General features: G+C 42.8%; 1 protein-coding gene across 1 annotated transcript; it reads right to left on the reverse strand.

Moving 5' to 3' along the window:
• Positions 1-26,293: 26,293 nt before the first annotated feature.
• On the reverse strand, positions 26,294-56,647 carry KDR (kinase insert domain receptor). Its single transcript, XM_084204909.1, has 30 exons — positions 56,402-56,647; positions 55,097-55,187; positions 54,437-54,633; positions 53,173-53,297; positions 52,715-52,883; positions 51,393-51,532; positions 51,025-51,193; positions 49,518-49,629; positions 49,261-49,424; positions 48,320-48,476; positions 47,094-47,214; positions 46,398-46,506; positions 45,287-45,631; positions 44,266-44,412; positions 43,989-44,120; positions 42,231-42,337; positions 41,669-41,804; positions 41,301-41,405; positions 40,558-40,671; positions 39,231-39,319; positions 37,397-37,553; positions 35,843-35,943; positions 34,350-34,472; positions 34,097-34,208; positions 33,607-33,706; positions 33,385-33,490; positions 32,172-32,323; positions 28,864-28,960; positions 28,677-28,765; positions 26,294-27,830 (listed from the first exon to the last, which is right to left on the reverse strand). Exons 1-30 carry the CDS (start codon positions 56,451-56,453, stop codon positions 27,626-27,628), a joined length of 4,023 nt encoding a protein of 1,340 aa, XP_084061035.1. The 5' UTR covers positions 56,454-56,647; the 3' UTR covers positions 26,294-27,625.
• Between the last annotated feature and the right edge of the window lie 46,119 nt (positions 56,648-102,766).

The following is a 102,766-nucleotide window of genomic DNA, read 5'->3' on the forward strand; positions in this document are numbered from 1 at the left end:
GGAAGACCAATGCCAGTGCCATCAAGAACTCCAGACTGAGCTTTGTTAGGATGGGAGGTAGGCGAGGATTTGGAACTGACCAACAAAGGCATCTGCTGTGCCACCAGTTCCTGCACCACCTGTGCTGGGCAGAGCATTCAGTGAACAGAACTCTCACTGCCAGACCACTGCAGACATCCTGTACGTTGATCCAAATACCTTTTCCAAATACCACAAAAGCTTCCAGCTTCATCAGCGTGGGAGGATACCAGTGAACCAGGAGCTGACAGTGCTGCTGGCTGCAGAGGTCTCCCAGCCCCTGGCTTGTCCAACAGCTGTGTCTTGGAAAAGGGAGAAGGACCTACTATCTTTGAAAGCTGGGAATGCTCAGGTGATCACATAGGGCATTACATGGCCACATCATAAATACAGAGAACCAAAGAAGGCCCAAGGGGTTTAAATGTGTGTGTGCAGAAATGAAGGTTTTACATTGACAAATTGCATTTCCTCTCATGTGTGCCACAGCACTAAGGATAGGAAAGAGTATGAAGGAAAAAAACCACATTGGTTGTGAGGCAAATGAGTGGGTTTTTTTCCTTTTTAAAGTAATCTCCAGTTAACATAAGCGTTGATTCCTGGGTAGGTAACACAAATAAAAGCTAGAAAAATATTTATTAAAAAAAAATGTCTTTTGTAGAATAGCAGATATGTTTTAAAATATATGTATAAAGATGTATGTTTTATATACTGCAGAAGATCTAGCATCTTCCACTCACCAGCAAATAAAAAGTGTAGCTCATACTCTATGAGTAAGAGCTCCCCTTTTCAGTGTCACCATCTGTTTCATATTTCCACTTTTCCACAGGGCCACCCCGTTATATCCTACCAGCTGGACACCATAGAGCAGGCAGTGCCTGGTCTGCAGTGTGTGTGCATGTATTTACTTACAGTCTGCTCAGTATCTACTTACTGGTAGACCAAACTGTACCAAGAACAGCTGACTTCATTAGATGACTTGTCTCTCTACAGAGATATTCATTCATGTCTCTTTCCATCTCCCAGTGACTGATTTTCATGGGACATACAGAAATTTCATACCCTTGAGACTGCTGGTCTTCCATCCAACCTGCCCAGCAGGTTCAGAAATTACTACTGGCAGACAGACAGTGTGATCACACACACACTATCTTAGCAAACTAGCCTAAAAATAAACCATTTCAATGGAAAACCAAGGTTGCCCATCTCCTGTTGAGCACTTTTGAGATTCTGTTAGGCTTGTTATTTTCAGATCCTAAACAGAAGCATGGGTGATAAATGCCTCTCTTTATCTTACATGGATATTCACATGTTTAGGTAGCAATATGCCCCCTACTGTCAGTCCCTTTCAGGTGATCTTTTACATTTGCCTCTGTTCTTGGATAGCAGTTTGTCTGTCATTTGTTTCTTCATTATTTCCAAAGCAGATCACTGAAATCAGCTCTAGCTGGAGTTGAGTATAAAGGGCATCCCTTTGAGGCCCTGTCTTGTGTGGGGTAGACCAGCCTGTCTTTTGTGGGTCATATTGGATAACACATACGACCACAAATGGGTGGATGGGACAGAGGTACATCTACTAGGGCTAGCTGAGGCATCATTGACCCTTAGGTATTGCAGAGGACTCAATAAAAGAATCTTTGGTGAGATCCATCCCTATATTCCCTCGGTTTGTGTTCCTTCATCCTTTCCATCCTAGGGAAGAAATAGGAAGTTGGATGTGCCCTAGTTTGTGTACAGGTATAGCATAGTCCTGTCATGCCAAATTTCTAAAGACTGAAAATAAAAGGAAAAGAAAAGAAGGTAATGCAGAGAACAAAAAGATGCCTGCGAAACAGCGATAAAATCTCATAAGATATGGAATGACAACACATTCAAGGAATTAAAGAGTAAATGGAAAGAAATTATTTATGAGAGAACCTTGTTCATCCGACACTAGATGGCTCTGCAACCCCGAGGAAAGCTTGTCTGGCTGGATAGCCTCCCATTTACTTAGGGAAATAAAAGCAGCAAAGGGAAGCAATGGTGGTGAGAATGCTTCCAGTCTGTCTTTACAATAAAGAGGAGCAACATGGCAACTGCAGATCTTCTAGATTGAGTTCAATTATGCCAATCGATTTTGATTGTGCATGCTTTGTGCTTCATAACAGCCTTTAAAATACTTTATTTAAGGTTATTGGATGCAGTGTGTAAAAGAATACATTGCATTGTTACATGAGCAGTATAAAGCTGGATTACTTAAAGTATGTGAGAAAGGTTTAGATAGGTTTAACTGCTTGGGCTGCTAACATAAGGTAATGAAACTGCTGGGGCAATCCCAGAGGAGGCCACAAAGATGAACAGAGAACTGGAGCACATCTCTGCTAAGGCAGGCTGAGAGAGTTGGGGTTATCCGTCTTGGAGAGAAGACTCCAGAAAGATCCTGTAGCAGCCTTCCAGAACCTAAAGGGAGCCTACAGGGAAAATGGAGAGGAACATTTGACAAGAACATGTAGGAGTGACACAAGGGGTAATGGCTTCAAATAGAAAGAAGGCAAGCTTAGATCAGATATTAGAGAGAAGCTCACTGTGAGGGTGGTCAGTCACTGGCATAGGTTGCTCAGAGATGATGGGGATGTCCTGTCCATGGAAGTGTTCAAGGGCAGGGCAGCCTGAGCTAGTGGAAAATGTCCTTTACCACATCAAGGAGGTTGGAACCAGATGATTTTTAAAGTCCCTTCTAATCCAAACTATTCTGTGATTCTATGATTTTATGACCGTGTGGATCTTATAGAATGGTTCCTTATAGTACTGGCACATTGAAGCATTTTAGTAAGAATCAGTAATTTAATATCAGGTATGGCAAATTTTACTGAAGGACAGTGAGCAAGCGGTGAGTAGTACAAGAACACCAGGAAATCTGAAAGCAGTTTAGGGAACTTAAAACCTGTCTTTGATAAAAATATTTTAAACAACACAAAATGCAAAATAAACATGTTAATTACAATATACTTATACGCTTTTTCTTAGTAAGCTTTTTACTTATATCAGAGCTGCAGAAGATCCACTGAAATCAGTTTTCTATAATAGGTTAAAAAGCATCAGTGCTCACAAAAAGCATTAGCAGGAAGATAATTTGGTTTATAAGGATTTGGCTTCACTTGGCACAGAGTCTGTCCTTATTTTAGCATGCTATATTAAGCTACTAAAAATTCCATAGAATCTTGTCACTTTGAACTTATCTTTCTGTATTTTTTTTTATCTCCTAGTAGGGAACTACACCTTTTTCAATCCATCCAAACCACTGTTTCTGGGGAAGGTCACCTTCCTTTTCTTCTATTCTCCCTTTATCACTTCACTCTGAAAACTGTCACTGGCTTCCTGTCAATTGGTGCATCATCATATATATATATATATATATATATATATATATATATATATATATATTCATTTTCTAATTTTTAGGGGCTTCTCTACTGTTTTCTCTAGGCATCCAAGTTATGAAGAGAAATTACACAACCTTGCATAAATGGTTTATTTTTTAGAAGCTTATTAAAGCTCATAATGCAAATATTTGCTAATAACATGAATTACGTGCATGAGTGGTACCTGAATATGTTTTTTTATATTGTGATTTACAAAATTTTTTCATTTCATTCCTTAAACATCTGGTTGAGAGAGAAACATTTCTTCAGACTGTGAAGTTTGAAATCTCTATGATAACTATATCCAAGTGGAGCTTATCTTAGTTTTATTCCTATTACCTGTTGCATTCTGAAATATCTGTTAGTGATGACTTAATTAAAAAAGACTTTTGATGCTGTGTATCAGAGTGAAGAAATGTGAAATAAAATTCCAGGAGGAATCTCTGTGAAGAAGGTGTTTTTGAGAGGGCAGAAGGCACTGGAGGTGAGGCAGGAGAGGAGTGTCTGTGATGGTATGAGACTGTTATGACTTCTCCAGAGTTCCTTCACACATCTGAGTATGTACATTTGAGCGTACAGACTCAAAGATCAAAGCCAGTGTTTTTTTCCATGGGCTGAACACAACCCAACAGGCAAGATGAAGGAAAGGCCCTGCTCCACTGCCTTGAGCTCAGATGGTTCAGCATCCTGGAGTACCACAGTAATTACTGTGCATGAAAAATAGCCCTGATCTGTAGCAACCCCAGAGGTTCAGTGCAGAGTCTGAAGGCATATGAGAGGGAGAAGCAGCAGAGACCACTTCTCCCTGTGCAAGGCAGAGGTAAGGGTAATGTACAGGTCTGTGTTCACATTTTATGAGAGATATTGTAGTTAATGAGAAAAATGCAGAAGAAGAAAGCATTTAAAGAGGGAGAATAGAAAAATGAAAGGTGGTTTGATTACAGTGAATTTACCTTGACAAGGAAAAATATTTAAGGTCCAGAGACAGAGCAAGAGCTGGCAGCTGGAAGGCACAGCCATACGTGTCTGATCTCAGTGCTTGACCAAGGGCAATCCTCTGGTGAATTCTCCACCCCCTGTTGATTCCATACGAGTGCTGGACCTCTTCCAGAACCTGCTGAGGCAGGAGCACTCTCAGGGGAAGGAATGGTCATGCAGGAAGAATGGAGGTGAACATGCTTCACGACAGATCCTTGTTTGTCCGGGCTGTGCCGAGGGATGCTGTGGGTGAGAGGGAGAGCCCCAGCAGTCCCCAGAGGCAGATGGCACATCATATCCCACCTGCATGGGTGCATGTCCTCACACTGGTCATCCCCTGACTCCCTCCAGACACCCCTCAGTGAAACCTGAGGTTCTCATACATGTGTCAAATCATTATAGTGAAATAATGACCCTCTCTGGATGAGCAATAAAGCCTGGCTGTTTGCAAAAGAGTTGTGGAAGGTCCTTGAGGCATCCTAGTCCCTGCCTCCCGCAGAGCAGGGGGAGAGCCAGCTGGATAGAGGTGACATGTGTGCCCCAGAGCCTGAGCTGGGCTGTGTGGTGCTGGGCTGGCTGGATAGAGGTGACATGTGTGACCCAGAGCCTGAGCTGGGGTGTGTGGTGCTGGGCTGGCTGGATAGAGGTGACATGTGTGCCCCAGAGCCTGAGCTGGGCTGTGTGGTGCTGGGCTGGCTGGATAGAGGTGACATGTGTGACCCAGAGCCTGAGCTGGGGTGTGGTGCTGGGCTGGCCCTCTCCACGCTGCTGGCACAGTGCACAGCGCTCCTGGCTCCGTGGGGTGAACGAGCCTGCAGCCTAACAGGAGCAGCCTCTCCCATAGTCTGCACTAGCTAGGTTAAAATTTTATTTTGAGCATGTAGAAGCTGTTACTAACTGGGTTTTTTTTTTGAGTAAAAACTCTCCAGCAGCTCTGCATTTGGGAGCTGAGCCAGCTGCAGGTCCAGCTGAAGGCCAAATGGCTGGGACAAACCTCATTCTGTGCTGAGAGCTGAGGGAAAAGAAACACAGCAGGTTTGTTCCGAGCCAGGCTGTTCAAATGAGGCTGCATGAGCTTTCACACTTTATGCTATTTGTTATGATGTTTTCCAAAATGAACCACAGATGTTTTACTTTGCTGAGGGTTTTTTTCCCCTGGTTGAGTCACCTATTATCCAGGCCACATCTGGGCAGCTAAAACAGGAGTCTCAACGAAGAAGTCTCAGAAAGAAAGTCAATACTTTATTTAATTCTTAGATAATCCTCTGCACATACCTAAAAACATAATGAAATAAACATGATTTCTACTAATGACATGGTGTAAAATGTTGGGAACAATGAATCTTATTCAAACTGCTGGTGTTTCCCATCACTTAAATCGAATCAACGAGGATGAGTTAGGATTAAATTTTGTCCATAGCTTGCAGCTTTTCTTTAAGTATTCTCCTCTATTACAACATGGGAATAGAGGAGATTGAAAAGTTTCTGAGAAGCCCTAGATCTTGACTGTCTATCTTCAGCCCTCTTGAGCAAATGGGATCCAATGAAGCAAATCAAACTGGAAATATGATGTAAAATGTTAATATGGTGGTAAATGGCCAAGGTCATCTTCTGAAAAATGCCAAATGTCACAGCAGGGCATACAAAAAGCCCTTACTTCTCCTTTTGAAAAAAAATAAATAATACATTCTCTAACAAAACATGTCAACAGGTAATGGCAATATCCTTTGGGGTTGATACTGATGCACAGGAAGAAAAGACAAATTAATGTAACTCAGTCAGTAGTGTCCTGAGTCCTTCCTAGAAAGGATAACAGAGACCTGGCTATACAGAACATTTTGAGAGTAGATGTCAGTCCATTTGAAACAAATGTTCTTATTCAAGTACATCCCTGTGATTTTTTACTGAGTGCTTCATTTGGTTTATTGTTTTCAAAGAGTTGCATAATAATACATTCATATCCTCAGAATATATGTTATCCTTTTAACAGAGCCTTGTCCTTGGAAAGTTTTCAAAGTGGTTCTGTATATTTGCAATATCTGTAGTTAGCACACTCAAGTCAGAGTGATTCATTTCCTGCCCAGTGGCCGCTTGTCGTTTTATGCTGCCTTTTTTTTTTCTTTTTTGGCTGTATCTTTACCAATATAATGGAAAAATCAGTATTTGCAGATAATGAAAGTGAAGGAATTAAAAATTAAGACATACAGCAGAGAATGTCAGCCACAAAAACTTGTTTCTAAATGCCAGTGCAGTTAGAGAATCGGTATTTTGAAATCTGCTAGAGCCTTGGGTTGCTTCTCCAGTGTAAGTCCCTGAGTGGTGAAGAGAAAAAAAAAAGTCCATTTTAGTATCTCTAGTGTCTCATCAATAATTTTTCGTTGAAGGTGCAGTCTCTCTAGTTTGTTATGTGTTATTCCAACAGGTGAGGGCTGAGGGATAGAACTTTACTTGTGACATCTTTCATGGATCACCAAATCCAGAGTCTGGGAAAACCAGGTCCATGATAATGAAGTAAACCTTATTATATGTTGAGTTACCTCCCAAAATTTGGTCTATTTTTACTGAAGAAAAACATGAAGAATCCATTGAGCTCCTCTTGTCACTCAGGTCAAAGCAGCTGCTGGCAAAACAGGACTCCCCAGAAGGCTTTAACCAGAGCATTCATGTATCTCTATGGCTCACATCCTATGTTCTGTGCTTGTCCTAGGAAGTGACCTAGCAATGCCAAGGGCCACTGGGAGAAAAAGAGCAGAAAGACAAAAGATTTTTAATTAATACTGACACACTACACTATTAATTAGGTACTAATTAATAAAGATACACTAGCAGTAGACAGTGAAGTGTCGCTGCCCTCAGGAGGAGTTGACTGGAAGAGTCATGTCCTTGTGGAAGGACTTTTGGGTACAAAATCTGATCTCTTTTCTATTTGAATTCAGGAAAATCCAGGAAAAAGAGGCAGTGCATCTCTGAGAGAATCCAAGATTATATCCCACCCCTGATCCTATCCCCTGATTTTATCTTCTTGGGAAGATCTGATCTTCCAATAGCATGAGCTAGTATCAAGAACGGTGACTGGTTTAATGTGGAAAGAGAACTCCTGAAACATGAACAAACAGGTAGTAGAGGTTCTCACATACCTTAAAGTTGGTCCATGATGTATGAATTTAAAGAATCCTTTTAGCACAGTTTCAAACAGAATTTTAAGGCTTCACAAAAATAACATATGAAAGGTATTTTGCCTGGGATGCATTTTTTTTTAAGCATGAATAAAATCAACCAGCTCCTAGAGAAATGGGAAGTCCACCTTGCAACAGTCACAGCTTGGAAAAACAAGGACAGCAGCCTGCCTGACATGGAGTAGAAATTTAAAGGCACTAGGAAGCCTCTGCCCAACTTGGCTCTTGCTAGCAGAAAGGAGCTCCTACAAGGACTCCAGAAACAGACACAGATATTTCCCAAAAGCAACCAGACACTTTGCAGGATGTTGTAGAAGTCATCCACAACAATAAGGGGTCAAATCAGGTTTTTTATCATTATGACTGCTTTTTAATCTGTTTCTAACCATGGAAAAGGTAGAGACTGAATCATCCAGCTACAGATAGTGCAAAGATCAGAGAATCACAGGGTGGGCAAGGCTGGCAGGAACCTCTGGAGATCACCCAGTCTAGCTCTTCTGCTCAGGCTATTTTGTTCACAGCCATGCCCAGTCAGGTTTTGAATATCTCCAAAGATAGAGAGTCCACAGCTTCTGTGGACAACCTGTGCAAGTGTACAGTCACCCTTGCAATAAAAAGTGTTTCTGGTGTTTCAGTTTGTGCTCTCTCCCCACTGGGTACCCCTGAGAAATGCCTGACTCCCTCTTGCTTACTCCCTCCCCTCAGCTATGTACACACACAGCTAAGACTCCACCAAGACTTCTCTTTTCTGGGCTGAATGAAAAGCCTCAGCTCTCTCAGCCTTTCCTCATTTGAGAGATGTTCCAGTTCTTTAATTGTCTTTGTAGCCCTTTGGCAGACTCACTCTGGTATGTCCATGTGCTTTTTGAACTGGTGAGCCCAGAAATGGACCCAGCACTCAAGATCTGTCTCACCAATGATGAGTAGAGAGGTAAGATTCCCTCTTCCACCTGCTGGAGATAGTCTTCAGGAGGCTGTTGAACTTCCAAACTGCAAGAGCTCATGCCTGTCTCATGTTCAACTTGCTGTCCACCAGGACCCTCAAGGCCACCTCTGTCTGATTTCCAGACTTTAGGTCCCCAGCCTGTTCTAGTGCCTGGGGTTACTCTACACAAAGTGAAGGACTCTGCATTTCCCCTTGCTGAACTTTATGAAGATCCTGCCAGTCCATTCTTCTGGCCTGTCCAGGTCCCACTGCATGGCACCACAATGATCTGGTATACCAACCACTCCTCCTGATGAGTACTGCCCTCAAACTTGCTGAGTGTGCCCTCTGTGGCATGACCTAGGTGATTACTGAAGTTGTAAAACCTGCTCTTCTCTATTCATTGTTGGTTTTGGGAGATTTACAGAAGCAGGAGTTCCTGTCAATGCCCTTGCATGAATGGTGCTTCCCTCGCCGTGCGCAGAACAGTCTGAGCCACCTGGATTGCGGGCAGACCATCAGGGATGGCTTGGAGACAGCCAGCAGCATTAACAGCCCAGGGGAACAGCTGAGAGTGGAGACAAAGGCCTGGGGGCTTAGGGAGGGAAATGGATGACTCCCCCTGAGCTGCTGGAGGACCACCAAAGTCACGTATTCCAAGCGGATAAGAAAGCTACCAAGGATTTCCAGGATAAACTGGCAATGAACCAGCTCGCAGGTCTTTCAGCTGGTCTTCAGTTTGTGGACCAAGGTCAGTGGAGGGATGCCAGATGACTGTGAATGGCTCTGGAATTTGCCATGTTACTTACATTTTTTGTTGTAGTGCATCAGAAAAGGAAGCAGGTGCTAGCAAGGAAGATGGCTGCAGATCATTATGAGCCTAATGACTCCAGCTCTGTGTCTTGCTGAAAGTCAGCAGTTCTGGTGTGACTCATGACAGAGCATGAAGCACCAGAAAACAATTTAACTCAGTTTGCAATGGCAACAATTCTGTTTCAGACAGAAGGGGATGGAGCAACACAAATACAGATCACTCTGAAGTGGATGCTGAGGAAGCACATGAGTGTATGAAAATCAGTTTTATGGTTAAGTCTGGGTGCATAAATAACAATTGTAGGATTTTCAGTATTGAGCACACATTGCATAAGATTAGCAAACAGTGTAGTCACAAGACAAAACTTCATTTCCTGGAGACTGAGGGATTCTGACTGGAGCTAAAAACCAAACATCTCATTACTCAGTGAAGAGGCAAACTCAAACATCCATTTGGACATCATTACAGCTTCTGAATTTGCAGTATAGGACTGGAGTAGTATAACACACTGACAAATCCAAACATGCTTGTTTTTGAAAGTGTTTTGTGGGACATTTGGGAATTTTTCGGCAAAAGCAGTTAACAGCTTTCAGGAAGTTACAGGATCCTCTCACTGAGAAAGGTACCTTGCAAAGCAAAACCAGGGAACGATCAAGCTGCACCCTGACACCAGCATCTTGACTGGCTTTACTGACTTGTTTTAGTTTGTCAAATTAAAAAAAGGAATTAAAACAAGAAAACAAGTGATTATCTCATAGATATTCACAATCCAGCACAGGCAATCAGCTCCATCACTGGATTTTCCCATGGCTGTCTGACCATCTACATGAGTAGCTGCTGTACATGCAGCTATGTGTATGCATCTCTTTGCTCCCCCAGCACCTCCAGACTGTGCTGCAGGTGCCACAGAGAGAAAATCCTGCAGAAGTCTCTCCAACACACCTCACTCTCTACCTGTTGCAGCAGTCTGGACAAGAATTTGAAAAGGATATTCTTGCTGTTCCAAGTTTCACCACCAGAGCAAACCTGGGCTGTGTTTACGCTGCTTTTTGCTGTGTGAAAAAAACATTGTTTATCACTCATCTCAGTTGGAGCCATTTGATGGTTTCTTTTTGAGCTCACTTTGCTTCCAATTCAATAAGAACTAAAAATAATAGCATGGATAATCTAATTGCAGATCAGTAGATATCCTGGCTGCTCTCAGGCTCAGAACATGTATCCCACGTACACTGGATGCACAGGCAGTGCACGAGCTTTCTAGCAGCAGTAGCTTTTCACCTAGGACAAGGGTGACATTTGTGAACCATGGAGCCTATCAGTGCTACCCTACCCAGCTGATATAGTACAGAGGCTTTCTTAAAATAAATAACAAATGTTGATATCTCTCTGTGATTGCATACCGCAGCCAAAGGGGGAAAAAAAATGTTTAAACCCTTGAATTTCATACGCTGTGAAGAAATCTCAGATAAATGAAAACAGGAAATCATTTGTAATATTAAAAATAGATTGCTTCCTGGAAGTAACAACCATGATGTTCTTGCTGACTTTTTTTCATGTTAAATGCCGCATACAGAAGCAGAGCCTGTCAGCTCCTACTTTTATTTCAAATGTGCCTGAAATTTTTATGGTAAATTTAAAACTTTATTTTGATTTTTCAATATTTATTTTTATGCTATAATTTTTTATTTAAAATATATTACTATAGGCTGTGATGTGAGAGACTGACTTCAGAGCCCCCAGAGTAGCATCCTAACATTAAATGTCATGAGTAAGTTGGATAAATATTCTGGACCGCTATCTCAGTTTTGGTAGGTGTTGTTGCAGGTAAAAACTAAATATGAGAGCAGAAAAATTGTTACAAAGATAAATATTCTGAAAAACAATAAAAATTCTCCTCAAACCCTTGTCATAGGCATTCTGAGTTTCAGTGGCAACTTGAAGCACATTGTACCTTGCTGATCCCTGTTGATCCCTGAAATACAGACTAATTCCCCATGAAATTAACTGTTTATCCACACTTAAGTTGTGTCCCCGTGTTTTGCCTTGGATAAACAATGGCCAAAGTGGTTTATATGCTCTGGGTGTTTTCCTTCTGAAAGGTGATTCCTAAAACAACTTCAGTCAAAAGATGTGCAAAGATGAATGATGATTTTCTTCTTCCAAGGCTCTTTCAACCCTTGTTTAGGGTGCCTTTCTTCAGTCAGGCTCAGGTTTATTATGAATGAATCCCTGGTTTCGTACCATTAATTGCAATTTTTTATTCGTCAAGGATCCTTAGTTTTATTGTGTAAATATTACACCTCAAGATTAGGTCATTGCCAGTCATCTTGTTAACTGGATGAACACAGTGCCTTATTTTAAAAGCATGCAGCTTAATTCCAGGACAGATGGGTGTTGATGACATCCAAACAATGATAGTAAAATTAGTTTCTCCATGTGCAACCCTTATCCTGTAAGTGCTTGGGCATGGCTTGGTGTTAAAACCTTGTTCCTCCGAGCGCATCCTGCTTCGCCTCTGTTGGCCCCTGGGGCTTGTCCCTTCTGGTCAGGATGTGAAGCCCTGACCAGCCAGAATGAGCTCCATCCTGGTCACACTTCTCAGGTAATTTGCTACAAGTGCTGTGTGGAAATGAATCATAAAGGCAAAAGAAATCAAGGCTTCCAGCTACCCAAACTGGCTGGACAACAGAGAGTAAAACACTCTCTTATAATTTTTATCTCTTCCCAAGCCTGATCTCTTCCCAAGATCTGACTATGACATGCAGCTTGGCCAACTTGAAAAGCCATGCTTCACACCACTTATTTTTCACTCCTTTTTACTGCCCTCCTCCAGTGTCTGTGGGTAGCAGGGCCAGCTGAGCAGAAACAGGGCTGCTGCCCTGCCTAGTCATCTTACCTGTTCTCACTTCATTCAGGAGGTGATGGGCATCATTTTCCCAGGCCAATTGTCTTCATCCCTGAGCCCACAATTGATGACTTCTCACCTTGCTCATCAAGGAGAGAAAAGGGAATGTTCAAGCATGAATTCAAGCTCCATTATCCTGCAAATGTGAGTTGGGTTATTGCAAAACTTCTCTCCTCTTATGCTCCCTTGTAAAATCTCGAAACCCTAATCAAAATAAACCAAAATTACCGCTAAGAGTAAAGACACCACAGGAACTTGATGCAGATGATTGGATAAATGCAAGCCAATAGGAGCAGAAGGAGAAGAAATCGTGTTTACCTAGTGAGGAATGCAGTGTTTGGAAAGATCTTAAACTGCTTACAAAGCACATAATTCCTTTTAAGGATGGATCCATGGAACATCAACACCTGATGCAAAAAATAAGATTCTATTTATTGGAGAAACTCACCAAGGGCTTTGAAAAGGGGCTGTAGCATAGCCTCTAAACCATGAAGAAAAAGACCCAGGACACCTCTGTTCTTCGTAGGTGTTTGTGGAAGATTCCTGCTAGCCCATACTAGCTCTTTCCTCCATCATCTCAGGATTTTGCTTGGAATGGTATGACCTTCCCCAGCACTTCTGTCCAACATATCCCTCTATTATATCTCAAATTCCCTGTGACACATCTACATTTGGATGTACTAGTGAATTATGTGTCCTGTGATTATTTTCAGGCATGGATGTCTCCCCAGAATCAAAGCAGAGAAAAGTGCTTATCATTAGAACAGAGGCCATCATTATTCAAGGTGATGGTGCTGACAGGTGCCTGCCTCTTTCTTATTCCTTTTTGGAATGGTAGCTTTTAAGTTCTAGGGCTCATTTAAGTGCATAATCCTAACTTTTAATTTCTTTTTTTTTTCCTGTCTTTTTTTTTTTTTCTAAGAACAGAAATGCTATAATATGTCTCTTGATATGATGCTGGTAAAATTGCAACATTTCCATTAATTTCAAGGGGCAGAAGCTGACTTTCTTATTATCCTCATTTGCTATTCATTATGATGGGAAGAAACCTGCTTAACTGATATACTACCTAATGGATGAGCAGGAGGTTATAGAAAAGTAAGCAGTAGGAATAATGGTTGTAATGGTAGCAATCAGAAGCCAATAAAACACATCTGATGCTGACCTCAATTAACACCAACATGCTCTCTCATTTTAGCAGTAGTATCAAGTGACTGCTACAACATAGTTAAAACCCAGAGCTCTGTTTTCAAGGGATGCTGGTGACAGTTTTGTTTTCAAAACAAACAATTAGAGGCCACAAATCAGGATACCAAGTTGAAACGTGGTCTCCTGAGGATCTCATGATCCTGAGCTTGAGCTGTCAGATAAACACAGTACTGCTACAGAGAGAGTCACATTGCTTTTCTCATTCCAGATGATAAACAGGTGTAACCTGCAATTTTAAAATCCTGCCAGGAGCAAACATCTACAGCTGGGATGACACAGGCATTCTTCCAGTATATAAAGGCAGATAATATAAGATACTCACTGAGCAGCAGGCTTAACCTTTGAGGTTAGAAAGTTCAAACCAATTTGTTGAGAAAAGCTAAAGGCTTATATTAACAAGTAGTAGAAAAGGTCTGGACAAGGAGAGAAACCTGGACAACAGGTTTCTACAATCAAGACCAGTATTTAGGGTGTACTGACTGTAGCATTTTATTATTTTTTTAAAGGAATATTTTGAAAGCAAATCTTCCCCTCCTGCTCGTGGGTGAATTCTTTGATACCATTATAGCATGTGTAAACCAGGATCCCTTCAGATGATGCCAGACAGAAGGGTGAAATTGAGAAACACAACTGAGATACCCCAGCCACTTAAGGGCATTCAGGCTCCGAGTCAGATTAGAAACTGTTCAAAACAACCTCCTCACCCCACACACAGTTTGGTCACCTTGGTACCAACTCGTGAATCATGCTACAGAGTTGCATTGATGCTAATGCTGACAAAGTTTTAGAGACAATTCCTGTTGGTTGACAAATCCAAGAGTACTTATTTACAATGAATTACCCAGGTACAATGGCAAAAAACCAAGAGATATTCTCCAGGATGATAAAAGGCTTACCCACCTTCCAATAGATTAAATTAGAGCCTGCACCTTTCCTTATGCATCATTGGCATTTGCAAAGGAGGATATTTCCCACACAGCAGAATTTTTCCCAACATGCCTGTCCTTCCTAGATATTATCATATCTCTGCAAAAAGGTTCTCAAAAAAATCTTGAGCCAAGTAAAACCAGCCATGCCTTTCCTATGGATCATAACTGCATGGGGAAGCCCTAGCATGTCTAAGTATCCAGGCACTTTTTCTGAGCTTTCCAAGGAGCTACATGTGAAATTACATGTACTGGTCTCCTCCCAGCACCTGAAAGGCAATAGGGTCTGTGTAATGGGGTAATGTATGTAAGGATGTCACTGTGACTCTGGCTGGGCTGGCTGCTGCTTTCTACACTGACTGCAGCAGAAAGCTCACAAAGGTCAGTGCAGAGTCCAAACGGAGTCCAAAGGCAGAAAATCCAAAAACGAAGCATTGTTAGTACAAGTGGGTGATGAATAATCCAACATTAATTGCTAGAATGTTACAGTCATCTATGGTTGGAAAGAGGAGTTTACCCCCAGGCGCATGGTGTGACTCTTTGGGATGGTCCTACACATGGCCAGAATTTGGACTCGATGATCCTTGTGGGTGCCTTCCAACTCAGCATATTCTGTGATTCTGTGATAGAGACATTTTACACTTGGGCTGTGAACAGCTATACGCCTCCTTCCTTAGGCTATCCCACTTGTTTCCCAGTTTGATCCTTTAAGCTTGCTGCTTGACCTCTATTAATCATCATAGCTAGACCCTTCATTTCTCACCTAGTTTCATGTAGACATGCTGAATAGAAAATGTAAGAGATTAGACCACCACTGTGGTAGCCCCCAGAAGATCTCACAGGGCTCTGGACCAACCACCTCAAACTATTTTCTTGGTTTTTGGGGGTTAAATGATTGAAGTGACTCTGGTCCCTCAAGAAGTTGTAGCTACAGTCCACTGAGATGCAAGGTTCCCTCTGTTTGATCTTTGAAAAATCAGTCAAACTGGGAGAGGCCTCTCTCTAGTGACTGGAGAAAAGCAAATACTACACACACATAGTCAAAAAAGACCAAAAAGGACAATCCAGTGCACTGCAGACAGTCAGTCTCCCTTTGACCCCTGGGAAAATGATGAAACAAGTACTCTTGGAAGATTTTTTTTGGCATATAAAGGAATGAAGGTGATTGGTGTCAGTCAGCATGGACTTAAGAGTGGTAAGTCATGCCTGATCAACCTGGTTGTCTGCTGTGATAAAATAACTGGTGCAGGTGCCTTTGGTGAGACTTTTGAGGCTGACACACACAGTGATCTTGCATCCCATGTTAGAGCTCTACAGTCTGGATGAGTGGATAACCAGAGGGCTGAAAAATTGGTTGGATAATCAGGCTTTGAGGGTTAATGGGTCATCCTCCACCTAGAAGGTGGTAACAAATGGGGTACCACAGGTGTCCTTGTAAACTCTTGCTGTGTTTAACATCTTTATCAATGTCTCAAAGAGGGTGGTGAAGTCCACTTTCATCTAATCTCAGAGCTGGCCATGCTTCAGCAGGAGGCTAGAGGAGTCCCTTCAAACTCTTTTGCAGTCTCTTCTGCAGTCTCTTCAAACCTCAGTTATTCCAAGATCCTGTGGGAAGATATTAAATGCAATTAATGCTGTTATTTCAGAGAGTATTAACATTTAAAATGTAGCATGCATGAGCATTCTTTGCCCTTCATCATAGTGCCTGCTGCAGGCAATTTCCCTTTCTGTTTTTCCATGTCATGGGTATGTCCATTGCAGAAGACCATGATGGGTCAAATGGCTTTGTTGTTCACAGTTCACATGCTGAAGCTGTGGTTTGGTTTTCTCTCTGACTTTACTCATGCAATGAATCTCAGCTCAGCTCTCACTTCATATATTCTAGCTGTCACTATGATTTCAAATCAGCACAAGGTTTTCCACTTAAAGGGTTAAAAAGAGAAGCAATATTCCAGCACTAATGAGTCAAATACTATAGCTGAAAAAGGGCTGTGTCCTGAAATAGACTGGAGAGGATCAGTGCTGTAACCAAGTTTCCGTGTGAACCTCTGACTTTTATAAATACCAGAGACTCTTTCCTTTCAGATCCCAAGTTTACCTTCCTCATCTGGCTTGTTGCTTCCTTTAGCTGCACTGGGAGGGGACTGCTGTTTTGTAGGGAGAAGCCTGGGTTATTGTTGTCTCATTGGCCTTGTTTTTTTCCACAGATACTGTCCCATGGGCTTCAGAAACTGCGAGGCCAGTGAAAGGTGATTTTTCTATGCACAGTTCTTGCCGAGACAGCAATACTTTAAATATTGGCTGGTTTATAATCCAAGGTGAAACACTCTTGGGTTTCAATGAGGACAAAATTTCACACAGTTCTTTCTGCAGGATGATGTTCCTCACAAGGAGGAGGTTTACATGAGAGAAAAATCCTCTCAACTGCAGAGAAAATTCATTCCTGGACTCTCTAAAAAATGTGTTTGGTCATTGTGGTATAATATGTATGGCATTTAACTTTTGCATAACATCACTCCGACGGTTCTTGCAGACCCTGGGCAGGAAATCACTCTAATATGATCACACTGTCTGCCTGTCCTCCCTTCCTGCCCCCTGCAGTAACCTTTTAGTCAGCTAACTACTTGAATCTATTCATTTTCCATTTTATTATTTTGTACATAGTCTAGTGCTGGGGAAAGACTTCAGATGGAGTTTGTGACTCAATAGGCACTACGAAATCTGACGGCAAGAGCAGGAGCCACAGCTAGTTCAGCCTCACTCATTCTAGGCTTAGAGGTCAGACCTGTCTGCTTTCCCCTTTTGTTTCAGTCTCAGGGAATATTAAGATATTCTTCTTCTAATGAGTTTTAACATGTTCTTGACTGCAGCGAGCTGAGTTGAGAGAAAATCAGATGTAACTGGAGTTTTCCCTACTGCCTTCCTGGCAGAACAGCAAATGTTTGTTCCCAGGGGCTGATTAGTTCCTGCTTTGACAATGCCAATCACAGCCTTGCTGGCATCTCCATCTGTCCCCAGAAATAACTAAGGAAAGCTATACCAGGTTTCTATACTCTTGCTCTAAAGCTAGCTGGGAGGATGACTGAAATGTTAAGGTATCAGAGTGTATGTGAAACAAGGGAACAAGGAAGAAAAAACCCATTTGAATTGTTAGCACCTACAGTCTAATCTTAAAGTTTTAAGGTAGAGCATTTTTAAGGGAGAATAAAATAAGTTCTGTCTGAAATTTCCTGTGCCCCCACACCAGATTTACAGTGATATTTGCAGAAGAAATTTGTTTACAAGCTCATATCATACCTCTCACACAGGAGAAGACTTAAAGTGAGCCAGTGACTTTTTGGAAAAGGACACAGATAGTAGTGAGGTGTCAGCTGAAACAGGGAGCTGGGTTTCCCAGAGGGCAGCTTTATCAGGTTGTCTGTTCTGTTTCTTCCCTTCCCTTTCTCTCCTTCTTCAGCCTTATGGAAAGGCTTGGGAGAAGTCAGACAGGTTAACTGCTGTGTCACAGCCTTGTGAAGGCATCTTACCTGTTCTGCATGACATGGTTTGTACAACCCCTGCATCCAGATCTCTCACACACCTGCTGTGCATGGGCTGACAGAGCTGTAGCAGCACTGACAGATACTTGGTGCTTGTCTGTACTAAATACCAAGCTGCAAATCTGACAGGATGTTTCTGCTCAGGCTCATTTTCAGGGCAGTTATTAATTTGTTTGCAGAGAGGCTCTGGATGCCCAAGTCCCACCAGCTGTAGGACTGAGCTCAGTGTATCTAACTATGTTTTGTCACCAGGGATTTTCCCAAGGCCAGAATATTGACTGTCTCTTAGAGGCTGATGCCACAGGGCAACATCCAAAGACACCAAAGTAAGCAGCCTCTTCTTGTCGTGGACTTCCAGCAGTTGTTTAGAATTTCCATGCTTTAGCCTCGAGGAAATTTTTCCCTGTAAAGTTACTAACTCCACAGGCATCCCAGTGGTGTCAATGAGCTTTCCCTGTCTGTGCATTGCTGAGCACGGTCTCGTGTTGTGTTCAGTGAACTTTGAGCTAAACACATGGAGTGATAAGAAAAATGTGATTTAGTTTTTCCTTTATGAATTATCAATTTACATTCACCTTTTGGTTTTTTCCATCTTAAAAAAAATGGTAAACAGGTTGACTTCTTCACCAAGATTGTGTGGAAATACAGGATATATATATTTAGCACCAGTCAATCTGTTCAGAATGAGTAGGAAACCCATCAGTTCCTGAGGCTGTAATAGATTTCCTCTGCACAACATGTCAGCAGCCTGATGGATCTGAGGATATTCTGCCTGTGTACTTGAAATGTCAGGAATGCAGTGTTTATTTGCAGCAAAAAGGCTGAAAATCAGGGCCTAAAGTCTCTCATCCAGAGGTTACATGACTCTTCAACAAGCTGCTGAGAGAGATACAAGCTGAGCAGCTGGTACTTGGTGGCGATGAAGCAGCACTGAAATCAAACTGCAGGCTGCAGCCCCCCATGTGAGGTGTCTGTGACTGTGTCTGCTCCACTGCCCTTCACCCTCTCTTTGGAGACACACTCATTTTCCAAGGGCTTGGAACCATTTGGAGCAACTTTAGCAGAATTTGTTTTACCCATGCATGTGGTGCTCTTTGCAGAGCACTTTAAGCGTGTGTTGGAAAACACACATTTATCATCTTTCCTGTGCAGCTCAAATACTGTAACCCTTGCGGAGAATTAGTGTCAAGACACTGTTTTAGTTAACAATAAGTTAACAAGTTCACTTGTAAAAGCTTCAGGGGGTCATATTGCACTACACCAAAGCACCCTTCTAGGAGCTTTAGCAGTTGACAGTGGAATCCAAAGTAACAATAAATCTACAGGATAAGCACATAGAAAGCTTCTCCCAAACACCCTCTCTCAGCTTCCCATGATTTGCGGCTCAGAGATTTCTTGAACTTGTGATGTGTTTTATAAATTTAGTACCTCTGAATTCTTTCTTCTTCCATTAATTTGCTTAACATTTCGCTCAACTGATGTAAATTTTTACAACCTGTGGAAAATAATTTCACAAGTTTACTGAGCACAGATGAAAGCTGTATTAATGTATTTGCAGCTGATGCTCACTAGTTCTTATGCTGGAAGAGACAGAAAAACAGTTTTTCCCTACAACCCTATATTTGTAAGATACAACCTATGTGAGGCACGAGAAAAGTATTATCTATTCTCTGTATTATCTTATTCTGTGTAACACAAGTAAGAGGAATGCAGAGAACTCTTTTGATGAAGACTTTTACATATCTGAAGTTACTTACTTGAAGTTCCTTCAGCTACTGAAGAAAACACAAGAACAGGGTGGACAGAGGAAAATGTCTTTCTTACCATTTCAGAAAATGCCCAGATGGGAGCAGTGGGTGACTATCCCCCATTTGCAGCTCGCAGCCACATAGACACGCTGTGCTACATCTGAAAAAGGCTGCAGTGGTTTTAGTTTCACAAGCAGTGTTAGGTGGAGGAAGGACTGAAGCTGTGCCTCTCCACTGCTGCCAGCATCCACAGCTTTCCCTCCTGCAGCTGCCACATCCCTTTCTATAGCTGTGATGCTCAGTAAACCATGTCCCGGCAGGTGAGTTCAAAATAACCTGAGAAAACCAACCAAATAACCCCACCCCAATTTGTTTTTCAGTCAGCTCTATCCCCTGCTGGCACAAAAACCTCCCACAGAACACGGGGTAAGGGTTAAGCCCAAGAGTCCTAAGCCAAAGTTATGGAGTTTCTTCTGGTGAAGAAACTGCCCAACTCTGACTCTTGATGTCAGAGTGTCAGAGAAATGCTGGGTTGAGCTGTACTGAAAGTATATGTGCTTGTTTAAAAGTACAGCTTGTGAAACAAGAGCTGCCTGAGATGTACCTTGCATTTTTACCGTGATATTTAAGCTCTGATGAACCCTAATATGTTCAAACCTAGGAATATGCTCTTAAAAAATAAAAAGCATCAGACAATGAAAAATAAAAAGCACTTCATCAACTCAGATGAGAAATCTATCACAGACACTTCTGTGGCAAAATGTCTTCATTAGGATAGTGAATTTTTGGAGTAATTGACAGATATATTAATGGCATGGTGATTTGAATATACATATTTAGATGAATACATTGATTTGCTTGAAAACTATGTAGTGGTCAGGAATTTTAATGATATTTAGGAGTCAGAAGGGGGAAAATTTTTTTAAACATACAGCAATGTTTTTCTACAGTCTGCTTGTAAAACTGTTAATTGAATGCAAAGATTTACGACTGTGGACAGATTTTGAGACTTTTTCTTCAATGTCTAAAACATCTATCTCATCATGCAAAGCCCAGTTTCAGCAGAATTATAAAGATTCCTCCTTATTTGATTTGAAAGCTGGCCCCATAACAGACTCTACAAACTATAGCTGTTAAGGGACGCTACATGATACAATATTGATTCCTTTAATAGCTGTATAATTATACTGAGAAGCAAAATGCTCATAAAACTCAATAATCCTCCTGAAAAATTAGCAACATTAGCCCGGGAGCAGGCTTGAAATTACTAAAGCCATTGTTCTGATAGCATTAGCAAACATACATTAATAATTGTATTGCTTTAGCTGCACACTCCCTGCTGTTTTAGTACTTAACTATACTGAAATGCTAAATAGTTGTTGCCAGTTTAAGAAGTTTATCAGACATTATAAAGATGTCTTTGTGATTGTAATACAAAACTACACATAAGTGCACCTAAAAAGTTCTGCTGGGGAAGTTATCTCCTAAGAGCTCCGTTTATGGGTATTACCCAGGGTTTAGAGAGAGCTTTTATACCCCCGAGTCTTAACTCAGTAAGTAACTGATAAGATAGGCCTGGCTTTCCCTCTCTTTGGCTGGTTCATGGTGCTGCTGTCTGCGCTGCATTTCAGTTATCCAGCCCTGCCTTCTGCCTCTTATCCCTCCCCGCAGCCAGCCAGGAGCCAGCGCAAACAGCCTGGGAACAGGGCGCACACGGGAGACAGGTCCAGCCCAGCCCCTGGAAACCTTTCACCAGCCAAAAATAGCAGCGCTGAGAAGATGCCAGCAAAGCCGGGTCGTGACATTGACTGATGCTCTGTCCGTCTGTCCGTCCGTCACGCGGAGCGCTGGACAAAGCACGGTCCTCTGCTGCCTGTCCCACAGCCTCCTTCCTCCCGACGGAAGCTGCCTATCTTGTGGAGACCTGCTTGGGAACCATGCCAGACAGATGTCACCTTCTCACCCAGGGGCCCTGTTTACAGGTTTGGGGAGATGCAAACACATTTTACAGGAGTACTCTGACTTCAAAGGGAAAGACTGGGGGATAGCTGTCCATAAATCCCCTGTGAGAGTGGATGGAGAAAACTTGATCAATGTGCAGGAAAATAGCTTGGGTCATCAGGTGAAAATATGCATGCAAACAGCTCTTGCTGTGGGATGTTGCAGATGTTAAGGGTTACACACGAGTTCAAAAAGTGGAAAATCCATCAAAGGATATTAAACATAAGGGTCCATTGCTGGTTCTGATGACTTGCCCAACTGATCAGCTCTTAAACCATAGCCTGAACAGGGTGAACAGAGAAATAAAAGGAGCAAGTCAACAAGTGAAAACCTGGAAAGCTTCAGGAATTATCCTTCCTACGAATAAAGGGGCATATTTCTGTGCGAAATATCCACTATAAAGCAACCTCTAAAGAACTAGCAAAAAGCAGTGCTGGTCTTCCAATCCAACAGTGCAACCTGAAGGTCTCTAACAAGCAAAACCCCTTTGTTCTTCATTGGTTCCTGGTGCTGAAGCACAACTCTCCAGGACCTATGCATATTTGAAAAGGATTTACATAATTATTAAAACTTTCTTCCAGTCCTTGGCTCCTCTCCCCTGCTCCATGCAATGCAGCACCAGACAGAGTGTCAGTCCCCAAACCAAGGCCACTGCTGCCTGCTGGCCCCCATCAGCTGCAGAGTTAACCAGGGTCTGGTACCCTGGGAATGAGTGGTGGAAAACAACCTGCCATCTTCAGCCTCAAATGAGTCTGACAGAGGTGACAAGACAGACAACCTTTGCTGCTGCAGTACGTGATGCCACAGGGGAGTGGAATACACCAAGAAGTGCAAGAAACTCCAGCAACCAGACATGACTTGTATTCCTCTGGTTATTCCCAAGTGGGGAGATGCTGCAGCTGAAGGTGTGCCTTCAGCACATACAGAGGTTACCCAGTGTCTGACATCCTGCTAGTGAGCTTGGTGCCAGCAGCACCGACTTTGCTGTGCCCCTCTATCATGGTACCATCACAATAATTGGCAATGCTGAGCCAAGCAGAAGTCCAGGCTGCCAAACCCTCACTGGTACTGCTGCTTAGCTGGGCAGGATGAAAACTACCTCATGTCTATCTACAACAACTGGCAATCATGCTTCTGACTGTAGTGTGAGAACAGAGCAAGAGAAATAAACTCCCTTTGTGAAAGCATTGCTAATCACACCACTTAGCATGACTATACTGAAAGAGAGAGGATCATGGAGCCCAGGGAAACAGCTTTGTAGGATGGTGAACAGATTCAACTTTCCTTGGAAAAGATAACTGAACTTCATTTCATATGTTCCACCTTTTGAGAAAGCCTTTTTTTTGGACCAGGACTTAGGAAGCCACATGGCACTGCCATTTTATGTGGCACCAGAGTCTGGGTCTGGAAATTGAATTCATTTCCCCCCCACTCCTCCCCAAAACTTAGAGAGCAGTCATCATTCACCATAACATGTCATCCCAACAAGCTGCAGGGCAGAGATACCTCACATTTGAACCAACTGGTGGCAGCCAGTGAACAATGTCTAGGTAACCAGAACACCCTTCATCATGAATCTGATATGTTTAACAGCTAATTAAACCTGTGTAGGGATTAGGCTTTACATTGTACAGTTTTATGGCAACAAAACCTGGGCTTCCTAAGATTACACTGAGCAGCTCCTTATCTCTGATGCCGAGATGTTTATCAGCACCATATGTTACAAGCTCCTGCTATGTTTCCCAATGACCTTCTGGGACTTAATCAGCCTGAATGTCAGGGGTTGAGGAGCTGAGGACATATATTACAACACAGAATGCAACACTCAGCCAGGCAGAATAAAAATACAGGGCTGAAGTCCAAAGAAAAGGTCTTTGTTGGTTAACTTCTGTCCCTAATAAATTTGTCAATTAGAAAGAACAAACGTTAACTTTGTTTTCCTTGCCCTTGCTGTTGCTCTGTGAGGTCCCACACTGCGAGGTAACACAGGGTGTGTACTCAATTATCAGCGATGAGGGGAAACCTCAGATGATTCATGGCTTGGGAATGTTTTGCATAAAAATAGCAAATTCCAACTTTATATCTGGAGGCTATCCATGCTACCCAGTTATGTTTTCCAGTCTTAGAACCATAAAAATAAATGCCATGAAGAGGAAATTTTTTGTCCCCAGTGTCAGCAGCTCTGATTGTAGTGATTTTAGTCACACACTCCTTTTAATAAGCACTTTGAATTAATAAGCACTTAAAAATTAATAAGCACAATTTCCCAAAAGTATCCAGGCATAGTCTTTTGGGATGACCGCGTCAGAAGACATGGAGTATCATCCTAACATTTTTTTCTCATGTGAAATGCACTTGCTTGCAATTGGAGACACATTAATAAGAAAAGCTTAGGCAAGGACTGGATTTGCCAAGATATTTCCATGCAAATGATGAGATACGTTTCACAGTATCTCTTGCAGGGAGAAGGACCTACCTACTATTCTTGAACAGCCCTGCATTCTTCAGGTGGGCTGTGTTTACATTGATAAGGGCTGACATGAGCCATCTCCAAGCCATGAAACTGCTTATTTCTGGCATGGCTCTGCTTGATTCCCCACATCCTAACCCACCAGCAACTACTGCTCACTCTGGCAGTTCCTCCGAACAAGAGAAGTCAATCCCATCACTGTTTCTCCTCTCCAACCCAGCTGCTCACAGTGATATGTTTGGATACATGATTTCCTAAGTGTCCCTTCTATTCATTCTAGCTCACTGGGCTCAGATCCAGGCTGAATTTCATGGATAAGGATGCTGATCCAAATGTTGACACTTTGCTGCGTGGCTGCAGGATAGAGATAAAGCTGGGACTGGCTTGCAAGGCATTTGCAAATCTGTGCATTATATGTCTGTTGTTTCATTGAAAATATCCCGTTTGGAATTTCAAGCATCCCAAAGACAGATGTGGCATGACTAGGGTTTAGCTGAATGTGCTGTATTGAGAATACAACAAAAAGTCCAGGTGTTTTAAAGGATGTAATAGCCATGGTTCAAGAAAATAATTGTGTTACTGGATGCCAAAGATATGAACACATTTATAGAACCTTTGCTTGCTTCTGACAGTGATTTTATGGTTTGGGTCGATTTTTTTTTTAGAAACTAATTTCCTTTCCTAGAGCAGGTGTGTGCTAGTTGCCACATTTTCCAGGCATATTTGAAACTATTTGGACCCAGAAGGGAGTTTAATTGGCTGACAAGGATTGTAACTGTGAACTTGGTAACTGACATGGCTATGTCTTGAAACTTCATTAGTCTGCATTGTGGTGGGAGGCTGTTCCAAAGGCACATGAGCACACAGATATCTGACTGTGTGTATGTGGCACATATCCTGCCTTACACCAAGCTGGAGAGGGAAAAAAGCTACAAAATGAGATGTCTAAACTGAACATCCCAAACCTTGAGGAATGCAGGTCTAGGGCAGATGGATAGCAATGACACACCTTCCTCTCCACCTCAGTGTCAGGACTCCAACATACGGCTCACCAAGGTCCTGCCAGGGTCAGTATTCCATGTCCATTGTGTAATAATAATTGAAGAACACTCTCATTAAAGACATTGAAAAATATTTCAGAGGGGGGATGTTAAAGGATGTAGCATTGTCTGTTGAGCATACTCTGCTGGCTAGACTCTTGCCTGGGAAGTAAGGCAAATGTCAAATATATGTGAAATCCTTCCTAGAAGGCCTTATGCAGGATCTAGAAAGCCTCTTCCTTTTTTTCTGTCTGACCTCCCTACTCCTGATTTCCTGGCTATAAAATGCTTGACATTTAGGGGGAGAAACATTTACAGCTTGACATCTCACAGCCTTGTATTTGGGCAATGCACATAATGTGTAGAGCATTAGTCCCATGTTCAGCCCAAGAAGAATTTAGCAGCGACATCTCTCACTTCCTAGACAAATGTTCTCACTGCACACTATCCTGTCTCATTTCAAACTGCAATTAAGAGAAGCTGAATTAAAGTCTGCAGTTTGGGGCTCAACTTCCCTTGCACTGCTTTTTACCATAAGCTGTTATGTCCCTAGCAGTGGACAGCCTTGCCCTCAGAACAAAGGCCTACACAGTGCAGAAGAGAAAGTCAAAAATTGGACAACAAAGTGAAAAGGTAGGAGCTTTAAGTATAGGTTTAAAATAAAGGAAGACTTCACTGCACAAGAGCAGGGACAACATTTAGTCTGTGGGAAGTGAGCTAGGAGAAACAAAAGTGGGAAAAGACGAATAAGGGCTTAAGGGAAAATGCCACTCCCCAGGCAAAAGCCACAACACAATTAGATCAACCATCCCCAAAGGAACATAATAAACTCTTTCAGAGGAGATTTATCTCATACAAGCAGCCTCTTCCTCTGGCCATTTCTCTAAAGGTATTTATTGCCAACTGCTAAAAAATCACTGAAGTTTCTTTACTACACGTGCCTACTACGTGTTTGTAGACTTGAAACAAGAAGTACTTTAGAATATATTCCCTGTCAACAGATATAACAAAAGAAAACAAACCTACTTGTAGCCCCCAGCTCTAAGTTTCCAGTCCCTTTTAATAAAGTGAAAAGTTTTAGCTATCAAAAAATTTTGTGACCTTTGCAATGCTACAGAACACAGATACAAAATATGAATAGTAAAATATCTGTTATATAATATATATTTATATTTTAATATATTACATTTATTTCTACATAAAGAGGCTATAAATACTGTATATGCCTTATATTCATGGTTCCCAGCATTTGACATTATAGCAAGTACAAACAAAAAAATACTTATAAAAATACAAAAAGAACTCAGTAGAAATAGCTTTACATTTTAAAATCTTGTAGTCCTCATTGTGTCTATCAATAGAGTTCTGGGACTACAAGAGCACAGGTAAGAAGTTGTCCAACAATTAGGCACAATTTCATCACTCGGAGGAGATCAGAGCTGCCATGAAATCAGTCACGGATTCCCAAGGCTACATAAACTGAGATCTCTGCCACTGCATAACAGACTTTATGTTTTCAAAGTGAAAATGTCAGACCTAAATCTGAGGGAGGGGGAATGAGATGAGAAGGCAGGGTGCCCTCAGGATGCCCCACCAGAACCACAGTGCTTCCTGTGGTCCTAGTGTAAATGACATTGCCTTTTCTACCTGCTGCAGAGGCTGCCCAAGGGGTGATCTGGGGGGAGGGGAGTATTTTCTGCAGCAGTTTCAGGCAGCTCAGAGGCAGGTAGGCAGCTGGCATGAGTGAGGGTGCTGGGGAGGAAAGGGGAGCAGAGCCATCCTCAGAGGTCAGGCATGGCCCTGCTATTTGAGTCCCATCACTTGGCTCAGTGCTCTGCCTTCTCCCTACTAACCAACTTCACTGAGAAAATGCAACTCATGAGGACTTGTACAGCAGCCTTTTTCCTCTGCCAAGGACAGAGACCATCACCCCACCTATATTTAGCCCAGCCTATGTTTAGTCTCAGGCCGTCAGAGTGCCAGAGCCTTGAGCTGGAGGTTCCTTTTTTTGTTTGTGAAGGTACAAGCAAGGAATAACTCTGAGAAACAAGAAGCCAGTGCCGTGCTGTTTCCTTCCTGGAGTCCAGCCACAAGGGGAAAAACAAACAAAAAAAGCCCCACAGAAGCAGGGATGTGCCATTATTTCGTACAAGTAGGAACAGTTAGGTCGAATGCCGTGACGCCGCCCGCATCAGGCAGACTCTCGACATCACCGGGCTCAGCCTGCGCCATGGGGTTGGCACAGCCCACGCACCACGGCCAGGGCTCTGCACCCTCAGCCACCTGCGTCTCTTGAGGAAACAGCCCCAGCCTGGCACAGCACAGTTTTGCTGCCAGATGCTTCTGCATCATCTTCAGGAAAAATAAGTGTCCTTTCTTAGTCCCACGGATGCCATCTTTCAATCCATCAAACCTGAATACCACCAGCCCAGGCAAGGAAGGCACATCCCAGGGGGAGCTGGAGCTGCCAGCCTCAGCCTAGAGCGGCGCAGGGCTCTCGTAGGGGAGCCCGTGGGCGCGGCAGAGCGGGGGCGAAGCCTCCTGCGCGCACAAGAGCTCGGTCTCCTCGCTGGAGTAGACGGTGGTGTCCATGTCATCCGAGTGGTATCCCGACTGGTACCCACTCGTCTGGTTAGAGGCCTCGGACATGACGGACTCGTTACTCTTGCTGGGCACCAGCGTGCTGCAAAAAACCATCAGAAACGGGGCTGAGAGAGCTGTGTCTTCCGGAGGGCAGGTGGGCAACACTGGATGGCAGCTGCTTTCCATCACAGCAACAAGGCTGTACTTAAACCTGGCTTCAAGCCTTTTTAAACATGCATTTGATTATAAGGAAAGGCCTTTTCATATGCCCTACCTTCACTAATGCATAAAAAAGATGCTTAATTTTATGATGATACAAGGAGTTACATTGCGACCGCAGATGAAATGGAGAAAAAGCTTTTAGAGGCTCTACTTCAGCTGTGTTGCAATTCTAACTGCAGTATATCTTCATCTGCACTGAAGTTGTTCTGGAAAAAATAATTCCTGAGAAGCTCTCAGAGGGCATACATGAGGTTTCAGCTCCATGAGTGCCACTGGGCTTCCTGTGAACTGCACAACAAAACCCCTGTACAATGCTCTGAAAATACACCCAGGTACATCCTGAAAACTTGAGTCCCAGCTATTAGGGGAAAAAAAAAAAAGAAGAAGAAGCAAACAAAAAACCAAGAGCTGTTCATCCTCATGTGCTTAGTTGTATGCACCAGCTCAGTACCTTCGAGGGGTGGTTAATGCTATTGCAGCTGATAAATACAAGTCCTTTCTGGGTGCTGACTGAGGCTTCCAAAAACTGCATTTGGAAGACCTGCCCTCTCCTAATACCAAATGCAGATGACCAGGCATATTGAGCACAATTTTGCTTTCTGTTTTTGAAAATACTTTAAGAAAAGATTTTTTTCTTCTAAACAATTTTAGAAACCAATCATCAGTCTTCTGACATACTGCAGTAAAAGGTCATATTCAATTCTATGTGGAGTCCAAGCCTTACCTAAAGGGCATTTTCACTTGTTTTTCACTCTCTTCCAATGCCTTCAGCTCTTCAGATGCAAGAACCATCCCACTATCTGTCTGGTTTTCCTGCAAAGGTGTGGGAAATGCGTTGAATGGAAAAAGATTAAAACCATCAAAAAAAAAGTACCAACAGAAGGCAGGTATGTATAAATAGACAAACTCACCTCCTGCACAACTTTTACAGTGGTTACCAATGGGACATCTTCAAATGTTTTCACACTCGCGGGGCGGCTTTTTCTCTTGCTACCTTGTCGGTACTGACTGCAAAGAAAACAAAACCAAAAATATTTTTGTCCACTATCCACAACTTGGCTGCAAACAGCACAATGATATCAGAATCCTTTTATCTCTCTTCAGAGAAGTTAATCCTTTTGTCAAAACATATTATGCAAACTTCAAAACATCTATTTATTGAAAGGGATGAACAGCTTAGAAAGTGGCATATTTCTGACCTTTTGCTCCTGACAATATTGATCTCTGAGCAAATTCTAAGAAATGGCTTTGAGAAAACAGCTTCTTTCCTCATTTACACTGGAGGGCTTAACTTCCTGCAAGCTTTGCTTAGAACTATAATAAACAGAGAAACCTGGAGCACAGACGTGTGTCTCTTTCTTTGGACTGCACTTCTGAGACCCCTGGCTGGACCTAGGACAACAACAGCAGACTCAGCACACTGCTGCCCTTAAGCTGTGGGGATCAGGACAGGGAGTGCTAAACCTCTCTTGAAGGCTCTTCTCCAAAAGAAGTCCTCTGGTTCAGGATGACTTCCACAAAAAATATTGGACAAAAAAATAAAATTGACTTTCATGGAGATACTAACACAGCAAACAAAACAGCACCCTCAGCTTTCTGCCTAAGTGAAAATGGAATGAAATGGATGGTGTCCCAGTTAAACAGGGCAAATTTATGTTCTTAACAGCTAATGAAGGAAAAGCCATGGAGTTAGTAGAGTAACCTCCATCCACTTGAAGTGCAAAGCTGGAGACAATTAAGAGCATTATTCCCCCCTTTTTCCCATTCTAGCTATGCTGAATCCTGCTTATCTCCAACAGACATTTATTTGAATTGGTGGGGATTTTTCAAGGTTCTTGAGTACTCAGGTTCCTCAGTACTCAATCACAATTCAGATAATTTTTCAAATATTAAACCCAAGTATTTGCTTAAATAAAATTTGTCCTAATGCTGGGGACACAGAACAATTCTCTAAAACCCTCTTTGGAGCAAATTTTCATATACTGAAAACAGTTGCTATATTTCCTCTCCATTTTCTCTTCCTAAACTTAAAAAAACCAGTTCTTTCAAGCTCTCTGCACTGGCCATGTCTTCTGCTCCTTTGCAGGGGTATCTAATCTATTTCCCATCCAACACTTCCAGGACCAAACCATCAAATGGACAATCTAGTCCATGCATCCTCCTGGACATCCTCATCTTGTACAACTAGAAGTTCATTCCACAACTTGCCTTCTGGGTTTGGAAGCTCCCTGTGTGCCTGCATTAAACACACACAGAGGCATAGAACTGCACAGCCAGTTTTCCAGGGTGGTGAGGGCTGAGAAGTCCAGCCTTGATCTGAGTGACCTCCCAAGTATGGGAGACCCACCTCTGCTCAGCCCAGACAAGAGCCAGCCTACAAGGGTTGTTGTAGAAGCATCAAAATGCATCTTCTCTGCTATCATCCAGGTCAATTATTCTCCCTAAAAATGAAACTTAGATTATTGTGACTTGATTTCTTCTTGACAATTCCATGCTGGCCATTTGCAGTTAATTTGTTTTCCTGTAGGCATTTACCATTATTTATCTGAACATTTATTCCAGGATGGTTCCTAAAATTCAAATTTAACTGATTGCAGAATTACCCCTTTTCTGTTCTTTCCAAGAGTAGGCATTATCTTTACATTAACTCTTCTATACCTCACCTGATTGTTTTTAATGACACTCTTTCAAGGTTCAGAAATCACATATTTATTTCCTAAGCCAAATATGGCAGATGTTAGGGGGTCCTGCTGATTTTAATTTATATCAACAACATTCTTTAATATTCTCCACATTTTCCCGTGCTTGCTATCCTTCTCTAGCTTTGATTTAGAGATTATATTTTTTCATAGTTAGTACTTTTGTGAAGATTGAAAAAGACATCTCTGAACAGATCAATCTTTTCCACTACTGGCATACCAAGATCCATGCCTACAAAATCATTTTCAACTACCAGAACATAAAAATAAAGCCCCTAAGCATGACTTAACCTCCTTACTTTGCCTCTCCTAGCATGATTGCCACAAGTGCTTTCACAATCCTGTCACAATGTAAGATGAGAGAAAAAGAGATCAAAGTCTCCTTAAAATGTCGACAGAGTGCTTTTACTTCTGTTCGTAACAGGAAATGGGGACAAGAAAAGCCATATAGGAAGTATTAAAAGTGGAAAATTAGTGTGATGTTTTCAGTGCTAAATCATGCTCTTTTTTTCTTTTAAACATGTATAGTTTGAACTGCCCCACTACTAAAACATGGGGTTGAGAGCTCAGCTGCAGGACCATAAGTTCACCTGAAGTGAGAAATGCATTGTGCCTATGTAATCTTTTCTAGGAAGACAAGAAAATGTTATCCTGTTCTACCCCAAATCTTTGGGAGCTCCATCTGTGGTTATAATACAAGCAGTGAGACAGAGGTCTCTGCTTCATGGAAACCACATGAAACCTGTGAACGGAGGTCATCTCCACCCTGGTGGTCACATTGCTCTTTCTACCCTCCCTCTTCTGAGATTGCATTGAAAAATCCAGGGCTCCCAGCATCTCTGGCTGCATTGGATGAGAAAATGCCTTTCTCTCTTACATTCCTCAGAGGGTCCAACATAAGCCCATGAAGTGCATTAGTACAAACTCCTTACTGGAAAGTCAGCTCTGCCATGATACCCAAGAGCATCTACCACTGAGGATGCCCTACGAGCCCACCAGAAGGAAGCAGTGGACAAAAACCAGTGACAACACTATTTATGTCACATTTCTCTTGGATATTTATTCATGAGCTGTTTTCCAATGTTTCACTTCAGGAGGAGAAATGCCAGAGAAGTTATTAATGACAGCTCTATCATCATTAATGTTCTTGGCAGCTGCAACACAAGAACACTGCGAACACAACTGCATTGGGCCAGTAAAACCTTCTGTGTGTTCTGGTTCTTAAAAAACAAACAACAGATATTTTCATGGGTTTTGGTTTTTTTTTGTTTGTTTGTTTCTGAATGAGAACACCAAGTCTTGAAAGGGTAGCAACAATAAAAATAAATAAGAAAATCAATAATTGGGGAGGTAAGAAACTAGCTTTTGCCTACAAAAGCTTTACAAATTCCTTCTTGTCCCTATGGAGAAGGTTAAATATGGACCAGGCAGCTGAAGTCTCTTCCTTTCATTTTTCCCTTCCCCCAGCATGAACAAAACCTTCCCAGAGGCCCCAGTAGGATGTCCACCATATAAAATACCTAATTCCTGCTGTGTTGTCATAATGGAATTTAGGATCACAGACTTCCTCTTCCTCCCTACAGGAAGCAGGTGAAGTTGGGAGAGAGAGACCCGAATCCTCTTCCATATTCAATGATACTGACAAAGGAAGGACAATGTAGTCTTTACCATCCTGTAGAATGCAGTGAAAAAACACAAAAATTAAATAGGCTGCAGAGACACACAGACACAAACAGATACATGCATGTACTTGGAGAATGCATCAGCCCAACAGGGTGGGTGTTTTATTAAACTATGAACGTTATACCACCTTTGCAGGAGCAGCTACATTAAAAGAAGAAAGTTTAATAAGAGCCACTTCCAAGTAGTTTTAACTTTTTTTTTAAATAAATTTTTATATAATATACTGTAACATAATGTATAAACTGGATTTTTATTGATGTCTTTGAAAAAATAAAAGTAGATCTCATTAATGTTTGAATCCCAAACAAAAATTAACCTGACAGTTTAGAAGGGCAGCATAATTCCCATTATCACTGAGAGGTTAGAAAGGGAGAGTCTGTCTAATATGGAGCACGCAGCCAAATCCATCCTCCTCCATTCAGTGAGCTCACATCTATGGCCCTGGCCTTGTCCACTTCCCTAGTAACTGAAGAGGAAGCCACAAGATGGAGAGCTTGGACGGGAGGCCCGTGTCCCCACCTGGTCACAGCGGGCTCTCCCACTGCACTGCCTGCACACAGGTCATGCCTTACTGCATTGATTTGCATGGAGCTGCTCACAGACAATGAGGTTCTTGTGTCCCTGTTTTCCAGGACAGCCATTAAAAGCACTGCAGCCCACACCCTCTCACACACAAAGATAACCATCTTTGGACAGTAAGATCAACAGGAGCTACCTGCTGGAATGCATCTGCAGCGTGCAGGGAAGTCAGCAGCAGGGCAGGGAACTGAGCCTGCACCAACCACTCCCCAGCAAAGACAGCAGTAGTGTCACAGGAAGCTTTGCTGGCAGGGCAGAGTGGCTCTTGGTTAGCACAGCACAGCCTCTGGGATTTTTACACCACAAGTCCCTCTCTGCTAGTCAGTGCTGGTCATTAATGGGGGCAGTGGAAGAAGCCCAGGCTCCCTGACAGCTCCAGCAGACAGGAACCAGCTGTGGAATGCTGCGATGGCTGGCATCAGGACAGATTCAGCCAGTGGTTTTAGCCACCAGAGGATACAGGGCACGTACCTGACGGACATTGGCTTGCAGTAAATTCCCCAGGTGCTCCACCAGCTCTGAAAAAGTTGGTCTCTGCTTGGGATCTCCATGCCAGCAATCCAACATTGTTTGGTACCTGGAGTGACAAAATCAATTAAAATACCATCATGAAGAAAACAGCACCCACTGCTTGCTCCTGCACCTGCTGGTAGTGTGGGGTAAATGAGGGCAGATGGAAGAAGAGTTTCTCACATTTCTGGTGTTGTGTAGTCTGGTGCTCTCATTCTCGTTCCTTCTTTCAGTCTTCTGCAAAATTCCTCATCAATTTTCACTCCAGGGTATGGTGATGCACCTAAAATGAAAGCAACAGTAATTTTAATGCATTAGACTCTTTAAATTTTGGGATTCATTTTCAAGCAAATAACTTACTATGGTTTGTGTTAATAAGACAATTTGGTGTATTTGGATATGTAAACAATTTATATTTATGATGGAAACAGCAACTGACTGAGTAAATGAGGCACATCATCACATATTGAAATTGTATGAAGAAGCATTTCAAGCTTATGTTCCTACATTTGCATTTTTAAAAAAAAATTGAGTATTTTATTTTGATGGAGAAAATATAAAGGAATTCTTCAAGAAGTAACACCAAAATGCCACAGAGGTTCCGAGAACACTTCAACTGCTTTCTTCAGACTCTTTTGTTTAGAGATGGCTCAGTAAAATTAAAGTGACTCACCTAATGAAAATATTTCCCACAGCAGAACTCCAAAGGACCATACATCACTCTGAATGGTATATACTCTATCAAAAATGGTTTCCGGTGCCATCCATTTCAGGGGCAGTCTGGCCTAAAAGCATTTTCAAAAACAAAATGGTATCACAGTTTAACAAAACACCGAGCTTCCAAAAATCTCTTTAAGGGAAAAAAAAGAAAAAAGAAGTCCTGATTTCATATGAATTCTCTATGAAACAGATAATCTGAAACTTACATCTCCTTTCCTGACGTAATCTGGGTCTTTGTAGATGTCGCGAGCCAAGCCAAAATCACAGATTTTGACCACGTTATTGTCTGACAAGAGGATATTACGAGCAGCCAGGTCCCTGTGGATGCACTGCAAAGAGAAGTAAACAACTTCATGTGCTGCCTGTCGTCACAGCTCTGTCCACAGGGCTGATTTCTTTCACATATGTGCTCTCCTACCCTCAAAGGCCAGATAATTCTTAAAACCTTTTAAGAAAAAGAAACCTCAGCATCAACAGTTGCTGATTTTAAGTGCTTTTTTGATGGTCACAACTGATTTGGCTCAGGGAGACTTATGTTCCCAAGTCCAAACATACGTCTGTTTATCCACTGTGCAGAGAGGGCCTTTGAAGTTAGCTAATTAATTATCCTAAGAAGCTAACACAAAACAGGTTCAGATCTGATTACCTTTAGATTTACTTAGGTTCACTCAAATCTGTGTTCTCCACTATTTCTCTGAAAAGCACCACACTAAAATGCTGACTTGATTCCAACACAAACTAATCTTTACTACAGAGAAAGAAGTCCACATCTCTACCTAGGCAGAACAGCAGCTTAGTTGCAACCCAAACACTTCAGAACCCAAGCCTCAATAGCCTGAAGTGAAAAAATAAAATAAAAAATCAGGCTCTGAAAGTGGCTTCAGATTTGCTTCTACTATGGACTGAAACTGCAGATTCTGGAAGCAGGTATTTTTACATTTGCACATCAATCGGGATGTATATGAGAGGCAGACAAAAGTATGATTTAGAAAAAGACTCTGAAGTCTGCTCTTGAACACCTAGCCAGCACTCTAGAGCAGTGTTGTATTTCCTGCTTCTATTTTCTTTTCTCATTTCTAAGTGTTTTTTGTTTCTACACAGCTGCAGGCAATTCCTCACTCTTGCTGGAATTGTCATCCTTTGAAACATGTACTCTACATATTCAGACTCAAACCATAGAAAAATACTTCTAGAAGGACAAAATGCAGGTGAGGTGCTGTTGACTGCCAGGCAAGAGCAAGAATCTCTTGGCAAGAGATTCTCCAAGGAGTCATCCATACAAGTTTCATAGCTGAGTATTGTCTCTCCTCACATTGCCCTTCCAATCCCAGCGCACAAGGTACAACCAACCTCCTCAGAGCAAAATACTTTACTCTTCTTTAGCTCCTCTTACCAGGGATTTGCCCCTAATTCCTTCAGTTGTCCTTTTAAGTCAGTTCCCCTCCTCCAACTACTTAACCATTCCTCTACGAACTGGTGGCCCATAAACCTTTTACAGATCACTAACATTTGTGTCAATAAATGCAAGGGCTGTTTCACTCTGTGGTATTAATGATTTGGGTATGTCTTAGAGCAAAAAGAAAATGTTGCGGCTGACTGCCAGTCCAAAGATGAACATGCTGTTTCCTTCCATAGACCTACAGCATTACTTCCTGCAGTCAAATAAATAACATGCCACTCTTCCTGAGAAGTTCCTTACTTTGCGTGAAGCCAAGAACTCCATTCCTCTTGCCACCTGGAAGCTATAACAGATGAGGTCCTCCATGGTCAAAGGGTTCTTGCAAAGGTCTTCAGGACCAGCTGCAAAGAATCAGATGACAGTCAAACATGCCCTTTGTCACTGATTTCACCAATAACTGCTTGTTAGGTAAAAGTCCATCTGAACCTTATGCCACACTGGACTGGAAGAGCAAATCAAGCACTTTTTTTTAGCTATATAATTATCACTAGCAACCCATTTTACATCAAACTAGTCTTGTGCAAAATAAACTTTGAGACGACGGGTTATACCTCCTTGCTTATTTCCAGAGGAAAGATTTGCAAAACAATCTCAAAAGAAAAACAACCAAAATTCAGCTCACAGATTCCTAGGACAGTAAAGCTTTCTCTGGTTTCAGCAGATGAATTTAGAAACCAAGGAGAGGGAGGCCCCACCTGGTCTTTATGAGGAAAGAATATGCCATAGGGAGAAAGACTTTGATTTGGCAAGAAGCCCCGCTAATTTAATGTAGAAGGACCCTAACCTCATCATCTGGTGACCTGGAGGAATAATGTACTCAAATATCCAAAGATACCTAGGCATTTAGCTCCTGCTGAGAAAAACAACTCTGTGACTTTGTTCAGCTTTTGATTTTAAGCAGACATCTACCAAGAACTACAACACTGGTGGCTAAAACCTTCACCATAAGTGCTCCTTCAGGTCTACATACTTCATGTAATGCTCCAGCTCAGAGGGTCAATGTTTACAGCAGGGAGTTCTGGAAAGGGACCAAGAGGGTGTGGAAATGCATGAAGTGCAGGCCTGACATTACCTATTAGATTGGATTGAAACTGCAAGATCATTCTCCCTGTTGACATTACTGATGCATTCTTTGCACTAAATGATTTTCAGTAGCAGTAGAGGTAGAGGAAGTAGAGCTTTCCTCACAACCAGTCTGATCTCACCCCTAGGTGAAATTAGCAGCCTCTGAAATGGCAGCAGTGAGTATTTCATGCTGCATCTGCCAAAGGAGAACATGGCAAATGCATCAGTGAAACCACTGCAGAGGATATGTGCATCCTGGGGAGGCTTTGAATGAGTGGATATTTCAGGCTTCCTGTTCCTGACAGACCACCTGGGCAGAGGGAAGGCAAAGCAAGCTCTCTGCTAATAAGCAGCAAATCAAATAGCATTTCACAGTATTTAACTTTTGGGTAGACATTAAGGAAATTCACCTGGCATGCTGGTGCATCCCTCTCTGCACTGCCTTCAGAGTTTGTACTCTGCAATTTCCCCTGAAAATACTGGGGTATTAAATAGACATATCTCCAAAAACTTCACACTAAAACCAGACCCTTTTCACAAAGGACATTATCTGGGGTTGGGCTGAGGGGTTTGGGATGCTGATCTAGATAATCCATACTCAGGAACTTTGGTCATCCAGAGAATACCCCATACGCAGTTTTGAGGGAGCTTCAGAAATCACACAGTCCCCAATGTCCCTCATCAGCCCCACCAATGACACATGCTCCAACACCAGAAGATGAATCCTACCATCCTCCTCTTCCACATCACTCAGGGACCGCTCCTCCACAAAGCCAGAGCTTGCTGAGCTCTGGCTGCTCGTGATGCTGTCCAACCGTTGCTTCAGGTCAGAAGAGACATCACCAACGTAGTTCTCCTTCCCCTGCCTAAATCTGGCACATTTGGTCTAGAAACATGAGAGGAGGGTGAGAAAAATCAGAAGCTGAAAGGGTGCCAGAAGGTGCTGCTGGAGAGGCAGTGATGCTCCCTGTGGTCTGTGCCAAGGTCACTGGGGAAGGCAGGGAGAGCAGCCCAGTGAAGGCATGACCAGCTGCTCTGCTCCAAGCCAGCTCAGGTCGGGGCACTGGGCTGGTGCACTGCTGGTACCAGCAAAACCCAACCCATGGCCATGGCAGGCTCGCCAGCTGGAGCACCCTCTGCCACTCCACAGCACAACTTTCTCCTGCTTTCACAACCTCCCAGCCAAACCCCAGCAGCATCTCCACATGCAGGTGACTAAATGCACACTGAGGAGCTGGTGTCCTCAGCCCCTGGTGCCCCCCACTTGTGAAAACCCTCTTGTAAACTCCAGCCTCTCTGTACTGCTATGGCTTTACCTCCTGCTGCTGCAAAGGCCCTTCTGCTAAACCTCTACCTTGGCCAAAACCCTAATAGCCATCAAAATCTGACTTATTTCCTTCTTCCCCTAAGCCACTGCATGCCTCTAGGGAGGAATCCAACCCCACAGGTATCCTCCAAAACATTTCCATTTTCTTCTGCTTTGGTTTAGTGATGTTTTCCCTGGCAGGGCTGGTTTTTAACACTGCCAAATCCCATCCCCACTGCTTGTGTAAGGAAGGGTCAGCACTCTCATGAAACCCTGTCTCTTACTTCAAGGCCTCTCAAGATACTTGTTTATCTTTTTACCTCACAAGAAGATGCAGCGAGTTGCCTTTGCCAATACAATATAGTAAACAATGTCTCCAAGGATAAAGAAAAATAACTCCCTGGAGAGCCAACAAGCAGTGGGAAGAAGCTCTGATCTAAACACAACAGCTGTAGGAAGGCTCAAGTCTACCAACATGACAGAGTACAGCCCAGGGGCCTCCCTCTTGGCTGTGGGTGGAAAAGGGTAGGGTCCCCAGGGTGACCCTGAGTGCTGGCTACACACAGCCAAGTTCCTCATACAGCAATCTGACCCTCAGAGAGCATGGATCCTCCAGATGGATGCTCCCCATAAACAAGACTTCTCTCAGAGGTGCCCAGAAATGAGTTTGAAAATGCCAGTCTCCACCATCCCACTTCTTTCAAATCAGGGTGCTGTTATGGGGCTCCTTTTTGCAAGGACTCAGGAGGTAAAAATGAGGTACATCGATTATACAAAACTATTAACAGCAGAACAAACGTGCAGCCTCGTTCAGCAATGAGCCAAGGGGACAGTAGAACAGATAATCATGTGACAGCAGATACCTATGGCTATCTGGTGGATATATACACTAAGCAAGGAGTGCAGTTATTTAAGGTGGTCTGGAGCTTAACTAAGAAAGGAAAAAATTCAGGCTGATAATCAGAAAAAACTTCCTGAAAGATACAGCCAAGTGTAGAACAGTCTGCCAAAGGAAATAGTGGAAGCCCAGTTCCTTTGCACATTTTAAGCTAACAATAACAAAACAACTACATTGCAGGGGCCAGGGGAAAGACTAAATGACCTCTGATGTCTTTGCCATCTCTCATTCCCATGAGAAGTGCTAAGACATTCAGTGTCCCCAAGGACTGCCGCTTCAGTCTGCACTAGAAAAAGAAACATTGTGTGTGGAAAAAACCCACCAAACCAAACATTTCACTCTTAACCTTGACTCCTTACCTTGTAGGGGATAAATTCACTCCTCTTGCTCCGTAGGTAAGCGGACAGATTTCCAAACTTGCAATATTCCACAATCACCATGAGTGGCCCTGTACAACACATAAAGACCATTTATAGACCATTTATATCTCACAGCATAAATTCTGGCTAGAAATACATACAGTTCAAAGAGCATTCCAATAACCAAAGGGTTTTTTTTAAAATATCAGTAATTAAAAAAAAAAAAAAAAATCTGATCAACGCCTCAAAATTATTCATTTTTCTGCCATTGAAAGGAAGAAAACAAAGCACATAATTTTGAAAATCATGGGCTTAATTTCATGTGTCAAAAAGTATAGTGGTGTGCTTATATTTGAAATGCCAGTAACAGCCAAATTAATTAACATTGTAAGGATGCAACATAAATATTTGAAAGAGCTTCAGTGCAATTAACCTCTGCAATAGAATACACATGTGATTATCCATGCATTTTTCTACAGGTGATTAAGGTACTAAACATTTAAAACTAGAAACTTGGTTTCAGACATAGATGCCTTAATGTACAATCTAAATATGGTATTGCATGTTCAAATTTATTTCATATAGGCATACGCTATGGTGATAAATTTTCATCCTAGGTTCCACATACTGGCCATCTCTATTTTATTATGGAATAAACAAGGAAATAAATATTTATGGATTATGTTTCCTTCAACTACTGACTTCTGTCATGGAACTTTACAAATTAAATTTTCATCCCACAGTAAGCCAACAAGTCAGCGTCCCTGAAAAATTATTACTGAGTTACTTTACATTGAATTTCTTCCAAATTAGTTTGTAGTACTGGGTTTGCTAAACAAAACATCTGTCTCTGATTATAAAGTGAAATAGATTCATCTACCAGAGCTGGACTCCAAATTGCAATCTCCCCTCCTACACACACACAGAGGCACCAAGAGCTCATCCAAAGACAGAGAGGGGAAGTCCCAACTCGCAGTCACCCTGTAGCTGGTGACAAGAGTAAGAGTAACTTGTTAAGTCTGGTATTAGTTTGGAAGTCTGTTACACATGGGCTGCCTACTATAAACATGGATCTCAAGTACAGAAAAGCAAAATAATCGAGCAAATAAGGAATGGAGCTGCATGGCCCTTATTCCACCCTTACTTCAGCTTTATTCCACCTCTGGACCTGCTCACTCTTATCAGACTTTTTTGTATATGTGTGTGTACACGTTAGGAAGAACTACTCTTTCCAGTCCTTAGTTTTGAATTTCAACTGTCTATGCAGCAGAAATGGTAGAAATAGGGTTTTCACTAGCACCTTCTCACCCACTAAGAAGTCACTCACCTCCTGGCTTTGTGCAGGCTCCAAGCAAATTGACAACATTGAGATGATGGCCGATATGAATGAGTATCTTCAGCTCTGACATAAGTGCTCTGTGCTCACTATGGGTTGCCCCTTCTGCAGAGGTAAAGCAACACAGGTCAGGAGCATCACAGACAGAAAGGTTTTGCCCTCCTCCCCATTCTCTTCTGGTATTTAAGCAGCCCATCAAGTGAGGAGCCTTGTTGGCTGGTAGGCTGTGTCAGCTATGCCAGTACAGCACAGGGTGGAATACAGCCCCCAGCTGCTGGCAGCCCCATTTACTGCCCCATTATGTCTTCTTTAGGAACAATGTGTCTGGGAACCACACTTTTCATTTTTCCTGTGGCAAGTGTGAGGCAGTATAATATGATTTAAAGTGAGGAGAAAGCTATTCCAAACTACAACTCAGTTTGGAGCGTGCCTAAGCCATTGTCTTGAGACTTGCAGAAAGCTTCCAACGAGGATGCATAAGGGACACGTGCAAATTGATTGCAGGAGAAACTTTACTCTCTGAACCTAAGTAGAATTATAAAGCAGTGGCTAGGAAAGCACAGCTGCATTGTTCCAGTTAACAATGAGGGAAAGACATGTACTTTTGCTAATAATTTCTTCGTGATAGCAGCCATTAAGCTTAACTTTTACAATGATGGGTACAATGGTTATAGTGTTGACAAAGATCCCCATATTGTATATATTCAGGTTGAAGTTCTAGCCATTATTTTTACCTTTAAGCATTTTCACTGCCACTGTTTTGCAGGTAGCAGTTTTGTCAATCCCAAATGCATCTGCTTCTATGACCTGGCCAAAAGCTCCACGTCCAAGAGGTTTACCTTGAAGTGAGAACACAAGCATATCTGCTTGACACAGCAGGAAAAAGTTGTAGAATAAAAAAGCTACTCCAAAATGAGTTCATGAAGCAGAAATTAACAAGAGGACTTAAAAGGTAGATAGGATGCACCATATCCAATGGGAACACAGAGCCCACCCATGGATCATGCAGGTGAGCAGCCCTGTGGTGAGCCAGGACCCAAAACAGCCCCCAGCACAGTGCTGGCTGCAGTATCACTAAATGGCTCATGCCATGAAAACTCACCTAGCTTGAGCCGGTCTCTGGGAAACTCCCACTTGCTGGCATCGTATGGGAGCCGCTCACAGTGCTCGTCTATAGGGACTTCATCGGGATCCATGATGATTGACAAGTAGCCAGTCTTCATGTCCCCTCCATTGGCCTGGAAAATGGTATTAGTTGCAGTTGCACAGTTTTTTGCTGGCAATGTGCAGGCAAATTGCCATTTTCTCGCTTTAGAGTATTTCATTAGTTCCCAGAAATGCCAGGCTACCATTTCGCTACACCATGTCATCATGAGTGTGATCATTGTTAATTACTTGTACTTTTTTTTCTGTCACCCTCTTTTTCCTTTTTTTTTTTTAATAAACAGAACCAGATGAAACATTTTTCTCTTGCAAGGGCCCGTTCAATTAAAAACAAATTTCTGCGCCCCCGGTTCCAGGCAAGAATGTTATGGCATGGAGAGAAAAAATGTGTCTGTTGATTTAAGAACAATGGAAAGAAGCAACACAAAAGGCCTCAAGTCAGCTCTCATTTGTCATGCAAGACCAGTGCTGATAGGATGGTATGAGAATTTTTTCATTACCCGCTTAACGGTCCGGAGGATGATTACAAGAAGCAACCAGAAGAACATGGCAATCACTGCAGTGCCAACGAGGATAATGAGCTCCAGATTTGTTTTCTCTTCAGCGCCTGGGAAGAAATAAATGAATATTTGAGTGATAGTTGGAAGCGTATTTGTTTTGTTCATTCATTAAAGTAAAGAACGGAGGTCCTTGTTCTGAAGATTCGTTTTAAAAGTGCAACATGGAGCAAGGAAACGAAAGCAAAACAAAACAAAAAGCTTGGGGGTTTATTTTGGAATATTACAGTTTCATGCTGTTTTACACACCATCACATTTCTCAGCATCAACTTTGTTCCAAGGACTGTGTCTGAACATTTGGCAAATATAAAAATGTAAAATCTACATTTTGGAAAAAAATAATTGTTTTAGAATACCAAAAAGTAATTACTCTTTCTTTAGAAACCAAAAAACCGCCCTCATCATATAGAAAATAAAGAGCTGCGAGATTGACCTAGAGAACAATCTCTCTCTTGTCTCTTGACATCATTCAGCTGGGGCATGAAAAATGTGGTTCTACAAGAACACATGATAATAAGGTCTTATTTACAACGTTCCTTTTTCTGTAAAATAGTGGCCAGCAGATACCATTTGAACACCTTTCAGTGCAGAGACACAGGTCTCCTCTTCAGCCCCTGTTTGGGATATCATGCTCCTGTATTTCATCCCTTGCACCACTGAGATTTTCCTACACAGCAGCACACTCCATTGCATGACCCCCATGAGCTGCACTATAAATTTTTTGGAGTGAAGCAGTATGTCCTACACAAATTTCAAACTTCTACAGATGTGCCCCAGCCATATTTACCACATCAGCTGAAATCTACATCAACATCATCCAAACATTTAAACATCTTGCCCAATATCTAAATATCCTAAAGGGATCTGCAAGAATAACATGATATTTCTTTAATTACCTTAATGGCACGGATCAGACAACCACCCTAACCTTTAAAGGCAGAGGTGTGTGAAGGGCTCAGTGACTAAAGTATGCAAATGTACTAATGAATAAATGAATGAATGAACTAATATAAAGAGCAAGGAGCTTTTAGCTTGAGGCTTCTTGTTGCAACTCTGAGCGGAAAGTCCACCGTGGTCCCAGCTACCCACACTGCAGACTAACCTCTTGCTACCATTTATTGTTTGTCATTGCAACTTGCATTTTGGTGTGCCACAACAGGACTAGAACAAGTGAGAGATGGGTCTCACAAATGCTGCTTTCAGCTGGACCAAGGGTGAAGTCCCCTAATTCAAAATCACTACCTGTTTCTCTGAAATGGGACAGCAATCACAACAGACTGCAAAAAGTCTTCACTATGTTTTCCTTAGGTGCTGTGAAAGCAATTACGTAATTTTAAAAGGTACAGCATACTATGCTAAAAAACATAGTATGACAATTATGTTACCTAGACAACAGAGATGCCCCAGGATATCTGCATATTTATGTAGCTCTGTTTTATGGGTTTGCATGTAATATAGATTGGCAGAGTTTTCAAGTAAGAGATCCAGTTTTTGTTGAAATGCTCTAAGCAGCATAGTGGAGAAAAAAGCATCAACCTCAACAGCTATGACAGCACCCAGTTTCAGCGTGATAGGAATGGACAGGACTTTTCACAAATTTAATAGTATATTTTCAGATCTTCCATCAGGATAGCCAGCAGATATTGTTTCTAGTTATTCTAAAGATTTTATGCACAATCTGGGAAGAAGCTAATACCAACCTTCCACTGAAAAAAAAGCCACTGCTTTGCTGCATCCGAGGACATTGCATGCAAGGCAGGTGTACAGCCCTCCATCTTCTTTCCTCACTCGACGGATGGTTAGTGTTTTGTTCCCATCTTTCAAAACAATGCCTGGGAAAAAATATGATTCTTAGTTTTGCTATTTTTATGCCACTTTTGGTTAAGAATTCAAAATGAAACTTTTCATGGTGAAAATCAGCAGTCAGTCCCACAAAAGAAAGCCTTTTAATGATAATAGTAAATGAGTAATCCTCACCTGAATCTTCCACAAGTGTCTCGTTATTTTTAAACCACATGATGCTTGGAGGAGGAATGCCATTCACTGCACATGACACTTCTATAGTTTCACCAATATTTGTTGTTTGATTTTCCAGATTTCCAACAAGTGTGGGTGCCATGGGCTCTGTTGGTTTGAAAATACAGTAAAATTACTGTTTATTAAGAAAAAGATCAATTTTTTTCAGTAGTAGCAGTTCATGTCCCAGTAACAAAGTCTCAAATCCTTTTATTACCCCAAGAGCCACAGCGTTCATGTTAAGATCATAGTTCAACTTCCACATGACATGAAAAAATTATAATAGCCAAGAAAATTTCAACAGTATTGATATAACCTGCTTTAGCTGATTTAATTTTTAACTGCTCAGGCTGCTGAGGGAAGAGGGAGTAGTTGAGAAATTGCTTCCCTCGCATTTCTGTGTCCAGAGTCCTTATGAGAGGTTTGACACTCTTGGTCCATTAAATGTCCATTCAGGACAGGCCATGAACATGCATAAGTATTTTCCTGAATCTCCTAATCAACCTAGACATTTAGGTCCCGAAGCAAAGTCATGACTGCTTGTGTGGAAAGCTGACTGATTATCAGCTTGCATTGCTTGTGCCTGAATACCAGCATCACTCATGGCAGCTTTAAATTATAGGCACTACTCCAAACTCGAGAGCCAGTCACACAAAGCAGCAGCATTAACACTACGAGTACTATGTGTGTAGACAGCTACAGAGAAAAATGTGCTCTGAAAAGTAGAGAAGTTACTGAGCTAAACACATTACTTCAGCAGAAGCCAAACACATCTCCTTTCCTCACTGGTATTAATGAAACAGTCCTGCTGCCTGGACACACCCCAGAAGAGTGTGTTACAACAACTGGCTTAAATCTATTTAACAAACTGAGCACACCATTAATCAAACACGTGCAAAGCCTGAACATACCAAGAACTGCCACTACTGCAATTGTTTTCATACAGAACCACTCATTTTGCTTCGGAGTAAGAGATCTGTACCTTGAACGGTGAGGTGCTTCACCAGGCAGTGCTGTGTTTTGGCCTTTTTGTCCTGAGCAATGCAAACATAGTCCCCTCCATCCTGGAGGGAGATGTTGCGAAGGATGAGCTCTAAGGTGACATTTTCACCATTGGTATTTGAGACTGTCTCATTCAGCTTCTGGAGAGCATTGAGGTTCTTGCAAACAGGCATGGGCAGCCCTCCGAAGGGAGTCTGCGAGACGTGGGTGCTGAGCTTGTACCACGACAGCTTCTCAAAGGTGAACTTGTCTGCTGTGCATTGCAGGGACATGTTGTCCTTCTCTGTCAGTTGATTCCGAGGCTGGACATTAATTTCAAGACCCCCTGAAAGTTAAAAAAAGTAAAATAAATTCCTATTTGAATGTGCATTTTGTGGCTAACATTAACTTGGAAAAGTCATATTGAAAATACAGATTTTGTCATCTTATCTGGTTGAAAATAAGGAAAAGAAAGACTGAAAAAGATCAATTAAATCAATCAGCCAACTAATCAATTATCTAAGGAATATAATCTCATTAAAAGTGATGCATTTCGAATGGATCAAATGAAGGACTGTGTAAAAAATTCAGTCACTCTTCCTGTAGAAAATTACAGCAACCTAAGATGATTCTCAGCACTATCTTATAGTTCATTTTTAGATTTGGATTACAATAAAATTTTGGCACATGAATATGGGGACTGATTGCAAAGGAGACAGAAGCTCTTTGCCACTGGTTTGGAAAAGTTTAGCCTTAGCTCTTACAGTAAATCTTTACTCATTTTGTGACACTACCATCATTTCTCCGTTCCTCTTTTAAGTGACTGCTAAAGCTCAACAGTAATCCCTCTTGGGACAACAGTGCCCCTCTTGCATCACTTTCACTGGCCTGCAGCTCCACTGATGCTGGCAGAAGTAATCACTTGACTGAAATTAGTGGCAACTTTAAAGGTTGCCTAAAGAAAGCCTTAAGTAAACCAAACCTAAAATCCAAAAGAATTGAAGGATTTAATAAAGGTCAGGAATCAGGTAACATCACTCAAGTGCCTTTCATTAGCAAACAGACAAAATAGAATTAATTTAACATGGCTGTCCTTGGCAGGGTCCACTTACTGGTCACATGGAAGGAGATCACTCTCTCACTCGAGCCAGCCTTGTTGGTGGCCATACATCTGTACAAAGCAGATACATTTGCTGCTTGAATCACGAGGGTGCTCACAGTCTACAAAAGAACAATCAAGCAATTTCATACCACATCAGTGCTAAAGGAACGCCCCACCACCTCAACAGCTCAGCAAAGGGCTCGGCAGATATCTGCACAACCAAAAATCCCTCCAAAGCACAAATCCATGGCATGGCAGAAGCACAGTCCCCTTCTGAAGTTTACATTTTTGTCCCTGAGCGCGTAAAAATCAGGTAAAAGGAAATGGGAAAAAGCAGAAGGTGGACTTAGGCATATTTGTTAAAAAATGCCTCACCCACAATTTTTTCTGCTTTTCAGTCTCTCCAACTTTAAAGTTAATTTGCAATATTAACTCATCTAACTTCAGACTACTAAAAGGCAGTGATTGAAATCTAAGTCAGTTATATTCCTCAGTGGTGATTCACTTTGGATCAGTGTTCAAAGGACCTGAAAGTGTGTATCTCTACCTCTTGGCTTCAGCAGGAGCTTGCTCGTCTAGCTGAGAGTAGATGCCCAAGTTTAACAACAGGTGAAAAGAGTCTCATCTCTAGTGATGTATTTCCAGGCATGTGGACTGCTGAACAGGGTTGATCATCCCCAGCCAAGAGAAAAGAAAATGTGCTCACCTTTGTTTTCCCAGCAATAGTAACGACCCGGTGCTTAATTTCAACCTGATTCCCACCCTTTCTCTCTGAGATCACTTTCCATTTCTTGCATGCATATGGATTGGCTCCTGAGCGAACTTTCCTGAAATGTAAGTAGAGACACATGCATTTGATAGGAGGAATATTCCCCCTTCAAGAGAGGTATTTTGAGTTCTACTTATAATATGAACATATTTATAAGTCAGATTCATCACTGGCCACAGCTTGCATCTATGAGGGAAGTGTATGCTTCTGGAAATATTTCTATTAAATGTCACCCTATAACCTCCTGAGACCTTCATGCTCTTTAAAGTAAAGGACCCCCAAGCCTAAAGGTGAATTTCCCAATTAATCTGTGTCAGCTCAGTTGGGATGGCTGGAGCAAAGCAGCTATTCTGGGAACAGACCTCCATTCATAAGTGGATGATTCAAGTTGATTTAGTTCAAAGGAAGACAGAGAGACACAAAAATCGCTGAACTCCCTACAAGAATTTCTTGAGGACAGTAGCCATTGTGTAGGAAGCAACCAGGCACCAAAGGAAGAAACTAGTGGAATCATTTTAAAAACAACAACAGGAAAGAAGAATGCTTTTTTTTTTTTTTTTTTTTTTTTTTTTACCCTGGACTTTTTTTGTTAAAGGAAATCTGGGCTTATGGCAGGTCCAGATAAGGGAAGCTGCGTGAATCTCAGTCAGGCACTCTCTCTATCATTCCCCGACATCAATCAGTGCACTTCCTCTGAGATACACTTTCACACAGATAAAGAGCCCCATCACACTCAGCGCTTGAGCACAAGGGAAAAAAACACCACAAGGACGCATCATTAGCATAAACAGCAAATTTCCTCTGTTTGGGATGGAGTTTTGGGCCTGCAGCCCACAGGGGGATCTGAGGGAAGGGCATGCAAACAGCTGCATTTGAGACCCCATGCAAGTCGAGATGCCCTTCAAGAGAGCACAGCAGCAACATGCCAGCACTGCTGGATGCTCTCTGCGGGTGGCCCTCGCCTCTGCCAACAGCAATGACCTTGGCAGAGCCTGCCTGCAGCAATCTGCAAATTAAATACCACAACCTCCTTCTTCATTGCCCATCGGGTTTGCACTCAGCAACGAGCCTGGACCAGGGAGGCACCGGACAAACCCAACCCAACACAAATACCCCTCCAGACCTGCATAAGCTGCAGAGGACAGCAAGGACTTGGCACTCACTGGGGGCTGAAGGTGCACTCCTCCTCGAGCTGCCAGTGCCAGAGCACGGCGCTGGGCGGTGGCACGGCGTAGACGGTGCAGGTGAGCGCTTGTGTCGAGCCGTACTTGTAGGAGTCCACCGGGGCCATCAGGGCATTCTCACCGATCTGGGGGGGCACTGCAGGGAGAGCAGCAGGTCACACCTCCTGCTGAAGGCTCCAGGGCGCATGCTGCAGACCCACGGTGACCAATTCACACTGAGCATCCCCAAGGACACGGGGGGAAGCAGTGAACCTGCCCCACGCTTTGAGGATCAGGATACTTAGGATCTCCTAAATCCCCCTTCAGTACTCCATGGTTTAAAATGCAGTTCCTGGATTCTCACCACCATTCCCAGCCATTAAATGCACATTATTCCCCAGGCCTGATCCCACTGCACGTAGCCTTGCTGCCCTTTCCAAGACCTGCTGTCTTCAAAGCATAGGCTGTTTCCTGGGGAGCAGAAAGGAGGAGGTAGGGGAGGAGGAGGAGGAAGGTTGTCGAGGGCAGGACAGAAGAGGAGGGATAGCCTGTGTGGGGCAGGAAGGATGGGTGAGGCGGGACAGGGCCAGGATGGAGCGGGGTGGAGGAGGACTCCAGCAGCATAGCCAGCAAGAAGGGCAGGAAAAGAGCAGGACACAGAGGCAAAGAATAATATACAGAAAAAAAACCCAAACCAAAACAAAAACCCCCCGCCCCACACAAAGTATCATCACAACACCAACACCCAGACTCTGCAGCCTCTTGACTGACACATCCTAGAGCCAGGAGAGACCGGTCACCTCTGCCCTCCCAGGGCTGAGGTTCAAGGACTGTTCTTCTTCAGTACTTAAATCCTCATAGGTAGGGGATGAATTAAGACTAAGGATGGTAATATACCACAGCTACACATGAAAGAAAGGCACCTCTGTTACCCCACTTACCATTTACCAGCAGGGTAAATGCATGTCTTTTCTGCATCTTGTTAATGGGGTTTGTAAGGACAACCGTGTAATTCCCTGCGTCCTTTTCAGTTGCTTCAGTGATCACTAATGTGTAGCCAAGTTTTACTGTGTGATTTGCATTGATGGCTTTTCCATTTTTAAACCTGAAGAAAATACAGAGCACTCTGAATATTTAATGATTTTCTTTAACTAAGAATAGCTCATTTTTTTCAAACACACTATATCCCAGTTCTTACCATTTAGCCTCTGGTGGAGGATATCCTTTAAACTTGACAGGAATTTTGACTGTGTCGCCTAGCTTTGTCTCAACAATATTCTCCATTTTCTCCAGGTGAATAAAAGGACTTTCTGGGGGGGAAAAAAGGAAGTAAACTAAATGGTCTTTTCTCATGGACCAAAGCAAAAGTGCTTTCCTTTTGTGTTGGCACCTAACAAGATGACAAATAGAAGTCAGTGACAGGACTGAGGGTCATTGGAAAAGCACAGCTGGCTCCAAACTGGGCTCTGGAGAGATGCCACCATGAAAGCCTAGTCCTTTGCTTCACACAGAGGAACAGACCAACTCCCTCACTGAGGAGCTCTGGAAAGCAGAGACAAGACTCAGCTCTCAGGGTAGTGTGCCAACTGTCAGACCTGTATATACATATGTATATATACATATCATAAAACTCTCTCAATGTACTTATTTCAGGAAATCAGACTATTCAAAACTGCAGTGTGATAAACTTAAATACTCAAGTATGCATTTCAACCACTGCAGTCACAGAGTACCTTGAAATTATTTACATTACTTGCTATAAGTTATAAACTTGCATTTGGACAGAAGACAGTGATTAGCCTTTTGACTAAATTAGCCTTTTGACTAAGATTTAGAATGGTTTAGCCTTAGTATCTGGTATACTCAGTTTAGCACATGATCTCATTTTGGCTCCTGAAGAGCAGAACAGAAAGAACTCAGGAGAAAATTCAGTATATCTTGAATCACTATGCCCACAATAAGTTTGAAAGTCTTTTGTTTTGTTTTAAAAGTGCCATGAATATTCTGGCCCCTGAAGTCAGACCTCAGGAAAATCAGTCTCCTTCAAAATATAAATCTCTTTGTCTGAGTCAGTGATTAAAAATGAGCCATTCTCATGCTAGTAATTTTTTTCTATAAGTAAGTTAGTGGAGCTGGGGCTGTACTCAAGAGGGGTTTGAGAAAAGGCTGTAGGATGTGACCTCGTACTTATCTATTCACTTAGCCAAAGCTGTTTCCCTTGCATCATTTCCGTACCACCAAAACTCCATTTGATTCATCTATTCATTATGCAAAAGCTGAAAGTTTTATTTTCTTAGCTTCATTCATGCTGACCCAGACTCTCATGTCACAGAGCCACCAAGATCTAGCCTAAGTTCACCAAGGCTAAGAACAGGCAGCCCTTGTACAAAGCCACCTACACAAATTGAGTTTTACAGGACCTTAAGGAGGTCAGTGCAGAAGAGTGTCAGGGGCTTACATCAGTTTATTTTACTGCCCACTTTCCAGTGGGATTCTACAGCTTTCAATAAAATACAGCATCTTTCAAAATCTTTTTAACTAAAGCTGTGCCATAAAAATAATCCCATACTAGTTGCAAGAGAAATACTGTAGCTGCGGTTTGGTTCATTTCTGTCATTTGGTTCATCATCAAGATACCTTCTGCATCCCAGTAATTAATCCCAAATCTGAAACAACCAACCAAACTGAAGTGGAAAATGTCATACTATGGATAACAAAGTAACTGCTGTTTTTCATGTTCATGCGACCACTGGATGCTGCACAAGTGTATCGACCATTGTCACTTAAGGACACACTGTCAATGGTAAGGGTGCTCACAAACTTCTTTATTTCTCCTGCAGTGGTTTTTACATCCCTAATAGTGGCACGTCTTTCCTGCAACAGACAAAAGACAGAGATGTTTGGAAATGTCATTGTTATTCCTTCTGTCACCCTTTGCACACTTGTATATACCAGAAATTTTGCTGTGTATTATCATATTCTTTCTCAATGTTTTAAAAGAGGAAGTGATATTATACCTAGATAAGTCAAACTACATTGTGATGAAGGCACCTGTAAGTTAGTACGACTTTACCTTGATGGAAGGGTAGTCCCATTTAAAATCTATTCCCACATTCAGCTCTGTCCTAACAGTGCAATTGAGCACAAGCTTTTCTCCCACTGCCAGCTCTACTTCATCGTGTGGGTTCATTGTCAGGTCATAAATTCGGTACCCTAGAGAGAGACAAAGGCACACATGAAACATGGGGGTAAGCAAATTTCCCAGGTGAATTCACCACAACTCCCACCAAAACCCCAGCTACAAAATAGCCCCTGGATGCCCCGGTGCAGCACAATAATGGGTGTACAGAGAGAAGTGATGTGCCTGCCTTGAACACTTCCAGCTGAGACCCGTGTCAGTGACACAGCAGGATGTGTGCACTTGATCAGAGCCCCTCCAGTGGCAGGAGCAAGCAAGGGACAGTGACTCACACAGTTCCTCTGCCTTAGACACCTTCTGCTTATCCTTGTGACACCTAAAGCTAAGGGACATTATATATCCATTCCCAGAAGTAAGCAGGAACTTTATAGAGAATAATGGTAGGGCAGTGGCAAAGCTATCCAAAATTTACTTTGTGCAGTAAAATATTTCAAAAGAGAATATTCTGAATGCAGAAATTCTACAGATATTATGTAGAAATTCCTCCAAAATCAGAGTGAGGATTTGTGAATTTTGTGGAGAAGTAAAAGCCTTCTACACAGAGTAAAGAGGGAAGGCTATGCCTTTCTGACAAGCCAGGAGAGACTGCCTTGGTGTCGTTTGGATATTTGAAATGGTCACTACGTCTTCAGCTGAAAGAGAAAGACCTGCTTAGTTTCAATTTAGGCTTAAGCCTCCACAGAATTATCACATTATTTCTGGGATATGCGGAACAACTGACAAATTGTACCAGGAGAGCATAAAGCCCCTGTGAGAGTTGAGACACAGGTCTTTAGGGAGACAAGACAACCCAGCTCACAGTGAGATCTTCAGATCCACCCTTCCCTTGGTATCCACTCAGAGCAATTTCTTTTCATCTTCTGCTGATGGTTGCTTGCCTCTCATTTCCTTCCACTGTGACTGAGATTGTGGATAAGGGATTTTAGGAAAAAGGTTTGCATTGTCAGAAAAAAAAAATTAAAATCCCTGGCATCAATGTAAAACACTAAAAATAGAAGCACTTATCCCAGTGATCAACCAGAAAGAACACAATACGTTGCATTTAAAAGAAAAGTGATATAAATCTCAACATCCATTTTGCATTAGCTGCATTGTCAGTATTGAATAACCTAGTGTCCAACCAAATGTAATTGGTTCAGTATGCTGTAGAAAGCAAAAGAACATTGGTTACAGAGAAATAAAAACCTTTGGCTTACCTACAACTGCAACTATGTATATCACAGACTGGTAGCTTTCGTCATCTATTTTAGCTTCGCAGAAGACCATGCCTGCATAGTTGATTAAATGACTGGGTATAGTGAAGCCTTTTTTATTATTCCATGAAATGGATTTACCATCAGGAACAAATATCTTTTCTGGATATTTCTGTTTGGAATATTGATAAAACACATAGTCAGAATTCAAAAATAGAACAACCCTGAATTGTCACCTCCAGCATTTTCCACAACTGCAGGGTCCCCATTTTAACATTCTAGCTCAGGGAATTAGTACGTGCTCTGAGAGCACAGGTACAGCACTCATCTTGTAATCACAGGCTATGAAACTCACAATGATGGAAAGGAGTTTTTAAGAAATGTATTTTTACTTCAAACAACGTATTTATGCCAGAGTGACTTCAACTAACTCTTGAAAAAATAGCAGGCTTTTTCCTTACCGCATGTAGAGAGACATTGAGATTTGATACGGTTCCAAGGCACGGCACTACCACAGTTTTGTTCTTAGTGATGTATACAATGCCAAGCTGATCACTAACTGAAGTCACAAATGGTGATCTGTAATCTAGAATAACATTCAATTGATAAGTGGGTATTATTCATCACATGATTATGGAAACTGGAAACATTTCCAGTTTTCTTATTTCCCTATTTTTTCACAAGTCAGTTGTATTGTTTTCCATGTCACAAAGCACTGAAATAATGAGACTAAATAAAGGAGGTACATGTTTTTATAGACACCCCACCCCCCAGATTTAGAATATCATTATTCTCAAAACAGTTATCAGCAGCAGAGTGCACTTTGGAGAATGGCTTCCTGCTACAGCAGTCCTTTTGTCGACAAAAAACTGATTTACCCTAGCGTGACTTTCCTTGCATAAGTATTACAGGAAATATCAGTTAAAAATTGTGACATGTTACACTGACTCCCCTGATGGCAGCATCCTTTTCAAAGTCAGACCAGAACACCAAAAGAATAGCTCCATGATATTATAAAACAAGCTAAGTCATGTACTTCATTACATCTCATGTCTCAAAATGGTAACTATAAGTTAACAATAAAGAGGAAACAGGATGCATATGGAAACGAGGGTGAAGCCATCAGTGCAAAAAGGCAGATGCCTCAATGAATGCACTTATTGAAGCTGAGTGTATAACTGAAAGCTTTGCAGTGTCTGCGACACTCAGCTGAAAACTGAGCTCTTACAGCCGACACAGATTTCACCACCAGAGTCAGCAAATGTATGAAAGTTTGTGCTTTGGGGTTTGGGTGATTTTTGGGGTTTTTTGAATGGTATCAGTACAAATTGTACACGAGATCGGACCCGTAATCTTTAACAAATATAAAACCTCTGTAACCCTCTCTCATATGGAACTCCTGCTGAGGTCAGTAATAGCTCTGCATTCAGGAGGACAGGCTCAGAGCTCAGCAGAGATGCGTATGCTAAATTCTGGGTGGAGAACAGCAGACCATGTACTGCGCATGGTGGGTCAGTTCAGAATTAGAGGTACAAAGGCTTCTGTGTTGGTGGCAACTAGCACACCTGAATTTAATTACTCAACATGAAAACAAGAAAAATGTTTCATAGGATCAAATATTTTAGGATTATTAAATTTTAGCATCAAAATTGTTTTGAGACACTATATTTCTTTCTTCTCTTGATGCTAGGGAAAAGACACCTGAGACCTGTGGTAAGCACTTACCTTGAACATAAACATAAATGGTTGTAGCTGCCTGGCTGTCCCTGTAAAGGCACTTGTAGTCCCCTGTGTCATTGCCAATGACTTTGCTCAGGGTAAGTGTCTTGCAGTAGGGGCCATCACTGCATTCTGTCACGGAGATACGCCTCTCAGCATTGCTCTGCTTGCTTGGCCACGACCACTCCAGCGGTCTCTGACCTCTGAGAAAGCACATGTTAGAGCAGCAGACACTCCTGATATGAACCCCAGCCCCACCACTCTCTGTGGCTATGGAGAGGGACGGGCTTCACCCACACAAAGAGTGTCAAACCATGTAGGAAAAATTCACACACACAACCTATTGCTAAGATTTACATTCTGCTGAATCTAAGTGACAAATCACCCAAAAGAGAGCGTTGAGAGTAGGGCTCACCAGCAGGATCCACAAGGACACAGCCGATGCTTCCTCCCCAGCCACCCTACACTCCCCAGCTCTCTTTTGCCGCAGCCCTCCCACGTAATTTCTAAAACTTGTCAGGGAAAAGTGAGGCAGAAGGCACAAAGGGAGTGGAGAGAAAACAGGGGACCTGACAGGAGAGAGATCACATCATTTGTGATTCTGTACGAAAGCTCACTGCATAAATTACCAGTCATCAAAATCATGCTGAACAGACTCGTCCTTACCTGCAAGTAATATTTAGTGTGTTGTTTGCCATTATTGTGAGGACATCTTTTTGGACACTAAGGGTTGGCTGATCCAGAGAAATAAATAAACCTGCGAAAACATGTATGAAACCTCTCTAATAAACCCAATAAACAAGTAAATGCTACTCAATCAGAAAAGTATTATATACAGGAATATTCATCAGGCTCTAAGTGGACACTTTCACATCACCTATTTAGCAGCAAAGGGTAAATCATGATTTTTCACACATCCCAAAAAGTTCAAAAATTCTGTCATAACAGGAAGCAAAGGCAGATGGTCAGGAGCTAGCTGCAGAGCGCTACAATTCAGCCAGCCAGGGTGGAGTTCCTGTTTTCTTGCATTGCCAACTTCAAGGTCTAACAAGAGGATGTGGGACATTGAAATGAAGTGAACCTTCATCTGATGATCTCACTCCCTTGGGGATTACCAGCTTTTCTTATAATAAATTGAATATACGTCTTTGAGACTACTGATCAATGAATTATGCAAAGAAACTATTTTTACAGTTTGTCACAAATCTGAAATCCCATTAATTTATTTTATGCCATGATTTTCTAACTTTATCTCTTTCCTCCTAAGAAGTTAGGCAAATCTGTATTACTCCCAGACAGTCGGCACAACGGCTTGCATCGCACCCAGCTGGAGCCGCTGGCGCTGGTGAGGGCTGTGATTGCCCTCTGGGTGCCAGTGCTTGCTCTGAGACACCAGCCCAGCTTGTGCAACATTTGGGAGTACCACAGGGAAAGATTTTCACTCCTCCCTAGCTGCTGCCATCACCTTCAGGAATCCCGGCTCACCGGGACGCCAGCCGTGACAGCCCGGCCGGCTTCAACGGGCCACAAGGAAGCGCGGCCAGACCGGGACATTCCCCATTCCGCTAGCGTTTCCCCGTTCTTTAATCACTTGCATTCCGAGCAGGTTCTTCCGATGACAGGTTTCCCGCGTTTGGCTCCAGGGACATTTTGCTCTCGGAAACGACAGCTGATGCTGGAGCCAAGCGGGCAGGACACTGCCGTGGCAGGCAGCCCTCTCCGACGGGCCAGCACCGGCCGGGCGGACAGGAGAGGCCAAGAGGACAGGACAGGAGGGGTCAGCAAGCCCGCAGCCACGGGCGTTCCGTCCCACCCGGGGATCGCCCTGTCCCAGCCGCCCAAGCAGCCCCGACAAACCGCAGGAAAGCCGCACCGCGCCCTCCGCGGCACCCGGGCATCCCCACGCCCCCTCTCCTCGGGGTGCCGCGGAGCTGCCGGACCCCGGTAACGCGGGGTTGCCCAAGGGCTTACCTGGAGCCAGGCACAGCAGGACCGCCAGCAGCCGCGCCGCGCCGAGCTCCATCCCGCGGCCGCCCGCGCTGCGGGGCGCGGAGCGAGCCCTCTGCCCGACGGCAGCCGCGCCGACTCAAGCCAAGCCAAGCCAAGCCAAGCCGAGCCGAGCCGAGCCGCGCCGAACCGCGCCGCGCCGAGCCGAGGCGAGCCAAGCCGAGTCGAGCCAAGCCGAGGCGCTCCGCACGCCCCGCACCGCCCGGCGGGGATGCGGGACCCCGGCGAACGGAGCCGCCCCTCTTGTGCCCGGGGCGGGGCCCGGGGCCGAGCCCCCGCCCTCCCTCCCCAGCACGATCCCGCCTCCCTTCCCGGCCCCAGGGCCCCCCCGCGCATCCCGCCGGGATGCTCCCCTTCGGACGGGCGGCGGGAGCTCTCCCTCTTCCCTGCTCGGTGGCAGGAGGGCCTCAGCAGTAAGATTCAGCGTCGTCTGGCGCTTCATCGTGCTTTTTTGGGGTTTCTTAAAATCCCCCCCCCCCCCCAACAGAAAAGATCCCAAAGGCCAGCCACAGGAGGTACTGTCAGTGAGACACAGCCGTGTTCCTGCTGGCAGCGACTGTACCCCCGGGTGTGAAGTGTCTGGCAGCGACAGTGCTGGGTTCACGACGTGGAGTCCCCTAACCATGTACCCAGCCACCCCAGCTGGCCACATCCCAGCTAATGCCACAGCTGCCCTTCCCACCTTTTAATCAAAATTATTAACTAGTGACTGTTAAAAAGAAGTTTGTGGGAAAAGTAAACACACAGTGGTCGTTAACGTGTTATCCATACACACAATATAGATCCTACGGGGGAGATAGATCAGTAAAGAGAGGTATATAGATAAACAAGTGGATAATCAGGTAGATAGAAATACACAGCTGGGTACATAACTATGCATGCATATGTGTACATATGCACATGCCACCTTTTCCTCTTTCCCTGCAAATTGCATGGGAGATTGTCCACAAATGACTAAGTTAATGAGGCAGTGATTTTATTTTGCATGCAATGCAATTCCAGCTGTTTTACTGTACTGGGGAAAGAGTGTAATTTCCTTTGAAATTACACCCCTGTTGCTCACAGAAAGATACAGGGAATGGGAGAAGCTAAAGTTTTCCTCGAGATCAAATAAAATCCATGAAAAGTCAAATAAGACTCATGTGATTCAAGTGGCAGCAAGTCAACACCATGCAAATAAAACCTGCACTTGTGATTCTTATGAGCTCTTAAACCAGAATATTGGCAGCCTTCATTAATACCCCCACCTCCATCATACTGTGGGTCAGGTCATTGGTATTGCTGAGTGATTTGGGGAGCTCTGGCAGTGAGTTCAACTACTGACCTTGCTGAAACTGTGCTGCATGTTCGTGCTAGTGTGCTAGAGACAGATACTTAGTGAAAACCAAAGGTACCTGCTGCTAAAAAAGCTAGTTTTATTAACTTTATTTGTGGTGATGCTGGTTTTGTTGGGTTTGAGTACAAAGAGAAAAAATATTGATAAGGGTTGGATGATCTGCAAGAAGTGTTTGCCTCAAAAGCAGTTTAGGCAGTCAACAAAAAAATTAAATTATAGGGTAAGTTAAAAAAAACTATGGACATGAAATTGTTACAGGATCCATAGAAAACAGTAAAGTCACTGTCAGCTCACTTTAATGATTTCTGCATTCCTACAAGAGCTTCCAAAAGACAGCTGTAGAAAGCATGCCCCTATATTGATTTTAGCAAGTAGCTTTTCTAAAACTTAGTCAGATGATGTGCAGCTACAGCTTGCTGCAACACCACTTGGGCTCTGTTTTCATGCACAGTCATTGCTATTAAGTGAATGGTTTGGAAGGAGGGGATGTTGAAAATTGTTGAAAATTATTGTGGCGCCTGAGCTTTATGGGAACAAATACCTACTGTTTGCCCTAAGCACATCTAAGCCAAGAGAGATGAATGCTAGCCTGCCTCTCCAGGCCCTTTGGCATTTGCCATGTCCCCTGCCTCCTCCTGCCCTGCAGTGCTGAAGAAGGGAAGGAGAGAGAGGGGCTGGCCCTTCGAACACACCAACCTGGCGAGGGCACACATGGAACTGAGCAGCTGGCAGCAAGGAGCTTGCACACTGTGACTGTGGCTCATCCACAGGCAACTCTACATTTCAAAAGCACAGTTTGTTTCTACCTCCCTGAGTGATCCTGGTGAGATCTCAGTTTTTACACTGCGCTTCCTAAATGGGACACAATCCTTCAGCACTTTGCCTGGCTGTAGGTATAATCTTGGTAACTTGAATAATTCTGCAGGAACTGCTGCTTCAGTGCATGAATTGCCATCCCTGGAGTACCAGGGACATTTATGGTGCCAATGAGAACAAGAAGGCAACTTCTTTGAATGGGACCCTAACCCTGTAAACATTTAAACACAAAAGTAACTTTATTCTGAAGAGTCAGTCAACAGATGCAGGATTTCAACCTGATTCAAATTATTTACCTGGTGTAGTAGAGACTAATTCTCTAGGAAGATCAAATAAAAATTAGAACCAAGTATCATTGAAAATGGTAGATGTTTGGGGAAAGTGAGAATCGGAAAAGATGTGAGGTAGCTTTACCAATACATGGTGTACGATGTCATATGTATTTTGCTAAACTGAATTTTCTATTTTGAGCTTCAGTGGGGCTTTTACAAGTGGATTTTCACTTGAACATGCCATGGGGAACCTCTGAGAGAAAAATCAGCCAGAGCATAGGAGAAAGACAGTCACCTGGAATCCAAGTGAAAGATTCATGTAATGTATTGTTGCTGTGATGGCTATGGGGAACAAATGTCTGGTTACAAAATCAAAATCCCGGTGGTTTAAGGGATGGCAGCTTCCTCATCCAGCCATTTAGGCTGTGATCTCTGCACAGCCTTTGTGTCATCCTTCAGATTTGTGGAGTATCTAGCATAGCCCAGATTGCACCAGAGACCATCAGTGCTGAAGCACAGGGATCTAGTGAGAAAAGCTGAACATATTAATGTAGTTGGGTGAGTCCAGGATGGGATTTCCTCCCTCTCCAGAGACAGTGTAAGTGTGGAGAACTTCCTGGGATCTAAATCCAACGTGCAATGCTTCTAGAGATACTCTACTCTCTGTCTCAGCATTCTCACCTGCCTCAAATAACAGGAAAACCCATCAAAACTTTTTAAATCTGTCTTAATTTTAAAAAGTGCCTCCGCCTTGGCCGGACAATAGCAGCAAAGAGATGTGGAGCTAGAAGCAGCTCCCTGAAACTTCAGCTGTACTGCCACCCTGAGCAGATCTCAGCCCAGCATGAGACCAGACCTGGGGAGCTGTGGAAGAGCTGGTGGCTGACAGACAGAATGCAATCAAACCCTGTGCATCGCTCCGTGCTACATCAGGCTGACTCCCAGTTCACAGAGCATCTCCCAGAGCCCCATTCTGAAATCAGTGTGCTCCCGGGCTCATCAGCCTCTTTCTGCTGCGCGCAGGGGAGGCTCCGTGTCCGTGGACGATCCCTGGGCATGGCCGGAGCGATGGGAGGGGGCACCAAGCCTTGCCTTGGCCAAGCGGGGCCGGCGAGCCTTTGTTTGTGCATCTGCTCCTCTGACCGCCAAAAGCTCATTAAAAACAGGACACAAAGAAGCGGCAGAGGAACCGGACAAGCCCCCTCCCGTCTCCTCCCCGACCTGTCACGACTCCCCCAGGCTCTCTGGCTCTGTCAGGGCTTCCCGGGCAGCCCTGCCGAGGAGTCCGAGCAGAAGCCAGAGCAGCAGCAGCCCAGCGGCCCTTTGTTTGCTTAATTATTCAAATAACAACCCGAGGGAGATAAGGGCTGGCCCTGGCAACACCGATTATGCGCTTTCCTGCTCCTGCAGCTCAACAAGTTTACCGGGGGTCAGCATCCCATGCAGAATACATCTGGAATGCGGCAGCCCGCAGCTGTGCCGCCTCCCGGGCGCAGCACCTCAGCATCTCAGCAGGAGTGGATGCTGCCTTCAGCTCTGTCTGCGCTGCAGACTGCACCACTGCAGCCGCCTGCAGCCGTGGCCCCAGGGTGGCTCTCAGCAGGCATGCATCCCAGCGCACCCATACACTTGGATGAGGCAGACGCGAAGTAGGTGCAAGATGCTGCTTCGAGAAAATGAGATGGCATTCATGCAAATGGCATGCAAGATCAGAAATACATTTACCACTACATGCACTTCGTGTGTAGACCCCACAAAACCTGTTGGTTTGCCAGGGGCATTGCAAAGGACAAAACCTTCCAGCTAGAAATGAAATAATAAATTGTCTCAGGTGAGAACAGATGTGGAAGTAGGAATGAGATGGCATAAACCCACTAATTTTCAGACAGAGCTGCCTAAAGGTAGAGGTGTGAATGCTTCTATTGGTAGCTTTGCTGGAATCTGGGATATGTACTTTGTATTTGGCTTTGTCCATCTATAAACAGGAGGTGTGAGCTCAGTCTGCATGGACATCCCCAAAGCAGCTTTATTCTAGTGTGGCTGAATGCTGATGGTAACAAAACTGGAGGAGCAGGTTCATTGCTGTCAAGCCCCAGAGTACTCTAAAGTACCTTGGATATGTCTCTCTGCTCCTAGGCATGTAATTATGGTTCCAGGCATGTGGAATTTTAGGGACACACCCTTGAAAAACTAATTTTATATGATTGTTTATTTACTTGTCCCTATTGTGTCCTAAAACTGCATAATTACTCCTGCCAGGACAACAGGATCCTACCTACCCTTCATTCAAGGAGCTGTTCCTTTTTTTACCCTATCTAGTTGTTTTTTCCCACCAAACTCTTTGTGGGGCAAGGGCTTTGTGGAGAAGGGACAAATGCCTTTGTTGTTTACGTGGCTGAAGTCTGTGGATTCCCTGTTGCTTGCAGCAGGAAGCAGCTCTGAAGCATCACTTCTGAGCAGGAAGCAGAGGGTGTCTGGGGCCCCTGGTCAGTTTGGCTAATGGATGGGCAACTGGTGACAGGGATAAGCTACAGATTCTTACACAGACGTGGCATGCAATATTTTTTTTTTCCTTGTTGTTTTTTTTCATTCTTTTTCTTCATCTTGATTTTTCTTTTTGGGCTCAAAATTGAAAGTCTCTGAAAAAAGTCTCAAGGCCTAGGTTGAAAAAACTGCCAGAGAAGGACAAAATATTTTTTTTCCATTAGTTGTCTGGTGCAGCATATTTTCACTGCATCCCCTCCTGTGAAGAGATTTGCATTCACAAGAATATCCTCACCTCCGTGCTGCAGGAATGGGAAGCAGGATCCTTAGGCACTTAGTCCAAATGGCTGTGTTATTACACAAATTCCCTTAATATTCACTGAAGGAAAACAAGGGAGCAAGTATCACACTGCTCACAGAGAAGGCCCTGGAGCAAAGACACGGATTCTGGACCACGTGCCTGCAAATTAAGGAGTTTGATGGAGGTGGAACAGCACCATCAGAAACCTGAAATGGCCACCTGTGGTGGCATTGTGTCTGTGGCTTTCTAGTGACACAAAGCCAGGCCTCCCACGGCTGGATTTCCATGGTAGTAGAAGTCTAACTTTGGGAAACATCTGCCACATATATGTTACTGGTTTTTTATGAAATAAAGAAAAATTATGAATGTATCTGTCAGGGAGCCAGACAATCCAACATATTCTCACAAGTCTTCTTTGTGTTAGGGGGAGAAGCAATGCACCCCAGCTCCCAGGGTGTTTGTGTGTCCCCTACTGCATGAGAAAAATGTTGTTTGTAGCACTTTTCTGCCATGGAGGTGCCTCAGTGTCTGCAGGATTTTGTCATGTTGCAGCCTTTCACTGGTGAGCATTCTAATCAGATGTCTCTCCTACACCTTACCACTTCTTAAATGAAAAAAATAAGGACCTAATATCTTAGAGACATTTAACTGCTGACACATTTGCTTGAAACTGGCAGAAGAGTTAAAAAATTAAGAGTCAAGTAGATAGAAAAAGCAAACAGACAGACATAAAATGTGATTAGTAAGTCCTATTTCCCTGGGGAACCAACCTAAAATTTACTGGTCACAACAAGTGGAAAAAACTGCCAGCAGTTTGTAGGACAGCAGTAAGAGTTGAAACTGGAGGAAACTCAAAGGACAGCAAAAGGCTGTCAGAAATTGTGAAAACTCAGCCCACAAGAAAAGGCTGACAGATCTGAGGCTGTTCAATCTCGAAGAAGAGGAGACCAGACAGACAGGCATGATAACAACCTTCCAGTGGGATCAGGCTGGAGGTCCCTGATCAATTATCCTAATAGTCACCAAAGGTAAAAGAGGAAATAATCAGTCTAATTTTCTGGACAAGAGATCCATCTCAGATAGTGGGGTACAGTTTTTGATTTTCAGGGCAGTTAAGCATTCAGTAATGTTGTCTGAAGGGTCTGGGACTGACATCAATTGAGCTATTTCAGATCAGGTCTGTCAGATATTTGTGAGGGATGGAATTTAATTCTAATTTGCAATAGAAGTGGGTATTAGAGAGTCTTCTCAGGTTTATTCAAGTTGCATGTATTAATAATTAATAGGATTACAATTTGTGGTTTCCCATTCTTTAATAAAACAGCCCAAAATTAAGTGCTTCTTTACTGGATCAAGTGTTATATTTCATCCAGCCTACAGCAATATTTCAGCATTCCTTTTCAGCCAGAAGAACTAATGTGATCAGTTTGAGTTGATACCTCTTCTACACATTTCTCTTGGAAGCTATCTTGAAGTGACTGGATCTCCTGTCATTTTTTGTGTGTTTGGCAACACAACTGAAAGAAATCCAAAACCACCCAACCTCCAAAACATTATTCACATTGCCCTACTTCCAGCTAGCAACTCCTGGGAGACATCTGAGGGCAAAAATTGGTGAGGACTGCTGAAACATGACAAGAGTTGCCAAAGTTCAAGCAGAGTTTTCTAATGATGGTTCAAAATTTCATCAAACAACTTTCCCAAATCACAGCCAATGGCACAGAGCATGTGACATCTCTTTCCCAACTAACACTTGCTAGTGCACTTAAATTGCATGTGGGAAAACTTCCAAACTGGTTCCTTCCAGGTGAATTTTCCATACCAATTTTCCATTTTCCATTTCCCTTCCAATTTCTTCCCAAATATTTTCACAGCCAGGATAACTAAATAGTAACTGTATTATGGGACATAATGTAGGGACTTCAGAACACAGAGAACTCTGAGATCCACAAAAGACACAGCAAGGGCTCCTACAGATGAAGGAGGGATCTCCATCACTCTACCATTCTTCTAAAGACTTTTTTGGGTACTAGCACACCTGGTTCTCACAGTCCCTCTGAAAAACTATTTTTATCTCAACAGTGAGGAACCTTTGTTTTTACTGTCAAAATTTGCTTGCACAGCAGATAACTTAAATGCAATTAAACCCTTTAAAGTTGTTATATGGGAGTTGATTTTTAACACCTATGTCTTAAAAGCCTTTTCTTACAAAGTGGAAGAGTTCATCACAATTTGTGACTTTTCATTTTAGTATTTTTCTTTCTTTTGCTTCATACCCATTTTCACGAGATAACGGCCATCATTTGTTCCAAAGAAACGAACTGTTCCACTAAGGGCAAGTTCAGCTTCTGTTCAGGCTTCCCTTCCAGGACACAAATCAGTCAGGTTTGCAAAAGAACAGGGAGAATATCACAGGGATACAATTCATGTTTCAACAGTCCGGGGAAGCAGGCTACATCAATTCTCACAATCAAATTCTTTACCCCAAAGCCAGAAACCCTAACCCAAAGCTCTGTTTTCTATGTATTTTACCTTTGTGAACAAGCTGACTGATTGATTACCCTGTTTTTGATCATCTGACTATTTTCTTGCATCTCTCATCCAATAAGAAAAATCATAGCAAATATTGTACCACCTCCTCATTGTTTTCTGCTGTGGCTGTAGCTAAATGAATCCTCTGAACATTTAGTGGCTGATACGTGGCGATGTGGGACCAGAAGAAAAGCATCAACAGGAAAGGAAAGGAAGTGACCAGGCACTGACTGTATTCTTCACTGGGTTTGTCTCACCAAAGGTTGTCACCAACCAAAGGTTAAAAAATACATTCCACATTGTTTTCTGGAGGGGGACGCCCAAACAAGCCATGCACAAAATTCATAGAATAATCATTAAGGACAAAAGGAAATACTGGGACATGTAGCCTGACCTCTGAATACCACAGCCAGCCAAGGGAACGCACTGGGATGCAATGCTTCATTACTGAAGTACAAATTCTGCTAGAAGAGAAGAGGAATATTTACTAGAAGCTTGAGCCTGGCTGAAGTTAGAGCTAGACAAAGGGCTCAGAGCCTGCATGTTATTCAGAGGATTTTGGGATCATATATAATAGCAACCTTAGCACTGTGTTGAAATTATTATAAAAGACAAACTGTATAATCATATATATGGGGGCTATAATATATACATTTATATTTATACACATATATATCTGTACTTTGTGAGAGGTCAGGAATATTTCTGGAATTCTATTAGTATAACATTTATTAACTGCACAGTAAACATAGCTGATAAGCATTTTAAAATTATTTCATTTCACTGAATTGCTGATTCAGTGCTTGTAATACATTTCCATTCCCACTCTTTCAGCTGTGGGAGTCACCAAGGTGACCCTTCCTTGCAACACTCACAGCAAGCACTGAGGACACTTTTTCCTCCTGCCCAGACTCAGAAGGAGATGATTAAGGCTAGCAATGCCAAGGAAACAATAAGGAAAGCCCAGAACCTTGGGAGGGGCTGGAGGGTTTCCTAGAGAACCATGCTGCAGCTGAGGGAGCAGTCAGGGAAAGAGCCCAGCTGTGTTCTTTTCCACAGTCAGCATCACATTTTCCAGGCAAGCCCTGGATACAGAACACCACAGGCTGGGAAAACTGATCCTCGGGAGACTGCGGGGTGGAGGCTGCCAGGCTGTCCTCTGGGGCATTCATTGCTTTCTCTGCAGAGGTTAGAATTCTCATTTTCAGCTGAGACCAGCAGTGAAATGCCAGGCAATGGAGAAGAGGTGAGATGGGAATTGTGAGTCCAAGAACGACGTGGTGCAAACTACACAGGTGCAGATGTAGATAGGGAGGCCAAATCTCCAGGCTTAAATTGGTAGGAAGGACTTTTTTTTCCAGAAGCCACAACTATCAGCATTAGAAATGAGGGGTGAAAGCAACAATTTGGGTGAAAAGGGTGGAAACCTTATGAAAGTGACACGGACCTCAGATTGTCTGGTTTTGGATTTTTTCCATAAAATGCCACAGGATGTGAGTCAGCAGGAATTCTCCATAAGCCTGAAATTAGACCTTTATTGCAGAAAATACTATGCCAACACTGAAGTGTTGGCACCACACACGACACACCTCCTTATTCTTTGACATCTGCAGATTGTCATGTGCCAAGAAAAAGGTAACTGAGCAGCTCAAGGAAGGAAGATATTGAGATCAGGGTCACTGATATCTGCCAAGAAGACTTATTTTATTTCAGACTTAGAAATACAGGAATATTTGATTTATAAAGGGCAAGAATCTAAGCATAAAATTATAATTTCTAAATTCTTAAAAATCTCAATGTTTTTGACCCAATATATAGCAGCAGGTGTCAGAGAAGAACAAATCTGTCTAATGTCCACAGATGCAGGAACAGTCACTATGTAGAATAAGTCTCTTCATTCCTTTCCCTCTGCCTCATTTGTAATGTTATTTACTGCATTCACACAGTTTAACTATGAATTTGCTCTCCTCTTGTTATCATTTCCGTCACTAGATTTTCGTATGTGCGTGAACCTGTGAAAATATTTTGATTGAACTGGTGCAAAAATATTTCAGGCAAATCCAAGGTATGGATGTCAAAACATGTTAGGAGAATAACACACCTACTGGTATGCAATAACATTATCCCGTTATTAATGGAAGCAAGTGGGAAAATATAGGTATATGGTTTCGAGCTAGTAGGGGGAAAAAAAATAAAAAGACAGATCCTGATTAAAAGCTGTTAAATGACTTTGAATACTGCTTCCCTTGCTTAATCCATTGGCCTACAAAGCATGCTGCCAGCTGGCCAGGAGAGCACACAGAGGTAGGCAGCCTTACCACGCTCGCCTGGTGCAGTCAGCGAAAGTCACCTTCCGCAGCCTCCGGCCTTCCTCTTGGATATGCCTGTGTCATCAGGAAAACTCAGCCCAGGCTCCCTACTTTCTCTTCCGCCCCTTTAGCTCCACATGTTTCCTGACCCTTGGCTCCTCTGCTGTGAGGGCTTGCCACCTGCACGCCGGCTCTGCTAGCACAACCGCATCCTGTACCTCCCCGTGGCCAGGGGTCGGTATTTCCATCGGCCCCGAGGATAGCTGGGTGATGGGAAGGTATTTGGGTTCAAACGACCCCGGTGGAGGAAAACAAACCTGTGTTTCCATTGCAGGGTGCAGCAGGGAGAGCTGAGTAGCAAAAAAGAAACCAAGGACCGTGCAGCATCAGGCTGGTTGCCTCTTTGGGTAGGATGATGATGCCCTGTGGGCGTTCAGTCTCCTCAGTCCAGTTAGAGTTCAGCATGGACCTTTTCTTACCTTTATTGATCCATCACCCCAGATGACTGCTATTCTGGGGCTACAGCAGATGAAATTACCACCCACCTGCAGTTATCAGGTTGTATCATCGGAGGACAGTGGCTGAGCAGTGGAAACAGGTCCTCCCATATGAGTGCTGTGTTCCCCAAGAGGACAAGGCAGGCCAAGGAGTAGCACGACACTCTCTGGCCATGTGCTGACTTTGGGTAGCCATGGAACCCTGGAACGTGCTAATCAGGGCTACAACAAAGTTCAGTGTGTTAATGTGTTACTACGTTCAAATGTACCGCAGGTGCCAAATGCCAAATTGCCTTGGATTTATTCATTGCAAACTGTAGAAAAATGAAAGGCCAGTGCCTTCCAAAAAGAAACCACTGTGTTTCCAAAGGAAGTCCAGTTCTGACCTCCTGTGCACTGATGCAGACTGGAAAACTCTGCGTGAACGTCCTTCACTGGTTAATGTAAGATATCTAAAATGTCACTTAAAACTAATTCACCAAAAGACAGAGGAAAAAAATCCCCAACATTTCTGATAGGCTTATTCAACTTAATAATCCTTTTGACAGTAACACAAATTCAGTAACCCTTAATTTCCCTGAAGCTGATAGTGACTTCTGCTCAGTGTGATGAAAGAAGAAATGCCAAGTAATTCTTCATCTGAAATAGGATCTTCTGATTGCAGGGTAAAGAGTCCTCACACAGGACCGTAAATTCCACCAGTGAGTAAAAAATAATTTTACCCATGAGCTGATGTCAGATCTATTTTCTTAAAAACAATGGTCAGTGTTCCATGTGACAAAGAACCTACACAGAGGTTCTTTCTACTGACTTTCTTCTTACTGACTTTCATTCATCAGGAGGTGTTTGCACAGCCTATAGAAATCTATTGGTTTTATAAAAAATACACAACTGCAAAAGTTATGTGCTCAGGGCAGGAACACATCCTTAGAATTCAGCTACAATTGGTTTGAATAAATGGTAAGGCTATTTCCACCAGTGGAGTTAATCTAGATTTCTTCAGTATGAACAGGTTAGATTTAATTCTTAATGGCTAGATTCTACCCATTAACTACCTGAAGTCATTACTTTAAAAACTGTAACAGAAAAGTATAATCCCCTACTGTGAGTGTGGTGGGGCTTTTTATGCAGAAGGAACAGAGACATTGTTTTCTTCAAAGTGGACATCAACACATAGTGATAGACAATGAAATTCCAATATGGGGAAAAACTTGTGTCAAATTTTGGAGGTGGCATTTGGAGACAGCCTTAACCTGGAAGAGATTTACTTTGGGAGATGACACAACAACAAATCAGGCTCTCCACACTTTATCCATCACACTGAAAGGTTTGTACATTGTCCTCTTCCAGAGGTGAATGTAACTGCCCCTTATCTTTGGATCAACTTTAGTACTAGCTGCGTAGCACTTTGGAATTGCAGCCTTTATACCCTGGAGGACTTGTAAAGGACTGGATAAGAAAGAACTTCTATTCGATGTCAAACACCAGGAAAGGCTCTGCAAAATTAATTTTTATGAAGGCTGGAAGTGTCTGGGTTTGGTATGTTTAGTGGTAGAAAAATGCTCTAGGTTGTTAGAGAGGATGTTATAGTGGGAAGATAACACAGTATCTGAAGAGACAATCTTCTGAACATGTAAGTGGGAGAAGTATTTCAAGAGCTCTCAATTAATTGATAAAGGTACAGAATTTTTTCCTTCTGTGAAATACTTCTCAAAATTACATTGTCAATCCAGGGGTCACAGTCTGTAAATGTTTAGGTATTTCTTAGGTTTTATTAGAGCCTGGCAGTCGTAATCCAGTGTTAGCAATTACAGTTTTGAGTTATCATTAACAAGAAAGGGCATAAAGCCCAAGCCACCCATTCTTGGCTATGCAAGTTGACTACTGTACTGCACAACAAATGGGCTACCATGGTGGGCTTTCCCAAAATAAAGGCCCTGTAGTCATACTATAGCCCAGTGCAGCCAGCACAGGAACAGAGGCCACTTTGCCGAGTTTTGGAATCACAGTGGAGGAGAGGGAGCTGCTGCAGCCAGCATCCCTCTGGCCATGGAGGCAGCACAGCAAGCAGACACGATTTTCGGACCCAACAGGGACATCCAGGCCAGCTCAAATGCTAGACTGGAGTGGTTGATCAATGGAAGTATTTTTAAATCTTTGGATGGAGAATCCATGTAAATCCTGTTTGAGGTGAATAAGTCCTTTTTGTGGTCCTGGTCCTTTGATGCACAAAGGATTTAAAGACCAGCAGTGTATTTATTTTACAACGCATTCGGCGTGTATACTTCTAAATGATAAGATGGTTTATCTGTTGTTTGCCTAATCTTTTCCTGTCATTCATGGAGATTAAGCACCATTTTCATTGTAAACATTCTCTCTGCTCCCCTCATAATTCCCTAAGGATGCACTGCTTCAGATATCCCTTCAAATAATGAACAGGCAAGGACTAATAAATATTTCACACATAAAAGGAATCTTGTAGCAAAAGGCTCTAACAGCCCCCTTCATTATGGGGAATATTTCCATCTGATTTTTACTCCTTGAATATTTTCTTATAACTCAGAGGTGAATATGGATTTCCAGTGAAAGTGGCAAGCACACCCAGACCTAGATAAAATAAAACGATGGAAAATTAACTGTCAGGAAGCAGAGCACTTATTTTGTGTGCCCATCCCACTTCCTATAAGGCATTTTAAAGCAGGGGCTGTTCTATATCCCAGCCCAGTGAAGTTAACTACACATTTTTCCATTTTGATCTAAAGCACACTGTGCTTTTAAGACTAAAGATTAAGTAAAGGGAAATTGAAAACATAATACATGGTGAAATTTCTGTACTTATCAAATCCAAGTTGAAAAAAAGAGCAAAACGAGAGAAAAACCAGAAAGCACACATAGTTTTCCCTCAGCTGGTTTTTAAGTAAGAGTTGCTAGTCTATTCCATTTCTAGTCATCAGAAAGTAATTAATTAGTGAGGCATAAGGTATTTCATTTCAATGGTTCTGATTCCCAATGCCCAGTCTGGGCAGAAATCTTTGGAGTTTCTTCACACATCTTGAAGGTATTGTTTCCTTTATTTTGTTTACTGCCCAAGTACGGGCCCTCTGAGAAAAAAAACCCAAACAACAAAACAGGAGAGGAAGCTGTGTATGTCTAAATATGTAATCCCTTTTTACCAAGAATCAGTAACTTTACTTGAGGGAAATAAGTGCACAGATCCCAAATTTTATGCATAGCTTCTTCTTTTAAAAGAAATGTAAATTGTTATGAAAACAGAAACTGTGGTTTTTCTTTGAAAAAGATCTCATTTATGAACTGCAAAAAATCGTGGCAATTTCTGTCACCCATTTCTCAGAAGCTGTTACTTTTGCTGTAGGACATCTCATTGGCCTTTGTGAATCCATGGGGTTTACAGTCCAGCAAAATCTCAGGATGAGTGCCTATTTTGTGAAAAGATTATAAGCTGCAATGGTTCAGTAAGGGCAATATCCTTTAGGAAAGAAGAAGACTGAAGACAGGGACCTGGCCACCTAAATCCCTCTCATCTGCCCAGGTATGTATCCTGCTTCTGAGGTCTTCCACAGCATGGACTTAGCTGGTCATGTAATACTTGGCCAGTCCCGTGATACTTGCATCCAGACACCTCTGGAGGAAGGTGATGATGGAGCACCACTGAACAAAGAAGTGGCTTTGGACCACTCAGCAATCTGTCACTGCCAACACAGGCACCAGACCTCTGCACTCACTCTGAGCTGTGCTGTTGATGCCATGGCTTGATCCCTCATCTTCCTTTCACGTGGTTAGTGCCACTGTGCTCCCTGCCGTGGTAAGTGAAACTGCACAAGTAGGAAGTTCTCTCTTCTGGCAGCTAAAGAGGTTTTGAACATGGTTGTAGCAATAGCCAAAGCTGCTGGATGGTCAGCTTTCAAAATCTTGAGCTGCAATCATTCACCGTGACACGCAAGTACTGATAGTAGTGAAAAACCTTGGTTCAGGAATCGTGTGTTTTATCTACTCTTGAGCATTCATCTCAACCAGAGACAGAAAATTTAACTTGCATTACCCATAAATGCAGCAGATTCAGGCCCTGATGTTGTGGTTCACATCTGGGCTGGGCTGAGACTACTTCTGAGAAAGATGGTCCCAGCCTCTTCCCCAGACATCCCTGTGGCTTTCCTGGGCCAGCATTAGTGCTACAGTGCTGGAGGAAACACAGATCCTGCCCTCCCTCAACAGAGCATTGGTTTTAGGGCTAATCTGAATATTGCTGGCCAGCTAGTGCCTCAGACATGGCATCTGAAAATGAAGCTGCATACTTCACCTTTTCCAGTCTGATCCAGGGGCACTGGAAGGGATCCCATGCTACACCTCCAGGCATAAGTTGTCAGCTCTCTTTATGGACATAATCATACAGTTACAGTGAGTTGAGTTCTTCTGGCAGAAAACAGACCCAGTTCCAAGAAACAGCCTTCCATCAGCTCAGATCAACAGACCAACACAACCCATAATCATGCAATTATTAGAGAGTAGAGAACTTATGGTAAAAGCTGGGTAGATCAACTCCTTGCTGGCAGTAAGCACTCAGGTCTAATTTGGTAAATCATGAAACTGCACCAGAATGCTGCTGCCTCAACTGAATCTAGTGGACCATGTTCTCTGCAAAGCTTCCTGTTTTCCAAAAAATCATCTTCAGAACTGGCATTAGCAGCAGTGTCACTTGCCTCTGCAGACTGAATCACATTCTCGATTCCCTCTTTGTATTCTCCCGTTCCTTCCTGAGGGCATAGTCTGGAGGATTGCTCTGGAGTTTTCACCAACTTTAACTTCATACAAGTTTTGGTTTGCTTTCTCCCTTTTGGAAACTGTTGATTAAAAAAAGCTCATTCATACCTACTAAAAAGGAAAGTCTGATTTGTTACAATCACATTTCACGACTATGTCAAGTTCTGACTGCTTGTGAGCACCTTGCCCGCAGTGTCCTTGTTCAGAATGCCAGCAGGCTTTCAAATGGAGAGGAAACCCTTCCAGCAAACTCTCAGTGAGGTGTGCAGGGAAGGCAAGAGCAGATGGGGAGAGAAACAGCTCTGGGGCTCTGGCCCGTTTGATGGAAATGAAAAAACATCAGCAAATTTGTAAGAGCTGACTGAGGCCTTTTTCAAAGAAGCACAACAGCTGCAGGGCTGACTTTGAGGCTGTCATCCTGTGCTGTGCGGTGCACTTTGACCACACTCTCACAAACACCATCTTCCAATTACAGCCAGGCTGGGTCACTTTGCTGGAGAAAACGTGGGGTGAAATGATACACCAGCACTGCAGGACATACAGCAGTGAGCAACAAGCAGATCCACAGTAAGAGTAATAACATTGAAGATGTTCATAATTAATAAAAGCAACAGCATGACAGCTCAGGAGAAGAGGTGGGAGGAGTCATAAAATTTCAAAAGGTGAATTGACAAAACCCTGTATTTCAACAAGCAACTTTCCTTGCTAAATAAAGTAATTTTATTTGGACATCACCTCTAACAACACTTGCCATTTGACCTCACGTAGGTCCAGTTGCTTGGTTTGTTTTAGTTCAGTCTTTCAAGGTCCTGCCCTTGCTATTCCTGAAGAGGTTTCAGCTCGTGTCCTCAGTTTTAAGCATGTACATATCTCCCATGGCTTTCACAGACAGTAGTGTTTTGAGGCTGACATGCACTCTGGCACTGCAGCTTGGACACTCATCTGCAGCACATCATGAGATCAAGCTTTGCATGATTTAAAGCTGTGACTCAACATGCTGTCCTTTACTACGGTCTCACTGAGCTCCAGGAGTGGCGCTAGGCGGTGTGTCATTTGGAGAAAAGTGACTTTTGCAGTGAGAGCAGGAATATGTCTTAAGGAGTGAGTAGTTTTGCTGTATGCTGCAGTTTCCACCACAGTGCTTTACTTCAAGTGCTGCTTCTTGCCTCAGGGAATATTTTCCCACTCTTTGGTGTTTATAATGATGAAAAGGCTGGCCTTGATTTGGAAAGAGCAATGTGCTAGATAAGATAAAATTGCTGTTGAGGAACTAAGAGCAGTCATTTTTTGCATTACCATTCACTGAAGGCCAGTGTCTCATAGCCAGCCTCCCTCTATCTCAGGAGCAAGCAGCAGAGCCCAGTGCTGTATATGCTGTTCAGCCAGTTTCCCAGACATCAGGAAATGAACGTTTTGACAACTTAGCCAAAATAACAAAATAGCTAAAGTTAACAGGATAGCAGCTGTGAGGACTTATTTCTCACATGGGGCTTACTGACAACTGTTATTGCATGCTGAGGTGGAAGGATGGGACATCGAATTCCCCCTTAATTTTACATATTTATTAATAGAAATAGCTTTTGTAGCAGGATCACACTCTTAAAATCTAAGGTCTGAAGCCCTCTGATTGCTTACAGAGAAAAGATACAGGCAGTCTGTCTCTATTGCAACACTAACGTTTTCTGTCATTATCCAGGTGAACACATTTGGAAAGGAAAGATTAAATTTTAGTACAGTTTTAAGTCAGTCCTAAGTCTAAAGATTTTAGCAATAGTTTTTTTATTTGCTGCTGGATTAGGTTTCCTTAGAAAAGGGGACAAACAGGAAGCAGGGATCTCTCCTGCACGAAGCTGTGCTCCTGCTGAGCTGTTCCACCCCACTGCTCCGGGCAGGAGCAGGGCAGTCCCTGTTCCCCACCTCCCTCTGGCAGCATGATGAATGATGAGGTCCCAAGGCTGCAGCTCAAAAGGCAAAGACCAGGAAAATCCTGCATCCCTGTGAATCATGAAGACAAGATAGGAGTGCAGAGCCTTTTGTTGAAGGGCTGGGAAAGTCTGTGTAGGTCAGGACTGCCTGCACCAACACAGGACATCTGGTCTCCCAGACTTAGACAAAATGGGCCAACATGGTCTCTTACTACACCAGGAATCATAGCAGGATTTGTGGCCATCCATGCTGCTGTTATGGAAAGCAGATCCATGAACATGTGGAATCACCATGAGTGACTGTCATTCCCACCCAGAATGGCTGGAGAATGAAATACTGGAGCAATGACTTTTGCCCAGAAGTAGAAATTTAAATTGCTGGAAAATTATGCAAGTGTTTAGCCTAGAGCTCTGGGATTAGGAGCCACAGTGGCAATTAGGCAGGGCTCAGCATCCTGAGGCTGATGGAAGTGGGATGCAAAATGCTCCATATTACCTCCAGATGACAGGTCTGCCTACACTGCCGCTGGAGAGGGCTTCTAGTGGGACTGGAGGCATTCCCATTCCCAGGCTGGTGATGCCTAGCCTGGGGATTTCTCTACTGGGCTCCAGAGCACAGCATGCTCCTATGAGATTTTATGTCTACCATAAAAAAATCAAGACAGGTGCCTTCCCGAGGTAATCAGTTTCACAAAGGGACAAGTTTTCACTTATAATGGAGGAAGAGAAGTGTCATGGGATAAAGCTGGAGCTGGTATAAACTGGTTTTATTTATTAAAAGTCACTGAAACCATCTCCATTTATACCAACTGATTCTTCAAGGTATGAGAGGAGAATTTAGCCAGTGGGCAGCTCAGTTAGAAGAGCTGATAAGTGGAAGGCAGAGTACAAAGCTTTTATAGGATGGCCTTTATGAAATTCTCCCAATAGTTCTCAGCCATTATTGAGAAACGTATCATGAGGTGACAGTGGTGACGAGTGTTATCCTTGGTCCTAGTTATGCTAAAATGCAGAGAGTAGAAGAAAAGGCAGTGTTTGTGATGCTACAGGACTTTTGTAAAGAAAGAAGCCTTTATGAAATGTATGGCTTGTTCATTCTAGACTTGCAGAAGCTCTCACTGAGGTTTTGTAAATATTTGGTATTGATAATTTTGGTCCTTTAAGTGCCTTGTACCTTAGGCTTTTCACAATGCCATTGTCCTTAAGACAAACCACAGCCCCCTTCAGAACAGGTTGTTGCTCTGGTAATTTTTTCTACCAGGTCCAGAAAAGAAAGTTGTATTTCTTTCTATGAAGAAATAGCTGCTGTGTGGCATGATCCTGCACCAAGAGGAGAAAAATCCCTGGAAAAGGTTTTCCCACATAGACGGCTTTTAGCGCCATGGCGTGCCCTTCCCTTTAACTTGGTAAAATGATGGAATTGTATCTCAAACATCTCAGAACTCTTATGCTTAGACCCAACCAGCAGCGTGCTTGTCCCATGCTGACTGGGGGTGGAGATGGGGTGCAGTATTTTGGGAGTGATGGAGAAGGTGCAGAGAGCCCAGGGCTAAGGGAGCACAGTCCCCCAGAGCCACTGGGGTTTTGCTGCTGAGCAGGAGAGTGGGGCAGGCGTTGGCTGAGCAGGGGTAGAGGTGCCACAAGAAAGGACACTCATTTTCTCTTGATCATACAATCTTAAAAAAACTTCTATTGTTTTTTCTCTTACACATGCTGAAATTAACTTTGACTTGGCTTCTGGGGAACCAGTCTTGTCCCTGCAGTTAAGCACAGGTATAAGTGTATTTTCTGGAGCAGACACAGTGTACAAAGCCCTAGCAGGATCAACTATACACTACAAAGAATCTGCAGAATCCTTTTATGCACTCAAGAATCTGCAGAAAGTAAATATGCCTTTTATGCACACGAAAAATTTCTACAAGAAACCTGATTCTAGGAGGTAAATTCATTTAGCTAAGAACACAGAAATTTCTTATGTAGCCTACAGCAAACCTTCTCAGATGTCAAATATTAATTGCAAACTATTTGCAAATGGTCAGCAGTCAAAACTCAGAAATTTGTAATGTGCAATGTACAGAATGAAATGAAATGTCCAGAAATTACACCCTGTTTACCAGTCATTTCTCAAGGAAATAATGCGCCAGGTTCAACAAGTCTTTCAAATGATTTCATGTACCTTTATTTCTAAACAAAGGTGGTTGCTGTCATGCTGAGAATGTCAGAGCAATGCCCAAACCAGGTGTGCAATCAGGACTATAAGCAGAAGTACGGGCTGGGCCAGAAGGAGATTCTCAGAATGTGAGGCAAGATTTAATTATAATTAAAATCATAAAGAACTGAGAAAAGTCATAATAAGAAGGCAAGACTTGGATGGCTGAAATAAATTTGGGCTTTCTTATTTTAAATCCCCATCCTTTGTGGCACTAATATGTATTTTATTGAATTGATCTTGACGATGTAACTATTCTAATGATGATGTATTTATTCTAATTAGGCTCTTACTCTAATGCATGTTCTACTAATATCATCTCCAGCAGTGCACAAACACAGGTTCGCCCAAGTTCATCTCCAGTTACCCTTGAGAAACAACAGTCACACCACAGCCCATAGGTCCTTCCCTTCTTTTGTCAGCTGGATCCTCACTGAGAACCTCCTGTGGCCTTCAGACTTGCTTTATGCACTGCAGACAGGATGCTGCTGTCTGTCCCACGGTAACAGCACGTATCTGCTCCTGCCTGCAGAGGCCTTCAAGAGTCAGCTGGGGCCCATTCAGCATTTTACAGGATTACATTCTCTGCTCGTAGTCCTAGAGAAACTTGTACTCATTTTACTGGTGAAAGCAACTGATGCTTTCACACTCATGGTGCAGCTCCTCTCTGGCAGGGCGACCATCACTGGTCCCTGCAGCCTGGGATGAGGGCACGGCTGAGAGGATGACATGAGGACGTGAACTGATGGCCAAGGAAGGGTCTGGGAGAGCCAGAAAAGCCTTTTCTCCAGCAGTGCACACAGCCTGTGCAGGAGGCAACAGTTGTTTTTCCTGAGCATAATTTGAAATGCAGGTGTGATGCAGCTGCAGGAGAGGCTTGGACCATATGGGGATACATTTTATTACCAAATAACCTCGACACACTTTACTGGCAGTTACTGTCTGGTGCTGGCTTATTAGTCACTTTTTCCTTCTTGGAATATGGCAAGAAGTGTTAATGAAGAGGGTCTAATTTCACCATCTTTCCCAGCAGCCATCCTAACTCCATGCATGCCCACTGGAGATGGCCTTGCTTACTGTCAGCCTATTGAGTGCCTGTTTAGTCATCACTTTGCTGATACTTACAGGAAAGAGCCATTGTTTCTGGGCTTCCTTGTCGATAGCACAAGTTCCTGAATTTATACTTGTAAGTTAAAGAAAACACCTCTGAAGAAAGCCTTGCTACTGATTCGTAACTCTCAACATTTTCTGACCATGAACTGCATGAATTGGTTTGATTTTTTAATCCGTAGTCTCTGAGGCAGCAAGGGGGATTTAAGCAAACATCTTTGGGCAAGATTATGGTGTAGCTCCCAAGAACTGAAAAGCCAAAACAGTAGCAACCAGCAAACTTCTGTGACCCTTCAGTTTTGAAAGCTGCCCAGCCCCGCACTGCTGTTTGGAAGAGGAAGGCAAGGAAGGCTCCTCAAAGGGTATTTTCAATGTAGCCAACATATTTATCAGGTTAGATCACAGAAAAGGAACATGGGCAAAAAGAAATAATTTTAATTAATTGAGTTGATAAGCATAATAGCTGCCTGGTTCAACATAATAAGGGACAGAAATTACTCAGTCATTTTCCAGTACCCATCTGGTACATTTTACTGGTTTATAATGTGAGTATTGCTGTTCAGCTAGGAAGGGAAAGAAATTACATCTTCTGGAAATTAGGAAGAAGAGAAACAAAGCATAGAAAGTAGAAAGCTGGGGATGCATCAACGTATCTAAAAAATCACTAGAATAGATGGGAATCCAAAAATGTTGGATAAGAATAAGACTTTTTTAATAAATCAGAGACCCTTATAGGTATATTGCTTTTTCCGTAGGCTGTGTCATGAATATGCAGGAGCCTTCTTTATCTAGCTAACATTGTAGGGAGAGACAGAATTTACCTAGTTAAATGTGCTTAGATAATAAGAGTTTTTCATGTAAGTGCTGCTTTGTAATAGACATGGCCTTCACTGAGATAATGAGTGATTTAGATAAAAGGTTCTGTATTAACTTTGAAGACATAATCTTCACTAGGAAATTCTGAAAACTGAAACTAAATTAGCGTTCTAGTAATTGTACATGTCCAGGAACATTTCAGTAGATAAGTGCAACACCGGCAGCTGAAAGCTGTTAAACTCTTTGGCTGCTAAAAATGTGATCTACATGACATCTACATAAAATTACAGACCCATGTCACTCATGTCAAGTGAAAAAAAAAGATGCAGTAATATTGTAAAACATTTTGACGTTGCATTGGGTGTTTGCATTAGTGAAGGTTAGGAGTAAAGGCTTTTATAGACCCAAGTCATGGTTCTGACTGTTTTCCTCTCAGACAGACACAATTGCATCTGTGCAGCCCTGTGCACACCCAGATGAGCAGCACAGCATGGGCACAGTGAGGCTGGTACATACAGCGTGATTTATCTGTAGGTTTGCAATAAACATTTTTCCTGACAGCTTCCAGCCTGCATTCCCGAGCCTCTGGAACAGTGGGACTGCAAAAATACAGGAAAGGACATATCCTGTATGCTTGTCATGGTGCATGGGAACTGGCCAGGCAGTACAGGAAATCCTATGCAATATGAGCAGTGCAGCAGCCCTGGCACTACCTAACATGCCTTGGGAGGTTGGATGTAGGGAAGGGGGCGGCTGAACCTGGGGTGCAAACCCATGAGCTCAGACTTTGGGGTGGTACTGCCTCTGCCTCCTCAGGGTACAGCTGCACCAGTGCCTCAGTATCCTTCTCACTCTGCTGCTCTCACTGACTTGAAGGGAGCTACTCATAGGCTTAGAATTAGCCCTGGAGCAGGGCCAGACTTCTCAGCACATTATGGGACAGAACTGTTGACAGACGATCCTAACTCTCTCGCTTGTGAGAAGTTTGTACACGCTCTCGGCAGAACTGCAGGACCAAGGTCTTGGCCTGACATTCTTGCTGAAAAGCCCATGGTGCTTTTCATGAGAATGAAGATATCAGGATCATCAGTCTGACCAGATCAGATGCTGATGCCAGCAAAACCCTCCTGCCCGATCCTCCCTGGGGATCTGTAAACACCTGTGGTGAACCAGTCTGCCACACCCCAGCCCCAAGCAGTGAGACTTTGAAACAGTTTGGTATTAATTTGACCTTAATAATGAAAAGTGTTAACCAAGAAAGGAAATACTTGGAGACAGATATCCCTAACTGCTATTTGTGTTCACATGTTCTGTGTTTGTACAGAGACAAATCAGGGAGTACAGCTGAGGCATTCACAAAAAGCAAGGTGTTCCTGTGGTGGGATTATGCCAGCAAGCAAGCGGATGAGTAGAAAAGTTAAACTGGAGTAATATTTCATTGGGTTGCTTGGCAGATTTTTCTTCTGCTACTAGTTTGGGCAGAATAATCTGGTGAGGGTGCTCTGGTTAAGAAAGAACACCAAAGGAAGGAAGACAAAGTGCTTGCAACAGCACAGCAGACTTTTGTCTTGCTAACCTTTATAATACTGAGGTTACAAGGAGGTGGCAAGGCTGAAGCACCACGTGAGGCAGCCCCTGACCACAACAAAAAAAAAACCTGTCTGAAATAGCAGTATGGAGCATGTTACATTTCCTGGGCATCTTCTTTTCTTTATCTTATTTGGGTTTTTGATCTATGGATGAGCAAGTCAGGAAATGGCCTGGAAACACCCCTTTAGCCTTATGCATGGAAATCTTGTAATTATAAGGCTACCTTGACAGGCTCCCACTCCTGTCATGACACTTGGCATGGTTTATGTGGTTTAAACAAGAGAGGGAAAGAACTCACCTCCCCAAACCAGTGAAATAATGAGGCACAAAATGCACTCTTTTATCTTTTTGTCAAGTGAGGCAAGTCTATTATCTGCCCAGGGCGGTCTGCCCCAGAGCAGCATTTTACAGGCTGATTAGTGTATAGCTTCCTGCAGTAAACTGCCTGCAGGGACCAGAACACAGGAGGGGAAAGAAAAATTCAGGAATGAGATTTAAGCTCCAGCCTTAGTTTTTGTTGCCTATTCTGTATATCAATGCATATTTAACTGATAATTCATGGATATTATATGATGTGCACATACAAACAAGCATGCAAGCACAAAAGAGCTGACATCAACCCCAGGAGTCACTGCTGGCTCTGAACCCAGAACAACACTAAATCAGGAACGACTGAACCATCTGGCTTTGGAAAAAGGCAGCCCTGAAGCAGGTTGGTAGCAATGTCCTGCAAGTTTGTAGGACAGTGCTAGAGTTCTGTAGAGCCATGGCCCTCAGATTTGAAAAGACCCAGAGTCAATGCAGTTGAAAACAGTTTCTGCTACACTAAAAAACTATTTGCTCTTACTATTCTATATTCTTGGAAAGTAATGATGCCATGTTGAATTTGTAAAGGATTTCCATGCATAATCTTGTTATTATTCAGTTAGAGATGCCTGTTAAAATGGCTAATTGTATAGACACAACCAGATAAATGTATTTGTAACAGGAAGAACCAACTGCTCGCTAAGTGTCTAATTTGGACGGCAAAGTAGCGATATGACAGTAAATTTCTTGTACCTCCAGACTGCTAATGCTTTATTGCATTGCATAAAGCAGGACAAACCTGGAAAGTCAATGGGATCTTTTGGGTTTAGTCACTAAGAATCTTTGAAAGACTTGGAAGTAGTGTTTGCTGTCAGAGTGTAGGACTGTAGGGAGTTCATAAGCATTGTAACAAGAACTGACACAAATGATAAGCAAGAAAGCGGCATTATTCCTAAAACAGCTTTCTGAAGTGTCTCAGCAATGGAAAGAGGTGACTTGAAGGCTCACTGGGAGCTTGTAGCACATCTCTTTGTATGAGCCAATGCACAGCCCACTCAGATCAGCTCTGGTTCTGCAGAGGCAGCTGCAGTGCAGGGTTAGCAGGAGGAGATTTTCTTCCCTGAAACCAGAAAGATAATCAGCTTTTAGATCCCGGATGTGATTTTGTTAGGTGCATTGATCTTGATTTGGAGATACACTTCAAATGAGACTTTGTAATAGAACTTAAAGAGCCCAGAACCCTGCTGCCTTTTATTTATTTATTATTAGCAACATTATGCAATTTATTTGCTTAGATGTAAATATTTATTCCAGGTAAATGGGATAACCTTGGAAAACCATGGTGATGATACTGTGTGCATTAACTCTGTGCAAATCTGATTTACTTCAAATATTTCTGTGTCATCTTTGCTGTGATTGTCACAAAAATTAACTGCTTTGGTTTCCTGGATGAAGGTGAGTTACTTAACTCCCACTATCCAGCTAATTCCAGTGGGCTACCAGGATTATAGAGGAGACAGTTTGGGTGCAGACCCTGATCTCTCAGCTCCCTGGGAGGCGTTGAGAGGTGCTGCCTTGCAAAACAGAGATAAATAAAAAAAAGCAGAAAGGTAATGAAAAAGATAGAATTGCACAAACCTTCTCCATCACCCTCTCAAGGAGCCTTAACATCCATGGAACTGAGCTAATCAGGCATGCAAACTTTTCACACACCCAGTAAAGAATTATAGACCATACAATCAGCTGTTGTGAGGAAGAGCAGCTGTCCCAGCTCAACTATTCCAGGTGTTTCCACAAGGAAGAACTGTTGCAGATATTGCAGCTCTGGCAGGTAGCTGGGCTGGCCATTCCCTCCACATTGTCATTTGGCACCACTCTTAAATTGCCATTAGTATTTTCCACAAAGTAACCATTTTTAGCAAGCCCCTTTTCAATGGGTTCCTGCCCAATAATAAAGTTCCTTATTGCCTCCTTGTTCAGCACACAGCCAGTAAAGGATCAGGGATTTGTGATTCTTTGGGATGCATCCCTGAATCACCACCCTTGTTCATAGAAATTACACATGTGTATGCTAAATGCATAATTTTTTCAGCTGTGTAATACAGAGTCAGATCCCTCTCCAATCTAGTGAGTAGAAGGGAGTGATTTATTTCAAGTTATAGTTGAAAAAAAAGTCTTCATTTGCAAAGTATCAGGTACTGCAAAAGGACAACTGATGATAAGACATTTCTTACCTAGCTCCTCCTAAACTGAAATGGAGTGGCAGCAAAGCTAGAAAGAGTTCCCTCAGTTCACAAAGCCTCTTGGTGTCTTAACTGTACCTCAGATTTAGTAACCTCAGATTTAAGCATTTAAGTCGGAGCATGACATTGGGTGGGAGAAGACAGAAGCAGCAGGAAGCTTTGTTCAGTTAGATTCATTCATCATAGAGCTGGTAAAATGAGGGATTAGGTTATAGGATATAAGTCAGTTTATATTTGGCACATGAAAATGGCCAGCACTCACTGTGATAAGTTGCAGTTAAATTGGATAGTTACATTCTGAAATGAAGGCTCTACGCCATTGTTCTTTGGGGAACAGTTCATAGATATAACTAACTGGTTCAATACTTACTGCTGAGATCAAAAGAACATATTTTTTTATTTTGTGACCACCTGGTGCCAGAGCCCAGTGATGGGGGAGTATCCCATGAGGGCCACCGAGCCCACTGCAGTAACTGAGGCTATGCCAGACTCCACACCTCAGCACAGGGAGTAGAAGCATTGAGTTTCAGATAGTGCTATATGATGAATAACAAAACAAATAAACAAAAAAACAACAATCAAAAAAAAAAAACCAAACCCCAACCACTCCCAAAAAGAGAGGAGAGTTAAAAAGTAAAGAGAGATCTTGTTTCCCCTGGTACCTGCAACTGCAGCCCCTCATTTTCCTCCTTCATTTCCACATGCTGGCTGCTGCCTCATGAGGCTCTATGAAGAGGTGTTTGCCTGCCAGCATTCTGCAGCTTGCAATATATAGTTTGATGTCAAATCCACTTTCAGAAATGCCTATTTTTTTCTACTCAGGTGCTTACATTGGCAATGAGGAAGGTTGCTCTTAAGTGGCGTTGGCTGCTTAACAATACAGTTTCATCTGTGTGATACTCAATTTGAATTAGGAACCGACAGTGTTTTCTCCAGAAAATGCTTCGATCTCCTCTGGGATTTCTGCTCTTTTGCGCTTTATGTAAACTGCACTTATGCTTGGATCTGGTGATGGGAAGTGTACAGGATCTTTCTCTCTTTAAAACAAAATTAATTTAGGTCCAGCAGGAAGAACTTAACTATGGAAGAGTCTATATTTAGATTATTTTCCTTTTGTGTACAGCTGAGTGTATTTCCAGATCCCTTGAGTGTCAGTCATGCTGTGGACAATTACAGAACATATTCCAGCCTTGAAAGTCATTCCAAACCAGAAGGAAGACAAGAAAGAATAACTAGCTGCAATGATCACAAAACTTAGGAAGAAGTTTCTTCCGTCCTCAGAACACAAATTTACCTTGTTTCACAGCACCACTGCTGAATTTCTTTCAATGATTTGTTATAAGTGCTAAAACTCACCCATAAAAGCACAAAACTCTTGAATAATTTAAGTTAGAAAGGATCTCTGGAGATCATCTTGTTCCTCACTCAGAGCACCTCCTGGATCAGACCTAACATAAAAATTAGATCAGGTTCTCAGAGCCTTATCTAGTCCACTTTTTAATACCTTTGAGAACAGAAATTACATGGCCTTTCTGGACAACTTATTCAAGTGCCTGGTTATCCTCAGAGTGAAAATTGAAATATTGCCTGAACAAAGTCTAACAAAGAAGGACTGATTTAAATATAAATAAACCATTTGGGGCTGTGTGAATACTAAGAGGCTTTAATTCCTCAAGAAAGTATCAATTCCAAAAGTCTCATGGGAAGTTTAGCATTGTCAGCATCATAGAGCCTAACTTTCCTAAATAAAAAATAGATAATTCAGCACATACTTTTGTTTCTGTTCCTAGTTACTGGTCTTTCTTTTGATCCAGTCAAATACTTCTAGAGAACAAAATTTACAGTTTCCAGTAGAAACATTTTTTTCCAGTAGTAATTTTAGTAATATTTTAGTAACAATTTAATGTTCAAAAGCACACACATCAACTTCCATAACATCTCCATCTCTTAAACAGAAGAGAGCTTTAGGATATGATATTCCACAAAAACCCTCAAACCTAAACTAGTTTTTTGCTAAACTGAAATTAGTTTCACTTTAATTTCTGATTTTCATTCTAGTTTTTGTGGTTATATTTTTTAGATGGGTATTCCTTGTATTTGTTGTACAATATTTAGCAGTGTTGTGTCGAATAATACAAGCCCATATTTGCTTGTGCAACAAAAGACACAGCAGAATAAATGGAATCTTTAGACACACTTTCAAAACCTTTCAAAATCTGTCAAGCATAGAGAAAGTCAAAAAAAGTGTGAAAATGTGAAATTTGGAGGTAAAAACATAATCACACACTGTATTTAGATGGGTCATAAGTAGCCTCATTTAGAAACTCAAACAATCTTACAGTGGAGGTGATGTAAAACATGAGGTCATATCCACTTCACAGTGACCTCACTGAGAGGTTAAACATCATCTGTCACACAATTTTATAACTGAACCGGTGCTCTATCACCATTTTGGAGTTATTTTTATTTGCACTCATGTAACACTCTGGTTTTCATATATCACAACACAAGTTTGACCCTCAAGTAGCTTAAAATTTTTGGAGAGTTGTAGAAAAGAACTAGCTGTTTCCTTTCCAAGAAGATGTGGATCATGGTACAGCTGAGCAGGATCACAGAATCTTATCTCCACTGTTATGACAAAATAAACAGTCATTACTAGCTGCAAAGAAAATAAGCTCTTCTGTAAGCAGAGCAGATCCCTGGTCTGCCATTTCACAAATATAAAAACAATGCTTTGTGAAGGAAAAGTGTCATAGAAACCAGCTGATCCTTAATTGCTGAGGAAAGAAAAATCTTCACCTAGTAGAGACATGTTGAAGGCTCTTGCTGGACCACAGCACTGGTCACACAGAGGCAGTTTTGACTTGTTCCTAAGGCTCAGGATTTCAAGCAAGCAGCTGGTGGGCACACAGCTGTCCGTGGTGCAGGACTGGAACCACAGGTGGTGTGCCTACAGCTGTCAGTGGTGAACACCAGCCCCATGCTTTGTGCCCAGCCAGGCATACACTGCTGGAAAAGGAGTTGACTTTGGCATTGCCACAGTTTTGTCAGAAAGTCCACATGCTAATTAAATACACACTCAATGGCTGGAGTTAATAACGCTCAACAATGTCTGACAATTTGCGCAAATAAGAACAAACTCAGGCTGAGTAAGCAATTGAACCACTGCTTCTAGTGTGTGATAGTGCATAAAGGGTCCAAGCAGGGATTAAATCCTCCTTCAGCCAGGTACTGTACAAACAAAGAGCAGAAAGAGAATCCCCCAGCAGAGTTCACCACCTAAAGCAGAGCCTTGCCAGCAGCAGTATCACTTACAGCTGAGACTTGGTTTTCTGAGTCAATGAGCAGGGAAGAAGTATTTGGTATGAGATGGATTCTGTGAGAAATCTGGAAGCTGGCACTTAAGAGAGAAGTACTGGCGAGCAAAATGTAAAGAAACATCTTAAAATTTAGAATACAGCCATCATTTTAAAAGGACCAAAAAATCATGTAGTTTTCATATGACCAACTGATAGTCCAGGGGAAACAAGTTATGCAAAAATAATCATGGGGTGACACACAGTGTGGCATGCATGTAATCAAAAAAAAAGATCGGAGACAGGGTGTTTCTTTCAGAACAAAGGCAGAAAAGTTAGTTTTTTCTTCCACTAAACCTTTAGGTATTACTGCAGAAAGGTGTGACAAGAGGAGGAAAAAACCAGAAGCCTTTTCAGGAGACACCTGCCTGTGCGAAGGGAGAGGAAAGAAAGAAAGGAGTCCAGTAGCACCCGGCCCTCCCAGCATGGTGGGGCTTTCTCCTTGCTCATCCCTACTTGCCTCTCACCCTGCTGACTCCCCAGGCACCACAGGTCCCCCCCTTCTCTTCAGATCATGGGTCTCATGCTGGCAAGTCCCTTTGCCTAAACTAGAGCTGCTGGAGCACCTTCCAGAGAAAAGCCACTGCAACTATGGCCAGTGCTGCTCCACCTGTGTCGTAGGTGATGCCGTGCCTTGAGTGAAAAGCTGCAGGGGGATAGAATAAAGCTAGAGAGTTAAACTTTTAGTAAATGGCAATGCATTCTCTTTGTTTTCCTGTCATCCTGTTACCCCTGTCCAGACCTTGTACTCCATCTACTCTTTTCTTCCTCATTTTAAACAGGCAACTAGGCAGATCCCAAAGTCAGTACTGCCAACCCCTAAAGTAGCTTTTTCTTTGGACCCTTGTGATTTGTGTTGCTTGGATCCCCAGCAGTCCCACCACAGAGAGCTGTCCTGGCCATTGAACACCCAGCTCCATGCTCCATATTCAGTGTGGTATTTTTGCCAGATGTCTTAGCATTACTGCAATTAAGTCATAAAGCAGATTCCACTAAAGGTGAGCTGGGGTACTGGCACTTAAGTTCAATCAGAAAAAGGACATGAGGGATCTCTCTCTTAATCCTGGTAAATGATATGAGTAAAGCCCCAGGAAATCAAGGCATTTAAGATGCATCTTTACCCTAAACAGCAGATTTGCTCATTCCTGTAGTCCCACACCACATTCACTCTTCTCTCATTATTTAACATTTTAAAAAATATCTCCTGGTATGCAACCACAGAAGCACAAGCAGAGCATTATCCTCTAGCACCACAAACCCCTTCAACCAAACCCTTCAGAGCTACTGAAGTCCACTGAGCAGAGTCTGTGCCTGGTTTCTCAGACACACAGGGAGGTGATGCGGGGATGATTAAGTTACAAAAGTACCGTGTGAAAACCATCAAGTGTCACAAGCTCTCTGGAGAGTGATTTTTACACTTATCAGCTTAATGGCAAGCCAGGGCCATTAGATGCACTCTAAAAATTCCTCCCTGCTATTTGCAGGTCCCCGCAGCACGCCGTGGACACGCGCCGAGGGCGCGCGTCGTGAAATCCTGCCCTTCTGGGAAGGTGGAATCAATTAGCATGTGAGATGTGTGCTCAGGGGAATGAGCCTTGCTGCAAACACCCCACCAGAGGTATCAGCTGGGCTGTTTGCTCACATGGAGCCTGTTAGTTACACAAACACAAAGATAGTGTTACAGGTGAAATCCTGCAGTTCTCCTAATGAAAGTGAATTTGTTTCTCTTCCTGTTTTTCTGACTTATCCTTACTATTTGACCATTATTAGAGTGTGGCTTGTCTGCTGGGTGAATGACAGCTTTCTTCCTCCCATTCAAAATTTTCTATCTCTCTCACTGATTTTAGCTCAAAGAAATTGCAAAAGAAGTACCTAGACTTTACTTGAGAGCAACACCAAGGAAGTCATCACTGATCCAAAAGGCTGGTGCAAAATATAGCTGGGAAAAATAAACCCTGAGAAAGATCAAAAGTGGCAATTTCAGAAAGAAAAGCATTCTTTTTCAATTTTCATATTCCAGGGATCTTTGACCTTCCCATTTGAATTTATCTTCTTCAGTTCCAGAAGGAAGCAGTGCTACCCGTGTGAAAAAGCAAAGCCCCAAGGACAGCATCCTCTGGGGAGGGAAGACTTGCTTATCAGAAATAGCACAACCTGTACATTGATCACTCATCTTAATGCAAAGCTGAGGAATGAAATTCTCTTTTCTACCAGAGGATCTTGGGATGAACAGATGATTCCTGCTGTCTGATCTGGTGACACCCCTAAGCACTACTCAGTCTGTGTGAGTAGTGAGATATCAAGTCAGTGTTCAATTCCACTTCTTACTCTGAAAGATGGAGTTCATGTACAGGTGGAAATAATCCTGGCCTTAATGAGGTTAGGTTTTCCACTTCTTCTGGCTGCTGTCTTACTCCCTTGGTCCTTGGGGACCAACAGTCAATAAACTGGGTGCAATCTGCCCTGGCTGGCTGCCGTCAGGTAACACGTGAGCTGAGTGGAGGTGTTCTATGGCAAGAGCTGAAGAAGAGGTAGTTCAGCAAGATAAGACTCTTCTGAGATCTTGGCAATAACACCTAGATCAAATTTTCAGATCATGGCTACTTCTCAAAAGATTTGAAAATTGAAAAAAAAAACAGATTTTTTTTTTCAGAACCAATACACATTTTAAATTAAATTCTTTATGTTGAAAGTGATATCTTTTCCAAACAAACCCCACCATTTTAAGACTGGAAATCAGATTATGATGATTATTACTATTATTGAAGCAGACCACCTGCATGGGCAATATCAATCCAAAGGGCTGACATTTGCAACAAGTAATAACATGTAACATTCATAATAGCCACTACTACCGAGCAAATAAAACTCTATTCTTCTTACTTTTAGAAGTCTGGGAGCAAGTAGGGTGGGGAACCCTGAAATGCTTCTGTCACCATAGAAGTACAAAACCTAGTAGTTTTCTTACATCTTTTTATTCTGCAAAACTATGCAAAGCCTGTCATTAATTTGAAAAATCCGCAGGATTTTTTCCTTTGAGTTATCAGCATAAGTGACATTGACCTCAATATCAATTCACATAAGCTTCAATTTTCAGGCAGCAAGAGAGAAGAGTGGGACTGTCTTGAACAGAAAGCAGGAACTGAAAAATTCAGTGCAAAATGTGAATACAATGAAGAACACATCAAATGGGGAATTTATAATACAGGCACTTTTTATTCCTTCAGCTCTGTGACACGCAGATACGCTGAGACTTGGGCAAAATCAAACTGAAAATGGGCAGCATAAGATGCTCTCTCCTTTGTACAGACTAAATGTATAAAACATTTAGGCTCTTGAAGAAACAGGATGGGTTAAAATTAGAAATCAGCTCTTAATATAGGAGTTACCTGTAAGGATTGGGCTTGAGCTGTATGGTTACAGGGTCAGACCAAGAGCTGAAAAGGGAGCAGAAAATGCTAAAATGTTTTTGTTCTGTTTTGTTTGGGACAGTAGTGATGAGCTGCTCATGGTTAAATGGTAATTTTTAAAAAGTGATAGAAAGGAGGGACAGACTGAAAACACAACACAGAGTCAGGAGAGGTATCATTAATTATACATCATGTTTTTCCCTGAAACGATGAACATCCTCTGCCAGTCTGAAAGCTCTTGTTGCTCTGCAGGATATGGACTTGAAAGAAAGAATTACCCAAATCCATGTCTCTGCAGCAAATAAAATTTCAACTAATTATTATAAACATATTTGCTTTTACTGACAGATCACAGGTTTTGAAAAGTTTGGAAGAAAGACTTCCCCTTCCTCCCAGAGTGTTGAATTTCTATTGTCCATTTGATGAAAATATGAAGTCATATTCTTCATATGACAATGCAGGGGGGAGAAAAGGGAAATTAAAAAAATAATATCAACTCAGCACCATAATTTCAAAACATTTTGGCATATTTTATTGTTTCCTCTTTACTGCCCCCTCCTTCTTATCTCATGTATGGGGCCATCTACAGTAATGTTTTAAATGAAAAGCCTTTTAGTGAGCCAACTGCACCTTTCTCTAGGGAGTTCCCACTGAAATTCCTGATAACACCAAACAATGGAACTTTTTTCAAAGAGTTACAAAGCGCAATGAAAATGACATAAATTATAATTTAGAAATTTCATCCCTTTGAATACATTTTTCCTTCATTATTCAGAGCACTTTTTTCTAAAAAAACAAGCCGTGATAAATCTTCGCACTTTGCACACAGAGCAACTTAATTAAGCCAGAATATTAGCAGCAGGAGTGGGGTCCCTCAATTATTACTATTCTGTATTTCTATTTTAGAATATTTTAAATAAAAAAAACAGAGAGCTGGGGAATTCAGGAGCTGAGGCTTTCCAAATATTTACAGCAACCAATTAAAACCATAGCAGAGGGGACACAGCTTAATATGTTGCAGGCTTGACTCAGCTGTGCCCATCTATTGCATTTAGACAGATTTGGATTTATGGATACATGGAAATGTATGTCAATGACAAATTGACCTCCAAAATAAGAAATCCTGAGCCTTGTTCATGCAGCTAAATTCAATGTGTTGACCAAACTCGTGCTACCTTTCTTCATACAGGTACACAGGAGTTGGAGGAGTGTCTGAGCCTGCTTCTAAGTGCTCCCATGCTGTCAGGGATGAGCATGGAAGTCCAGGAGGAAGGGGTCACCTAAGACATCAAGGGGCTCTGTGTGGAGCATCTTCACCTGGTGGAGAGGATGGAGTCATTTCATGTTTTAGCTTATTGATTGCCCAGTTTAGGGGCCTAATTCACCTACTTGCTGGTAGAAATAAGTTCTCCAAAGGTGGAGAGCTTCTTCAATTGTACACAAAGAAGAAGACTGGGATGAGTTAGTCCTCTGAAGGTAAGCTCTGAAATACCACAAAGGCCCTGGCAGGAGGAACTGTCTCTGCCAACTGCAGAAGCAGATCCCATCCAGCGAGTTGGGCTTCTCACCCACACGGGGAGAGCATGCCTGCCCAGAGGGTGATCTGCTCAGGCCAGGTTTGGTGTCCATGCCTCTCCTGGGTGCTCCTAGGAGGGGAAGAATGACCATGGGGATACCTGTGCCCGTGGGCAGGACATCCAGCCTTGAAGGGCTGCTGCAGGCTGCGTTCACCATGGCTGCTCAGCAAGTGGGTGGGTGGATGCTTGTCCCAGCTGAGAATGTAGAGGGGCTCCTTCGGACTGGGGCACACAGGCACTCTGTTTTGGGGGGATCTCTAGCAATTTGATTTTTGCCTAAAAGTGTGCGTGTGGGTTGCCAACACTATGCTTAAAATTTCTGGCATCAGTAGAGAGATTAGACAGTCCAAGAAAGTAGGATCAGTGTGGGGTTTAGGCAGACTAATTCCTATCCCAGGTTTTATGCTGTTTCAATTTCTTTAGTCTTCTGCCAGGCCAATACACAGATCTGCAGGAATCACTCTTCTTCCAGCTTCACACAGGCTTACAAATGCCAAAATTAACAAATCAAGATTGCATTTAATTCCAGATGAGCACATCTGAATTTCTCCATCTTATGATAATATTTTGCATTTTACTCAGAAGAAATACTTACATACTTAAACAACTAAGCAAAACATTTAAAAATCAACTTTTAGCTCACATCTCTGTTCCTAGTTCAAGGCTATGTATGAGTCTTCTCAGTCTGCCCAGTCAGTGTTGTCTGGTGCAAGGGAGAATTAGGGAATCTGGCTCCAGCTGTGTCAGGCAATGAAAGAGAGACACTGCGAGCCCCTTGTGGGTGAGACACAGGCATTATGCACTGCCAGGACTGGGATCCATCCAACACTTCCAGCTGTGGAAGCCAGTTTCCAGCTGTGGGAGCTGGTGGAAGTGCAGTGCTGAAAGCTGGGGTACTGATCACCACACTTCTGAGTGCTGGGGCTGGTGATCCCATCAAGCCATAGCATGCCCTGCCATGTCCAAACTGCAGTCCCAGGGCTTGGCCACGGCTGCCCAGGAGGACTGCAGCAGGGCAGTTCATTGCACATGCAGGTCCTGTGCTCAAGGATCATTTCCTAGCCATTGCACCCTCCTGTATTGTTTCCAGTGCTTCTTCACCATGCAAAAGTTCTGTTTGCAGAGGCAGGTGCAGAATGGCAGGGTGTCCCTAGGGGTAACACAGGACAACTCTTCCTGAAGTTCAGACCTGACCTACACCAGCTCTAAAATGTTTCGGGTGAATCTGAGAAGAAGACTTGGCAACAATTCAAGAGGTTTGAGTTCTGGATTGTGTAGTCTACAAAACCACCCCTGAATATTTTGTTTGAACATCTGTTGCCCACGCCAGCCTTCTCTTTCCAACCATTATAAAGGAATAGTAAAGCCTAAACTGTGGAATTTCTTAAAAATACTTCCCTTGTGTAGGGGACTGTGACAAATACTAGGCAAATCACCAAGAGGTGAAGACCTAAATCCTTAAGACCTAATACATATGGATTAAAAAGATGGCTTGAATGTCAAAATAAATAAATATAAAGCTGATTTTACACTACGGGATTATGCTTGGGAGGGAAGGTTTTCCTCCTGTCTTGCACAACCAAACTTCAAAAGAAAACTCCCAGTTAAACACTACTGGGTTTCTGCGGTCATGTGGATGACTTGGTTGGGCAGGACAAAGCTTTTTTCCCTTTTTGAGGGAAAAGCTCCATTTGGAAGGTTTGGAAGCAATTTCTGCTCTCAGTTTGCAAAGTGCAAATCAGGACAGTTTGTAACAACACAGAGCGATTGAGATGCAGGGAACTATTTACATAAGTAAGGTAAGCAGGATTTGACCCAGCTCCATGAGCTCTGCAGATAGCATTGTCCTGTCAATTTTCACTCCCTACAGCAATGAAGCCAGATAAATGGCTTCCTGCCATATGGCATCACCTTTTTGCAAGAGATCATGAGGGCATTGCCACTGCCCGATAGATGCTTTGGAGGCAAAATCCCACTTTGCTTCACACAACAATTTCCAGAATGTTTTCCAAATCTGCCATGTTCTCTGCTGAAAGAGGTAAAGATGTCCAGGGTAATGGTAGCAGGAAAAATGAGACTTGTGTGTGCTACCTGTGAGGTTTGATATCTTCAGCCCTCAGCACTTGGCAGGTCAGAGATCTGCCTGTGAATTGTGTGACGGCTCAGGGTCACTACTGCCTATTTTTGTCAGGCATGATTCTGCACGACCCCCCCATGGGCCCATCATTTAAGAGTGGGACTCCATGACCCTTGTGGTCCCTTCCAACTCAGAATACTCTGTGATTCTATATTTTGATCCATTTCTGATGCCTTCAGGGAGAGCAAATACCAGTCTGAGTTTTGAACATAAACTTTCAACAGAAAGATTAGACTGTCACACGAATGAAGTTTAATAGAAAAGTTCAGCCTGTTAGTTAGAGATCTTCCTCAGTATTTCCAGGCTGTGCTTTATCCATGGGTGCTGCCTCTCATCTTCTATTACCTGTCAACTAGACTAGCTTGTGATGTGTCTCATGATTGTGTTACACCAAAGAAAATCAGAGAAAATAAATCATGTTATTCCAATCTGACTTCAGAAAAGAGCAAATCTCTCAGGAAAACACTCCTCCCTTCTTATTTATGATATAAAGCTCCAGAGTCTCACACCTCAGGAAGGGATTGCTTTATGCTCTCTATGTAAAATTTAGCCTGCCAAGAATCAGCTGATAAACTCAAATCTCTTCTCACAGCATGAGTTTCTTAATGCCTCTGCCTCATTTGTTCATCAGCACTTTATGAGAAAATAAACAAAAACACTGTCTGTTTGCCCATTGTCATCAAGGGCATCTGAACACTTCCTGCCAGGAGAGGTGGCTGTACCACCCTTGGAGCAGAGGGGGTCACATCTTTTTTCTGCCTCTGCATTTACAATGGCCCATCTACAAAGCTGGAATCCCAGGGAGCTTAATCAAAAGCCTGAAGACACCCCAGGGTACATGTTATTGTCTAATAAGAGCAAGGAGCAAGCAGTGCACACTGTTAGCACCAGCATCAGGCTAGTGTCAGCATCTCTGCATGCTTGGGCATCCCTTGGAGGAATCTTACTGCTCTTATGGAGCAGAAATTGTTACAGATGTAAAAAGCAGACCTTGTATTGTACGACCAAGTCATACAGTGATTATTCATAAGGTAAAAAATAAAAATTGATCCTCAATGTTCACCTCTGGAAACAGTTTTCTTTCTCACATCAGTTTGGAAAGGACATATCTGATTTTTTTCAGTTCATCCTATCAGCTAAAATAGTAAAGCAATGGAACAGTGCTCCAAAATATCCCAGGATCATAGGTTAGGGTTAAAACCCACAGATTTCATCACAAGTCCACAGCCCAACATTTTAATGTTTTTCAAAGGGCAGTTCTGTGAGAAGCTCAATGCAGTTCTTACCATTCATCCTTTAAACTAGGCAGCGGTGAATGCGCAATTTCCAAATTATTTTTTCTCCAAGTGAATTTTTTTTTTTCTTGTCTGCTTTTTGCAGCCATTCCCCCTCAAATCCACTTTTTTTCAGTCCCTTCTAACAGTATTTTTCTTCCTTGGATTTTAGCTTAACTGGATAGATGTGATTATTCGGCCCCACTTCTGCACCCCCAGTGCTCCTGTCAGAGAAGCGAGGGGCAGCAGATGTGCCGTTGGGAGGGATGTTGTTCACACGGGATTTGCTCATCCAGCATCCCTCTGAAGAGAGGGAGGAACCTGGTTTGTATGAAAGACATCTAATAGCACTCATTTGCCTCCAACCTTCACGTGGGGTGCAGCATGGAAAAGGTGCTGGGGAGGGGATTCGCAGTCTGCGGGGAGGCTCCCGTGCCCAGGGACAGAGACAAGGCAAGGGCCTGCTCCTACCCTGCTCACTGTGCCCTGGAAGGGGGAGAGAGGCTGTGCAGGTGAGACTCTAGGTGCTACAGTGAGGAAGGAATACTCTGCTAAGCCTATTTATACCATTCTTGGGCAAAGGGAGACACCTGAAGATCTCTGCATCTTTCCTTTTCATCCACAGAATGGTAACCAAGGGAAGAGGACCAGAAGCAGAAGTGTCCTGGGCAGACCTAGAGCAGTGCTGCCATTCCAGAGCTCAGTCACACGTGCTGTCCCATGGCTCGGACCCCGAGGGCTCCGTGTGTGTCCTCCCAGCCCAGTGGGGCAGGAGGCACCTCCAGCTGCCTCCACCTCTGTGCCTGCACAGTGTACCTGTGTGCTGCTGGCTGGGTGAGCGAGGGGTGACAGCCTCTCAGAACGGCCGGGAAACCTGATGCACAGGGCACTCTTCCCAGCACAAGTGCCTCCTGTAGAAAAGGTCTTTTTGCTTGAAGTCAAATCTGAAGTCATTTTTGAAGGGCTTTGCAGTCTGATTCAGTGGGGAACTGTAGCTCTAGACAGATTTCAAATGTCCCTCATTTAAAGTGTTTCTAAACCGCTACCAAGTGTTTTTCACTTGGGATTTTTGCATTTTAACATTACAATATTGCATAAATATACCCAGAGACATAAATACACACAAAGAAAGAGATATATAACAAAGTAAAATAAAATAAAATACTAAGGAAAGTAACCAAAGCCAGGAATATCTCAGTAATTCTCACTGATTTGGTTTCTTGTACTGCCAGAGATCATTTTGAAAGTCAAATTCTCATCAGATATTGGGGAGGGAGGGAGGAACGGGAAGGAAATTCATGACAGATTGTGCTGTGAATTCCTAAGCCTGGAGTTTTGTTTGTGATTTATCATTGCTAAGCCTTATCAACCACTGATTGAGCCTTTCCTCTCTCAGCCCTTGAGGGTGCAGCCTGCGGTGTCCTGCGGCTCCCTCCCAGATGACCAGCTTCTCTAAATGCTAATCAGATGATACGGACCCTCCTGTGATCTTGTGAAGGGCTCTATCAGCAGTTTGGTAGAAACACCGTCATGTAAAAATGATACTCCCCTGTCATCTCTGAGAGGTGTCTGCCAGGAAGCAGGGTAGAAACACAACATCAAATGGTTCCTATACTGTCAGCTCCTGCAGTTTGTCCTCTGATGTGTTGAACTGTGGACAAATACTTACCTGGCATGGCTTGTTACAGAACTTGGGCTTTTGTGAAGAAAACAGATGTTTTATAACTCACTCATTTTGTTTCTTTATTTGGTAAGCTGAATTAAATTCAAACAAAAAGCTGCACTGTTCCAGATAGAATAAACCAAGGTCCTAGCAACTTTATTTTTCTCACGGAATATATCATAAACATCTAAAGGCAACAAGGCCGGCAATCTCCCAACATATAAGCAAGAAGGTAGCTGTGCCACCAAACCCCTATTCCTTGGTGCTGCCATGCTGAGGGCAGAGGAGGAACTCTGCTTTTCCTCTTTGAGGGATGTGGCTGGTACAACATGTATGTGACCCTGCCATTGCCAGCTGCTGGCTGAGTGGTCCTTGAATCAGAGGGTGGCAAGAGGCTGCCCCAAGAACTCTGTGTCTGCCCAGCACCTCCACTGTGTTACATCCACCAAGGGCCACCTATGTGGTGCTTTATGCCCAAGCACTGCCTGGGATAAAGGCTCTCTGAGGACTTCTTGTGCAGAGCTTGTGGGGCCCTTCTCAGGTGCTTCTTCAGGCTCACAGGGCTGCAGCTCCCAGTCATGGGCTAACTGACCACCCCACCATAACATGACACTATTTAACCAATAACCAAAATGTAATATGATATATAAAATAATAAAAATGCTGGGTACTGCCTACCCTTCCCTTTCAGATCACTTTCCCTATTCCACAAGGTGCCCAGCCTCAGCAGAGAGGACAATGGTCTATTCCTCTCCTGCTTCAGAGGAGGGTCTGGATTGCTCTATGTGGACAACTGGGTTCCTGGGATAGCCCAGGGAAAAAGGAAGGCACCTTTCCAGGACTGGATTTCCCTCCAGAAACATGCAGAGGCACCCACATAGAATTTGCCTAAGGAGCTACAAGGTAAATCCAGCTGTGCAACATCATTCCACTATCCAAATACAAAAACCATGCAAAATGTCATTAATTCCTTCCACCTACTACTATTCAGGTTAAAGCTAACTCAGCTTGTGTCATTGAATATGCCAAAAAGTTTCAATCTGGGATCAGTCGACAATCATTTATGGATTTCAGTTTGCTCAGATAGGAAATAAAAGCTACCCCACCCTACGCCCAAAAGTACCATGACAGCCTCTGAGGAAAAAGGCAGCCACCTGGGTCACAATAGGTTAGAAATCCTCTTCAACCAAGCCTACTGTATCAAGCAATCCACAGAGATACTATCTTCTAAAAATGGCTAATCAATGCGTCTTGGGAACACAGCAGCATACCCAAGCCTAAGGCCATGAGGAACTCGTCCCCCAGCGCACAGATTATTTATGTGACAATTTTGGGAGCAGATCTGCTACCTGGCTCTCACACACCACCCACCCACAGACCACGCACACATCCACAGGTCATTTCTTCCTTTTCAGCTCTCTACCCCTGAGGCTACAGTCTCCAGGTGAGAAAAAACAGTGGGGCTTCAGGGGCAGCAAGGTACCCACAATCACCACACAGTATTGGAGTGGGGGCGTCAAACTTACTGCAGGGCTGTTTTGCTTAATTAGTGGCAAAGCAGTTTCAAATATTAATTACTGCTGGCACTGCAGGGCCAAGTTCAGTTCCCCAAGCTTTATCCAGAAGTGTAGGAGACTATGGAGATACAACCTGATATGTTTATCTTTGTGAAGCACGCTCTCTGCCTCAGTCGTGTGCCAGATGTAGCCACAGCTGCAGGAAGTTGTTTATCTGCCCTCGTGACCTTGCAGAAGTGTCGGGTGATGGTAAAATCATGTTTTTATTGAGCATCTCTTCTCTTCAACTGGAAATTCTTCAGCATCAGTTAAAATGTATTTTAAATTCCATAAGGAAGCCAAGCACTGATACTGCAGAGCTCTGTAATCCAAATATATCCTTTACGGTGTGCTTGCTGAAAGAGTTTATTTTGGTGAGCTAGCTTGAAAACATTCACCTTAGGGAAAAAATCAGAACATCTGAACACCTGTGGTAGCTACTGTTATTAGTACCCTTTCTAAATCTCATAAATGTGTATATTTATTGCCCTTTACATCTCCATATTTTATAGAAGCTTCATCTATCCCATTAATTTTACTGTGACAATATTCTGGAGCATAAGGAAGATCCTATCAGCCTTTGGCTGCATTGTCCAGGACTGCTGGAGCACACAGGCACTTCGTACCCCTAGGATTTCACTAAGATTTGGTAACCAAATTATACTAGGTCCCTCTGAAAATTTTATTCTTTACAGTTCTCCAAAGGAGAAAAAGCATACCATGTGTCAGATGATTCTGTCAAAATAAATTTACAGCTGCAAACGACAGAGCAAGAGCATTTGTCCATAGAGCTAGATACTAATATACATTGATTGATCAGCACTATGGTGTAAGTGATAGTCCTGAGCATGGGAGAAAAAGGATTAAGCAAAATACAAATGGTATGTATCCATCAACCTTATCACTCAGGAGAAAAAATAACAGTGTCATTAGCTAAGTTTCCAAAATAGCCCAGTTTCCTGCTTGAAAGTCAATCCTTCAGAAACAGGTTAAGCCTTCATTTTGTTATGACATGCTGGTAAAGTCACAAGGGTGCCTTTGGACTTTTTCTGTCAACATTAACGTGCTAAGTGAAAATAATTGTTGCAGTGGAAAATACTCACTCAGCGCATAATACATTACAATTATCAATATTTCTTTTGAGTTGAACAGAAAGATCTTGTTTACCAAATGAAGTGAGTAAAAGGATCTGGTAATGCTTTGTTTTCATTTTTCCCTCTACCTTTAATCCCCTCATTTGAGTTGAATTAACACAGTAATTTTAGTGATTCTTTACCTTTTTCATTTTCAGAATAAGCAATGCAATTAATACTAATGTAGTCACTTGAATATTAAATCTTCCACATAACATTAAAATCAAGGCACATTCATTATGCCTGCTGGTGCTGTATTCAATTAGCTGCTTCTGCCTCCGCTGGTAACTTCCAGACATTCACAGTAGCTATGTTTAGACACATTTACTATGTGCTCATGACAAAACCAGAGCCATGGATGCTTTAAAGCTTGGAATAGATCCCCATAAAGACGAGGCTGCTCTTGAAGGTTTGCATTGACTGGAGGTCAAATGTGAGAATTATATAATTCTTTGCTGCAATCTCATTTGTTAGGGTCCAGAGGTAATCTGTTTACATTTGGATACAGACCTGATTTTTTTTTAAGTTAATTTAGTGTTCTTGAAAGAGCTGGGAGCTAAATATCTTATTTAGCCACAGGGGAATGACAGCTTGGCTAGGAGCAGCATAAATTCCCCACCTGTTCCTGATGAGGTGCCTCATTTCTTTTTCTGGTAGACATCCTGATGGGGATGAATGGGTGGGTAGGTTTGTCTCTGCAGTTATTTTGGCCCTGGAACACTTATTCAGTCCTTGGGAAAAGTGCTGCTAAGAGCAGCCAGGGTGGCAGTACCATGGTGTGGCTACCTGTAGTTGTAAGATTCAATGGTTCCTTTCACATGGGACACTCAGTGACCATTAAAGGCCAGTAACTGTCACTTACCAGTGACATGAGGACAGGCTGAACCTGCAAGTGAGTTCCTCATCCCAGATCTTTTAGCTTCACAGTGGAAAGTAAATCTTAATTTGTTTATCTGGGCAATTAGATGCTGAACTATATAAATTTAGAGCACCCATCTTTTCATAATGTTAGCTTGAGTCAGCGTATTATATGAATCTCTGCTTTCTAAAATCCCCTTTTCCAAAGGCAAAGCGTTCCAATCTAGGCAAAAAAAAAACCTCAAAGTGGATCTAGAACATCATATGGTTATGTGAACACAGTAGAAACCTGCTGACTTCACAAAATTATCCTCGTGCAGTTTCAGTGCCATATGATTTTGACATGCAAAATCTTTGAGGTTTCAAAGACAATTAGGTGGACCAAATGAACAGACTGTCATTCAAACTAGACTGTATTCAGGTATATATAAAGTACTGATTAAAGTTCTCTTGCAACAGGATGCCCTGTGCATTTCTCGGTCATATAATAGATACTGAGTAGGAAGGTTAGATTTCTTCTTTATGTTTCGTGGATTAAATTGCTGCCAGAGCAGTGGGATTCATTCTGGTGCCTGCAGTCAAGGAGGAATCCTGCTCAGCTAAAGAGATTCAAAGGACAGCCATAAAGGACATATGTCTTTCATGGACAGATACCAGTGGTAGTTCTTATTTAAATTAAAAAATCAGAACAGAGATGATTTGATCATAGGTGCACGCACATGTGTTGAGCCTACAAGCTGGATATTTTCATCTGTAGGAGACCAAGGTATAGTAAGTCCATAGAGTGAGAAGTTGAAGCCACACAAATTCAGTTTAGAAATAAAAGTGCAAGCTCTTTGGCTGTAAGGATAACTAATCACTGGAAAAACTTACCAAAATTTGTGGGAATTCTCCACTGCTGAAAATTTGTAAGTCAAGCGTAAATGTCCTTTTTTTTTTACCCTAAAAGTTGTTCTAGGTCAAACTTTCATGGAAATCTCATGTCTTTACTGGCGATGAAGGTGTCCTTTATGTCCACAGAGACTTTGAGTTTATGGATGTCAAAACTGAAGTCACAAAGACTCGTTTTGATTAGAATTATTTAAAATACCATATACAGGAAAAATAAAAGATAAACAGAAATTATCAATTTATTCTTTTCTCAATTAAGCATCATGGCAATATACATAATTTCACAAAACATTCCATAGGAAATTAATCAAAAAAGGGCTCCTAAATGCACTATTGGGAAATTTTGGTCAGCTCTGGTTTATAAATACCCCATAAGCTCTCTGTGCTTGCTGGTGCTTTTTTGTAAAAACTTCCAGTTGAGAGCAATACAAACTGTGATGCTATGAGAAACTCAGGGCTGCACTCTATAGGCAATTTCAACTCAGGCATAAAACAATAGAGGTGATATTTTATATGCGGCATCACCAATGTTCAACAGCTTCCTTAAACACAAATATTTTAAAAATTAGTGTTCTGATCTTTTCTGTTATTCTGTTTCATTAAGAAACAATCCAAAAGTTGAACAAACTCTTTTATGTCCCCTCCAGAGATTTATCTTTTCATGTCTCTACCATCTATATTCCTTTTGTTCAGACCATAAATCAAGGTTCCAAGCCAGATATTTGTAATAAGTCTATAAAGAAAACAGAAAGAGGTGTGGTGAGTTTATCAGCTTGAACCACACATTTAAGTTTCTGGTGTACATAAAAATTCCAGACTTAAGTCTCTTGACTCTCCCTTCCAAAACATTTCCTGTATAGCTGCAAGGGATAAAAAAAGGAAGAAAAAAGAAGAAAAAAAGAGGCATGAAGAGAGAGAGAGGGAAATTTCTGGAAGGACACACATTAAAAAGCTACAGTAGCATGGCATGTTCAGACTAGCACAATGTGGTCCCATGCAGGCCAGCCTGGCTGCAGGACTCACCAGCCACATATGATTTCCAATAGCAGAGCTATTACTTCCTGAGTTGTATGCCTGTTCTTCATTTCCATCACAAAATGAAGAAAGAATCCTCATCTGTTTTTCTGGGAGCACACCAGCCTGGGGCTCCTGCAAGGTGAGAGCAGCCCCTCCGTGGGCAGCAGCTCCGGGCTGCTGCTGGGGACCGCAGCAGGATAGCTCCGTGTCAGCCCCACAAACAGGAATCCAAAACCCCAGGGTGGAAAACTTCGTGCTGCACACAAATCCCTTTGTTTTTCCTTCCCTGGCATCTCAAAAATCCTGTACAATAACAGCTTAGTACTAGTCACAGAAAGGCTTGAGGAAGCAACAGAGAGCTGCAAAGATTTATTTTCATTTCCTCCAAAGTAGTGTCTTCTAATTCATCAGATCACTTTCCAAGTCTCTTTAGATCTAAGTGGAAACAACTGCTGCATGCAAAAGAAAGGAACTGAGCAGAGAAAACCATCCACTGTCATTGCATTTTTAGGTGTGACAAACACTGAAACTGCCTCTCCACTACATCGCTTCAGCATGGGTCACTGGGAATTAATCTATGCTTTTCCTTAAATCCTAAAGCCAGATGAAAGCTGTTGGTTCAATTTGGAGGTGAACTAGGGAATTTAGCAGACTAAAACTCTCTGTATTGGAGTGAAATTAAAAACTGTTTCCTCAGCCAGGATGGATTTTCAGGGAGATTATGAGCAGATCAGGAGTTGAATTCAACGACAGGCAATCTTGATGGTAAGTGCTGAGTCCAAAAGTTTCCAACAGGCCCTCTGATCACTAAGAACTGGAAGGCAGATGAGATACTACTAAAAATGACTTTTGCAGAGGTGGGAAGCAGCAAATGCTGCCATCTCCAGACACCTGGTCAGGCAGGGGCTGAGGGCAAGCAGACGGGCTCTGCATGACTGTTGCACTGGTGGTCACAACAAAATGCAGCAGCAGGATTGACAGGCAGCAGGCTGGACATTCAGTGGGCATTCACAGCTCTTACATACACTGCTCATGACAGTCAGACCTCTGACCATTATGCTAATAAATATTAGGAAGGTCCTGAGCTTAACTCTATCCTGTTCAGCAAAGCCACTGAAGGTTGTATTTAATTCCTTGCTGAATAGGGAGAGACTCCTGAAATAAGACCTAAGTGAGTTGCAAGATGATGGAATTTAAAGGAATCAGGGAACAAGGAACTGAGCAAGGAACTCTCCTGCCCAGCTAGAGCTCTGACAGGCCACGGTCTGTCCTCTTGGCCAGCAGCATTTGCACACTTTCTGAGGCCAGCCCATCAAGCCCACACCCACCATGCAGGATGCCTAGTGCTGACATCCCTACATCCCTGCCAGTGACAGAGTAGACAGGGCCACTTCTACCCCTCTGACATGGTGTAAACGAGTGGCAGTTAAGGAGAGGTGTTCATCACTTACTGTCCTGTGCCCTGTCTACGCTGAGCACTGGCTCAGACAAGCTAGCCTAGAAGGTTTGATGATCTGGCTGTATTTCTCCTCACACCCACGGGCTGCACAGTTGGAAAGGAAAACCTAAACTGTTTACATAGTGGTACAAATCACTGTGGTTTTCACCTCTCTCTCTCTCCCTTCTCTAGCTGCTTCAGGAGTGATTTCAGCAGGAATAGTATTCTGTGTGCAAAGCTCAGCAGAGCTATGGGTAAAGCACATTGCTCTGAGTTCCTGGCACATTGCTGTGCTCCTGGCACAAAGACCAGAAGCACATGCAAATAATACATCCCTATTGCTCTGACAGTCATCTTGTTTCTCTCAGTCCAAGGGGTTTGAAACCTGTCAGGATAAGATTTCATTAAAACAGCCACGAAAACAGCAGTCTGGAGAGCAGAGCTTGCATCTCCTCCTAGCTAATAGTGCCAGCCCCATGTGACCCCAGCTTGTT

This window comes from Fringilla coelebs (assembly GCF_963513975.1).
Source record: "Fringilla coelebs genome assembly, chromosome: 4".
In the NCBI taxonomy this organism is placed as follows: domain Eukaryota; kingdom Metazoa; phylum Chordata; class Aves; order Passeriformes; family Fringillidae; genus Fringilla; species Fringilla coelebs.

Excerpts from the sequence above, each read along its gene's own strand:
- KDR (XM_084204909.1), bottom strand. The coding sequence starts at position 56,453 with ATGGAGCTCGGCGCGGCGCGGCTGCTGGCGGTCCTGCTGTGCCTGGCT. Across the intron at positions 46,507-47,093 it reads CTATTGCTGGGAAAACAAAG|ACTGTGAGCACCCTCGTGAT; the intron begins GTGAGCACATTT and ends GTTCTTTTGTAG. Across the intron at positions 44,121-44,265 it reads GACACTTGTGGAAGATTCAG|GCATTGTTTTGAAAGATGGG; the intron begins GTGAGGATTACT and ends ATTTTTTCCCAG.